The 144,179-nt window shown below is 43.4% G+C and overlaps 1 protein-coding gene across 1 annotated transcript; it reads right to left on the reverse strand.

Annotated features, from left to right (window-relative positions):
• Positions 1 to 19,985: 19,985 nt before the first annotated feature.
• GPR63 (G protein-coupled receptor 63) lies at positions 19,986 to 82,359 on the reverse strand. Its single transcript, XM_073675734.1, has 2 exons — positions 82,071 to 82,359; positions 19,986 to 33,331 (listed from the first exon to the last, which is right to left on the reverse strand). The coding sequence occupies exon 2, from the start codon at positions 33,197 to 33,199 to the stop codon at positions 31,940 to 31,942; it is 1,260 nt and encodes a 419-aa protein (XP_073531835.1). The 5' UTR covers positions 33,200 to 33,331; positions 82,071 to 82,359; the 3' UTR covers positions 19,986 to 31,939.
• Positions 82,360 to 144,179: the final 61,820 nt, after the last annotated feature.

The following is a 144,179-nucleotide window of genomic DNA, read 5'->3' on the forward strand; positions in this document are numbered from 1 at the left end:
TAAGCCCAACAACTGCATCTGGACCAAACATTATTTAACAGCAATCCAAATATTGTTTACATTCTTACATTGAAATAAGGCCTCCTGAAGCCAAGATCTGAGCCTTAAAGAAAACCTTCTAGTGTCCATGACAGTAGAACATACCACAATCATTAGCAATGTGCAAAATGAACAAAAACCCTGCTGTAAATAAATAAAAAGCAAATGCATTTTAATAAAAAGGTTCTTAGTAACACTGTTTTTGATCAAAAATAGTATAAAAGCTATCCCACCAGCGACAAGGTGAACCCGTTTGGGATAGAGCTACACTGTCTAATATAAAAAACCTTACCATGTGTCAAAGTTGACCTCAGTGTGAATGAGGGCAGACAAAGGTCCAAGCCCCAAGCTATGAACACCCAGCCAAGGGAAGCTTTTTAAATTTATTATCCAGCTCAAGAAAGGGAGGCCACACCCAGGTTTGCACAGAATGCAAAAAATACAAAATAAAAAAAACACAATTTGAGTTTGGTTTAAGATGGCATACATGCAGCACATAAAAACATGTTTCACAATGGCCATGAATCAGAAAAAAATACAATAAGCAAAATGAACAAAAACTCTGCTGTAAATAAATAAAAAGCAAAAGTGCATTTAAATAAAAGGGTTCTTAGTAACACAGTTTTTGATCAAAAATAGTATAAAAGCTATCCCACCAGCAAGAAGGTGAACCCATTTGGGATAGACCAACACTGTCTAATTTTAAAAACCTTACCATTAGTGTTGAGCGAGCACTAAAATGCTCGGGTGCTCGAAGCTGGGGCCGAGCTCACCGTGATACTCGGGTGCTCGACCCGAGCAACGAGCCCAATGTTAGTCTATGGGAGACCCGAGCATTTTTGCAGCGGCACCCTCGGCAGTCTGTAGAAAGCCTAAAAAGTGCCCAAAACGATAGTGACCGTGCTCAAATAACATGGGGACAGCATGGGGATTGCCCTAGGAAGCATTGCTGTCAACAATGTGGTCAGAGGTATTAAGCCACTTTTACGGGCTCACAATAAAACGTTCAAAAACAAAACTGAAACGGTTTTCCTGTGAAATATGTTAAGGAACATCCTTTCCAGGGTAAAGACTTGTGTATAAGGTAAAATAAATAACCAAAAACAAAAATACTCCTCCACATCTTGGGCTATGTTCACAAGTAGCATTTTTGATGCATTTTTGCACTTTTGTATTGCTTTCAACCGTGACAAATGCATTCACCGGGAAATGTCATTTTAACATTTTACAACCTTATCTGGCCATGTGCTGTGTGACACATGCATACAGTGCTGAAAAGACATGGGAACAGCATGGGGAAGACCCCTGGAAGCATCTCTGACACCCAGGTCACTGCCTAAAAGTATGCCCATCAGAAGTGATCCTTGCCGCATCAGAAGATGCAGACTTGCAACTATCACCGTGCAAGTCCTTGTCCCAGGGCAGTGTTCAATTGTACCTCCCCCATTCCTTGCAATGCAAGCGCAAGTATGCAGCCTGCCACCCACCCACCCCCAGGCTGCAATACCATACTGCTTGCTTGTACTTGAAATTGGGCCTTTTAGGCATGTGGAGGCGAAATCTGGCCACCACGTCATGGCTGCGTCGGCGGCCTAGTATCCATACTCAGTCCCCAGCCGCCCCACGGCCGGGTGTCCACGCTCGGTCCCCAGCCTCCAGGGGGTGGCCGGGTGTCCATACTAAGTCCCCAGCTGCCCCGTGGCCGGGTGCCCACACACGGTCTCCAGCCACCTGGGGGCAGCCGGGTGTCCATAAACGGTCCCCAGCCACCCCTATTTGAAGGACAGTCTAACCACAAACACGTGGACAAGTGAATGTGGCCAGGGATGGTCCATCTGACTGACGCCTTCACACTGGGTTAATATTGTGGAAGCCGGGACACAGTTGGACACTGGGATGCAGCATGTCCTCCAGACATAGAGGATTGCGGGTCCTGGGTCAATCAGGCTTCAACACAAAGTTCAGAAGGTAGACAGCAGCAGTGGTCGGTCTCCTACACAACGAGTAAATTATTCATGATCATGAGGCCATCCATCTCCTTAGCTTTCTGTTCCTTGGAATGCAAGCGCATGTATGTAGTAGCGGCTAGGCCTGAGGTGGTCAGCGTTTTGGCGCATATCCTACCTCCTCCGAGGATTGCTGGATGTTTTCCTGCTACTATCCCAGTTCTATGACTCCCATTAAAACAAAGCTTCAGGTGATGAATGATGGATGAGGTGGTGGCAAGGGAGAAAGAGCAGGAGGAACAGGGACCATTCACATCAATATCAGGCCAGTCAACCACACATGTCTTGTAGGATATGTTTCTGTACCAAAAGGAGCGGTTCGGCTACACAGTCATAGGGCATACAGTGAGTGCAATGCCTACCAAAAATTTCGAGGCACTCCAATGCCCCTTGGAAGTTACATGGAGGTCAGAGGGCCTTAACTAAACCATTTTTTCCATTTATAGCAACTGGGTCTCCTGTACACTGTTGGCCTAAGCAGTGAATGGAAGGCTTTCCAAAAATTATGAGGAACTGCAATGCCCCTTGAAACAGAGATGGATTAGAGCGTACTAAAAACCTTCTACCCATTATTGGGGAGTGGGTCAGCAAAAGCTGACTAAAATTAGGAGGAAATGCAATGCCCGTTGGAAGAGTCGTGGAGGTTAGAGTTAATTAAAAACAACATTTCAATGCCCCTTGGAAGAGCTGTGGAGTTCAGAGTGGTTTAACAAGACGCTTTTAATGCCCCTTGGAAGAGACGTGGAGGTCAGAGTGGTTTAACAAGACGGTTTTAATGCCCCTTGGAAGAGTGGTGGAGGTCACAGTAGTTTAACAAGATGGTTTTAATGCCCCTTGGAAGAGTGGTGGAGGTCACAGTAGCTTAACAAGACAGTTTTAATGCCTCTTGGAAGAGACGTGGAGGTCAGAGTGGTTTAACAAGACGGTTTTAATGCCCCTTGGAAAAGTGGTGGAGGTCACAGTAGCTTAACAAGACGGTTTTAATGCCCCTTGGAAGAGTGGTGGAGGTCACAGTAGCTTAACAAGACAGTTTTAATGCCCCTTGGAAGAGACGTGGAGGTCAGAGTGGTTTAACAAAATCATTTTAATGCCCCTTGAAAGAGTGGTGGAGGTCACAGTAGCTTAACAAGACAGTTTTATTGACCCTTGGAAGTGACGTGGAGGTCACAGTAGCTTAAAAAGACAGTTTTAATGCCCCTTGGAAGAGTGGTGGAGGTCACAGTAGCTTAGCAATACGGCTTTAATGCTCATTGGAAGAGTGGTGGAGCTCACAGTAGCTTAACAAGACGGTTTTAATGCCCATTGGAAGAGTGGTGGAGGTCACAGTAGCTTAACAAGACAGTTTTAATGCCCCTTGGAAGAGTGGTGGAGGTCACAGTAGCTTAACAAGACAGTTTTAATGCCCCTTGGAAGAGACGTGGAGGTCAGAGTGGTTTAACAAGACAGTTTTAATGCCCCTTGGAAGAGTGGTGGAGGTCACAGTAGCTTAACAGGACAGTTTTAAAGCCCCTTGGAAGAGTAATGGAGGTCAGAGTGGTTTAACAAGACAGTTTTAATGCCGCTTGGAAAAGTGGTGGAGGTCACAGTAGCTTAAAAAGACAGTTTTAATGCCCCTTGGAAGAGTGGTGGAGGTCACAGTAGCTTAACAAGACAGTTTTAATGCCCTTTGGAAAAGACGTGGAGGTCAGAGTGGTTTAACAAGACTGTTTTAATGCCCCTTGGAAGAGTGGTGGAGGTCACAGTAGCTTAACAAGACAGTTTTAATGCCCCTTGGAAGAGACGTGGAGGTCAGAGTGGTTTAACAAGACGGTTTTAATGCCCCTTGGAAGAGTGGTGGAGGTCACAGTAGCTTAAAAAGACGGTTTTAATGCCCCTTGGAAGAGTGGTGCAGGTCACAGTAGCTTAACAACACGGTTTTAATGCCAATTTGAAGAGCGGTGGAGGTCACAGTAGCTTAACAAGACAGTTTTAATGCCCCTTGGAAGAGTGGTGGAGGTCACAGTAGCTTAACAAGACAGTTTTAATGCCCCTTGGAAGAGACGTGGAGGTCAGAGTGGTTTAACAAGACGGTTTTAATGCCCCTTGGAAGAGTGGTGGAGGTCACAGTAGCTTAACTAGACAGTTTTAATGCCCCTTGGAAGAGTGGTGGAGGTCAGAGTGGTTTAACAAGACGGTTTTAATGCCCCTTGGAAGAGTGGTGGAGGTCACAGTAGCTTAACAAGATGATTTTAATGCCCCTTGGAAGAGTGGTGGAGGTCACAGCAGCTTAACAAGACAGATTTAATGCCCCTTGGAAGAGTGGTGGAGGTCACAGTAGCTTAACAAGATGGTTTTAATGCCCCTTGGAAGAGTGGTGGAGGTCACAGTAGCTTAACAAGATGATTTTAATGCCCTTTGGATGAGTGGAGGAGGTCACAGCAGCTTAACAAGACAGTTTTAATGCCCCTTGGAAGAGTGGTGGAGATCAGAGTGGTTTAACAAGACGGTTTTAATGCCCCTTGGAAGAGAGGTAGAGGTCACAGTAGCTCAACAAGACGGTTTTAATGCCCCTTTGAAGAGTGGTGGAGGTCACAGTAGCTTAACAAGACAGTTTTAATGCCCCTTGGAAAAGACGTGGAGGTCAGAGTGGTTTAACAAGATCATTTTAATGCCCATTGGAAGAGTGGTGGAGGTCACAGTAGCTTAGCAAGACAGTTTTAATGCCCTTTGGAAAAGACGTGGAGGTCAGAGTGGTTTAACAAGACTGTTTTAATGCCCCTTGGAAGAGTGGTGGAGGTCACAGTAGCTTAACAAGACAGTTTTAATGCCCCTTGGAAGAGACGTGGAGGTCAGAGTGGTTTAACAAGACGGTTTTAATGCCCCTTGGAAGAGTGGTGGAGGTCACAGTAGCTTAACAAGACAGTTTTAATGCCCCTTGGAAGAGTGGTGGAGGTCACAGTAGCTTAACAAGACAGTTTTAATGCCCCTTGGAAGAGACGTGGAGGTCAGAGTGGTTTAACAAGACGGTTTTAAAGACCCTTGGAAGAGTGGTGGAGGTTACAGTAGCTTAACAAGACAGTTTTAATGCCCCTTGGAAGCGACGTGGAGGTCAGAGAGGTTTAACAAGACGGTATTAATGCCCCTTGGAAGAGTGGTGGAGGTCACAGTAGCTTAAAAAGACGGTTTTAATGCCCCTTGGAAGAGTGGTGCAGGTCACAGTAGCTTAACAACACGGTTTTAATGCCAATTTGAAGAGCTGTGGAGGTCACAGTAGCTTAACAAGACAGTTTTAATGCCCCTTGGAAGAGTGGTGGAGGTCACAGTAGCTTAACAAGACAGTTTTAATGCCCTTTGGAAAAGACGTGGAGGTCAGAGTGGTTTAACAAGACTGTTTTAATGCCCCTTGGAAGAGTGGTGGAGGTCACAGTAGCTTAACAAGACAGTTTTAATGCCCCTTGGAAGAGACGTGGAGGTCAGAGTGGTTTAACAAGACGGTTTTAATGCCCCTTGGAAGAGTGGTGGAGGTCACAGTAGCTTAACAAGACAGTTTTAATGCCCCTTGGAAGAGTGGTGGAGGTCACAGTAGCTTAACAAGACAGTTTTAATGCCCCTTGGAAGAGACGTGGAGGTCAGAGTGGTTTAACAAGACGGTTTTAAAGACCCTTGGAAGAGTGGTGGAGGTTACAGTAGCTTAACAAGACAGTTTTAATGCCCCTTGGAAGCGACGTGGAGGTCAGAGAGGTTTAACAAGACGGTATAAATGCCCCTTGGAAGAGTGGTGGAGGTCACAGTAGCTTAAAAAGACGGTTTTAATGCCCCTTGGAAGAGTGGTGCAGGTCACAGTAGCTTAACAACACGGTTTTAATGCCAATTTGAAGAGCTGTGGAGGTCACAGTAGCTTAACAAGACAGTTTTAATGCCCCTTGGAAGAGTGGTGGAGGTCACAGTAGCTTAACAAGACAGTTTTAATGCCCCTTGGAAGAGACGTGGAGGTCAGAGTGGTTTAACAAGACGGTTTTAATGCCCCTTGGAAGAGTGGTGGAGGTCACAGTAGCTTAACTAGACAGTTTTAATGCCCCTTGGAAGAGTGGTGGAGGTCAGAGTGGTTTAACAAGACGGTTTTAATGCCCCTTGGAAGAGTGGTGGAGGTCACAGTAGCTTAACAAGATGATTTTAATGCCCCTTGGAAGAGTGGTGGAGGTCACAGCAGCTTAACAAGACAGTTTTAATGCCCCTTGGAAGAGTGGTGGAGGTCACAGTAGCTTAACAAGATGGTTTTAATGCCCCTTGGAAGAGTGGTGGAGGTCACAGTAGCTTAACAAGATGATTTTAATGCCCCTTGGATGAGTGGAGGAGGTCACAGCAGCTTAACAAGACAGTTTTAATGCCCCTTGGAAGAGTGGTGGAGGTCAGAGTGGTTTAACAAGACGGTTTTAATGCCCCTTGGAAGAGGGGTAGAGGTCACAGTAGCTCAACAAGACGGTTTTAATGCCCCTTCGAAGAGTGGTGGAGGTCACAGTAGCTTAACAAGACAGTTTTAATGCCACTTGGAAAAGACGTGGAGGTCAGAGTGGTTTAACAAGATCATTTTAATGCCTATTGGAAGAGTGGTGGAGGTCACAGTAGCTTAGCAAGACAGTTTTAATGCCCGTTGGAAGAGGCGTGGAGGTCAGAGTGGTTTAACAAGATGGTTTTAACACCACTTGGAAGAGTGTTGGAGGACACAGTAGCTTAACAAGACAGTTTTAATGCCCCTTGGAAGAGTGGTGGAGGTCACAGTAGCTTAACAAGACAGTTTTAATGCCCCTTGGAAGAGACGTGGAGGTCAAAGTGGTTTAACAAGACGGTTTTAATGCCCCTTGGAAGAGCGGTGGAGGTCACAGTAGCTTAACAAGACAGTTTTAATGCCCCTTGGAAGAGACGTGGAGGTCACAGTACCTTAACAAGATGGTTTTAATGCCCCTTGGAAGAGTGGTGGAGGTCACAGTAGCTTAACAAGACAGTTTTAATGCCCCTTGGAAGAGATGTGGAGGTCAGAGTGGTTTAACAAGACGGTTTTAATGCCCCTTGGAAGAGTGATGGAGGTCACAGTAGCTTAACAAGACAGTTTTAATGCCCCTTGGTAGAGTGGTGGAGGTCACAGTAGCTTAACAAGATGGTTTTAATGCCCCTTGGAAGAGTGGAGGAGGTCACAGTAGCTTAACAAGACAGTTTTAATGCCCCTTGGAAGAGACGTGGAGGTCAGAGTGGTTTAACAAGATCGATTTAATGCCCCTTGGAAAAGTGGTGGAGGTCACTGTGGCTTAACAAAACTGTTTTAATGCCCCTTGGAAGAGACATGGAGGTCAGAGTGGTCTAACAAGACAGTTTTAATGCCCCTTGGAAGAGTGGTGGAGGACACAGTAGCTTAAGAAGACGGTTTTAATGCCCCTTGGAAGAGTGGTGGAGGTCACAGTAGCTTAACATGACGGTTTTCATGCCCCTTGGAAAAGTGGTGGAGGTCACAGTAGCTTAACAAGACAGTTTTAATGCCCCTTGGAAGAGACGTGGAGGTCAGAGTGGTTTAACAAGACGGTTATAATGCCCCTTGGAAGAGTGGTGGAGGTCACAGTAGCTTAACAAGACAGTTTTAATGCCCCTTGGAAGAGACGTGGAGGTCAGAGTGGATTAACAAGACGGTTTTAATGCCCCATGGAAAAGTGGTGGAGGACACAGTACCTTAACAACACAGTTTTAATGCCCCTTGGAAGAGTGGTGGAGGTCAGAGTGGTTTAACAAGACGGTTTTAATGCCCCTTGGAAGAGTGGTGGAGGTCACAGTAGCTTAACAAGACGGTTTTAATGCCCCTTGGAAGAGTGGTGGAGGTCACAGTAGCTGAACAAGACAGTTTTGATGCCCCTTGGAAGAGTGGTGGAGGTCAGAGTGGTTTAACAAGACGGTTTTAATGCCCCTTGGAAGAGTGGTGGAGGTCACAGTAGCTTAACAAGACGGTTTTAATGCCCCTTGGAAGAGTGGTGGAGGTCACAGTAGCTTAACAAGACAGTTTTAATTCCCCTTGGAAGAGACCTGGAGGTCATAGTGGTTTAGCTAGATCGTTTTAATGCCCCTTGGAAGAGTGGTCGAGTTCATAGTAGCTTAACAAGACAGTTTTAATGCCCCTTGGAAGAGACGTGGAGGTCAGAGTGGTTTAACAAGACAGTTTTAATGCCGCTTGGAAGAGTGGTGGAGGACACAGTAGCTTAACAAGACAGTTTTAATGCCCCTTGGAAGAGACGTGGATGTCAGAGTGGTTTAACAAGATGGTTTTAATGCCTCTTGGAAGAGACGTGGAGGTCAGAGTGGTTTAAAAAGACGGTTTTAATGCCCCTTGGAAGAGTGGTGGAGGTCACAGTTGCTAAAAAGACAATTTGAATGCCCCTTGGAAGAGACGTGGAGGTCAGATTGGTTCAACAAGACGGTTTTAATGCCCCTTGGAAGAGTGGTGGAGGTTACAGTAGCTTAATAAGACAATTTTAATGCCCCTTGGAAGAGACGTAGAGGTCACAGTAGCTTAACAAGACGGTTGTAATGCCCCTTGGAAGAGTGGTGGAGGTCACAGTAGCTTAAGTTTTAATACCCCTTGGAAGAGACGTGGAGGTCAGAGTGGTTTAACAAGACGGTTTTAATGCCCCTTGGAAGAGTGGTGGAGGTCACAGTAGCTTAACAAGATGGTTTTAATGCCCCTTGGAAGAGTGGTGGAGGTCACAGTAGCTTAACAAGACAGTTTTAATACCCCTTGGATAAGACGTGGAGGTCAGAGTGGTTTAACAAGACGGTTTTAATGCCCTTGGGAGAGTGGTGGAGGTCACAGTAGCTTAACAAGACAGTTTTAATGCCCTTGGAAGAGTGGTGGAGGTCACAGTAGCTTAACAAGACAGTTTTAATTCCCCTTGGAAGAGTGGTGGAGGTCAGAGTGCTTTAACAAGACGGTTTTAATGCCCCTTGGAAGAGTGGTGGAGGTCACAGTAGCTTAAAAAGACAGTTTTAATGCCCCTTGGAAGAGATGTGGAGGTCAGAGTGGTTTATCAAGATCGTTTTAATGCCCCTTGGAAGAGTGGTGGAGGTCACAGTAGCTTAACAAAACAGTTTTAATGCCCCTAGGAAGAGACGTGGAGGTCAGAGTGGTTTAACAAGACGGTTTTAATGCCCCTTGGAAGAGTGGTGGATGACACAGTAGCTTAACAAGACGGTTTTAATGCCCCTTGGAAGAGTGGTTGAGGTCACAGTAGCTTAACAAGACAGTTTTAATGCCCCTTGGAAGAGACGTGGAGGTCACAGTGGTTTAACAAGACGGTTTTAATGCCCCTTGGAAGAGCGGTGGAGGTCACAGTAGCTTAACAAGACAGTTTTAATGCCCCTTGGAAGAGACGTGGAGGTCACAGTACCTTAACAACATGGTTTTAATGCCCCTTGGAAGAGTGGTGGAGGTCACAGTAGCTTAACAAGACAGTTTTAATGCCCCTTGGAAGAGACGTGGAGGTCAGAGTGGTTTAACAAGATGGTTTTAATGCCCCTTGGAAGAGTGATGGAGGTCACAGTAGCTTAACAAGACAGTTTTAATGCCCCTTGGTAGAGTGGTGGAGGTCACAGTAGCTTAACAAGATGGTTTTAATGCCCCTTGGAAGAGTGGAGGAGGTCACAGTAGCTTAACAAGACAGTTTTAATGCCCCTTGGAAGAGACGTGGAGGTCAGAGTGGTTTAACAAGATCGATTTAATGCCCCTTGGAAAAGTGGTGGAGGTCACAGTGGCTTAACAAAACTGTTTTAATGCCCCTTGGAAGAGACATGGAGGTCAGAGTGGTCTAACAAGACCGTTTTAATGCCCCTTGGAAGAGTGGTGGAGGACACAGTAGCTTAAGAAGACGGTTTTAATGCCCCTTGGAAGAGTGGTGGAGGTCACAGTAGCTTAACATGACGGTTTTCATGCCCCTTGGAAAAGTGGTGGAGGTCACAGTAGCTTAGCAAGACAGTTTTAATGCCCCTTGGAAGAGACGTGGAGGTCAGAGTGGATTAACAAGACGGTTTTAATGCCCCATGGAAGAGTGGTGGAAGATACAGTAGCTTAACAAGACAGTTTTGATGCCCCTTGGAAGAGTGGTGGAGGTCAGAGTGGTTTAACAAGACGGTTTTAATGCCCCTTGGAAGAGTGGTGGAGGTCACAGTAGCTTAACAAGACGGTTTTAATGCACCTTGGAAGAGTGGTGGAGGTCACAGTAGCTAAACAAGACGGTTTTAATGCCCCTTGGAAGAGTGGTGGAGGTCACAGTAGCTGAACAAGACAGTTTTGATGCCCCTTGGAAGAGTGGTGGAGGTCAGAGTGGTTTAACAAGACGGTTTTAATGCCCCTTGGAAGAGTGGTGGAGGTCACAGTAGCTTAACAAGATGGTTTTAATGCCCCTTGGAAGAGTGGTGGAGGTCACAGTAGCTTAACAAGACAGTTTTAATGCCCCTTGGAAGAGACCTGGAGGTCATAGTGGTTTAGCGAGATCGTTTTAATGCCCCTTGGAAGAGTGGTCGAGTTCATAGTAGCTTAACAAGACAGTTTTAATGCCCCTTGGAAGAGACGTGGAGGCCAGAGTGGTTTAACAAGACAGTTTTAATGCCGCTTGGAAGAGTGGTGGAGGACACAGTAGCTTAACAAGACAGTTTTAATGCCCCTTGGAAGAGACGTGGATGTCAGAGTGGTTTAAAGACGGTTTTAATGCCCCTTGGAAGAGTGGTGGAGGTCACAGTTGCTAAAAAGACAATTTGAATGCCCCTTGGAAGAGACGTGGAGGTCAGAGTGGTTTAACAAGACGGTTTTAATGCCCCTTGGAAGAGTGGTGGAGGTTACAGTAGCTTAACAAGACAGTTTTAATGCCCCTTGGAAGAGACGTAGAGGTCACAGTAGCTTAACAAGACGGTTGTAATGCCCCTTTGAAGAGTGGTGGAGGTCACAGTAGCTTAAGTTTTAATACCCCTTGGAAGAGACGTGGAGGTCAGAGTGGTTTAACAAGACGGTTTTAATGCCCCTTGGAAGAGTGGTGGAGGTCACAGTAGCTTAACAAGATGGTTTTAATGCCCCTTGGAAGAGTGGTGGAGGTCACAGTAGCTTAACAAGACAGTTGTAATACCCCTTGGATAAGACGTGGAGGTCAGAGTGGTTTAACAAGACGGTTTTAATGCCCTTGGGAGAGTGGTGGAGGTCACAGTAGCTTAACAAGACAGTTTTAATGCCCTTGGAAGAGTGGTGGAGGTCACAGTAGCTTAACAAGACAGTTTTAATTCCCTTTGGAAGAGTGGTGGAGGTCAGAGTGCTTTAACAAGACAGTTTTAATGCCCCTTGGAAGAGTGGTGGAGGTCACAGTAGCTTAACAAGACAGTTTTAATGCCTCTTGGAAGAGACGTGGAGGTCAGAGTGGTTTAACAAGACGGTTTTAATGCCCCTTGGAAGAGTGGTGGTCACAGTAGCTTAACAAGACGGTTTTAATGCCCCTTACAAGAGCCATGCAGTACATCATATTAAAAACATTATTCCCTTTATTGGGGAGTGGGTCTCCCATAGTCTTTGCCTATGCCTTCCAAGCAAAAGCTGCCAAAAATTAGGACGAAGGAACTTGCAATGCTGGCAACACGGACCACAGTCACCCTGGTGGTATAGTGGTGGTGGAGGCTGAGGATAAGGAGTAGAGCAAAAAACAGCCGAAATGAGGAAGAATATACCCATGTGTGGGTGTGAAGCGGTGCATGGGAATACACCTCCCGAAATAACACAGTGGATTTGACTTTATGTTACTCTGCTGTCATTTGGTGGTGATGAGAAGTCTGGCCCAATCCAGCCCTTGTTCATTTTGATAAGGGTCAGCTTGTCAGTTGACAGGCGAGTGTGCTTATCAGTTATACTTCTCCCAGCAGCACTAAAAACACGCTCCGGTAACACGCTAGTGGCAGGGCAGGCCAGGACCTCCAAGGCGTACAGAGCGAGTTCATTCCAAGTCTCCAGCTTGGATACCCAATAATTAAAAGGCATAGAGGAATCACGGAGGATGCTGGTACGGTCGGCAAGGTACTCCCTCACCATCTTTTGAAACTTTCCACTCCTTGTAAGAGTACCCCACGCCTCAGGGTCTGTAAGCTGGGCGAGTCTCAGAAAACTGTCCCAGAATGTTGACAGTGTTCCCCTGCCTCTGCTGGACTGGAGTTGCGTCTCTCTCGCCTGTATGCCTTCGTTGGTCAACGAACTGTGACCTCTGCCACTAGCGTGTTCAGATGGGAATTTTTTTGAACAGTTCTGCAGCAAGAGTCTTCTGGTACTGCCACATTTTTGTAGACCTCTCCACCTCAGGAATTAGAGAGTGAAAGTTCTCCTTGTAGCGGGGGTCTAAAAGTGTCACCAACCAGTAATGACTGTCACCCAACATTTTGACAACGTGAGCGTCACGGTTAAGGCAGCGTAACATAAAGTCAGCCATGCATGCCAGACTGGTAATGGGCAAGACTTCCATGTCCTCACCAAGATGACGACTGACCATGCTCTCCTCCTCCTCCTCCCCCCTGTTCTCAGGCCACCAACGCTGAACCGACGGTATGACAGTTGTACAGGTACTACCGTCTACAGCGCATGATACCAGCTCCTGTTCTTCCTCCTCCTCTCACTCATTGTCCCCCAATGCATGTTGGGATGAGATGAGGCTGGGCTGTGTGTAATCGCCCATTACGGCTTCTTGATCCATCTCATCATACTCTGGCTGCAATGCCTCCTCTTTAATTCTCTGCAGAGAGCGTTGCAAAAGACAGACAAGTGGGATGCTGACGCTAATGATGGCATAATCGGCACTCACCATTTTGGTGGACTCCTCAAAGTTTGTCAGGATGGTACATATGTCAGACATCCAGGTCCACTCCTGAGGTCTTATGTGTGGAGTCTGACCTGAATATCGAGGCCTTGTTGCAGCTGGTACTTCACAACTGCTCTCTTCTGCTCACAAATCCTTTGCAACATTTGGAGGGTAGAGATCCAACGTGTGGTGACATCACACACCAGTCGGTGTGCCGGAAGTTGCAAACGCTGCTGCAACACAGCAAGGGTGGCGGAAGCTGTAGCCGACTTCCGAAAATGAGCTGACAGGTGGTGTACTCTGACGAGCAGATCTGGCAACTCGGGGTACGATTTAAGAAACCGCTGAACCACAAGGTTAAGCACATGAGCCAGGCATGGTAAGTGTGTGATCTCGCCTCGCCTCAGAGCCGCCACCAGGTTACGGCCATTGTCACACACGACCATGCCTGGATGTAGGTTCAGCGGTCTCAGCCACAGATCGGCCTGCTCTTCACAGCTATCCACAACTCACAAGCAGTGTGAGGTTTATCACCTAAGCTTATGAGTTTCAGCACAGCCTGTTGCCACTTGGCTGAGGCAGTACTGTAGTGCTTCCAGAATGTAACTGATGTGGTGATATCTGAGATGGAGGCTGAACATGAGGAGGAGGAGGATGATGTGCAGGAGCTGTACACTGTGGGGGCAACTCTGACTGACATAGGGCCCGCAATCCTCGGTGTGGGGAGGATGTGTTCCGTCCCAAGGTCCCACTGGGTCCCGGCTTCCACTATGTTTACCCAGTATGCCGTCAGGGAGATGTACCATCCCTGGCCACAAGCACTTGTCCATGTGTCCGTTGTCAGGTGGACTCTCCCAGTAACTGCGTTGTTGATGGCACGGCAGATGTTTTGGGACACGTGCTTGTGTAGTGTGGGGATGGCACACCGTGCAAAATAGTATCGGCTGGGGACTGAGTACCGAGGGACGGCCACCGCCATAAGGTTGCGGAAGGATTCCGTCTCCACCAGCCTAAAAGGCAGCATTTCCAACGCAAGCAGTCGTGAAATGTGCGAATTTAGGACTGTGGCCTGTGGGGCGTAGGCTGCGAATTTGCACTTTCGTTCAAAGCTCTGGGATATGGACAATTGACCGCTGCAGTGGGACGTGGACATTGATGCTGTTTCTTGAGAAACTGCCATAACAAGTGAAGACTGAGAGGAGGGAGCATCTTTGCATGCAGTATGGACAGGGGATTGCCTTGCACGCACAACAGCGGGTTCTATTACACGCACAACAGCGGAAGAAGCAGTGGTGAGACCCACTGACACTGGTCGTGGACCCTGGGGTTCGCCCCACAAAGTCGGGTGCTTTGCTGACGTGTGCCTGATCATGCTGGTGGTGGTCAGGCTGGTAGTTTTGTCACCCCTGCTGATGCTGGCATGGCAGGTGGTACTCAGCAGAGTCTTTAAAAAAATTCCAGACTCTGGAAGACTTACCGGTTGTACTGGCAATGTCCCTCGTGTTGGTGTTATGGGGAACTGTTGCCCGCCTTCTGTGTGCGGCCACCACACTGCTTCTTCCTGCCTGTTGGGGTACTCTGCCTCCCTCCTCCTGTGTGCTGCTGGCCTCGCTCTGCGTGTCCTCCTGCCACGTTGGGTCAGTTACTAGATCATCCACCACCTCCTCCTCTTCAACTTGCGCACCACGATCCTCCTCCTCACTTCGTGGCAATTGTGTCTCGTCATCGTCCACCTCTTGTGACAAATTGCCAGCGTCGACTTCCTCTGGCCGTGGCTGTTCAAATATTTGGGCATTGCTACATGGGATCTCCTCTTCCACCACTTCAAGTGGAGCAGGCGAGGTGCACAAATCTGGAAATGGACCAGTGAACAGCTCTTCAGAGTGTCCAAGTGTGGGATCAGTTGCTGTCTGACGACACTCGGGTTGGTGGGAGGAACGAGCATCAGGGTGAGGAGGAGTATGCGGTCGAGATTCACCGCTACTAAAACTTTACCGTGTGATAGACAGACCGGAGGTGGTGGTGCCCAGGTAACTGGAAGTATTATCTGCTATCCAATTAATAACCTGTTCACACTGATCAGTTCGCAATACTGGTGTTGCAGTGTGCTTCCCTAGTAATTCGGTCAAGAAGTGGGAGCGAGAAGATGTGGCTGTTGGTTGTGGCACATTTTCACCTTGGCCACGGCCCCATCCTATACACGCACCATCACCAGAACGTCCAGTTCCACGTCCCTTGCCACGCGCCTTGCCCATTGTGAATGAAGTAAAATAGCTTACACTCGCACTATCAATGGAAAAAGGGTAACAAAAAGGAGATTAGAACCGTGGAAGAGGAAAACCACAGTTCTATTTCTCTGGCCTACACCAGAATCTTTTAAACAGATATATTTGTGTCTGAACACTGAACAAGACACTCAATTTTTTTATTTTTTATGTAAAAAAAGGCAAAAAGGTGGATAATACAGAGATTTGAACCGTGGAACTGCAAAACCACACTTATAGTTATGTGGCCTACACCAGACTCTTTTAAACAGATATATTTGTGTCTGAACAGTCAGGGAGACACTATTACTGGGTTTTTTTTCGCTAAAATGCCAAAAGCAGGATAATACAGAGATTTGAACCGTGGAACTGCAAAACCACAGTTCTAGCTATCTGGCCTACACCAGACTCTTTTAAACAGATATATTGGGGTCTGAACAGTCGCAGACACACTCAATTTTTTTTTTTGGGGGGGGGGGATACCAAAAGGTTAATAAGACGCGTATTTGTACAGTCTGACTGAGGAAAAAAAAAATACAGGATTTACATTAAAAAAAAGGATTTTTCCTGGCCCCTGAGACCGGGGAATAAGTCTAGCAGTTTGACCAGCAGGAGCACACAGGACTGTAATGCAGCGTTTGTTGGTATAACCACTGCGTCTCCTATACAGCCTGCCTGATATCTGGGATGGATATTAGTCCTGAGAAGGACTGTTTGTTTGATTTGGCAGGCTTTAGAGACCCTACACTAACTATTTCGGAGTATAAACCTCTCCCTAGCTCAGCAGCACTGACCCTACACTGGCTGATCTGGAGCGACTGTGTCCAAGATGGCGGCGCCCGGTTTTAAATACTCGAGGTGACGCTGTGCGGCCAGCCAATCACTGTAATGCCCACAAACAACATGGCTGCGGCATTACAGTGACTGGCTGGCAATCCCTGCATGTTCATTGGCTCTGTAAAGAGCGCCAAACGTGCACGGCGGAGACCCGAGCTCCCGTCCGAGTAACCCGGAAATGCTCGGTGCTCACTGAACATCCGAGTAGTGAGATGCTCGGGCGAGTACCGAACAGTGTCGAGCATGCTTGCTTAATACTACTTACCATGTGTCAAAGTTGACCTCAGTGTGAATAAGGGCAGACAAAGGCCCAAGCCCCAAACTATGAACACCCAGCCAAGGGAGGCTTTTTAAATGTATTATCCAGCTCAAGAAAGGGAGGCCACACCCAGGTTTTATTTATTTACAGCAGGGTTTTTGTTCATTTTGCTTCTTGTAGGTTTTTCTGATTCATGGCCATTGTGAAACATGCATTTATGTGCTGCATGTATACCATCTTAAACCAAGCTCAAATTGTGTTTTTTTTTTTTTTATCATTAGAAATGTGTTTAACAAGGGCCCACAAATGCTTTGAAATATCCACTCAAATTCAATGCCATCAAGTGTAGATTTAGCATCCAAGTTTGCCAAAGTGATTCCAGAATTCAAAAGACTTAGTACTTCCGAAAGTACCTAAGGGATTGTAATCCAACGTCACCATTCCGTATGTTTCTGACATGAAGCGTAATAATACATATCTGCGCCCTGGGCCTATTGGACCAGATAAGTATTATTACACCCTGGCGATCGAACCCGCACAGAGGCTGTGCGGGCGCAATCGCCGCCGGGTGTCAGCTGATTCTAACAGCTGACATCCGGTACCATGTACCAAGCGCGTTGCCGCACCGCTCCTGGCACATTAACAGCGGTACCATTAAATGTGGTATCGCTGTAAACATACTGACCCGAAGAATAAGGCTGCCTTATCAATTTTACGATATGCGGAACGGCATAAAAAAACCCGAAATAATTCCTGAATTTATGGTTTTTGTTTATTCTGCCTCCCAAAAATCGGAATAGAAAGCAACCAAAAAATGTCACTTGCCCGAAAATGGTACCAAGAAAAACGTCAACTTGTCCCGCAAAAAACAAGCCATTACATGACTCTGTCAGCCAAAATATGGAGAAGTTATAGCTCTCAAAATATGGTGATGCAAAAATAAGTCTTTGGAAAGAAAAAAGATTTTTTTTGTGTGACACCTGTCAATCATAAAAACCCAATATAAATCTGGTATCGCCGTAATCGCACCGACCCGAAGAATAAAGCAGTCTAATCACTTATACCGCTCGAGGAACGACGTAAAAAATAAACGCTAGGGTTAGGGTTGTGCTAGGGTTAGGGTTGTGCTAGGGTTAGGGTTGGGCTATGGTTAGGATTGTGCTATCTTTAGGGTTGTGTTGGGGTTGGGATTTTTTCAAAAGTAAAGAAAAAAAAATGACAATATAGCGACTAGTGTTGAGCGCAAGTGCTCGCTACTTGAGTTTGCGTTGGGTGCTCGGGTATGCGCAGAGTATCACGGGTGCTCGAGTGACATGCTCGAGTCTCCGCCCCATATGTTTTGTGGCTGTTATACAGCCGAAAAAAACATGCGTGGATTGCCAGCCATGCACTGACAATCCCGCATGTTTTTTTTGGGTGTCTAACAACCGTGAAACATACCCGATGCAAACTCAAATAGCGAGCACTTGCGCTCAAGACTAATGACAACTTATTCAATATGATGACCTAATGCTATCAAATTCTGTGTCGTACCTCTGGGTTCAAAATGTTCACTATACCCTTTGATAAAATCCTTGAGGGGTCTAGTTTCCAAAATTGTGTCACTTGTGGTTTTTTTTCACTGTTTAGGCACATCAGGGGCTCCCCAAACGCGACATGGCGTCCGCTAATTATTCAAGCAAATTTTAGATTCAAAAAGTCAAATGGCGCTCCTTCCCTTCTGAACTCTGCCGTGCACCCAAACAGTGGTTTTCTCCCACATATGGGGTTTCGGCTTACTCAGGAGAAATTACACAACAAATTGCATGGTGCAATTTCTTCTGTTACCCTTACGAAAATGCAAAATTGGGGGCTGAAAAACATTTTTGAGGGAAAAATTTGAAAATTTTATTTTTACGGCTGAATGTTAAACTTCTATGAAGCATCTGGGGATTCACGGTGCTCGCTACACATCTAGATAAGTTCCCTAAGGGTCTAGTTTCCAAAATGGTGTCACTTGTTGGGGTTTCTACTGTTTAGGCACATCAGGGGCTCTCCAAACGCAACATAGCGTCCGCTAATTATTCAAGCAAATTTTAAATTCAAAAAGTCAAATGGCGCTCCTTCCCTTCTAAACCCTGCCGTGCGCCCAAACAGTGCTTTTTCCCCACATATGGGGTATTGGCGTGCTCAGAAGAAACAAATTTTGGGGTCCAGTGTCTGGGAGACTGTGGTGGCTGCTGCACGCAATGTTGATCGAAAACAGATCAAGCAACTGACAGAATCTATGGATGGAAGGCTGTTGAGTGTCATCATAAAGAAAGGTGGCTATATTGATCACTAATTTTTTTGTTTTTTGTTTTTGCATGTCAGAAATGTTTATTTCTAAATTTTGTGCACTGATATTGGTTTACCTGGTGAAAATAAACAAGTGAGATGGGATTATATTTGGTTTTTATTAAGTTGCCTAATAATTCTGCACAGTAATAGTTACCTGCACAAACAGATATCCTCCTAAGATAGCCAAATCTAAAATGAATGAAACGCCCAGCACGCCAAAATACTTGGCAAGCACCCGAGCGTGCTCGCTGGAAAGGGTAAATGATACATATTCGATCAACACTAATTGGGACATTGAAACTTTAACAACTTAATGTCCAAAAAACTGTTTTATGACTCTAGAATAGGAGGATTAACTGTACAAGGTGGGTCATTGATATGGATACACCTAAAGAAAATGGGAATGGTTGGTGATATCAACTTCCTGTTTGTGGCACATTAGTATATGGGAGGGGGAAAACTTTTCCAGATGGGTGGGGACCATGGCGGCCATTTTGAAGTCAGCCATTTTGGATCCAACTTTATTTTTTCAATGGGAAGAGGGTGACACATCAAACTTACTGAGAATTTCATAAGAAAAACAATAGTGTGCTTGGTTTTAACGTAACTTTATTCTTTTATGAGTTATTTACAAGTTTATGACCACTTACAAAATGTGTTCAAAGTGCTGCCCATTGTCTTGGATTGTCAATGCAACCCTCTTCTCCCACTCTTGACACACTGATAGCAACACCGCAGCAGAAATGCTAGCACAGGCTTCCAGTATCCGTTGTTTCAGATGCTGCACATCTGGTATCCTCACAACATAGACAATTGCCTTCAGATGACCCCAAAGATAAAAGTCTAAGGGGGTCAGATCGGGAGACCTTGGTGGTCATTCAATGACCAATCCACTTTCCAGGAAACTGTTCATGTAGGAATGCTCGGACCTGACACCCATAATGTGGTGGTGCACCATCTTGTTGGAAAAACTCAGGGAACGTGCCATTTTCAGTGCATAAAGAGGGCAACACATCATCATGTAGCAATTTCAGATATCCAGTGGCATTGAGGTTTCCATTGATGAAGAATGGCCCCACTATTTTTGTACCCCATATACCACACCATACCATCAATTTTTGTGTTCCAACAGTCTTGGAGGGATCTATCTACTGTGGGTTAGTGTCAGACCAATAGTGGTGATTTTGTTTGTTAACTTCACCATTCACAAAAATGTTTGCCTCATCACTGAACACAATGTTCTGTGTAAACTGAGGGTCTTGTTCCAATTGTTTTGCCCATTCTACAAATTCAATGAACCAATCTGGGCCATCTTCATTGAGATGCTGCAGCAGCTGGATTTTGTAAAGGTGCCATTTGTGAGCAGCCAATATCCACCAAAGGGATGTTCCACTGATGCCACTCTCCAGTGACATGCGGCGAGTGCTACGCTGTGGGCTCTTGCTGAATGAAGCTAGGACAGCTACTGATGTTTCTTCATTAGTGACAGTTTTCTTGCATCCACATTTTGGCAAATCCAACACTGATTTGGCAAGCAGTTTGCTAACTGTAGGATGGGAGATGGGTGGTCTCGTAGGGTGTCTTGCATTGAAATCTGCTGCAAGCTAAATACCAGACAGGAGGGGTCAAGCCCAATGATAAAAAGCAAGGCAGTAGGCCACATGGAAGACTGTAGGGGCACATATGGCACACACAAGGCAGCAGGGTCAAACACCAACCAAAAGGCTGCAGGTCAAACATCAAACATAAGACAGTAGGTATTAGACATGAAATCTATATTTCTTCAAGCTGATGTTAACATTCCAATGCCCAACTGGGCCAATATACTCACTGCAATTCTTACTAGAGGTTGCTATAGAACACCTTATGGGTGTTTCGTGATTCACGGCTCCTCCAACCACATTGAAGGAGGAAGTGGGTGTTGCCTTTTTATTTTGTGCTCTTGGCTTCCTGTCCAGTGATAGGATGGATACCTCTCTCAAGTGCTGTCATGGGTGATGGGAAAAATTTGTTTTCTATTTACCACATATCCAAGCCCTTTCTACTTCCTGCCGACTCCAACTCAAAAATAGCTCCCGGATCCACACATTCCTCAACCATGAATCTGCAAAAACAATAGTGCACGCCCTCATCATCTCCCGCCTCGACTATTGCAACCTTCTGCTCTGTGGCCTCCCTTCCAACACTCTCGCACCCCTCCAATCTATCCTAAACTCTGCTGCCCGACTAATCCCCCTGTCCCCACGCTATTCCCCGGCCTCTCCCCTCTGTCAATTCCTTCACTGGCTCCCCATTGCCCAGAGAATCCAGTTCAAAATCCTAACCCTGGCATACAAAGCCATCCACAACCTGTCTCCTCCTTATATCTCTGACCTAGTCTCCCGGTACATACCTGCATGCAACCTCCGATCCTCACAAGATCTCCTTCTCTACTCCCCTCTTCCCACAATCGCATACAAGATTTCTCCCATGCATCCCCCCTACTCTGGAATTCTCTACCCCAACATATCAGACTCTCGCCTACCATGGAAACCTTCAAAAGGAACCTGAAGACTCGCCTCTTCCGACAAACCAACAACCTGCAGTAACTATTGCTCCACCATTCTGCTGCACGACCAGCTCTACCCTCACCTATCCCTTGTAGATTGTGAGCCCTCGCGGGCAGGGTCCTCGCTCCTCCTATACCAGTCATCGCCACGTTTTGTTAAAGATCTTTGTAATAGTTCATGTATGTATACCCCTTTTTCACATGTAAAGCGCCATGGAATAAATGGTGCTATAATATAATTAATAATAATTTATTCATTTGAATATCATTGACATGTCTATCGATCCTATGATGTTCAAAATTTCATGACTTTTCCTTCCGGGTGTTGCAATTTCAATGTTATGGAATGTGTATTTACCACTCATGACAGTTGCAAGTATATGCAGCAACAAACAATGAATTTATCAGTGGTGCTCCAATCAGGTGGGATTTGAAAAGACCACTTCTGGGGATCAATAGGCATTCCAGCAATGGGATGTCCAGCTATCAGTGAATAGATAACTTACCAAGTTGGTGCAAATGCTTTAAGAGGCACCTGCCTCTAATTGCATTTGGTGCAACTAAGACGTCGGTGTCAAAAAAAAATAAATGATGCAGCCTTGGAGCACATTTCTGATAAAATTTATGCCAATTTTTGCATGATGAATTGCACCCTAAACTAGGGCTGTAGAGTCGGTAAGACAAACCTCCGATTCCTCAATTTCCATGCCACTGATTCCGGCTCCCTCATACATGGCTCATGTTTAAGTGATAAATTTACTGTAGCACAGATTCATCTCAGCTAAAAGTCTAGATCCTTACATCAGGAATAGGACAGACATTTATAGGACATTTCATAACTTTCCCAAATCCTTATGAAAAAATATTCCCCACAAACTGCATTGAACTACTGTACCCAATTTATTATATATTTTAGGAGTCAGAGTCGGTCCATTTTATACAGACTCCGACTCCACCAAAATGGGCTCCGACTTCACCGCCCTGCCCTAAACTACTTTGATATGTAAAAAGGTACTTCACACTCAATAGTTCCTTTTTGTTAGGTTTCATAGAAAAAAAAGTTAATCACAAGGTATCCAGATTCTGAAGTTTCTGGTAGTCAGCTGTTATCGGGAAATTTTCAGTTCCAGTGCAATGCCACTACAGGGACCACAATGCTTTTGAAAACCAAGAAACCCGTTAACGCAAAAATTTAATTAAGCTTTATAGACACAGAAAAAGAATCAACACAAGACCGGTTCATAAATTTATATTTTACAGGAGTGTCAGAAAAGACCTATACATGCAATATTCATATGAAAATCAACAAACTTAAATCATGACAGCAGCACAATTTTTGCTCATTTTATGCACGAGCATGAAAACTCACTTAACACATTCATTCCATACACTCCGAATGAAAATTAATAAAATAAGGTAACATGGTGAATCCTTTTTTTCCTGTAAACAACATTTGTTATAAGAGAATTTCTTTCTCACATTATTTAATAAAACTCAACCAGAATTTAAAAAAAAAAAAAAAAAAAGTGTATTCATAATTTTATAAAGGTAAATTCTGCAAATCAAGCAGAAAGGAAACACTTTTGGTATGAAAAATGTTAAATACATTAACATTTTCAGTTCTAGAACTTGAATTAAAAATTCCCTTAAAAATTGACAATAGTGAGGTTGTGGGCATAGGGGTGACACCAATATCAGAAGTGCAAAAATCTATAATCCTAAGGGGTTGGAAATGGTGAAATAATTACTTTAAAGTCGTAATGAAATTGATAATCCCAGAGACTACAGTTTTCACGTACTTACTGCAAGAAATATGATGCTATCTAAGGCTATGCTCTCATTTTCTTTTACCTTTATTTATCACACAACAGAGGTGGTAGACAAATCCCATTAGACGTCAATATGGTCTATCAAGTACAGTAAAAAGTGCATTATTACACAGCTAACAAAGCCTAACCCTGACACATACAAACGCTGGTGGACAGCATGGATTAGAATTGCAGGGTTATGGGTAGGAATATCAGTATTAATGCTGACAATAACATGTCTCTCGAAAGGGACCCTTTTGTTTAAAATCAGGTTTTTCTGTAAATCTATTTTTTTTTATGTTTCATATTACTATCTATATATATCTTACAATTTTATACACTGGTCACTAGGCCTAATATTAGACCGATACTTCCTGCTCTTTTCACCAGCCACATAGACATTAGCAGACATAGACTGGCTTGCACACCATTTTATTTTATCTGAACATGCTCCAATCTGGGCAAAGGGAGGGGGAGAGAGAAAATCACCAATTGCGAATAGTGTATCCTGTGTTATTAACTGTATTTAAGATGCTATCTTTCATTGTACCTATGTCTGTAACGACAATGCAACTGCTGAAAAGTTTTCTGTACAGAACAGAAAGTGAGAGTCTAATATAAGGTTTAGTGGCCAGTGTAAGATTTTGGTTTTGTTTTCTTTTGAAGTATAGCAAATGAAAATTGAAAAAAAACCCTATTATTTTAAAAATACATTTAACGTACAAACCTGATTTAAACAATATAGCATTTTCGGATGACACGTTCCCTTTAACTAGGGATAGGAAACTATTCATTTGTTGAGATATCATGCCTTGTTTTGGAAGATGTTAAAAAGGACCTCAGATTCATGTAAGCAACACTTCTGATACAATGGTCATCATTGAAATCATGATGTAAAAAAAATAAAAATCCACAAATCCATCAGCTTTACTGAGCATATGGTGGACTACTCAGCATGGCAGATTTGATAAAGAAATTTCTACAAAATGTCCCAATAATCTAAATGGAGCTTGTGTATGCTGCAGAAACCCTATTCTGATGAATGGAACAGATTTCCAAATACAGAAATCTCCCCAATAAATCTGCCCATATAGGAGAAAATAGATTTGACATCACTTTAGAGGTTTCCCAAGGAAAACAAATGATCAAATGTGTATTACCGATCATCGAAACACTATGCATGGATAGAGGCAGTCAAGATTATCCTTGTGACAATGCTTAATAAATCGAATAATGAAACACTAAAAGCCAAAAGGAGAACTGCTAAACTGCAGAAATAAAATTATTTTAAAAAGAAGTTTTCCGTGCCACATACGTCCTATAGATCCCACATCACTATGCACATAGTTAGTGCTCTTTAAAGGAAAGATCCAGTGAAAAATTGGCCATCATATAGTGATTCTAAACATTTCATGCTTTTAAAGTAGTGAAGTTATGTTCCTCGTTATTTGCCTTTTCTACACCAAGTGTCTGCTATGTCCATGCACAAGGATGGGAAAAATGTAGACATTGTATTACTACAACAAGAAATAAGGAGATTTTACAACTTAGACTTTGTTCACACCAATATTTTTCAATTCAGTTTTTCTGTAACTGACAGTATAACGGTATCTATATGGCCATATTATAGTCAATAGTTGAGGTTTGCATCCGATATACAACAGAATTGTCCCTCACATGAACTCCATTTCTCTGTTCCTAGGATGAAATAGACTCCAATAATATAAGTGTGAATAGTCATGGACCATGATCACATTGCTCACTAGGCCTCTATTTAACATATACCTGGAATAAACTCCCAATGCATACATGATGGGAGCCTAACTGTGGCTTCAGTCACTCATAATATTACATTTAACGGATACATCACAAAGAGCTCACATTGTATTTGTTAAATGTAACTATAGCCTCTGTGCACACAACTCCTTTTACTCTCGGGCAAACCACACAAGTTTTTTCAAGTGGAACCATATTCAGGAGAGCTGGAATATTTAGAATGCTACAATATATCTTAGGCATCTCCACTTAGTTTGCAGGTTATTCCAAGCAGTAGATGCTAGAAAATTGGTCAGATCACTTCTTTTAACCGTTTTGAGTCTTGAAACCTGAAGTGGTTAAATGACAATCAAAAGCCTGAACATCTGCACAGGAAGAAGATTTGCCACAAAAATGTATGTGTTTAATCTTGAACATTTTCTGAGCGCTTTTTTGGGTGGGTTTCAGGGCAGAAACAAAAAAGCATCATGTGCACATACTCTTAGGCATCCATTTAATGGATCCATCACTATTGGGCTAGAATGTATCTGCTTAACATGGATATCATAAAAAAGGTAAACAGATGCTCCTGATACCTTCCATACAATGGCATCCGGCAACCCAACCATAGACTTATATGTTAAAGAATGTATAATTTTTTTTTTACTGGACTCTGTAGTGTACTGGCCAGACAGAGGCCAAAACACGAGCTAAATTTAACAGAATTGTAGCATAAGTTGCACCAAAAACTGCCTTTAATGGCTTGCACCATATTTATGATATGTTTTAGAGACTTTCTAAGACTTGTCTTACTAGGTGGCATGGCTTTGCTAATAAAGGTGTGGCTTATTGTGAAAAGCAATGAAACACATTGCACCAAAATAAGTGCAAGAATTGTGGTGCACGTTCCTAATTTAGATTTATCAACAGCATGAGATACTTTGATACATTTGGTGCAAATTAGGATTGTCTAGTCTAAATCTGCACTTTGAGAGAACGTTTTCACAACTCTGCCCCATTGTGTCCATTAAGTGACCGACCTGTTCCAGCTTGAATTCCCTTTTTCTGTTCCTAAGACAGAACAGAAAAACAGATTTCCTGACGCACATGTTAACAGAGCCCCAGGGTGTGTTCATAGATCCGTTCCATCCCAATTATTTTTTTTTGCCTGTACTGATCACAACTGATAAAAAAAACAATACATTTAGGAGAAGCGTTCAAAATGATGCCCCGAGCTAAAACTGCTCTTCTAGGGAACAAAAGGAACAATTATAATTAGCTTCTGACATATATTTTGTATAAAGGTAAAAGGAAATGTGATATTTGTGGCTTTACATATGTGGCGTGGCTGAGTGTAATTCAAAGTCCATCACTGCTAGCGTGAACTTGATCATCAAATTCTGAAAAAAAATGGACATGCCTCCAATGAAGTCAGACTTCAATTAGGCACTTGGAGTCCTAGACATTAAGTTTTGGACTCCCATTTGACCTGTTTTCTGGCAGTTTGTGTCTTTTAGGCCGGACACAAGCGTTGTTGCTACTGCTCCATTGGGGACATGCCTAAATGGTTCGGTGGTTAACACTATTACTTTGCAGCATTGGGGTTCTGGGTTAAAATTCTAGTAAGGACAACATCTGCAAGAAGTTTGTATGTTCTCCCTGTGTTTGTGTGAGTTTCCTCCAGGTTCTCCAGTTTCCTCCATCATTCCAAAGTTCTTATAGGGAATTTAGTTAATGAATCCCGGAAGGAACAGTAATAATGTCTGTAAAGTGCTGATTAATAAGTAGGTGCTATGTGGGCAAGCATAATTAAAGCCACCAACGGAGTCATGAATGGGAGGGTTCAGGCAAAGTGTGAACTAAGATCTTTCCTGTTATTTGACAATGAATGAAGACTGCCATGTAAATGATCAACTTCATGCTAGTAATCATGGCACTTGAACAAGGTATAGAAATGGCCTGACCTGGAATTTTTCTTAGTCCACAGTGCTGTGGGATCTAAGTAAGGTGAGGTCAAAGTTTACATAAAGAATATATCACAATAAAGAGTAACTTTGTAAATGCATTGCATCTCTTACCATGAACATTTGTGGAATAACGGTCTGTATAAAGCTGCATTCACAATTCTGATGTCAATGAAAATAGTCACACTAATATATTGTAACAGGAGGAGAAGTTTCTATTACATCGCATTACTGTACATTGCACCAAACACAGAAAATACTAGATTTCAGCTCTGAGGACAGGATTTGTGAATGCATCTCTGGATGTAGTGAAGGTAAGTAATACAATGCATATCCAGAGTTTAATATTCATGTCTTTTACGGCACTTTTTTTGCTTAATTCTTATGTAGACTAAATACGTTTATAAACTTTAAAGTCCATCTCAAGGTGGACATCCTCTTTAACCTCTAGGCAAATCATTACCAATAGCAAAGTATATAATACCTGCTGCTAACTTGGGTTCTTCATATTCTAACGACTGGGATAATTTATTAAAACAGTCAACCCTATTATTAACACGTTTAAAAGGTCTCCATATCTCATTCTGCTTTAAACTGTAACATCCATAAGTGACTACATTTTTAAAATATTCTATTATCTAGGCCCCACATCATACTTTAATGCATAAGGCCTTGTACATTACCTACTTATGTCACTTCAGTTATCAAATGGCTTATTAGAGAAAAAAAAATATAATTCACTTGATTGTAAAAGATCCTTTTGGGACTTCCTGAATGTACGTTCAAGTTATTGGGCTTAAAGTTATATATGGATTTGATAACTTTATTTTCAATTGCGAAATGGTCCCTAATGGAAAATGAAATCTCCTGAGATAACTGGCTTTAGTTTTTGCAAATCAATTCCATTGCACACTGGTCTGACAAAGTGAACGCAGTGCTATCAAGTAATCTATATTTTATGTGAGAACACAATCATCCACAGTTCATACAATAAGAAGCAGAAAATAGAAATTCCAGTGACAGAAAAAGAAAAACTTGGCCAGCACTGGCTCTATTGTACCGGCCAAGGTAAGTCAGGAAAGAGTTGTGCTTTATCAAGAAAGAACGAGTCTTTACTAAAAGTGGTTCTGCTTACAGACTGAACGCTCAGCACCAACCTAGCTCAGTAAATCTATAGTTACAATGTCCATGGTGGTTTGAGAGAGTCTCCTGCTTGTCCAATACAAGCCGGAATTCATAATGCAGAAGTAAAAATGGCATGACTTCACTAGAAATCAAAACAGCAAATACTAATACATTACACTTTCTGGTGGCTTGTACAAAAACCACAAGAAATACTTTGTCAAACTATCTATTTGTAAAAAAGATAACATTATAATCAGGGCACAAACCAAGCCTATGTTGTTTCATAACATGAAATAACATGTGTTCTCTTACTTCCCAATAACGTTAAGGAGATTGTGTTTTCCAGAACTGGGGACACTTTGTATCTGGCATGTGGTTTCTGATTTCTACCACATTTTGTATTGCTCTACTTGAATTTTACAAAAATCTGTATTCTCTAGAATATGGCATTTTGTATTTTGCTCCGTGTCAATTCAGCAAAATGGCAGCCAACTTGTAAAGGGCTAGCAAAAAGTCACAAAACAAACAAAAAGACTAATACTCAGCGCTCAACTCTTCCGAGGCTCAATGTCCCCCCGTATGGTACTTGGCATTTCTTCTTACCACCGCACACTGATACCTCGGACTTCAAGCCACATCCAGGCCTGGGACATCTCTGCATGCACGTAGTAAGGTCACCACTTTGTGATGTCTCGATCTTCTGATCACAACTAGACCTTGGGCATACCCGCGCATGCGCGCCGTAAGGTCGCAGTGTGCACCGCCACCTTACGATGTGCATGTGCAGGGACATCCCAGGCCTAGGCGATGACTGAAGTCCCAGGTCTAGCATGAAAAGGGCCAGAGTTTCAGAGCACAGCAGCAATAAGAGGCGCCAAGGATCGTACAGGGGACAGCAAGATGTGGGGGTGGTTGGAGAGGTGAGTGTTTTTACATCTTACCTCTATTGTGCTCTGTGGTTACTAATAAACCACCTTTTATGTGCACAGCTGCTATGTAAACCTGTGTGTCTCCATGGCTAGCAATCCACGTGTATAGTCTTATTCTGCAGTCATGCATTAGTATCTTCCATTCCTCAGCATGTTAGCAACAAGAAGCAGTGGACTGATATACAACTGATATGTTTTCGAGTCTGCAAGTATGGAGACAAAGAATTTCATTGCAGCTGTATTCAGTTGCCTAATTGTTTTATTTTAGATGTGTTTCAGTAATAAAAAAAATATATACATATTACTTAAAAATTGTAAGAAGGCTGCTCCTGTTCAGACACTTCATAGCAGAACCACATGCAGAGTGACCTGGGAACCATCAGAAGTGGTAGGCATTAGTACTTGATGACTACTTTAATATTTCAAAGTGATTTTTGAAAAATGTTCGGTGGCTTTAAAATTTATAGTGGCAGGATAAATGTCAGCCATATGGTAAAGGATAAATGCACCGCTATTATGTACCAATGTTCCCAACGGCAAAAGTGACCATTCATTCTAAGTGTCTTACATAAGAATGTCTCATCAGGAAATTACCTCTCAATATATAGTTTTTTGATTTACATGTTTACTTTTTATTTTTTGGGCAATTTTTTTTTCATATCACAATCTACATAAAAAGTAAAAATTAGAAATTTTGCAATTTTAACGCTGGCTACAGGGGCTATTCTAGACTCATTCTTCTGGTTTCATGAAATCCAACATTTATAGGAGCAGTAATCGATCAAGACACTATTTATTGTATTAAAGCATCTAATGAGAATGATCACTGTGAAAAGAGAGGAGCTGTGACATCATCAATTGTGTATGGAGGGGTTACCTGATACTGTAATCCTGCCTCTGATGAGAATGAGCCTTTTGTAAAGAATAGAAAGCCCTGATTAATCAAGACTGGCTTACAAATCGTCAGAGTGTGTTGAAGGAAGACGCGCAAAATTCACTAAGAGGCATTCATCTAATTTCCGTCACAATTTACACAAGCTTTTTTAATTACAATTTTTATTGGTTATATCTGTGTAAATGTGAGTGTAACGTAGGGCAAGTCTGTAAATATACTCACGTAATGCTGTCTTCTCCGGTTTCCAGCGCCGCTCCGGTCCTCTTCTGAATCATGTGACTTAATTCTGAATTGCTGACTCACAGTCTAGCCGGAAGTCACTTTTACAATGGAAGCCTATGGAGCCTTGTTCTGACGCTCAATAGACCTACATTGTAAAAGCAGTCACTTGACTCAGAAGAGTACCTGAGTGTAGATGGAAACTGGCGATCAGTGAGCATAAAGATTTGCAGGCAATAACAATTTTTAAGGGAGTGCGTCTTGAAAATAGAATTTGTCTTCTGCGCTGGGCTACGCCATGTACTGCCCAAGCTTCTCCCATTTTTCAAAGACTGGTGGAAACACACCAAAAGTTGCAAAGTTTCAGCGCACTTACAAACTGCAAGAGAAATTGAAATAGTGGCAAAAGCTGCTTCATGGATTGGAACCCTATAGCTCCGGTTCATCAAGACCTGCGTTTTTTAAACCAGTCTTGATGAGGGTGCAGTCCGAGGCTCCTGATTCAGTAACAAGGGTGCAAAGTGGCATGCACCACCATAGGCAGCTCGCCACAAATGGAGTAAAATTCTTAGTGTAGAGAATGCTGCCGTTTGCAACGTCCCTGCCCCATTTTTGGCTCAGCTGGGTAAAACTGGTGTGTAAACACCAAAAGTCGCACAATTTTTGTGCAACTCCGTGTTGGCACAAACATTTTGTGACTTTTTAAAGCATTTTACGCCAGAATACTGGCAAAAAACTGATGAATTAGGGCCTATAAGTCTAGAATTGTTCCAGTGGTCAGTGTGAAAAATTGTAAGATTTTCAATTTTTTTTCTTTTAAATACAGATTGCGATATAAAAAAAACCATTGAAGATTTAAACACAAAAACCTGATTTAAACAATAGGTAACTTTCTGATGATGCATTCTCTTTACACTTTGTAATACATTCGTTTTTCATGCAATTCAGAAATAGATGCTTGAACGCATTCTGAAAACATGTGCGTCCAGGATAGAAGCTCCAGCTTAGGCCTCCTTCACACATCCGTCTAAAACTGGTACCAGAAAAAACAGTACTGGTTTTATCAGTATTTTGGATAAGTGTGCCATCCATGTTTTTTCAGCATGGATAAATAAAGAAGGAAATTGCAAAGTATAGGGGAAGCTTTGTAATATTTAACACGTACAGCACATGGACGGCATCCGTGCGGTATACGTATTTTTCACGGACCCATAGACTTGTATTGGCCCTCGTCATCCGTGCTGCCGGAAAAAAACAGACATGTCTCCGTGTGAAAACACCGACATGTGAAGATCACCATATGTTTTAATGGGTACGGGTGGTATTCGTGAAAAAAAAAAAAGGATGCCACACGTACATGTGAAGGGAGCCTAGAAGAAATGTATCTTCATCATCAAAACATAGTTTATATTAAAGGAGACATGGTATCCAATTAAAATCATATATTGACCAACTGATCATGTCTTCATACAGCTGGCCATAGGCTTTTCTCTGTGACGGTGTTTCAGCCCTGATTATAATATTATATCCCCCATCATGACTTGAAGACCTACCTACTGTATTCAGGCACTGTACAGTACATTAAATGTAAATATATTCTGTTACAAAAAATATTGAATGTCTTAATATTTCCACTGCTAAACACCAAAAGGGAGAGAGGGGGTGAGAGAAGCTCTGATAAAGTGCAAACACGTTTTCATCGATCTGCAGGGGTACATGTCAGTCTATCCCTTATACAGCAATGGCGTTAAAGGAAACGGGTGGAAAGATCGGCAAACACACTACTGATATTGGGAAAGAACTAAAGAGATCCTGCAAAGTTTAGCTACAGAACATTTTTTGGCTCAAATCTAATAGCAAAAGCAGCAACATTTGTTTCAGAAAAATGACACATCCACTGATTGTAGCAGCATTCAAGGTGCCCGCACTAACACCAACTGCAGGCCTGGTAAGCATTAACCTGACAGAGTACTTCTCAGCTGTGGATTTACCAAAAATCCTAGAGGTAACATGTTTTTTTTTCATGTACATTGCTTCCTGGCAGAGAACAGAATTCATCACTTTTTGCACAAGGGAAATAGTTGAAAACACATAACAAAATATTTCATGGCAGTCACAGCAAAAGAAAAAAAAATCATCACACTACAGATCTGTGTTCCCCGCACACATATATGGCGCTAGGGCGGATTCTTCTTCTTGTGTGTCCAGGTAACTGGGGTAAAAATTTGAAGTACTTGGGCATTAGATCTAAACAAGCATCCCGGAATTTCTTAATCCTCCAGTAGTAGATTATTGGGTTTAGTGCAGACTTGAGGTAGCATAGCCAAAGAAGCCACGTGCTTATCTCAAAAAAGTTGCTCTTGTTGTAAAAGTCACTGTTAAATGTAGCAACAAGGCTATAAGTCGCGAATGGTGCCCAGCAAACTATAAAGACGATGAATAAAACCAATATGGTAGTGAAGGCACGAGTTTTAAAGCTGATGTCTATATTCATTTGGAAAGGCCGTTGAAGGCTCATGAGACCTAACTTGCTCGCCTGGCTGAGGCATATGCTGTCCGGATGGCTATGTATACGGACTGCATTGTGCCGCACAGTGTTCAATATGCCCATAAAAGCATACAGCATCACCATGAAAGGAATAAAAAAGAAAATCAGCACCACGAGAATCACATATGCTTTATATCCAGCATTAGTAGTGTAGCCAAACACGCACTGCGGCGCTCTCGACGGTACTTGTAGGTGTGGGTTCCCAACAGCAAGAGGAAAAGCTACGCAAAACGAGGTTGCCCATGAGATCACAATGAGAATCTTTGCCCGATAGGGATTCAGTTTATCCTGCTTCTGTACAATAATTAGAAACCGGTCTATGCTTATTATAAGCAGGATAGCCACACCTTCTATGACAAACAGCCAAAAAAACATGGCGGATACTCGACAGAAAACTTCTCCGAAAATCCACTCCGTTATAATGATCGTTATCAAAGCAAAGGGCATGTTGAGAATGGAAAGCAGTAAGTCAGCAAATGCCAGGCTTGCTAGAAGAATGTTAATCGCAGATCGCATGGCAGCTTTTTGGTAGACCATGAGACAAACGACAAAGTTTCCAAGGAATGATAGCAACAGGATAATAATCATCACGACAGAGAGTATTATCTGAAGGGGTAAATTCAAGGTCTCATACAGATCTTTTGCTGCTTGCGTGGGAGAAGCAGTTGTGTTCACCGGTATGGTACCAGCTGTGGTCATGGCAACTGGACTGTATTTTGGCGGGAGATCCAAACTGCCACGGAATGAAGGCTGAGGCGCGGTTACGTTGGTGTAGCCATTTACATATATGATGTGTGTACTATACGATGTCACGGGATGAGCAGGTGTAAGCATTGCTGAGAACACCATAATTGTTCAGGACTGATAAATCAAGGGATGCTAACAATTCTGGAGAGATGGCGCCTTCCATGAGTCTTATACCACAGGGAGTAGTGGAGGAACACAATATCCATGGTTACTTCCCAAGATGTCTTCTGCAAACTGAAAAGAAGCAGAAAAGCACACAATTCAGTTAGAAACATTCAATGAAAGCGCAAGATCTTTCTGTACACAGAAAAATACAAGCATGCAGCTTATCACTCTAAGGGTATGTGCACACGGTGCGGATTTGCTGCGGTTTTGACGCTGCAGAATTTCTGCACCATTTCCGCACCTAATATGCAAATTAGGTTACTTGCAGTTCTTGTTGCGGTTTTTACATGCGGTTTTGCCGCATGTGGTTTTTTGATGCGGTTTTTATGCAGGCGTTTTTCATGTCTTCATGTTGAAATTAGAGAATAGGTTTTTTTTAAAAAAAACTTTATTGATCATCATGTAGCGTTTTTGTGTGCGTTTCCGCTGCGGAAACGCACACAAAACACGCATGCGGGTTTTACGCATGAGTATTTTCCTCATCTACTGCAAGTCCTGTGGGGAAAATCCGCATGCCTTTCCGCAAGAGAAATAGACATGCTGAGGATCTGGAAAACGCACCTCATGTCAGGTGCACAAAAAAGCATCTATTATGCTGTAACATCTGGCCGCTGCGGTTTTGACGCAGCATAAAAACGCAGCGTCAAAACCGCAGCAAATCCGCACCGTGTGCACATACCCTAAGGCCACGTTCCCATGATGAGTTCCTGACGCTTTGTAATACAGTCCCAGCACAGGTGGTGCTATAGAGGTCAAGTCCTCTTCTTCTCCGAAGAGGCAATTTGCATAGCCAAGTGGATGGGATTTCTAGAAATCTCATGCCCACTGTGTTTTGTTTTTTTTCTTTTACGCTGCGTTAACTGACCTGCGGTGCAGGTTTCAAATTTGCAATATGCAAATTCTCTTGTGGGTGCGCTGACTTCTGTGCGGATTTTCCCCATATAATTGCAAAAGATGCGGAAAATACACAGGTAAAAAATAAACATATGCATTTTTAGTGTGGATCCCTGTGGAAATACACTAAAAACGCATGCAACCCACAAGTGACTGTATCAATAAAGTTATGTCAAAGCAAATACCAGGAAGTGTCAAAAACAAAGCAGCTTTATTTATAACATTCATACAAAAAAAGATAAAAACTCACTCAAAAATGAAATGAAAAAACGAATGTAATCTAATTTTGCCAATTAAAAACAACATCAAAAACTCACCAAATACTCACTGTGGGAACGTAGCCTGACACATCATAACCAATAATCTGTGGGAAAATCTGACAGTAATTGTGGGAATTCTGTGTAGCGCCACCACGGGGAAAATTACACATTGCCCACGCACATCAATGTATTGTCTGCACAACATAGGACAGGACAGTTTTGATGCAATCTAGGCTCACAGCAGTATAAAACAAGTATATTTGGATTGCATACAGCAGGTGTATCCTAAACATGCATAACATATGACAAAGTATTAGACTATACAGAGCAGAAATGAACACTGAAGTGTGTGGTAAAAATATGGTATAACTAATACTCTAGTCTGCGCCTACTCTCGATAATAGATACATCAATAAAGGTTATGTTTGGTACTATATTAGTTGTGCAGCATAAATGTCCACAGCTGCAATAATACTGTGATCAAAATAGATAATTATCTTTGCTGTATTGATAATTTGGGGTGTCATAATTGCAGAGCTACAGATGTTCTTTGTAAAAGTTATCCACAAGTGGTGAGTATTCTAACCAAAAACTGGAGAAGCAATGGGTCAACAACTCCTTTAACTCTATTAAACTTCTTGTTTCTGAGCCACCTCAAAGTCGACTTGGCTTCTAAAGTGCTAAAATGGCTCTTAAAAGGGTTATCCAACCTAGCGTAAATTTTCTGCAAGAACAGTTGCTTGCTGAATCCTAATAGTGTGTATCATACACAGTTAGGATTCGTCAGGTGACCGCAAATATGCGATTTGTATACATGTGGTCGTCACGTGTCCACTAGCTGCTCATCCGCTTCTCTTAATATGAGAAGCATATGAGAAGCTGATAGGCACGAGACCACAAGTATGCAAGCTGCAATCTTGCGGTCACCTGATGACTGGTAGAAGCGGTATGCAGAGTCTGATCATAACAGTATGTACAATATTCACTGCTAGGATTTGGCAAACTATCAAGCTTGCTGAAAATTTGCACTGGGCTGGACAATCCCTTTAAAGTCCATAGTGTTAAGTAATTCAAAAGACTGCATTAGACCTAGGGGCTTTTGTGGTTTACATGCGACTCCCTTCCATCTACAGCTCACATGCGGGAACTCTACTTTCTTGATTCAGGAACTCTACTTTCGGGTGCATTCTACAAGACCCACTGCCAGAGTAAATGGCTTCTAAAAAAACAAAGTGTTCCTCTTGTAGCCAGGGCTGTGGAGTCGGAGTCGTAGTCGGAGTCCATTTTGCCATTTTGGTGGAGTCGGTATAAAATGGACAGACAATATATAATAAATTGGGTACATGAGGTTTGTGAGGAATATTTTTTCATAAGGATTTGGGAAAGTTATGAAATGTCCTATAAATGCATGTCCAATTCCTGATCTAAGGATCTAGACTTTTAGCGGAGATGAATCTGTGCTACAGTAAATTTATCACTTAAACATGAGCCATGTATGTGTGGCACCCCAGGGGTCTGGTTTTCCACAGTAATGTAATGTTATGTCTGAGAGCAGGTGGGAGGTCCTTTGGTCAGGGATCCTGTGCATGCCACACCTCCTGCCCAGTCTTGGGAGGGGAAGAACTTCCCCTGTATAAACCCTGGGCTGAGGCAGGGTTAGTCAGTCAAGGAGAGTAGAGACAAGAAACAGCAGAAGCAATACTACTACGAGTCAGGGGCTGGCAGCTGCAGAGCTCGCCCTGACTGAGAAGCTTTCTTACCGGACCCGGCGTCCGAGGCTGTGGGGACTAACTCTTACCCAGCAGCAGAAGCCGACCGGCAGGGGATTTCAGGTCCTCAGGCCCAGAAACCCGAAGGCACGGTCACACGCGTGGGACCAGCACCGCCATCGTGGAGCGGAAGCCATTAGAAGGCCCCGAGTCACCGGCCATACGGGTGAGCACCACACGGTACACTCAGGGACGTGGGCTACTTATATCCGCTTCTAGCAAGGTAGCCAGAAGAGTACAGTCAGTTTGGGAGGCCTACAACTCCGCCTGGCCAGGGGAGATCCCATCTGCTCAAGGACTGACCAGGCCCCGTTCACTAGCAAGTACTCCGGGAGGGTCTATCGTTGTTACCAGTAAAGACCCTGAATTACACCGCACCGTCTCTGAGTGGTTCCTGCTACCCCCATCATCCACATCTGCTGCCCTGAGGCCATACCCCTCCCGTTGGGGGTTATACCATCTACGCTGCACCATCCATCCACCGGCCTCAGCGGACTGTCCTGCAGCGGCAGCTCCATAGCTGCATTCAACGGGTGGCGTAGTCGTCCTACATCTACCGCTGTTACATCGCCGCTCAGTTTGACTCCCTGGGCACGGACCGGGTCACCGCCACGAGACTACAACCCTCAAGAGATCCGGCTCCGGGTAAGCTCCCGTGTGCGCAACGCAGCGCGACACAGGCCCAGGGGCGCGTCATATGAAGGAGCCGGAGTCGTGGAAATTGAGGAGTCGGAGGTTTGGCTTACCGACTACACAGTCCTACTTGTAACATCACATGTTTAGGTGCTGTGACTTTCATATATTTTTTTTTTTAATTGTATTTAAATTTTGTATGTGCAAAAATATATTCTCCAACAGCTTTCTAATGAAACTATATGTAGGAGTAATCTATCCTGTCACAATAAGGGATATATATTAGCCCAATCAAAGTAGCCCATAGCCTATATAAATCTCCAATGACATTAGTGACTACCAAATTCCACCTATGTAATCAAATAAATTGCACCCAACCTTATACCGCTATGTACATCTGGATATTCTATAAAGGGTTATGCTTCAAATAGCTCTTTGAAATGATAGAGACATCAGCTGGGGTCTCATTTATGGCCCAACTATCTCCATGGCAACCATATAATCCATCTGGCAGGAGGATCCTAAATTCCGTTCATTTCTGTGCAATAGATGCCCAACAGAAAAAAAAATAAAAAAATCAAAGATTAAGAGAAAAAGCATTTGTACTTTTTTTTTTTTAAGTCAAAAGCTGTTGAAAACAGTCTGCCGACAAATGCAATCCCTACAGATAATTGAAGACTAAGGGCAAGAGAGATAAACAGAGTACAAAGTCAACAGTGAACTCGGCAACATGGCCAATTATTCCACAGAACTCCGGGCAGCATCAGCATAATAAGCCCGTCTGCAGGAACATGGGTGTACAAGCACAGCTATGACAGGAGGAAAGCACAATTATGGGAAAGGTTTTCTGGCCTTGGTCTCCCATGGCCAGTCTACTCTCACAGGAAGGTAACAAAAGTCCAATTTGTTCACTCTGGATTTTACCTAACGTACTAGTCCCAAGGTACATAAGTATTAACTATCCCTCTCCAGTTCTGTTTTGCTATGTTTATATAATGTCAATGAGAAGATCGTCTGATTCCTAGCATTTTCTATAATGTGCAAGCAGTTATGATACTATGCTGGGAAAGCTTCAAATGCCTGTATGTGACATGTCCACCATAGATAAAAAAACCTGACTCGCCTAATTTACGACTTCCTTAGTGTGATGAACGACTACGATTGCAGTGCTTGTCCACTACTTGGACAACTCCTTGTCACACCCCATGCGTGGCGCTGATAAAATAATAAAGCCTATTCTCACCTCTCGTGCTGGCGCCGTTCCCACTGTGTCAGCACTCGCTCTCCCCGGGGTTCCCGTGCTGTTATTGTGACGTGAGCCCGGCGCCCAATCAGCGCTATCGTCACTGTCCCCTGCTCCTGTCCAATTCCAACATAAAGAGGAAGTTAGACTTCCAGACTTGTTTGATTTTCCGAAGGCGGGGACAGTGACGCCAGCGCTGATTGGGCTCCGGGGTCACGTCACAACAAACGCACGGGAGCCTAGGGGAGGGAGAGTGCTGACACCATGGAAACGGCATGGGAGGAGATTAGGGTTTTTTATTTTATCTGGGCCAAACATTTAGATCAAGAAGAGGTTGTCCAAGTAGTGAACAACCTCTTTAAAGGTTGCAGTAACATGGTCTGATCATACCACAGCTCTTGGGCAGGAGAGGAAGCAAAAGAGTATACAGACATTACAGCATGGGATTGCAGCTGATTCTTTCTGTGAGGTAAAACATTGTTTAAAAACAGACAGTGAAATGTTTTACCTCACAAAAAGAATCAGCTGTGATCGCGTGCTGACCTGTCTGTATACTCTTTTGCTTCTTCCCCTGCCCAGGAGATGTGGTATGATCAGATCATGTTCCTGCACAGTCAGACACAGCCATTACACAGTACACAGCAGGGGCACATTTATAAGATTATCTCAGCACAGGAACATTTTATTTAAACACATCCAATCGTGGAAGTTATTATTATTCCAAGATCTATTGATTAAAATCAACTTTCATTTGTGGGAAAACCCCTTTAAGTCCACCTTCTACAACCAGGTCACTTTCAGGTCTAACATTCTAAGTGGATTTATTTTAAGTGCATCTTTATAGAGGCGATTTTGTTTTTTTCTAAATCAGCTCCCAAACCTCCTTTATGGACTGTAGGTGATTTATTAGGACTGGCATTGAATACATCAATCTTAATCTTAAAGATTTGATGCCAAGATAGTAAGTTATGCCCTATCCATAAAGTGGCTTTGACGTCCCAGAACCAGGCTCTGTCTGTAGTCCCATCTTAAGTAGAGCGGAGGTCCTCCTGCTTGACCTCTCCTCCATTCATTGTTTATGGGACTGATGTTAATAGCTGAGAAAGGTAATCAGGTTTTTTTCAGACATTCTATAGACAATGAATGGAGGAGAGGTCGATCATGAGGACCTACGCTCCATTCAAGATAGGGCTACAAAGACCTGTTCTCAGGGCTCCACAGCCCCAATCTTGGGATCCCTGAATGTCTATCCCCTCTATAGAAAGGGGATAACTTACTATTTTGGGAATAGCCCTTCAAGTATGTTTAATAAATTTGTCGCAATTTACTCAAAGGGGTTTTGTTTATTTATTATTTATCTTACTCACTTATATAGCGCCATTATTTCCACAGTACTTTACAGACATCAGCACTGCCCCCATTGGGACTCACAATCTAGATTCTCTATCAGAATGTCTTTGGAGTCTGGGAGGAACCCCACACAAACATGAGGAGAACATACAAACTCCTTGCAGATGTTATCCTTGGTGGGTTTTCTCTCTAAATACATTTATTAGCTATCCACAGACAATGCAACTTGTATGATATCTGTGGGTTTGTAAAGCATGACTACCACTCCATTCATATCTAGGGACTGATGGAGTGACTATCTACGTCAGTTCTACAGTAAGGAATGGAGCTACTGCTCCATTTATGCAAAACACCTATTCCACTCTTTCTTGGGAACAGTAGGGGATCCAGCTGACAGACCCCCAGCAATCATATATTTATCACCTAATTTGTCTATAGGTGACAAATGCATTAAGTGGAAACATCCTTAAGAGGAATCCTCTCAATAAATTTAGAGCATCATGGCCTACCAAAAAGACAGAAAACTGTTGGAAAGATGCCAGCCATACCCCCTTCCCAGATAACCATGTCCACTTTTTATAAAGGCTTGCCAGGAGTTTAATGATAACACCCAGGGTATTGGCTGATATACTGTAGCTAGATATTGGCGACACATTCTTGTTATATTGCCGCCTAGAATGTGTTTGTAGGTGAAAAGACGCTGCTTTTGGTGCAGCAATTGGCCAATCTGTACAATGGCAATCAAACCATTACTCTTGTACAAAAGGATCCAGGAGATGATCTATAGTATTAGACATATTAAAGGGAAACTATCACCAGGTTTGTCATAAAAGGAACTATAACTATGACTTTATTCAGCGCCTGTGCTGCATCTCATAAATGCTCATACAACCCACTGACTCCCTCTGTATATCCCTCAAAAACCTTTTTAACTTGTCCTGTGCTGTATGATAATCGGGTCGGTCTGGTCCGATGGGCGTGGTTTCGGGCCTCTCCATCCCTCCCCCCGCCCGCTGCTTAACGTCCTCCTTTTATTGACGTGGGGAGTCATCCACATCGCCGGGCGAAATCTTGCACCTGAGCACTATGCTTTGCCCTACTGCGGGCAGAGCCAAAAACATAAGTGAACATGCACCTACAGTAGGGCAAAGCATAGTGCATAGGCACGAGCTGCGATTTCTGTGCGCAGGCGCAAGATTTCGCTCGGCAATGTGGATGACGTGAAACGTCATTCACATCAATTAAGGAAGGAGGATGGCGAGCAGCAGCCGGAGGGATAGAGAGGCCCAAAACCACATCCATCGGACCATCCCGATTACCGTACAGCGCAGAACAAATAAAGAAGGTTCTTGGGAGGTTTACAGAGGAAGTCAAGGGGTTGTATGAGCAATTATGGAATGCAGCATAGGCACTGAATAAAGTCATATTTATAGTTCATATATGACAAAACTGGTGACAGGTTCCCTTTAAGCTGTGTTCTTTTAGAGGAACAAATAGACGGAATCCATACAGGAAACAGATCTGTTACATGACAACCCAAAACGGCAATGGGGTTAGTTTTCAGTTAGGGTGTCCGTTACTTTAACAGTGAAAAATATTTTCTTCAGGTGAAAATTATGGAATTTGCCATCTCCTATTGGAGACTCCAACACAAATGTGAGATAATCGGTAGGAAAGTTAAAAGAGAAAGCTTGAATTTTGCATGTGCTAACAAAAATGTAATACTTCATTGTGAGACAAGCCATTTAAAGGTTATGTACACAATTGAACACTTTTTTATTATAACAAATAAAAAAGGTGTACAGTTATTTTCTATTAGGCTATGCTCACACTAGGTGTTTTTTCAGCGTTTTTTTTTCTGCAGCAAAACCTGATCTCTTTGCAGGAAAGAAACGGTGTCAAAAACGCAGGTTTTGATGCGTTTTTCAGGATCCCAAAGTTCAGCTTTGCTTCGACCACAGAAGCATGAACATAGGTCACCAATGCAAGACATATGTGAAACCATATTAACCAGAGTACTAAATGTAACAGTCGGGGAGGTGAATTGTTCAGGGATAGTTTTTCTAAGACACTGGCAGTGCATTGAGTTTGTAGGACACTATTTTCTCAGTATGGTCTGCCATTGAGTTGCTCACAGATTGTTCAGTTTCACACCTCGGTGGGCCACAGGTATTGTTCAATCTCACACCTAGCTCAGCCACCGTTTAGTGCACACATCACTAATTTAATTAAACTCTCATAATCCAAACTGCCATCTCAGGTGACAAAGACAAGATGGTAAAATCACAAAAATAAATGAGTTTCGCATACTGCTGCACTTGATTTTTTTCACTAAAACCGCAGCTAAACTCGATAGCTATGTTCACACTATGCGTTTTTTCACCACATATTACTTTCAATGGGTGAAAAACGCAGAAAAAATGCTGAAAGAAGTGACATGCTCTATTGTGCAAAAAAACATGCAAAGCATAAAATACAGATGACACAAAAACCAATGTGTGTGCATGAGATTTCTGAAATCTCATAGACTTTGCTGGCACTGTAAAATGCAGCTGAAAATTTGCATATAATACATTATAGTGCAGGCTGCTAGATACCATTCTGTCTTTGTTCCATCAGAAAAGCTCTGTGATTGCTCTCTATGATTTATTTTCATTTAGTGTTCTTTTTTATATTTAAGCTTAGATTATAGTCAGAAAGGACAAATTGACTACAAATAAAGCAATCACAAAAATAAGGACAGAATGAGATAGAGCAACCTGCAATGTAGGTGTATTACATGCAGGCAGTAGAAAACTTAATAAAAGCCAAATGAAAGAATGTTCAAAAGGTGTATACTCTTAGGGTTAAATATTTTGCAAATCATGCTTCTGGTAGTCCTCAGATATTAATCCCTTTCCCGCAAATGGATGCAACCGTTCTTCCAAATTGTGAGTAGTTTATAGCAATCTGTCATATAGTTACGTCTCCGGGATAGTTTGGGCAGAGGAGTAGTACCATGCCATCCACAGCAGGAGCCAGCTTTAATACATAGCTCCTGCTGCATGTGCTGGGATTGCAGCTTGCTATAGAGTGACAGCGGCATGTGAAGGGTTTGTCAGAGTGAGATTGCACACTCTGCGTGTGAGTCCATCTGCATCCCCACAGTGCGATCGAGGTAGCTATGGCAACATGAGGTCTAACAATGGCCTCCGTGTCTGCCATATACCCCAGCCTATCAAATCTCACTGGAGTCCGGGTTTAAGGCCACGGCCCCACTATCAGTATTCGGTCAGTATTTTTTCTCAGCAGTGGGAGCCAAAACCACGAGTGAGTGATAAATGCAGAATTGGTGACTTGTTTCTATTATACCTTTTCTCTGATTGTTCCTCACCTGGTTTTGGCTCCTATTCCTGACAAAAAATACTGACCGAATACTGACCGAACACTGATAGTGGGGCCGTGACCTAATAGGCTATGTAATACACTGCACTACACAAGTGGTGCAGTGTATTATCAATGTGATCTAAAGCTTAAGTGTAAAAATAAATTATAAACGCTAAGAAAAACAAATCCCAGTGTTAATAAAATTGAATGTGAAAAAAAAACAAAAAGCAGACACCATATATTTTGTATTTCTGTCTTTGTATTAACCTGTACCACAGTATAAAACTATTCACTATTATTATTTATCCCATATGGTGAATGTTGCAAAAAAAAATTCTGAACAACTATACCAGAATTACTGTTTTTGTAAATCTTGTTCCATAAAAAATGTTTAAGAAAAAGTGATCAAAATAAGTCATAGTATTTCACAATGGAACCAAACCAAAACTGCAGCTGATTATACAAAAAAAAAACAAGCTCTGATGCAGCTCTGTAAACATGATAAATGCTAGAGGTCTCAAGTATGAGAATTCAAAGAGAAAAAAATAATGTTCTTGTGCAAAAGTAGTAAAACAAACAATTCCAGATTTATTGTCTGTTTCTTTATAAAGAAATACTAAAAATACTAAAATTGAAAACGAAGCTTGCCAAACAAAAAAATAGCAAGCACTTGTACATCTGTGTTGACATAAAAAAACAATAAGAAACTTATGACTTCCAGACTATGTAGACTCATAAACAAAAGGTTACTATTTTCCAAAGAGTATTTATTGTATGAACTAATAAAAATGTAGAAATTTGTCAGCACCATAATCTTACTGACGTACAGAATAAAGTCGCTTTACTTGTGCCGCCCAACGAATATGATCAAATTTCAAACGCAGAAAAGAACGAGCAGAATTGCTGGGGTTTTTTTTATACACAGTATTCCTTTCCATAAAGAGTTAATAAAAGTTTGCCAAAAAGCTATATGTACTCCAAAACAATGCCACTGACAAATACAACTCTCCCAAAAAACAAGCCCTCATTTGACTATGCTGAAAAATAATAAAATTTGTCTGGCTGCTGGAATGCGACAATAGAGAAATAAAGAAAAAAACTGGCCGTGACGCCAAAGGGCTAAGCTGTAGAACAGAAACACATCTTGTATCTAGCTCAGGGCAGTACGCGGAGCCAAGTGCTGAATTAAAAATGACCACACACACTTGAATATGCCGTTATTTATATGCATTCACTTGCTTAATGTATGCCATAGAGACCCTCATTGTGTTACGCCATTATAGTGAACAGCAATAAAAATAGAAGAGATCATTTCAAGCTGCTTTATCCAAGAAAATGCTCGGGAAAAAAAGAGCAAAATCTGCCAATGCAGCAGTGAAGGTCTCAGTGATTGTAGATTGTAAGCCCCCTCTATATCAGTGTGTCCCTGTACTGTATGCATGGATTGTGTGTAAACCTCATAATGTCAACACTACTTCTCTATTATTGATGACTTTTACATGGCACAAAAGCTCTGGTAAGTGAGCACAGATCAAGACTAGCCAACTTCTCATCTGATTACTTTAGATCAGCATGTACAGAGTTTATACATATTATATACATACAAATGTAAGGAGAAAATGGGGCACTCACCACTGGGCGTTAAAATAATTGCTGTTATAAACAAAGATTGTGGAGACAATGTAGCCGTCAGCTGTTTCGCATACAAGTCATGCTTCCTCTGAGCCATAACTGAAATATGATTTACATGCAAAATAGGCTGACAGCCACATTGTCTCCACAATCTTTGTTTGGAACAGCAAATAAAGTGTATTTTAAAGCGCGGTGGTGAGTGCCCCATTTTTTCCTCCCATTACTATTGGACTATTTCCTGGTGAGCACCATCAAGACGGTTAATCAGCTGCTGAATCTAGTTAGTTTCATCACGGCTGTTCAATGTGCACAACGTGAATGAAAGCAGTACCTGATCCCGGTTTTTCTACAATTCGTGGACACATACAGCGGGTGAAATAAGTATTGAATACGTCACCAATTTTCTAAGTAAATATATTTCTAAAAAGGTGCGCTTAACATGAAATTCTCACTAGATGTCGGTAACAACCCATCCAATCCACAAAGGCAAATCAAACCATAGATGTTCATAAATTAAGTTATGCCATCATGAGAAATGACACAGGAACAAAAGTATTTAACACGCTTATTGAAATTTATTTAATACTTTGTACAAAAGCATTTGTTGGTGATGACAGCTTCAAGACGCCTTCTGTATGGAAAAACTAGTTGCACGCATTGCTCAGGTGTGATTTTGGCCCATTCTTTCCAGGGCTGTGGAGTCAGTCGTGGAGTCAAAGTCCATTTTGGTGCAGTAGGAGTCGGAGTCGGTATAAAATGGACCGACTCCGACTCCTAAAATATATAATAAATTGGGTACAGTAGTTCAATGCAGTTTGTGGGGAATCTTTTTTCATAAGAATTTGGGAAAGTTATGAAATGTCCTATAAATGTCTGTCCTATTCCTGATGTAAGGATCTAGACTTTTAGCTGAGATGAATCTGTGTTACAGTAAATTTATCACTTAAACATGAGCCATGTAGTCGGAGTCGTGGAGTCGGAGGTTTGGCTTACCGACTCCACAGCCCTGATTCTTTCTCACAAACACTCTTCAAATCCTGAAGGTTCCATGGACTCCTATGAACTCTGAGCTTTAGTTCCTTTCATAAATTTTCTATTGGATTCAGGTCAGGTGATTGGCTGGGCCATTCTAGCAGCTTTATTTTCCAACTCTGAAACCAAAGGAGTTTTCTGGCTGTGTGTTTGGAATCATTGTCTTGCTGAAATGTCCACCCTCGTTTCATCTTCATCATCCTGGTAGATGGCAGCAGATTTTTATCAAGAATGTCTCGGTACATTTGTCCATTCATCCTTCCTTCTATTACATGAAGTTTGCCAGTGTCGTATGCCGTATGCTGAAAAGCAGCACCCACCATGATGTTCACATCTCCAAACTTCACTGTCGGTATGGTGTTTTAACATGGTATGGCATCCAAAGAGTTCAATTTTGGTCTTATCTGACCAGACTATATTCTCTCAGTATTTCACAGGCTTGTCTAAATATTGTTGAGAAAACTATAAACACGCTTGAACATGCTTTTTGTTCAGCAATGTAGTCTTGCGTGGTGAGCGCACAGGCCATGGAGGTTGAGTGAATTACTTATTGTTTTCTTTGAAACACTTGTACCTGCTGAATCCAGGTCTTTCTGTAGCTCTCCACGGGTGGTTCTTGGCTCTTGGACAACTCTTCTGATAATTCTTTTCACTTCTCTGTCTGAAATCTTGGGGGTGCACCTGGTCATGGCCAGTGAAATGATGGTCTTTTCACTTCCGGATAATAGCCTCAACAGTGCTCACTGGAACCTTTAGTATCAGTTATCAGTATGTTTTGCAACAATATGGTTGCGAAGGTCTTGAGACAGCTCACTGGTTTTGCCTGTCATGAGATGTTTCTTGCATGGTACCTTGGTAATGAGACACCTTTTCATAGGCTATCAGTTGAACAAGCCGAAATTATTTTTCCCTAAGGCTATGTTCACACATTGAAAAAATAGTGTTTTTTTTTTTTTTCTGCAGCAAAACCTGATCTCTTGGCAGGAGGTTTGTTCAGGATTTTTCTTGCTTTTTTTGCTTGTTTTTTGGTGCGTTTTTTTCACTATCCTTTTGTCTCTTTATGCATGTACATTAAGTTCAGTGAAAAAAAAATCTCATTCTAGTTTTGGCACAAAAAAAAACTGACACCAGCATTTTTGGTGCGTTTTTTCAGCATTTTTTTTCATCACCCATTACTTCCAATGGGCGAAAAAACGCTGAAAGAAGTGACATGCTCTATTCTGCAAAAAAACATGCAAAGAACAAAATCCAGATCAAATAAAAACCAAGCTGTGTGCATGAGATTTCTGGAAACTCATAGACTTTGCTGGTAATGTAAAAAGCAGCTGAAAATTTGCATAAAAAACGCATCAAAAAACGGAATGTGTGAACATAGCCTAAGTGGCAAGATTGCTTTCTAATTACTGATAGAGTTTAGCTGGTGTCATGACTTTTCATGGCTTTTTGCACCTCTTTCTTCATGTGTTCAGTACTTTTTCCCTGTGTCATTTCTCATTATTACACAACTTAATTTATGGACATCTATGGTTAGATTTATTTGCCTGTGTTGATTGGATGGGTTGTTACTGACATCCGGTGAGAATTTCATGTCAATAGCACCTTTAGAAATATATTGCAAAGGTCAAGACCCTAAAATTGCAGTGGCACATTATACATTGGGTTTTATATAAGATGACAATGGTTTGTTACATTTTATATTACATTAATAATAACACCACCATACAGTGCTCAGTAATTTTAGCTGACCTCCTCATAATATCACCATCACTTGAAGACAGACTAACAACCTGCCTCTCAAAGGGGCAGCACGCATTTCTAAAAATGTCCCCAGCCAATAGTTGGGAGGCACCTGATATATAAGGCACGATCGCCTATTGGGAGGAGCCTAAGCAACTTTAGTTATCAGTGTGCATCGTGCTACCTAGTTATAAGGTTCCTGTACCCGTGATCCCTGAATCTGATTCTGTCCATCCCATCTGAGCTTGATCCAGTCCTTCTGCTGTAACCTGTTCCTAAGCCTGTCCTGCTGCTACCCAGTCCTGATTCTGATCAGCCTTGTCTGCACCTATACCACTATCCTCACCTGTCCAGTCTGAACCTGCACCCGAGTCAGCCCTGTGTTCCTGAACCTATCCTGTCCGCTCTTGATCCAGAATCTGTTCTGTCTACCAGCCGTGCAGTCCTGATTCTGAACCTGGTCAGTCTAACCTGCTGCATGTCCTCCTGTCAACCAGTTCCTGGCTAGTCCTGTTTCCTTGCCCCTTGGAGGGTCAGTTGCTGAGGCTCCAGTGTCTGTCCTGGAGTAGCACCTGGCGTCAACCTGGGTTCAAGTCTAACTACACCATCTGGGGCTCTAGTGAAGAACCAGGTGGTCGCTTAGTTACACCCCTCCAGGCTCTCCCCAGACCGTGGCACAGTAGTTCCACCACCATGTGCGTAACATGATGGCTGTAAAAAGGAAAGGTTGCCCATAAAGAGAGGCAAAAAAAGAACAAAAAAAAACCAAAACAATAACAGGGTGAAGGATGGGTATGATGCTTGAAACAGGTGTCAGATCTACAGTATATTCCAGGAGGCTGGTTGCACTTTAGCGCAGTTGCTGAGGCTCTATTCCAGAAGAAAAACTAGATAAGTGGATATGATGTCTTTTGGCTGTTCAGGAGAGGATATTTAGTGTGTCCTACTTTTAGAAGATTCCCTGTACCATGGATGAATGAATCATATCTTCATATTTTCTCTTCTTATTCAGACTACTATGAGCCCCCTAAATGAAACACGTTGGTAAAGTGCAGAACAGTTAGTCTAGATCTGCACAAATTCCTGTAAAAACGAGCCAAGGCAAACCAGATAATACCCCCGTGCATGTGCGCATCCCGTCTTCCTAATCACTTCAGCTTCTTAAACACCCAGCTAGTTCTTAAATTGAATCTTACAGACTGAATCAACTATTGGACACAAAAAGGTGATAAAGATATTGGCCTGCACAGATATATTTTTCTCAGCAGAAGCATTTTCAGATCTGCAGGCATAAATCACACAAAGTCACCACTTTTACCATTAGTTCCCTACATTTTCTAAATCTGGATATCGTAGATAATGTCAACACAAATCACACCGCTCAATATTTTTTTCTTTACAAGGCACCAGGAGAAACAACTGCTTTTACTGACAATTTAGATAATGGTTTAATTTTATAGAATGGAGTAAGTGTAAAGGAGGAGAGCACAGATCCGCAGGTGTTAAGCTAGCTACAGTTATAACACAATGCAATACACGTTCATCAATATACTTAATACAAAGAATTCCCTACTTCTGCTTTGCAATATTTTTTTTCCCAATAATTGTCATCAATAGTAACAGTTTCCGTAGAAGTAGGTCTACTAATATTTCTGCAAAGGAACGATACATGGAGAAAATAAACAGCAAAATAAAAATATCTAATACTTTGATCATTACAGTCTTATTATATTGCAATCACATCAGCGATGAATTCTTCCATGTTTCTTTAACAGGAAGAAAGCAGTAACGTTTCTCCTTGTAGAGCGTAAGGAGAAACGTTACTCCTTAGATCCCAGTCAGACGCCTCTCACCCAGCCAAACAAGATCTCATACTTTTCACTGACGAGGGGCAATACCCCGAAACACCATGTAGGCAAATGGAGATTCTGGTTTGGTTTTTATCGCAAGTCATCTGGTAAGGCTTGTTAAAGGGTCGATATTTACTTTTAGAATTTCTACTTCCAATAGGTGGCGCTAGAGTTCAAGTCCTCTTCCTCTCTGAAGAGACAATTTGCATATTTAATTTCCCAGGAAAAAGACACAGAAGAATTCATTGCTGATGTTGTGATTGCAATATCAGACTAGCAATCACTCATTTGCCCTCTTCCTCCATATTCTGGTTTTTAAAGTCCACATACAGTGGCTTGCAAAAGTATTCACCCCCTAAGCTGGTGAAGTGAGAAAAATATAGGCATAAATGAAATTTATGGGATCAAATAACTAAAAATTGGCGTGTGCATATGTATTCCCCTCTTTTGCTATGAAGACCCTAAAAATTTTGGGTGCAAGCAATTACCTTCATAAGTCACATGCTTTGCGAAATGAAGTCCACCTGTGTGCAATCTAAGTGTCACATGATGTGTCAGTATATATGACGCGCCCCTGGGCCTGTGTCGCGCTGCGTTGCGCACTCGGGAGCTTACCCGGAGCCGGATCTCTTTAGGGTTGTAGTCTCGTGGCGGTGATCCGGTCCGTGCCCAGGGAGTCAGACTAAGTGGCGGTCTATGGCAGTAGATGTTAACTTGATCGACTACGCCACCCGTTGAGTGCGGCTTTGAAGCCGCCGCTGCAGAACAGTCCACTGAGGCCAGGTGTATGAGAATGTGCAGCGTGGTGGTATAACCCCCAACGGGAGGGGTATGGCCTCAGGGCAGCAGGGATAGATGATGGGGGTGATGGTGGTACACGAGCGCAACAAAGACAACTAGGAGTCTTGGTGGTGCAGTTCAGGGTCTTTACTCACGGTTACTCGGTTACTGCTCCAGGCCACCGCTGCAGAGGTGGCCGCCTGTGTCGCGCTGTGCTCACCAGGTGAGGGGCTCGGTTAACTCCCAGGTCTTTCTGGAGTGCTTTGCAGGACCCCCTTTATGTCCCCTGTCTCTGGTCTTCAACCCCACTAGTGACCACGCTTATGTCCAGCTGCCTCGGACTTTCTTGGTGGGCAAACGTTGGCCTGCGTTTCCCAGGTCCTATGTGGTGCCTTCCTAGCGGGTGTGGTGAGGGGCTGCTCCACATGTAATGTCGCAGCCTCCGGTTCTTAGTTGAGGGTAGTTTCTCTCCTCCACTAATTTGGGATCCGGTTCCCATCTTCTTGACCTGACCCCCCTACTCAGGTAGCGGCGGGCGTGTGGTGGCTACCAGCCAGTCCACACCCCTGGGGTCCCCTCTGTCCTTCCTGGAGCCCAGTCTGCTCCTCTTCCTCCTTCTTCCCTCCTCCAGGCTCAGGCCTCCTGACAGGGCCTGCCTGTGGAGCAGAGCCCATAAAGCAGCTCTGCTCCCTGTCTTCTCCTCTCTCAACTCACTCCCTTTCCAAGATGGTGCCTCCCTTTATACTCCTGTACAGAGTGCACCCAGGATCTACTTCCCCCACGCACACACTACCGGGTTACCTTCTCTAGGTGTTCCCTCCCCCCACTCCAGCCAGGGACATGCTCACTCGTGCCTGCATAACTAATGGGAGCACCGTCGAGCTGTCCCCCGGAAATGTGGTGTAGTGCATGTGGGTGTTAGGGTCCTGAGCCACACTCCATCTTTACCTGGAAGGGAGATATCGCACATCTGGGTGAGATGCAATACCTCTGTAGCAACCGAACCCTCGGGGTGCTACATTCCCCCCTGGCAAAACCCAGCACGTCCGCGGGCTGGAACTGAGCAAAAGACAGGGTATACATTAGAACATGCAAATTTTTCATAAACAACAAGTATAACAGGTATCAACATTCAGTTTCCCTTTATGGGAACGGCTCTCTCTTAAACGGTATAAGTGCATATGTACTGTTCTGGAACTCTTTTTCATAGTAACACATTCTAGCATATAAATTTTTCATATAAAACATTTCTAGCAGCAGATCCACGAAGAAGTCTCTTTATAACAGGTCACAGTTTATTCTGCAACCAGGTGTCCATTTTCCTAAAACAGGGAGACGTAACCAGGTAGGGGTCTGTCCTGCCCCGAGTCCTTAACAGTCTTTTAGTCCATCCTGGGTTACGCTCCACTAACTGTACAAAGGATTCCCGGTAAATCCACCAAGGACTCCTATACATTACTAGAAACACATAATTATTTACAGGATATGGCCGCTCTCAGTCCTCGGCCAGGTAGGGGTGGCTGTTCTCAGTCCCCAGCCACTTAGAGGGAAAAGGGGTGGCTGTTCTCAGTCCCCAGCCAGGTAGGGGGTAAGGGAAACAGTTCTCTTTCTGTCCCAACGGGGACCACACTCTTAGTGGAAACAGTCCCACAACAGTCCTTATACCCGGTCGGGTAACTATTTACATCTCCTCTTTTACCGTTTACGATTAACGGTGTGCTCCACACGCTCTTTTCTCTTTCTCAGGTTCAGACCCGTCCGGGCCCTCTTGGTACTCGGGGTCTGAGTGGTACTGTTAATGACGCCCGGGGTCAGGGGGTGCGACTTTGGGCCTGGGCGCGGGCTAGTGGTGGCAGTGCCCAGGTCTGGAGGGCTCGGCTGCAGGGCTTGTTGCGGGGTCTGGAGCAGGTCTGCGTCTGCAGCGCCCGGGATCGGCGGCTCCACCGGGTGGCCCGGGAGCAGGCTGACGCTGGCAGCGTCCGGGACAGGGAGACTCCTCTTACCTGCTCCCGCGACCGCTCCTGCGTCACACGTCTTCTCCTGGTGCTGGTCGGGGCCCGCGACGGCTGGGGCGCTGCCGATGCTGGGCAGCTTAGTCTGCTGCCGGTCCGCCATCTTGCTGTCCGTTCCTGGTGTCCTCCTCCCCCCTGGTGGACCGTGGCCTACCTGGCGATGATCCTCTTCCGTAGGCCGCGGCTCCGCAGTTGATCACCAGGGTCGAGGACCTTCCGTCGCGCTCCAGTGACGTCGGCGTCTGCTGGGCTCCTTCCAGGACCTTACGCAACGTCCGGACGTGAGGCGGGGCTTCTGTTCTTGCGCGCTTTCGGAGTCCACGCCCCTCTTCTTCCCGCGCGGCGTCCTCAAGATGGCGCCCAATGGCGGGAAAACTCCACAGATGGCAGGAAGAAGGCTGAAGATGGCGCCGGATGGCGGGAATCTTCACGGATGGCGGGAAGAAGGCTGAAGATGGCGCCGGATGGCGGGAAAACTTCACGGATGGTAAGTTTTAAAAGTCTCTTTTTCAGGCACGCAGTACCCGGTGGTTGCGGGCACGAAATCCTGCCGACTACGCCAAAAGTTGACGCGCCCCTGGGCCTGTGTCGCGCAGCGTTGCGCACTCGGGAGCTTACCCGGAGCCGGATCTCTTTAGGGTTGTAGTCTCGTGGCGGTGATCCGGTCCGTGCCCAGGGAGTCAGACTAAGTGGCGGTCTATGGCAGTAGATGTTAACTTGATAGACTACGCCACCCGTTGAGTGCGGCTTTGAAGCCGCCGCTGCAGAACAGTCCACTGAGGCCAGGTGTATGAGAATGTGCAGCGTGGTGGTATAACCCCCAAAGGGAAGGGTATGGCCTCAGGGCAGCAGGGATAGATGATGGGGGTGATGGTGGTACACGAGCGCAACAAAGACAACTCGGAGTCTTGGTGGTGCAGTTCAGGGTCTTTACTCACGGTTACTCGGTTACTGCTCCAGGCCACCGCTGCAGAGGTGGCCGCCTGTGTCGCGCTGTGCTCACCAGGTGAGGGGCTCGGTTAACTCCCAGGTCTTTCTGGAGTGCTTTGCAGGACCCCCTTTATGTCCCCTGTCTCTGGTCTTCAACCCCACTAGTGACCACGCTTATGTCCAGCTGCCTCGGACTTTCTTGGTGGGCAAACGTTGGCCTGCGTTTCCCAGGTCCTATGTGGTGCCTTCCTAGCGGGTGTGGTGAGGGGCTGCTCCACATGTAATGTCGCAGCCTCCGGTTCTTAGTTGAGGGTAGTTTCTCTCCTCCACTAATTTGGGATCCGGTTCCCATCTTCTTGACCTGACCCCCCTACTCAGGTAGCGGCGGGCGTGTGGTGGCTACCAGCCAGTCCACACCCCTGGGGTCCCCTCTGTCCTTCCTGGAGCCCAGTCTGCTCCTCTTCCTCCTTCTTCCCTCCTCCAGGCTCAGGCCTCCTGACAGGGCCTGCCTGTGGAGCAGAGCCCATAAAGCAGCTCTGCTCCCTGTCTTCTCCTCTCTCAACTCACTCCCTTTCCAAGATGGTGCCTCCCTTTATACTCCTGTACAGAGTGCACCCAGGATCTACTTCCCCCACGCACACACTACCGGGTTCCCTTCTCTAGGTGTTCCCTCCCCCCACTCCAGCCAGGGACATGCTCACTCGTGCCTGCATAACTAATGGGAGCACCGTCGAGCTGTCCCCCGGAAATGTGGTGTAGTGCATGTGGGTGTTAGGGTCCTGAGCCACACTCCATCCTTACCTGGAAGTGAGATATCGCACATCTGGGTGAGATGCAATACCTCTGTAGCAACCGAACCCTCGGGGTGCTACATATACACACCTTTTCTGAAAGGCCACAGAGGCTGCAACAACATTAAGCAAGAGGCACCACTAACCAAACACATGAAGACCAAGGAGATCTCCAAATAAGTCAGGGACAAAAGTTATTGAGAAGTACAAGTCAGGGCTGGATTATCAAAAAAGAAAAAATACAGGTGATTCTCACAAAATTAGTTAATATATTTCAGTTCTTCAATACAAAAAGTGAAAGTCCTATTACCGTATTTTGGAGGAAAATGGGGGGTGCATCTTATAGTCCGAATGTTGGGGGGGGGGTGTATATTTATGTGTAGCGTGGGGGGAGCGGTATCGGTGGAGGAGCGGGGCACAGGAGGCAGCAGCCTACACTGTCCCCGCAGCTAAAGAAAATGAATATTCACTGCTCCTTAATAGCGGTATACAGTGGGGAGGGGGTGAATATTCATGCCCTTTAATGAGCGGGCACAGGAGATAGCCGGCAGCAGCAGCCGCAGTGCAGCTCCGCTGTGTGCCGGCTATGAAGGAGAGTGAAGTCACTGCTCCCCGCACACAAAGACCCGGCGTGGGGAGCAGTGACTTCCGGCAGCTGATCTCTCCTTGTGAGCCGCGCATCGCTGTGCCGTCATGCGCGGCTCACATGGAGAGATCAGTGCAGGCAGACAAGACGCAGTGCTGGAGGATAGAAGAAAGGTGAGTAGGAGTGTTTATTTTTTTTTAATGTGCAGCATGATGCGGATTAGGGGTGCCATGCATACCAGGACAGGGATGAGGGGTGCCATGTATACCAGGACAGGGATGAGGGGTGCCATGCATACCAGGACAGGGATGAGGGGTGCCATGCATACCAGGGCAGGGATGAGGGGTGCCATGCATACCAGGGCAGGGATGAGGGGTGCCATGCATACCAGGGCAGGGATGAGGGGTGCCATGCATACCAGGACAGGGATGATGGGTGCCATGCATACCAGGACAGGGATGATGGGTGCCATGCATACCAGGACAGGGATGATGGGTGCCATGCATACTAGGACAGGTATGAGGGGTGCCATGCATACCAGGATAAGGATGAGGGGTGCCATGCATACCAGGATGGAGGGATGCCAGGCATACCAGGATGGGGAAGGGGACCACATATAAAAGGAAGGGGGGGCATATATACCAGGATGGGGGATATTGTCAGAATTGGGGGACATTACCCCTATAGCAGTGTCAGCAGAAGACCCCCTCCCCATTAAAAAGTGCATCATGACCACATTTTTCGCTTAAATTTTTATTTTTTTATTTTCCTCCTCTAAAACCTAGGTGCGTCTTATGGTCCGGTGCGTCTTATAGTCCGAAAAATACGGTATATAGAGTCATTACAGAGTGATTTCAAGTGTTTATTTCTGTTAATGTTGATGATTATGGCTTACAGCCAATGAAAACACAAAAGTCATTATCTCAGTAAATTAGAATACTTTATAACAACAGCTTGAAAAATGTTTTTAAAATACGAAATGTCGGCCTACTAAAATGTATGTTTAGTAAATGCACTCAATACTTGATCAGGGATCCTTTTGCATCAATGTGGTGTGTCATGGAGGCGATCAGCCTGAGGCACTGCTGAGGTGTTCTGGAAGCCCAGGTTGCTTTGACAGCAGCCTTCAGCTCGTCTTCATTGTTGGGTCTGGTGTCTCTCATCTTCCTCTTGACAATCTATGGGGTTAAGGTCAGGCGAGTTTGCTGGCCAATCAAGCACAGTGATACTGTTGCTTTGGACAAGGCTGTGGAGTTGTTAAGCCAAACCTCCGACTCCTCAATTTCCATGACACCGACTCTGACTCCTTCTTACATGGCTCATGTTTAAATGATAAATTTACTGTAGCACAGATTCATCTCAGCTAAAAGCCTAGACCCTTAGATCAGGAATAGGACAGACTTTTTTAGGACATTTCATAACTTTCCCAAATTCTTATTACAAAAATATTCCCCACAAACAGCATTGAACTACTGTACCCAACTTATTATATATTTTAGGAGTTGGAGTCTGTCCATTTTATACCGACAGACTCCAACAAAATGGGCTCCAACTCCAACTCCACAGCCCTGGTTTTTAAGCCAGATATTGATACTTTTGGCAGTGTGGACAGGTGGCAAGTCCTGCTGGAGAATGAAATTTCTATCACCAAAAAGCTTGTCGGCAGAGGGAAGGATGAAGTGCTCTAAAATTTCCTGGTACACGGCTGTGCTGACTTTGGTCTTGATAAAACACAGTGGACCTACACCAGCAGATGACATGGCTCCCCAAACCATCACTGATTGTGGAAACTTCACACTAGACCTCAAGCAGCTTGGATTGTAGCCTTTCCACTCTTCCTCCAGACTCTGGGACCTTGATTTCCAAATGAACTGCAAAATTTACTTTCATCTGAAAACAACACCTTGGATCACTGAGCATCAGTCCAGGTCTTTTTCTCCTTGGCCCAGGTAAGACGCTTCTAGCATTGTCTATTGGACATGAGTGGCTTGACACAAGGAATGCAACACTTGTAGCCAATTCCTGGATACATCTGTGTGTGGTGGCTCTTGAAGCAATGACTTCAGCAGCAGTCCACTCCTTGTGAATCTCCCTCAAATTTTTGAATGGTCTGGTCTTAACAATCCTTTCAAGGCTGCGGTTATCCCGGTTGCTTGTGCACCTTTTCTACCGCACTTTTTGCTTCCACTCAACTTTCCATTAATATGCTTGTATACAGTACTCTGAACAGCCAGCTTCTTTAGCAGTGATCTTTTGTGGCTTACCCTCCTTGTGGAGTGTGTCAATGACTGCCTTCTGGACATCTGTTAAGTCAGCAGTCTTCCTCGTGATTGTGGAGCCTACTGAAACAAACTAAGGGGCCTTTTTAAACGCTTAGGAAGCCTTTGCAGGTGATTTTTTGTTTATTATTCCAATTTACTGAGATAATTACTTTTGTGTTTTCATTGGCTGTAAGCAATAATCATCAACAATAACAGAAATAAACACTTAAAAAAGATCACTCTGTAATGACTCTATATGAGTTTCACTTTTTGTATTGAAGAACTGAAATAAATTAACTTTTTGATGATATTCTAATTTTGCGAGAAGCACCTGAATATCCCAATCTCTCATGATCCCCTGGAGCACCAACAAATCCATTATCATCAAATGGAAAGAACACAAAACTACAACAAACATGCAAAGATAGGACTGCCCAGCAAAACTCTCAGCCTGGGCAAGGAGGGCATTAATCAGAGATGCAGCACAGAGACCACAGTAACCCTGAAGGAGCTGCAGAGTTCCTAAGCAGAGACTGGAGTATCTGTCCATATGACCACAATTAACCATACACTCCATAGAGGTTGCATTTATGAAAGAGCAGGTAGAAAAAAGCCTTTACTTTACACAAAAATGGTAAGGCTCGTTTTGAGTTTGCCAAAAGACATGTGGGACACTCCAAATAAGTATGGAGGAGAGGTGCTGCAGTCAGATGAGGCCAAAATGTAACTTTTTGGCCACCAAGGTAAATGCTATGTCTGGCGCTAAACCAACACAGCTCATCACCCCAAGAACACCATCCCCACAGTGAAACATGGTGGTGGCAGCATAATGCTGTAGAGGATGTCTTTCGGCAGCAGGGACAGGAAAAATGGTGCAAGTCAAGGGGAAGATGGATAGTGCAAAATACAAGGCTATTCTTGAGAAAAACCTGTTTCAGTCTATCAGTGATTTGAAACTGGGACAGAGGTTCACCTTCCAATAAGACAATGACCCAAAGCATACTGCTAAAGCAACCATCAAGTGGTTTAAGGGGAAACATGTAAATGTTTTGGAGTGGCCTAGTCAAAGCCCAGACCTTAAGCCAATTGAGAATCTGTGGTCAGACTTGAAGATTGATGTTCACCAGAGGAAACCATCTAACTTGGAGGAACTGGAGCAGTTTTGCATTGAGGAATTGGCAAGAATCCTAGTGGCAAGATGTGGAAAGCTCATAGGGACTTATCCAAAGCGACTTTCAGCTGTAATTGCCGCAAAAGGAGGCTCTACAAAGTACTGACTTTAGGGTGATGAATAATTATGCACATTGAAGTTTTCAGTTTTTTTGTGCTATTTGTTGTTTGCTTCACAATAAAAAGAAAACCAAATGTTCACAGTTTTAGGCATGATCTTTACATGAACTGATGCAAACCTTCAAAAAAACTGTGAAATTCCAGGTTGTGAGGTAGTAAAACACGGAAAATGCCAAGGGAGGGTGAATACTTTTGCAAGCCACTGTATGGTAGATTTGTTGCAAAAATTTCAACAACTACCAGAAATTTGTTGAGGTATACTATAGCTTTTTTTCCCAAATTGCTGCAACATTTCTCAGGATAATGCAAAGAGTGTCTACAAGACGACATTTAATTAAAAATTCCCAGTCTCACCGGAGTAGCACATTCGAGATTAATACAACCTGCTTATTAAGGTTTTGTTTTTTTTCCTATGCTGAGGAGTGTGAAGACAACTTTATATGGATGCCCTTGTTGTGCGCGAGTTTTGACCAAAGTCGCTGTGCAGTCCAGGCTATAGATTGTGTAAAAAAGCTATACATTTTCCAGATCCTAGTTTAAAAGAGGTTATCAAAGTTTCAAAGTGGTTTCACACAAAGAACTTGTACAAACTATATGTGCACACGTTAAGTATTAGCTGTTTAGCAACTTCAAATCTGCAGCAAGTAAATTCTTTCATCTTTTTTTGCAGCATTTTTCACCTATTTTCAATGTGGAAAAATTTATGCAAAAAAGTGCCAAAACGCACTTCTTTCATGCTGCATTTTTCCTGTCAACACATCAGCACATACCATCAAATTAGGAGGTGCATAACTGGTTTCCTTTTGTGAACTGTATATTTAGCACAAAAGATGGGATTTGATCCTGATAGTATTTTACATCAATATATGTAAGCCACGAATGAGGAGTGGAACAATCAGATGAAAAGTATAATAGAAACACGTCACCACTTCTGTATTTATCACCCACTCCTGGTTTTGGCTTACAAATACTGGAGGTAAAATACTGAACGTGTGAACGTGGCCTTATGGAAATTACTTTGAATCTAAATATACAACTCCTGCATCTAGTCACAATATACAATAAGTGTTTGAATCCCTTGGCTGGGACCGAAGAGAATCTCTGTGCACTGCACCGCCCCCTCATGTCCTGTGATAGGCATATCAGTTTTTCGTGGCGTGTTCCTGTAAATCTAAGTTTGTGTTAAATCCCCCTATGACGAAGATAAATTATCATCATTTTCATTTTTTTCTTCCCATACTTCCAAGAGCTATAACTTTTTAACTTTTCCTTCAACATTACCGTATAAAAGTTTATTTTTTTTGCAGGCAAGTTGTTGGTTTTAATGATACCACTCATTTTACCACAATGTGCTAAAAGAATAGAAAAATAAATTAAGTGAGAAATTGTGAAAGAATCAAACAAAAAAAAAAAGATTGTTTTTTAGTGTTTTGGTTTTACAGTGTTCATCGTCTGGTAATATTGATCTGGATACAAGGTTCTTTAGTTTGCTATGATTATGACAATGCCAAACTTTTTTTTTTTTTTTTAACCGGTTCAGGACCGCCCACTGTACATAAACGTCGGCGCTGCCCGGGCTCTGTGCAGCGCCGACGTTTAAAAACGGTGGGTGGTCCCGCAGCGCTCAGGACCCCCAGGGTCCTGCTAGCGCTGCGGTACCGGTTCAGAGCGATAGCTCTGACATGTGGCATCATGGGGACCTGATTGGATCAGGTCCCCATGATGTTAACCTGTTCCTATCTTCTAGATGCCGCGATCCATAGATAGGGACAGCCGGTGGTCGGTGATCGGGACCCCCCACATACCTGTCAGCAGCGGGGATCCCGGTGCTGTGACCTCTGACATCATCGAGACCTGATTGGCTCAGGTCTCGATGATGTCAGCGTCACACCAGCCAATCAGAGAGATCACCAGGGAAGTTTGTTTTAGCAACAAACTTTCCCGGGCGATCTGCCTGATAAATACACTGTTTCTCCTCCGATCTCAGTGAGAGAGCAGAGGAGAAACAGTGTGACAAGAGCTGTCAGCCTTGCCACTGTGAAAGTAAAAAAAATAAATAAATAAAAAAGAAAGTAAGAGTTAGGGTTAGTGAGTCTGTCAGATCAGTCAGTCCTGTTAGATCAGTCCAGTCAGATCTGTCAGTCCTGTCAGATCTGTCAGTCAGTCAGTCCTGTCAGATCTGTCAGTCAGTCAGTCCTGTCAGATCTGTCAGTCAGTCAGTCCTGTCAGATCTGTCAGTCAGTCAGTCCTGTCAGATCTGTCAGTCAGTCAGTCCTGTCAGATCTGTCAGTCAGTCAGTCAGTCCTGTCAGATCTGTCAGTCAGTCAGTCAGTCCTGTCAGATCTGTCAGTCAGTCAGTCCTGTCAGATCTGTCAGTCAGTCAGTCCTGTCAGATCTGTCAGTCAGTCAGTCCTGTCAGATCTGTCAGTCAGTCAGTCCTGTCAGTCCTGTCAGATCTGTCAGTCAGTCAGTCCTGTCAGATCAGTCAGTCCTGTCAGATCAGTCAGTCCTGTCAGATCAGTCAGTCCTGTCAGATCAGTCAGTCCTGTCAGATCAGTCAGTCAGTCCTGTCAGATCTGTCAGTCAGTCAGTCCTGTCAGATCAGTCCAGTCAGTCCTGTCACATCAGTAAGTCAGTCCTGTCAGATCAGTCAGTCAGTCCTGTCAGATCAGTCCGTCAGTCCAGTCCGGTCCCGTCCTTTCAGTCCGGTCCGTTCAGTCCAGTCAAAAAATATAAAAATAAAATGGCCCGTCAGACTTATACTGCAGAGGAGGTGTATGCCCTGCTGTGTTCTGACACTGATGACAGCGCAATCTCAGATGGAGATGTGGATTTTGAGGGCTTTAGTAGCGGCGACACTGAGAGCCCAGAAATGAGCAGTGATTCTGTTCCATCCTCAAGCCCAAGGACCAGTACAGCAATAGGGGCAAATAGCGCTACTGGAGAAACGTCTCCAAATCAGGGAACACTGCCCAGTACAAGCGCTGTCCCTGCTACCAGTGAATTGGCGCACGCCAGTGTACAAGGGGCTTTGCCACATGATCTAGCATTTCCCAGATGGGAGGCTTCAGATTCGGCTGCTCCATTCAGCCCTGATTTCAACGCCATTCCTGGTATAAATGTGGAGGTGGAAGATTTTGGACCAATTCATTTTTTTAATTTGTTTTTTACAGACAGCTTGCTAGAGCATATTGTCGTGCAAACAAATTTATACGCGTCCCAATTCATAAGCCAGAATCCCCGATCTTACTATGCTAGGGCAAATTTATGGACACCAACTAATGTCCCGGAAATAAAAAAAAAAATGCTTGTTAAAAAACCGAGCATTCGATCCTACTGGTCCAACCACCCTGTTCAAGCCACCCCTATGTTTTCAGTCATTCTGCCTAGGACCCGTTATGAAATGCTCATGCGGTTTTGGCATTTTAACGACAATAGTCAATGCCTGCCCAGAAATGCCCCAGAACATGACAGGTTATATAAAATTAGACCCATCATTGAAAATTTGTCAGAAAAATTCTTAAGCCTCTACACCCCAACACAAAATATTTCTATAGACGAGTCCCTTGTAAAATTCAAAGGAAGACTGCACCTCAAGCAATTTATCCCATCTAAAAGGGCAAGGTTTGGAATAAAGCTCTATAAAATGTGCGAAAGTTCAACCGGATACACATCCGCTTTTCGCATATATGAGGGGAAAGATAGCCAACTAAATCCACCAGGATGCCCTACTTATCTGGGGACATCTGGAAAAATTGTTTGGGAGCTGATAAGTCCATTTTTTCAAAAAGGCTACAATCTATATGTGGACAATTATTACACCAGCATACCCCTATTTAAAAGTCTGGTTGAACACAACATCGGGGCTTGTGGGACCATCCGTAAAAACCGTCAGGGGTTTCCACAACCATTGGTCAACCAAAAGTTTCAAAAGGGGCAGTCAGGGGCTGTACGCAACGGAGACCTGCTTGCCCTGAAATATAGGGATAAGAGGGATATTTTTGTCCTCAGCTCGATCCACACAGATGCCACAAGGGCCACTCTAGAACTAGGATCCACCACTCCGAAGCAAAAACCTGTGTCAGTCATTGACTACAACAAACACATGGGGGGTGTGGACCTTGCAGACCAGGTTCTACAGCCATACCAGGTATCAAGAAAGTCCTATACCTGGTATAAAAAGTTGGTTATTTATTTGTTTCAGGTGGCCACATACAATTCTTTTGTGTTGTACAAAAAAGCAGGAAATTCAGATCCTTTTCTTGATTATCAAGAAAAGGTAATTGAAAATCTTGTCTTTCAAAGTGTTAGCCCCGCTCATCCATTAGAATCTGAGGATGTGAAAAGACTCACTGAGCGACATTTTATTGCACTTATTCCAGCAACGGAAACAAGAAGGAACCCCCAGAAAAGATGTCGTGTATGTACTAAGTGTCACGCTGTCTCTGTATACTGGAGGTAGGGGGCCTAAGCTGACCCTAAGCTGGGGCCCTGACTAGTCCCTCAACCTGGAGGTACTGTTAAAGGTACAGAGGTCCAGGCCGCCAGCGTAACCCCTACCTCCTGAGGATCCCTGCACCTAAGTAATCTAGTCCTGAGAAGGACCCCGATCACAACAAAAGGGGACAAGTAATAATATGCCCACACACAGTACTTAGACGAACGAGACAGTACAAGGGAAAAACCAAAACCACCTTGCATACAATAACTACAACAGAGGGAACACCAACGGGAAAGGAGATAAATGATAAAGCGAGGAAGGGAAAAAACACTCCAAATACACTTATCTCAGAAACTCCAAACACCACGATCCGCTCTGTTAGTCTGAATGAAATGCTTTCACCGACACTTCCCAAACAGACCAGCAGGCATTTGAAGGAGTCTCACTACAGCAGTATTGATTGCAGCTGGGCGAGGCTGGACCTCGTCTAGCACAGAGAGAGAGAGAATTAACTCCCTCACTGCCGAAAAACACAAAGCACCAACAAGTCAGCTGCGAGAAGTCAGGCTGTGTACTCGTGACGATCTTCGTGGCGACACACCCGTGACAGTACCCCCCCTTCTACGAGGGGCCTCCGGACCCTCAGGGCCAGGTTTATCCGGGTGAGTCGTGTGGAAGGCCCGAACTAATCGGTCTGCGTTAATATCCGACGCAGGAACCCACATCCTCTCCTCAGGACCATACCCTTTCCAATGAACCAGGTACTGAAGGGACCGGCGATTAAAGCGTGAATCGATGACCCTCGATACCTGGAACTCCAAGTTACCATTGACCACCACTGGAGGGGGAGGTAAAGGTGACGGTACCACCGGCGCCACATACCTCTTAAGCAACGATCTGTGGAACACGTTGTGAATTTTAAACGTAGGGGGGAGGTCAAGACGGAATGCCACCGGATTAATAATAGAACTGATTCTGTACGGCCCGATGAACCTGGGACCCAGTTTCCAGGAGGGAACCTTAAGTTTAATATTCCTGGTAGACAACCATACCCGATCGTTCACACTTAGGTCCGGACCAGACACTCTCCTCCTATCAGCCATACGTTTGTATCGGTTCCCCATAGTATTCAGATTCTTCAGCACCCCTCTCCATACTGAAGCGAGTGATGAGGAAAATCGTTCCTCCTCAGGAACCCCCGAAGAGCCCCCCCTACTGAAAGTACAAAACTGGGGGTGAAAACCATATGCCCCAAAAAACGGGGGACTTACCAGTGGACTCGCTCCGCCTATTATTAAGAGCAAACTCTGCCAGAGGTAAGAAAGAAGCCCAGTCCTCCTGGTTCTCTGACACAAAACACTGGAGATATGTCTCCAAGCTCTGGTTCATACGTTCCGTCTGACCATTGGTCTGAGGATGAAAAACCGATGAGAATGACAAATGCATCCCCCGCCGTGCACAAAACGCCTTCCAGAACTTGGACACAAACTGAGACCCCCGATCAGACACCACCTCGGAGGGTACCCCGTGAAGCCTCACAATCTCCCCAATGAACACCTGCGCAAGAGTTTTAGCATTAGGGAGAGCCGGAAGAGCGATAAAATGTGCCATCTTGCTGAACCTGTCCACTACAACGAGTATGACCGTTTTACCCGAAGACGGAGGGAGGTCCGTAATAAAGTCCATAGACAGATGAGTCCAAGGACGCTCCGGGATCTTCAAAGGTAAGAGGGCCCCAGACGGACGGGTATGTGAGGTCTTAGAGCGCGCACAAACCCCACAGGACGCGACAAAAGTTACCACCTCCTTATGTAAGTTAGGCCACCAAAACCGACGCGAGAGGAGATCCACAGTTGCTTTACTCCCCGGGTGTCCTGCAAAAACTGAGTTATGGTGTGCCTCGATCACCTTTTGTCGCAACTGATCTGGAACAAACAGTCTCCCCGGAGGTCCAACAGGGGCGTCCCCCTGAGCCTCCAATACCTCCTCCTCCAGCTCAGAGCATACTGCCGAAACCACCACCCCCTCCTGAAGGATAGGAATCGGGTCGTCCGTATTCCCGGCCCCAGGGAAACTACGAGATAAGGCATCCGCCTTTACATTTTTTGACCCAGGACGATATGTAACGACAAAATTAAACCTGGTAAAAAACAATGACCACCTAGCTTGTCTGGGATTCAGACGTTTCGCGGACTCCAGATATAGCAGGTTCTTGTGATCGGTGATGACGGTGACCGGATGGACTGCCCCCTCCAAAAAATGGCGCCACTCCTCAAAAGCTAACTTAATGGCCAAGAGTTCCCTATTGCCGACATCGTAATTCCTCTCAGCGGACGACAATTTTTTAGAGAAAAAGGCGCACGGATGCCACTTACCAGGGGACGAACCCTGTGACAATACTGCTCCCACCCCTACCTCGGAAGCGTCTACCTCTACAATGAATGGCTGTGACGCATCAGGTTGAATGAGTATGGGTGCCGAGGCAAAACATTTTTTCAAGGAGGAGAATGCTTGACAAGCCTTGTCAGACCACCTAGAAAAATCCGTCCCCTTTTTAGTCATGTCTGTGAGAGGCTTAACCATGGACGAGAAATTACGAATGAACTTCCGGTAATAATTAGCAAACCCCAGGAAACGTTGTAGTGCCTTAAGATTCTCTGGCCGATCCCACTCAAGAACTGCCCGCACTTTCCCAGGGTCCATACGAAAACCGGACGCTGAAACCAGGAAGCCTAAAAACTGGAGTTCCTGTACGGCGAACACACACTTTTCCCATTTGGCATACAGTTTATTATCCCGCAAGATCTGTAACACCTGCCTAACGTGCTCCTGATGAGACACCAGATCCGGCGAGTAAATTAAGATATCATCCAGATATATGACAACAAACTGTCCCACCAGGCGGCGAAAAATGTCATTAACAAAGTGTTGGAACACCGCCGGGGCATTAGTCAGACCGAATGGCATGACAAGGTTCTCATAATGCCCCTCCGGAGTGTTAAACGCCGTCTTCCACTCATCCCCCTCCTTCATCCTAATCAGATTGTACGCCCCCCTGAGATCCAACTTAGAGAACCATTTGGCGCCCACGATCTGATTAAAGAGATCGGGAATAAGTGGGAGCGGATACGGATCTCGGACCGTAATCCGATTAAGTTCACGGAAATCCAGGCAAGGGCGTAGGCCTCCATCTTTCTTCTTAACAAAGAAGAACCCCGCAGCCACCGGTGAAGATAAAAGGTCTAATATGCCCCTTAGCCAGACTTTCTGAAATATAATCCTTCATGGCCTGCCTCTCAGGACCAGAAAGGTTATACAACCTAGCTTTAGGTAACTTGGCCTCAGGGAGCAGTTTTACAGAACAGTCATACTCGCGATGAGGAGGTAGTTCCTGACACCCTTTCTCCGAGAATACATCCTCAAAGTCCGCCAGAAATGGAGGTAAGACCCAAGGAGTAACCGCACCGATGACCGTGCTCATGCAGTTTTTATTACAGAATTTACTCCATTGGCTTATCTCTTTGGTTTGCCAATTAATAACCGGGTTATGCTTAGCTAACCAAGGAAGGCCCAACACTATAGGAGTGGGAAGACCCTCCAACACGTAGCAAGACAACAGTTCTTTATGTATCGCCCCCACTTGAAGTTTTACGTCATGCACAGCTTGCAAAAAACTTCCCTGACCGAGAGGCCTGGCATCGATCGAGAATATGGGGATGGGTTTAGCCAACTCACTCAATCGCATACCTTGAACCCGGGCAAACCGAGCATCAACCAGATTAGCCCCGGCCCCACTATCCAGAAGAACAGATATCCTCTCAGTTCTCGTACCCACCACCACCTCCGCCGGTACGAGAAACTGAGACGAACCTAGGGACGAAATACCTACTCCCAGATTGCCGTCCACCACACAACCTGGGATCAACAGTTTTCCGACGACTCTTCACTCTGCAAGGGACGGGATGGACACCCCCCAATAAAATGTCCCTTTCTCCCGCAGAAGAAACACCTTCCTGTCTTATGGCGCACCACCGGTCCCCTCCCCCGAAATGATGTCCCTCCTAATTGCATAGGCTCCTCTGGACTGACCAGGGGAACCACAATATGAGGGGACCTTGTAGGAGGTGGAGTCATCACAGGGGGTAGAGTTATCCCGCACCTCTCCCGAAGCAGTCTGTCAACGCGAATAGCAAGGGCCATAGCGGCTTCCAGTGACGCGGGAGAGTCATACTGTGCCAACATATCCTGTAATTTGTCGGATAAACCATGACAAAACTGGCTCCTAAGAGCCGGGTCATTCCACTGGGTGTCCGTGGCCCACCTACGGAACTCCGAACAGAATTCCTCCGCCGGACGATCTCCCTGCTGGATCCTACGTAACTTAGACTCAGCAAGGGAGATCCGATCTGGGTCATCATATACGAGTCCCAGAGCAGCGAAAAACCTATCCACTGACTGGAGAGCCGGGGAGCCCGGGGGAAGAGAGAACGCCCAAGATTGTGGGTCCCCTTGTAGGAGCGAGATGACAATTCCCACCCTTTGTTCTTCACTCCCCGATGACCGAGGCCGCAGCCGAAAGTACAACTTGCATGCCTCCCGGAAAACAAAAAACTTGTCCCGCCCCCCAGTGAACCTGTCAGGGAGAGCTACTTTAGGTTCTGGTCCGGCTTGCTCCTGAGGATGCAAAACCTTGGACCTAACGTCCGCCAGCTCCATGGACAAACTCTGCAACTGCCGAGCTAGACCGGCTACTGGATCCATGGTAGCTGGAGAAAAACTAAGTGGGTCGGTGAAAATGTCACGCTGTCTCTGTATACTGGAGGTAGGGGGCCTAAGCTGACCCTAAGCTGGGGCCCTGACTAGTCCCTCAACCTGGAGGTACTGTTAAAGGTACAGAGGTCCAGGCCGCCAGCGTAACCCCTACCTCCTGAGGATCCCTGCACCTAAGTAATCTAGTCCTGAGAAGGACCCCGATCACAACAAAAGGGGACAAGTAATAATATGCCCACACACAGTACTTAGACGAACGAGACAGTACAAGGGAAAAACCAAAACCACCTTGCATACAACAACTACACAACTACAACAGAGGGAACACCAACGGGAAAGGAGATAAATGATAAAGCGAGGAAGGGAAAAAACACTCCAAATACACTTATCTCAGAAACTCCAAACACCACGATCCGCTCTGTTAGTCTGAATGAAATGCTTTCACCGACACTTCCCAAACAGACCAGCAGGCATTTGAAGGAGTCTCACTACAGCAGTATTGATTGCAGCTGGGCGAGGCTGGACCTCGTCTAGCACAGAGAGAGAGAGAATTAACTCCCTCACTGCCGAAAAACACAAAGCACCAACAAGTCAGCTGCGAGAAGTCAGGCTGTGTACTCGTGACACACCCGTGACACTAAGAGAGGAATGAGGCGTGATACCCGCTACTATTGCCCACAATGCCCATCATTGCCAGCCTTATGCGTCACTGACTGCTTTAAAATCTTCCACACAGAACCACGTTTTTAAACTGTAAAAATGTATCCCAATTTGTCATTCAAACATTTGGTTCATTTAGTGAATGACACATTCGAGTAGAGCTCACTTAATTTCCAGAGGGGGTTCTCCAGAATCTAAACCTTCCATTGCGTGCTTGTTTCTGGAAATCATCCATTGAGTTAAAATGGTCACTAAACCCATAGATGAATTCCCAGAGGGGTTTCATTTCCAAAATGGGGTCACTTCAGGGGGGATTCTTTAGCTCTGGTACTCTGAAAAGTGCCAGAACAGCATAATCCCCCCTGAAGTGACCCCATTATAGAAATGACACCTCTGTGGGAATTCATCTATGGGTTTAGTGACCATTTACCTATCTACTTATTTTCCCACCACTAGATTAATTTATACAGAGGAGTAGATTGTAAAATTCGGTCACTTGTTGTGGGTTTCCTCTGTTTAGGCACCTCAGGGGCTCTCCAAATGCAACATGGCGTCCGCTATCCATTCCAGTCAAATTTCCATTCCAAAAGTCAAATGGCGCACCTTATCTTCCAAGCCATGCCGTGCGCCCAAACAGTGGCTTTGCACCACATATGGGGTATCAGCGTGCTCAGGAGAAATTGCACAACACATTTTGGGGTCCATTTTTTCTGGCTGCCCTTGTGAAAATTAAAAATTTGAGGCTAAAGTAGCAGTTTTGTGTTAAAAATGTGTTTTTTTATTTTCACACTTCAACATTATAAAATTCTGTGAAGCCCCTGGGGGTTCAAGGTGCTCACCACACATCTAGATAAGTTCCTTGAGGGGTCTAGTTTCCAAAATGGGGTCACTTGTTGGGGGTTTCCTCTGTTTAGGCACCTCAGGGGCTCTCCAAATGCAACATGGCGTCCGCTATCCATTCCAGTCAAATTTCCATTCCAAAAGTCAAATGGCGCTCCTTATCTTCCAAGCCATGCCGTGCGCCCAAACAGTGGCTTTGCACCACATATGGGGTATCAGCGTGCTCAGGAGAAATTGCACAACACATTTTGGTGTCCATTTTTTCTGGCTGCCCTTGTGAAAATTAAAAATTTGAGGTTAAAGTAGCAGTTTTGTGAAAAAAAGTTAAATGTTCATTGTTTTCTTCCACATTCCAAAAATTCCTGTGAAGCACCTGAAGGGTTAATAAACTTCTTGAATGTGGTTTTGAGCACCTTGAGGGGTGCAGTTTTTAGAATGGTATCACTTTTGGGTATTTTCTGTCATAAAGGCTCCTCAAAGTCACTTCAAATAAGATGTGGTCCCTAAAAAAATGTTTTTGTAAATTTTGTTGTAAAAATGAGAAATCGCTGGTCAACTTTTAACCCTTATAGCTTCCTAACAAAAAAAAAATTTTGGTTCCAAAATTGTGCTGATGTGAAGTAGACATGTGGGCAATGTTATTTATTAACTATTTTGTGTGATATATCTCTCTGATTAAAGGGCATGAAAATTCAAAGTTTGAAAATTGCAAAATTTTCAAAATTTTCCCCAAATTTTCAATTTTTTCACAATCAAACGCAAGTGATATCAAAGAAATTTTACCACTATCATGAAGTACAATATGTCACGAAAAAACAATCTCAGAATCAGGGGGATCCGTTGAAGCGTTCCAGAGTAATTACCTCATAAAGTGACAGTGGTCAGAATTGAAAAAATTGGCCCGGTCACGAAGGCAAAAACAGGCTCTGGCGCGAAGTGGTTAAACAAAAGTTTTAATTATTTAAAAAAACAATTCTGAACTTTTTTAAAAAAAATAAAGGTTAGTTTGTATCACTTTTCTTAGATCTGTAATTTGAACAACATGAGAATTTGTTTATTGTGCGCAGATCTGTAGCTTTTATTGGTACCATTTTGGCGTGCATGCAACATTTTGCTCACTTAGTACTGCGGTTTTGAGGGGAGCGTCAGCAACTGAAAAAAACTAATTCTGGTGTTTGAACTTCTTTTCATTATGGCATTTACCTTATCAGTGAAATAATTTAATATCTGATGAATCGGATTTTTTTATGCTTTTTTTTTTCTTTATTTTCGAATTGGGAAAAAGGAGGTGACAAACTTTTAAAGTTGGTCACCTTTTTTTAATTATAAATTGTGTCTAGTTTTTTTATTACATTAAAAAATAAAATAAAAAATAAAAAAAAGGCTCCGATTTACACTGCATACTTTAAGTAGACATGCAGGGGTATACATAACCCACAGGGTCCCAGAATTAAAAAAATGCCTTTATATGGAATAAAGAAGACAATGCTATTCATAGCAGGCGTACACTAATCTGACAGAAGCCAAAAGGACATTTATTTTGGCCTCCGTGGATGTGCTGGAAGTTTTCCTGGGGCATAAACAACATGAAATTCAGTTTTAGAGTAGGGTCACACGGCAATTTTCTCCACATTTGAGAAAAACGGTCTGATCAGATTGGCATCAGTTTTTATCAGATGTGGGGTGAAAAGTAGTAAAAAAAAAAAGTTTCTCCAATTTCTCCATTGTCAGTCCGCCAAACTCGGACCCATAAACTTGAATGGCCGTTTTGAGCCGACACTCAAATTAAAATCATACGTCACCGATTTTTTTTCCCGTTGACCACTCTGTCTGAGGAATATATATATATTACATATAATAAATATACACTGCTCAAAAAAATAAAGGGAACACTCAAATAACACATCCTAGATCTGAATGAATGAAATATTCTCATTGAATACTTTGTTCTGTACAAAGTTGAATGTGCTGACAACAAAATCACACAAAAATCATCAATGTAAATCAAATCTATTAACCAATGGAGGCCTGGATTTGGAGTCACCCCCAAAATTTAAGTGGAAAAACACACTACAGGCTGATCCAACTTTGATGTAATGTCCTTAAAACAAGTCGAAATGAGGCTCAGTATTGTGTGGCCTCCACGTGCCTGTATGACCTCCCTGCAACGCCTGGGCATGCTCCTGATGAGGTTGTGGATGGTCTCCTGTGGGATCTCCTCCCAGACCTGGACTAAAGCATCCGCCAACTCCTGGACAGTCTGAGGTGCAACGTGACGTTTGTGGATGGAGCGAGACATGATGTCCCAGATGTGCTCAATCGGATTCAGGTCTGGGTGAACGGGCGAGCCAGTCCATAGCTTCAATGCCTTCATCTTGCAGGAACTGCTGACACACTCCAGCCACATGAGGTCTGGCATTGTCCTGCATTAGGAGGAACCCAGGGCCAACCGCACCAGCATATGGTATCACAAGGGGTCTGAGGATCTCATCTCAGTACCTAATGGCAGTCAGGCTACCTCTGGTGAGCACATGGAGGGCTGTGCGGCTCTCCAAAGAAATGCCACCCACACCATTACTGACCCATTGCCAAACCAGTCATGCTGAAGGATGTTGCAGGCAGCAGATCGCTCTTCACGGCGTCTCCAGACTCTGATGAACTGTGTTGGTTAGGCGCCAGACAGTTCAATTTTGGTCTCATCTGACCACAGCATCTTCCTCCATATGTTTGGGGAATCTCCCACATGTCTTTTGGCAAACTCAAAATGAGCCTTACAATAGTTGTGTGCAAGTAATGGACAGATACTCCAGTTTCTGCTTGGGAACTCTGCAGCTCCTTCAGGGTTACCTTTGGTCTCTCTTTTTTTAAAACCCAACCCTGACTTGTACTTCTCAACAACTTTGTCCCTGACTTATTTGGAGATCTCCTTGGTCTTCATGGTGTTGTTTGCTTAATGGTGTTGCAGCCTCTGTGGCCTTTCAGAAAAGGTGTGTATATACCGACAGACCATGTGACACTTAGATTGCACACAGGTGGACTTCCTTTCACTTATCAAATTTTTAGGGGCGGCTTCATAGCAAAAGAGGTGAATACATATGTAAATGCCAATTTTTAGTTATTTGTTCCCATAAATTTAATTTATGCTTATATTTTTCTCACCTTACCAACTTAGACTATTTAGTGTTGAAGCATCACACACAAGTCGGATTACAAAAATATTTAAACACGTAATGTAACAAAATAGGGTAAAAAGCCAAGGGGGGAGGCGGGTGAATACATTTGCAAACCACTGTAAACTCTGTGGGAACGACAATGGTCGTAGTGAGACTAACATTGCATTTTCACTTGCCATAGCCTTAAGTACTTCTATATTGACAGTGATCCGGGCACAAACTGCATCAAAGAACATTAGCTGAAGGAATTTTTGTACAAAGCTATAAAAACGTTTTACAGATTCGCCCCCACATTTCCTGCATTAGATAACATAATTCTTTACAAACTTTTAAACAAAGTATGAGATATTAAAACTAACGCAGGGGAAAAGTGAAGCATAAACATCTCCTCCATAATAGAATCAGTCACAGTTTCCCTACAACAGACTTCTGCAGTGCCCACTTCAGTACAAGTAACAGCTCACATGGGAGAACCTGGCATACTCAGGGTTACACAGATTCCTTACTGATTTTTGTGCTTAACATGTATATTTCAGACTGACTGCAATAAAACCAACCAAGCATAGTTCTGGAGGCTTTGTTCAACATTTCACTCTCTCGAAAGTCAAGAAAAAGTCACCTGCAGGATGGGGCATGTTGTGGCTATCCAAGCACACAACAAACTCTCAGAATGGCAAGGGGTGAATGAGATTGCAGTGGCAGATTATAACTGGGATCTGATAAAGCAAAGATGAAACACAACCATATCATACTTTAGTCTATTCTACAGCATTTCCCCGTTATACATCTTATTCTCCTTTTCTATTCATCTAAAATACAATCTTCTCTCAGAGGGATGGTACAGGGTTGGCCATGGGTATTGTCAAGAGGAAGATGAGAGACACCAGACCCAACAATGCAGATGAGCTGAAGGCCGCTATCAAAGCAACCTGCGCTTCCATAACACCTCAGCAGTGCCACAGGCTGATCGCCTCCATGACACACCGCATTGATGCAGTAACTGATGCAAAAGGAGCCCCGACCAAGTATTGAGGGCATTTACTGAACATACATTTCAGTAGGCCAACATTTCGGATTTTGAAAACATTTTTCTAGCTGGTGTTATAAAGTATTCTAATTTACTGAGATAATGACTTTTGTGTTTTCATTGGCTGTAAGCCATAATCATCAACATTAACAGAAATAAACACTTGGAATAGATCACTCTGTTTGTAAAGACTCTATATAATTTGAGTTTCACTTTTTATATTGAACAACTGAAATAAATTAACTTTTTGATGATATTCAAATTTTTTGACAAGAACTTGTATATGGTTTTAAGCATATTGGAGCTGAGCCATGCTTTTGGGTCAGTAGAGAGTTTGGGCATGGAAACCTTCAACAAATCATGCAGGAGGTCTTTTGCGGTTACTCAACAGTTCTTACCACCTGCCTTCTCAGTAATCTAGTGACAGACAGTGATAGCTTCCATGATAATGCCCCGTCTCATGCTGCACATAATACATCTGCATCTCTGGCTGCTGTGGGCATAAAAGGGGACAAACTTATGGTATGGCACCAATGCTCCCCTGACCTCAACCCCATTGAGAACCTCTGGAGCATCATCAAAAGGAGTGTCTATGATGGCGGGAGGCAGTTCACATCTAAGCAACAGCTCTGAGAGGGTATTCTGTCCTCATGCAAAACAATTGAAGCAGAAACCATCCAAAACCTGACAAATTCAATGGACGAGAGAGTTCAGAAGCTCCTTTCGAACAAGGGGTACTATGTGCAAATGTAACATCACCTAGAATAAAGTTTTGAGTTGAAAACTGTTTGATTTCAGTTTGTAATAACCTGCTAATGCTTATAATTTCAAAAATGACCATTTTTTTGTTCTTTATTAAAATGAAAAGGTTGAAAACTCTGCTGTGCATAATAATTTGGAACATGCATTTTGAGTGCAGTTTGAGTCTTTTTTTTTTTAAAACTATACTGTTATCATAGGCAGTTTGTACAAAAACCTTTCAATTGTACTCTAATAGTTATTTGACTGGAAAATTACAATGACTGCAATTCATATAGGTAATTTGGAAAAATCTGAGAAAATATTATTTGCATAATAATTTGGAACACAGTAAGTGTCTTTAGAGGCTGAGCGTATGAGAAATAATCCAATTTTGATCCAGGTTGTCATCAGTGTGGCAATTTTTTTTTTCTCAAGGACAATGGGTCCATGTCAAAAAAAACATCATCTGAATATCTGAATGGTTCTATTAAAGCACCACTCCAGCATTTTGTTTTTTCACCGCTGGAGTGGTACTTTAAAAGTCCCCTGCCCCGTGTCATATACTCACCCTCCGACATCTTCACCATTTTTCGGCTCCGGTCCTGCAGTGTCATCATGTGAGAATAGCTTCTGAGTGACCAGAAGTCAGAAGCTACATCACAAGCTCTCAGTTGAAAGTCTATGTGAGCCAGAACAAGGCCAGCATAAGGCGCTCATAGACTTGTATTGGGTTGGACCCCTGGCTCCCTCCATGATAAACTGGAGCAGCTAGCAGGTCACAAACTGAAGGAGACGGACCAGAGCGGCGACGAAAACAGATGAAAACGCCGGGAGGAGAGTATAAAACAGGGGGCAGGGGACTTGGATTTTAAGTACCACTCCAGCGGTGAAATAAAAAAAATGCTGGAGTGGTGCTTTAAATTACAATGGTCAGTTGTGCTGTCTGATTTTTACTCGAATCGGACAGCACACGCCCGTATAATGCGATCATCTGAATGAGTACTATAGGTTACACTGCGATGTTAGACATAACCCATGTATCAGAGAATGGCTAGCTTTTTTCAATCAGTATTGCACACCCTAGTAGAGTAAATATAAGAAAGGTGCCATTTTTGCAGCAATGCCCTGTGTTATGAACTATATACTACTCCCTACTACTACCTGGCCTATTTTCTACCATCTATTTCTAGATAATATTACATGCTCTGTGTGGTAACATACAAATATATTTATTATGCATATTCACTCATGCTAGATAAAGCACAATGCTAACATCTACTTCTAACGTGCTGAATATTTTAGATAAGATTGTATATCTGGGAATGTGTTAATTGGTTTTGCAATATGTTCTAAAAACTCGTCATCTGAAGTGATAATTGGCTGTATCGGTCACAGCATTCCTGGCAGTGACAGTCTAATATAAGTTCCTTTGACTTCTGTGAAAGGTCAGCTTCATCTAATCACACTGACAAGTAAGCTAGTGAAAGTGGCTCAGCGCTACACTATTTAGGAGCCAGCAATTCCTATAGGTTCTGACAAGAGCTTAAGGATGTAAATTACAAGATGAAGGGGATGAGTAATGCTCTACTGGAAACAGTACCTTCGCGCAGAGGTGATTACTGAATACTGCTCTAAAGCCGCGCACATATGCAATCAGTGGTCACTTTGTGGCGGCACCTGTACACTGACTCACTATTCCGATATTCATGGCATCTATTAAGATGGGCTGTTTAAGAAACTGGACCGTGTAGACTCAATACCACACAGTTTCACACGAGGTCGAATACCTAGCCGCTACATTTTTGCACTGTGGGGGTTATCCAAACGCATCCTACATAAATACAGGAGAAGAAACAAACAAGCGATGTAGGTCCTGGTGCACTGATGCCACTTGGTGGCCTCTTAATGTCCAAAAGAGTGTTACTAACAGGCGTAACCATAAAAAAAGAAAACTACTCACCTTATTAACACCACCCTACGAGTCGGATTACTTTGCTTCTAAGATCGCGAGCCATACATCCAGATGACCGCTGCAGCCAGTCACAGGCCTCAGTAGTGAGGTGTACAGCACAGGAGAGCTGGCGGACAGTCATATGGATGAGCGGCACTTCATCGCTGCAGAAAGCGACCAATGAATCACAGCCCTGCGGTGGAGGAGGACTTCACAAGTATGTATTGGTTATACTTGCTTTATTTTCTCACAGCTTCTTTAAGCCATTTTAATTTGGACATTTTTAACTTAATGAGTACTGAATTTCAGCTATAAGACTCATATAGGGGATACTGCCTGTTAGGGTATCCATGTACATAACACCCAACAGAGAGTTCCCATTTCTTTTGAGTAATGTAAAGGAAATACAAAAAAAGAAATGCAAGAGTACATAGGGTCCTGCAAAGGTGGGACAGCAGTTCTCAGCATCCACAAAGGGGAAAGGCCATAACCCCCCCACAGAGCCATAGAATGAGAGGGCTGTAGTATCAATACCACCCGGGCGCTATACTTCTATCACAACTCAGCCTCATTAGTTTCAATAGCACGGAGATGCAATTCTCTAACCAGCGCCTGAGTGCTTCCCGTTCTCATTAATGGCAGTGCTCCATACTGTGGGATCCTCCGCAATCAGCAAATGATGGAATATGCTACTGATATGTTCACACATGCGCTGACTGGCAAAGCCCCCTATGGGGATTCTTTTCCTGTAATTGTCTAGAGAAACCCATTACCTTCTCTCACTTTCTTCATATTGCAGGAGAAACTACTTGCAAATCCAATCGTAAGGCCCCCATACATATTAATGTCAGCCACAACCATCGATATTGATGGATGCCGCCAACCGACTTTTCCTAGACATTAAATTGCAGACTGCCAATCCTTTTTTTCCTATTAAGGCCACAGCCCCACTATCAGTATTTGATCAGTATTCGGTCAGTATTTTTTCTCAGCAGTGGGAGCCATAACCAGGAGAGGGTGATAAATGCAGAATTGGTGACTTGTTCCTATTATACCTTTTTTCTGATTGTTCCCCTCCTGGCTTTGTCTCCCACTCCTGAGAAAAAATACTGACCAAATACTGATAGTGGGGTCGTTGCCAAAGAGATAAGTCTGGCGGCGGCTCTTATAGAAAATCCCAAAACTTTCAGCAGTGAACGTTCCTGTGTATGAGAGGGGATATCTGCCTATTAAACAATCGGCCAAAATCTATCTAAAGTGTATGAGGGGCTTTAGAAGGGATGGACCCTGTGCAGCACCTCTGTAGTGCATAAATAGGAAAAGCTATTTGCACACAAATAATCATGCTACACAGTGCCTCATTACCACTGCCATACAGTGCTCAAATAACATCGATGGAAGGAGTCCAGAGAACAAAGAGCTTACCACTTTGATTGCTAGATGCTGAGTTAAAGAGGACAGCTTCTAAAGGAGCACCAAAAAGCAAAATCTATTAATATGCTTATCGGGGCCAGGAACTAAATAAGTGGTGATACTAGAGGGGAAAAAAAGGGCGTGAGGTCTCCCTTGTAGTTCTATATATGTACATACAGTATATATTGCTGGATTCAGGAAATACACCTTACTGATGAGTGCACAAGTTGGGGTATAGGTTAGCTATCCAAATGTATCTCAGAGATGCTTTCATTATTTCCCAGTGTATAGAAGTCATCCAAAAGATTAAAAAAAAAAAAAAGTACTGAACGGTATACCACATCTGCGGGCTGCCCCTATGTGGAACAGCAGACTATGCTACATGCAGCTGAAGAAGCTGTGCCCACATGACAGCCAAAACATTCAGCCTCTGCCCAGTGAATGGAGCCTGTATACCTTTCAAAGATGAACACACAGCAGCCCACTGCATTCCATGGATTTTAAGTCTGCATATGCTGAACCTGTCTGCAGGGTACGTGCCTACGATCAGTATTTGCAGTGTGTTGGACTCAGCTCACCTGCGCTGTGTCCAAAACGCTGCGTTCTACATTAGAAGCACAGTGGATGGGATTTATAGGCAGCGTGGGCTTACGAGCCATAGCATGTCAATTTCTGCTGTGGAGACGCTAGTCAGAAACAGAAATTTCCCCAATTGAATGCATAGGGTGCGGTAACTCCGCATGTGTTCAATGATCACATGAGGACTTCCCTGCGTGATCTGACGCAGCGCTTTGGACGCAGCGAAAATACGCTGCGTCCAAAGCTCTGCTATAGCCTGATCGTGGGCACATAGCCTTATCGTGCACTGATTTGGAATGATACCAGAGAGCAGTGCATTGTGGGAGCTCAGATGAGCATCAGTTCCAGTGGCTGTAAACCACAGTTAGGAAAACCAGCAGTGGTTAACAAGCAGATATCATACAAAAACATAAAATAACACAATCCGCACTAAAAGGGAAAGAGGAGCATTGATGAAGCTATTCAACCTTTATGTGTAGAAATAAATTAACCCTAAAATGTAGAATTGCCCTGTTCCAAAATGAATGACTGAATCAATCAATCAATCATCATTTCAGCTACTATTGCAGGTGCACTGGCAACCAACACCACATGCAGCATTACCTCGCCGGTATGGTTAGCAGATTTCCGTAGCGGCAGTTCTAGGAGTAAAAACTTACGTCAGTTCAAGGTAGAAAAAATAAGCAAATATGGTGCATGCTACTACTAATTTGTAACTTATTTTCTGATGCTCTCATAAAAATTAGGGGGAGGGGTGTAACCTCCTGGGGGTCTGACAAATGTACTGTAAAATATGCCAGAAATTATCATAAATTACAAAGCAAATATATGCCAGCCAAATATATCATTTTCTGTCATACGGACCAGAGATTTATTCATTTCTCCCATCCAGTTCACAATACATCTCCAGACATTTACTGTACATACCTATGGGTTATAATGTAAGGATACCTTTCTGATCAATGTGAATTGAGTCTAAAGATGCGCACATGTCCATGGAGACTGGAGTACATATCTGGCAAACTTTACATCACTGAAGTGGGATACATTTTTAAGAATTAGACAGGCTCACTAAAGCAAAAATGTGATGACATTTGAAGGTGTTTTATGCTAGAAAACTAGTGAAAGCACATTCATGAATCGGGGTCTTAGAGTTTAATGTTTGGTGTGAACACTCTCTAATATCTGCAATGGATACAAGAAATCACTCTAAATTGGCCATGAGAGTTAAAGGGAACCTGGCAAGTCCCCTGACAGTCCCCTGACAGTCCCCAATCACTAATATAGCAGCATGGTGGCTCAGTGGTTAGCACTGTTGCTTCACAGCGCTGGGGTCCTGGGTTCAAATCCCACCAAGGACAACATCTGCAAGGAGTTTGCATGTTCTCCCCATGTTTGTCTGGGTTTCCTCCGGGTTCTCCGGTTTCCTCCCACACTCCAAATACATACTGATAGAGAATGTAGATTGTGAACCTCAATGGGGACAGTGCCCATAATGTCTGTAAAGCACTGCAGAATACGATGTCACTATATAAGCAATACATAATAATAATATAGCGGTATCTGAATTCTTATGTGCCTTATCTAACTTTCTAAAGCCTCGGTGCTTGAAGATTGGAGTTTTATCCAGTAGCATTGCATATGATGAGTCACGGCATGTCTTCCCCCACCAGATCGTCCAATCCTTACACCCAGGGTGTGTCAGACAGCCGGCATAATGGTTCTAAAATAATAGGGACTGAAGGGAGGGTAAAGCCACGTTCACACGTTCAGTATTTTCCCGCAGTATTTATAAGCCAAAATGAGGAGTGAAACAATCAGCGGAAAAGTATAATAGAAACTCGTCACCACTTCTGTATTATCACCCACTCCTGGCTTTGGCTTACAAATACTGAGGTAAAAAACTGACCAAATACTGAACGTGTGAACGTGGCCTTATGACCAGAGACACCACCCTGAACTAGTGTGCAACACTGCAGGATTAATCTTCATTCTTCAAACACTGGGGCTCTAGAAAGTTACATAAAATACAGAATTCATAAAGAAACCTCCTGCATACTTCTGTTTTATATGTGGGGACAGTTAGGTGACCTGACTAGTTCCCTTAATGGGTTTTTCAGGTAAAGAAAGCATTTAGAATGTAGCTATATACAGTAAGGTATATAACATACAAGTAAAGGTGTATCAGACCAGCTGATCCGCTCCTCCGGCGGTCGCTCCATCCTGGTTATCGGCAGCATGGCTTCCAGTCCTGAGCCTGAAGTATGCCCTCATATCCTGTGGTGTCCGTACATGACTGCTGCAGTTAGTATAGAGGGGCGCCTGACTGCTCAATGCACAAGCAACGTCAGCCCCCTTCTCTGACATAGAAAAGTATGCTGCCTTAGCTATAGTAGTCAGCCAGCCCCCTCTCTGACGTATAAAAGTGCACTGCCTTAGCTATAGTAGTCAGCCAGCCCCCTCTCTGACGTATAAAAGTGCACTGCCTTAGCTATAGGAGTAGTCAGCTAGCCCCCTCTCTGACGTATAAAAGTGCACTGCCTTAGCTATAGTAGTCAGCCAGCCCCCTCTCTGACGTATAAAAGTGCACTGCCTTAGCTATAGGAGTAGTCAAACAGCCCCCTTTCTGACGTATAAAAGTGCACTGCCTTAGCTATAGGAGTAGTCAGCCATCCCCCTTTCTGACGTATAAAAGTGCACTGCCTTAGCTATAGGAGTAGTCAGCCAGCCCCCTCTCTGACGTATAAAAGTGCACTGCCTTAGCTATAGGAGTAGTCAGCCAGCCCCCTCTCTGACGTATAAAAGTGCACTGCCTTAGCTATAGGAGTAGTCAGCCAGCCCCCTCTCTGACGTATAAAAGTGCACTGCCTTAGCTATAGGAGTAGTCAGCCAGCCCCCTCTCTGACGTATAAAAGTGCACTGCCTTACCAATAGTAGTCAGCCAGCCCCCTCTCTGACGTATAAAAGTGCACTGCCTTAGCTATAGGAGTAGTCAGCCAGCCCCCTCTCTGACGTATAAAAGTGCACTGCCTTAGCTATAGGAGTAGTCAGCCAGCCCCCTCTCTGACGTATAAAAGTGCACTGCCTTAGCTATAGGAGTAGTCAGCCAGCCCCCTCTCTGACGTATAAAAGTGCACTGCCTTAGCTATAGGAGTAGTCAGCCAGCCCCCTCTCTGACGTATAAAAGTGCACTGCCTTAGCTATAGGAGTAGTCAGCCAGCCCCCTCTCTGACGTATAAAAGTGCACTGCCTTAGCTATAGGAGTAGTCAGCCAGCCCCCTCTCTGACGTATAAAAGTGCACTGCCTTAGCTATAGGAGTAGTCAGCCAGCCCCCTCTCTGACGTATAAAAGTGCACTGCCTTAGCTATAGGAGTAGTCAGCCAGCCCCCTCTCTGACGTATAAAAGTGCACTGCCTTAGCCCCTTTCACATACGTGCTGCAGCAACAACCCTCATTCAGGTGAATGAAATGGAATGGATTTTCAGCGGCAGAAATTTCTGCAATAAATCATCCACATGACTATACCGTAGTAATAATGACGATGATGATTATTATTTTCCTATAATCTGATTTCAGTAAATACTTAATGTGTGCACATATCCTTACATTCACTACTTCCCCTTTAGAATCCACTCCTGGCTTTGGCTTTAAAAAAAAGAAAAGAAAAGACAAATCAAATAAAATCGGTTCGCTTTTTAGTGTTTCGGATCAGATCTTCATCAGTTTTTACCATCAGAGTTCCAATATTAAAGAATAATAATTATATGTGATGGCAGTCTCTCAAACTCTTATTGAACAGTCAGTGAGTCTCGATCAGCACAGGGACGGCATCCGAGTGCTGCCCGATTTATCATGGACCTAATAGACTTGCATTGACGGGTTGATGAAAATCAGACGTCTCCGTGTTTTGGTGCTGACCACTCGGTCTGCAAAACTACACAGACATGTGAACAGCTCCATAGACTATAATAGGTACACATCCTATGTGTAAAAAACTGACATCTGAATAGGCTCGAAATGATGCCAATATAAAAATGGTCACTGTGGCCCCTCCACTGATGGGAGTCTCAGCAGCTGGCTCTCCGCTAATCAGACGGAGATGTGGCCACCGTGCTTATGGCAGCCATACACTCACCATCCATCAGCCAATCCCACAAGTGTCAATCAGGTATAAATGAAGTAAAGGGCCAGGATTCCTACATGGAAATATATGGGGTCATAAGAAATCTCCCAGACCTACTTATGTGGGGCGACCTATTGCTGGTAACCTTACCACATGGGAATGGGTCAGTGGGAATCTGTAATATTACACAAGATCATCCTTTATAAGATCACGTTTCTGTGGGAATCTGTAATATTACACAAGATCGTCCTTTATAGGATCATGTTTCTGTGGGAATCTGTATTACACAAGATCGTCCTTTATAGGATCACGCTTGGGTGGCAGCTTGGAAGAGGAAATCTAGAATGCCCCGTTACACGATGCTTATCTGATGGAGGCCACGGATGGGAAGATCTGATCACATCCGATCGATGGACGCTCATCGAGAAACAGAGTATGGATGATTGGCAATGTGGCTCCATGTACGGCTAATGGTGGCGCCCACCTCCGCTGCCTCCCATGGATGACAAGCCATCAACGACTATTATCTTCCATCGCCAGGTCTATGGTCCCTGCCAGGAAGCATTAACCCTGCACGTCCTGCAGCAGAGGCACAGACCCCAGAATGCAGACAAAGGGTTAAAGAGGGGGAGAGCAGGAATGCAGCCATTGTGCGGGGAGGGAAGGTACTGACCTGCGGTCCCCTCTCCCTCAGGCAGCGCGATGTACAGCCGCGTCCTCCCTGCTGCACGGCTCCATTCACTCTCCATTCAACATCCCGGCCGCCAGAACCGGGAGAGGGCCGCCGCTGCATCCCCGTGCTCGCTTTACGTTACCGTGCTGCATCATCTCGCCGATATTAGCCGCGCAGCCATTGTTACTAATAGCCAGGGTGTAGGGAGCCGGAGCGGGAGGATGAGCGCTCCCTGTCAGCAGCTGCACTGAGGGACGGCCCGCCGCACACCACGCCCGCCACCTCGCCATTGGCTCCTCGGGAACAGAAAGTGAAGGCACAGCTGGAAGCCTGGGAACTAGGAAACTTCTGCGGCCGCCATGGGGAGCAGTCCTGCGGTTATTTTACCTCAGCAGCATGAGTATGTGACCCGGTGCCGCAACCGTGTGTACAGGTATATACCTGGCACCAGCGCCCCCTCACACCTACAAAAAACGGACTGACTTTCATCAGATTTTTTCACTGATGAGGAAAAAAAAAACAGAAACGTTTCTCCATCTTCTATCAGTCAGTGAAAAACAGCACACTGATGGCATCCAAGTGCTGGACGATTTTTTTTGACAACTGTCCATGAAACAGAGAATCACAGCATGCAGTGCTTTCTTCGCTGGGTCGAACCTATTGGTGTGGAAAGATATCGGACCCCACACGGAACATGTGGGTGGCATCCGCTTTTTACCGAAACATTTCTGATCTAAACGTGGGAAACTATTCATCATGTACATGGTTTAATGTAGATATATGAAATTGGATCACACACGGGTAAAAATCAGATGTAAATTAGAAAAAAAATCCTCCCATCTGCAGCCGCCCCTAGGCGATGGCTACGTTCCCACGATGAGTATTTTACGCTGCAAGTAACTTATTAATGGGTGCAGGAAATCTGCAACATTAAAAGGTCATGGTGGGATTGTAGCCTCGGGTGTGTGCACAAGAAGTCTTCTTCAGGTGGATCAGGCTTCGTTCCCACAATCAGCTTTTTGGTGAGTTTTTGGTGTTGCAGGTTGTCTGCACCCTTTAGGGTATGTGCCCACGATCCGTAGCCGCTGGGGCCCTGACGCTACAGAATAGCCGCTCGGCTTCCCCCCCCTTATTATGCAAATGAGGGACCGCAATTTTTGTTTCTCACATGTGGACTTTCTTCATTGATGTTAATCTATGGGGAAAGTCTACAAACTGACCCGCAAGAGAAATGAAATCTGGTAGGTTACCACGCTCCTGTGGCAGATCGGTGCACAAGTAGGGTTCAACCTATGAGCAATAAGACAAAGAACTTGGCACTCAGGGTGACTCAATAAATTTTTAGAATTTAATAGTAGAAAAAGTAGTTCCAAACAAACGTTTTGCTCATTAAGAACCTTCCTCAGTGTACAGAAACTTCGGTAGTGGACATGAATGAGGGGTGCAGTGTCCAGCTTCTATATAAACCACTGTGTGGTATCTTATAGCGAGAGTAATGGCGGTGGGAACACTTGGAACCAGCGGAAGACGCCGTGTTCCCACCACCATTACTCTCGTTATAAGATACCACACAGTGGTTTATATAGAAGCTGGACACTGCACCCCTCATTCATGTCCACTACTGAAATTTCTGTACACTGAGGAAGGTTCTTAATGAGCGAAACGTTTGTTTTGTACTACTTTTTCTACTATTAAATTCTAAAAATTTATTGAGTCACCTTGAGTGGCAAGTTCTTCATCTTACCGCAAGAGAAATTGACATGCTGCAGATCTGAAAGACTGCATGTCAGTTTCCTCGGGTGATCTGCAGGTGCACAGAGACGCATAGCAGACATCGGAGTTCTGGAAATCCCATCCACTATGCTGTAACATATGGACGCTGCGGGTTTGATTCTGCATGAACACGTAGCTTCAAACCTGCAGCGGCTCCTGATCGTGGGCACATACCCTTAAGAAAGATAGGTTACTTGCAATAACTCAAAAATACACAGCATCAAAAACACACCAAAAAGCTCCATGTGGGAACATAGCCTTACACTAGGAATTCGCCGAAAAAGTGCTAAAAAAACGCCAAAAAGAAAGAACACATGCACAGCAATGATAAATTGACTTGCTGTGCATATGTTCCATCTTTTGTAACTTATTTTACCTGCATCAGGATTTGAAAGCCATGAAGCGTCTAAAAGAAGTCACCTAACCATTCATTCTTCAGCAGCTTCTCTATGAAAGCTGCCACTATTTCATATATAGAGTTTAAAAAAAAGACTTTGGAAAAGTCTTCTGGTAAAACACCGCTGGCGTTTTCTTGAAGCGTCTTCCTACAGCAAAAGCTATGCGGGTACGCCAGCGTCTACAAGGGTATGTTACTGTAAGAGTATGTTCACACAACGTCATTTTCTGCCATTTTTTGAGCAACAACGCTCACAAAATCGTTCGCAAACTCGGAAAGACGTTACTATTCATTTCTGTTGTAAAACCACTTTGATGTTCATACATTTTTCTTCCGCTTATGGCTTTCAAAAGTGCCTGGTGAGAAAAAAGAAAATTCATGTAACTTCTTTGAAGCACCTTGTAACAGAAAACGCTCCAAGCTAGACACCGTCCAATCAAAAAGCTGCAAAAATCGCTTCAAGAAAAGAAACTCTGTAAAAGAAAAGCTAGAAATACTATTTAAAAACGCTTCAGGAAACCGGAAAAAAACATCTCAAAGAACGAATTTCCTAAAGTAGTTTCCACTAGAAAACTCGTCACTTTTGACCCCCTCAAAAACTGTGTGCACCTAGTCTAAGGGCTCAATGCAGATGAGTGTGTTAATCGGACATGTGCTATCTGATTTTTGATTGGACAGCACACTGTCCCATGTTATTCAATGGGGCTGTTCAGATGAAAGAATTTTCTCTCAGTCCTTGAGAAAAAAATCGCAGCATGCACTACTTTGGTCCAAGTTATGGGCCAGAATAGTGCATGTAAATGGCTGGCAGCTGCTGCACTTGTCCAATATTCGAAAGAGCTGCACTCGGAGCAAGTCACATCTGCGATCTGCGGAGGTGACTGCCCCGAGTTTTCATACGTTCATCTGCAGCCGGCCTTACAGTGATGAAGGACACCATTACTTTACCATATAATGTACTGAAAAAAATGGAAAAAATCTGCATGGGTGAAACCTTGAAAAAAAAACTGCCATTGTTGATCAGGTTTTGTTTTGAGGGCATTGTGTAGTAACAATGACCTAGTAACTTTTTATTTTGCAGGTCCGCACTATTATGGCAATGCAAGATTCATATAGGTTTTTTATATTTCACTTTTGTTTAAAGCCTTTTTAACCCCCCCACCCCCGGGCCATTTTCTATTTTTTTCGTTTTTTCCTCCCCTTCTTCCAAGAGCCATAACTTTTTTATTTTCTGTCAATATCGCCATATGAAGGCTTGTTTTCTGCGGGATATTTTGTACTTTTGAGTGACACCATTCATTTTATCATGTGACACACTGGAAAGCAGGAAAAAAGTTCCAAGTGTGTTGAAAATTGCAAAAAAGGGGCAATTTCACAGTTGCTTTTTGGGGTTTATATTTACCGTGTTCACTATATGGTAAAACTGACCTGGCAAAATGATTCCCCAGATCAGTACGAGTACGTAGATGGCAAACATGCATAGTTTGTTTTTATTTAAGTGGTGAAAAAATATTGGAAATTTCTAAAAAAATTTTTGCTTGGGTTGCCATTTTCTGAGACCCGTAACGCTTTAAATTTTTGGGAAATGGGGCGATGTGATGGCTAACTTTTTGCGCAATGTGCTGACATTTTAATTTATACCATTTTGGAGTAGATACAGGCGCATCTCACTAAATTAGAATATCATAAAAAAAGTTAATTTATTTCAGTTCTTCAATACTAAAAGTGAAACTTATATATTATATAGAGTCATTACAAACAGAGTGATCTATTTCAAGTGTTTATTTCTGTTAATGTTGATGATTATGTCTTACAGTCAATGAAAACACAAAAGTCATTATCTCAGTAAATTAAAATAATTAACAAAAAACACCCACAAAGGCTTCCAAAGCTTTTAAAAAGGTACCTTAGTCTGTTTCAGTAGGCTCCACAATCATGGGGAAGACTGCTGACTTGACAGATGTCCAGAAGGCAGTCAATGACACACTCCACAAAGTACAAGAGTTCCAATTATCATTTGGAAATCAAGGTTCCAGAGTCTGGAGGAAGAGTGGAGAGGCACACACACCAAGCTGCTTGAGGTCTAGTGTGAAGTTTCCACAATCAGTGATGGTTTGGGGAGTCATTTCATCTGCTGGTGTAGGTCCACTGTGTTTTATCAAGACCAAAGTCAGCGCAGGCGTCTACCAGGAAATTTTAGAGCACTTCATGCTTCCCTCTGCCGACAAGCTTTTTGGAGATGGAAATTTCATTGTCCAGCAGGACTTGGCACGGCACCTATCCACTTCCAAAGTACCAATACCTTGTTTAAAAAGAATAGTATCACTGTATTTGATTGACCAGCAAACTCGCCTGACCTTAACCCCATAGAGAATCTACAGTGGGTACGGAAAGTATTCCGACCCCTTTAAATTTTTCACTCTTTGTTTCATTGCAGCCATTTGGTAAATTCTAAAAAGTTCATATATTTTTCTCATTAAAGTACACTCTGCACCCCATCTTGACTGAAAAAAACAGAAATGTAAATTTTTTTGCAAATTTATTAAAAAAGAAAAACTGAAATATCACTTGGTCATAAGTATTCAGACCCTTTGCTCAGACACTCATATTTAAGTCACATGCTGTCCATATCCTTGTGATCCTTCTTGAGATGGTTCTACTCCTTCATTGGAGTCCAGCTGTGTTTAATTAAACTGATAGGACTTGACTTGAAAAGGCACACTCCTGTCTATATAAGACCTCACAGCTCACAGTGCATGTCAGACCAAATGAGAATCATGAGCTCAAAGGAACTCCCCAAGGTGCTTAGAGACAGAATTGTGGCAAGGCACAGATCTGGCCAAGGTTACAAAAGAATTTCTGCATTACTCAAGGTTCCTAAGAGCACAGTGGCCTCCATAATCCTTAAATGGAAGAAGTTTGGGACCACCAGAAGTCTTCCTAGATCTGGCCATCCAGCCAAACTGAACAATCGTGAGAGAAGAGCCTTGGTGAGAGAGGTAAAGAAGAACCCCCAAGATCACTGTGGCTGAGCTCCAGAGATGCAGTAGGGAGATGGGAGAAAGTTCCACAAAGTCAACTATCACTGTAGCCCTCCACCAGTCGGGCCTTTATGGCAGAGTGGCCCGACGGAAGCCTCTCTTCAGTGCAAGACATATGAAAGCCCTCATAGAGTTTGCTCCAAAACATATGAAGAACTCCCAGACTATGAGAAATAAGATTCTCTGGTCTGATGAAACGAAGATAGAACTTTTTGGTGATAATTCTAAGCGGTAAGTGTGGAGAAAACCAGGCACTGCTCATCACCTGCCCAATACAATCACAACAGTGAAACATGGTGGTGGCGGTATCATGCTATTGGGGTGTTTTCCAGCTGCAGGGACAGGGCGACTGGTTGCAATTGAAGGAAACATGAATGCGGCCAAGTACAGAGATATCCTGGATGAAAACTTCTTCCAGAGTGCTCTGCACCTCAGACTTGGCCGAAGGTTCATCTTCCAACAAGACAATGACCCTAAGCACACAGCTAAAATAACAAAGGAGTGGCTTCAGAACAACTCTGTGACCATTCTTGACTGGCTCAGCCAGAGCCGTGACCTAAACCCAATTGAGCATTTCTGGAGAGACCTGAAAATGGCTGTCCACCAACGTTCACCATCCAACCTGAAGGAACTGGAAAGGATCTGCAAGGAAGAATGGCAGAGGATCCCCAAATCCAGGTGTGAAAAAACTTGTTGCATCATTCCCAACAAGACTCATGGCTGTACTAGCTCAAAAAGGGGGCTTCTACTCAACACTGAGCAAAGGGTCTGAAAACTTATGACCATGTGATATTTCAGTTTTTCTTTTTTAATAAATTTAGTATTGAGTGCATTTACTGAATATACATTTCAGTAGGCCAACATTTCGGATTTTAAAAACATTTTTCAAGCTGTTGTTATAAAGTATTCTAATTTACTGAGATAATGACTTTTGTGTTTTCATTGGCTGTAAGCCATAATCATCAACATTAACAGAAATAAACACTTGAAATAGATCACTCTGTAATGACACTATATAATATGAGTTTCACTTTTTGTATTGAAGAACTGAAATTAACTTTCTGATGATATTCTGATTTAGTGAGATGCACCTGTACAGTCATGGCCAAAAGTTTTGAGAATGACACCAAAATTTTATTTTCACATGATCTGCTGGCCTCTGGTTTTTATTAGTGTTTGTCTGATGTTTATATCACATACAGAAATATAATTGCAATCATATTATGAGTACCAATAGGTTATATTGACAGTTAGAATGAGTTAATGCAGCAAGTCAATATTTGCAGTGTTGCCCCTTCTTCTTCAAGACCTCTGTAATTCTCCCTGTCATGCTCTCAATCAACTTTTGGACCAAATCCTGACTGATAGCAGTCCATTCTTGCATAATCAATGCTTGCATTTTGCCAGAATTTGTTGGTTTTTGTTTGTCCACCCGTCTCTTGAGGATTGACCACAAGTTCTCAATGGGATTAAGATCTGGGGAGTTTCCAGGCCACGGACCCAAAATCTCTATGTTTTGTTCCATGAGCCATTTAGTTATCACCTTTGCTTTATGGCAAGGTGCTCCATCATGCTGGAAAAGGCATTGTTGGGCGCCAAACTGCTCTTGGACGGTTGGGAGAAGTTGCTCTTGGAGGACATTCTGGTACCATTCTTTATTCATGGCTGTGTTTTTAGGCAAGACTGTGAGTGAGCCAATTCCCTTGGCTGAGAAGCAACCCCACACATGAATGGTTTCAGGATGCTTTACAGTTGGCATGAGACAAGACTGGTGGTAGCGCTCACCTCTTCTTCTCCGAATAAGCTGTTTTCCAGATGTCCCAAACAATCGAAAAGGGGATTCATCAGAGAAAATGACTTTGCCCCAGTCCTCAGCAGTCCACTCCCTGTACCTTTTGCAGAATATCAGTCGGTCCCTGATGTTTTTTCTGGAGAGAAGTGGCTTCTTTGCTGCCCTCCTTGAAACCAGCCCTTGCTCAAAGAGTCTCCGCCTCACAGTGCGTGCAGAAGCACTCACACCAGCCTGCTGCCATTCCTGAGCAAGCTCGGCACTGCTGGTAGTCCGATCCCGCAGCTGAAACAGTTTTAAGATACGGTCCTGGCGCTTGCTGGTCTTTCTTGGGCGCCCTGGAGCCTTTTTGACAACAATGGAAGCTCTCTCCTTGAAGTTCTTGATGATGCGATAGATTGTTGACTGAGGTGCAATCTTTGTAGCTGCGATACTCTTCCCTGTTAGGCCATTTTTGTGCAGTGCAATGATGGCTGCACGTGTTTCTTTAGAGATAACCATGGTTAACTGAAGAGAAACAATGATACCAAGAACCAGCCTCCTTTTAAAGTGTCCAGTGATGTCATTCTTACTTAATCATGACTGATTGATCACCAGCCCTGTCCTCATCAACACCCACACCTGTGTTAATGGATCAATCACTAAAACGATGTTAGCTGCTCCTTTTAAGGCAGGACTGCAATGATGTTGAAATGTGTTTTGGGGGTTAAAGTTCATTTTCTGGGCAAATATTGACTTTGCAAGTACAGTAATTGCTGTTAAGCTGATCACTCTTTGACATTCAGGAGTATATGCAAATTGCCATTACAAAAAATGAAGCAGTAAACTTTGGAAAAATTACTATTTGTCTCATTCTCAATACTTTTGGCCATGACTGTACAATGTTTTGATCGTCACTTGTTGCTTTTTATTGGAATGTTGCGTGGGCCAAAAAAACTTAATTCTGGCGTTTCAATTTATTTTCTCATTACACCGTTTAGTTTATATTTTGATAGATCGGACTTTTACGAAATCAATAATACCATATGTGATTTTTTTATATTGTTTAATTATTAATGGGGCAAAAGGGGGGGTGATTTTTTTTTTCTCCCTTAGACTGCGTGCCCACTATGCGTTTTTCAAGCGTTTTTGCCACGGAATTTCCGCATTGAAAACGCTTAAAAAACGCTTGGTAATACCTGCCCTATGGTCCCCAATAATAATCCGCATGTGCTGTGCACATGCTGCGGAAATTTCCGCTGCGGATTATCATTGCGGAAAAATCCGCAGCATGTCCATTATTTTTGCGGAAACGCAGCGTAATTGCCGCCATTGACTTACATTGAATCGCTTAATATCCGCATGACTACATGTGCACATGCGGATATTAAGCGATTCAATGTGCGGATGGTACCAGGGTCTGGAGAAGAGGAGACTCTCCTCCAGACCCAGGTACCATAGTACCTGTAAAAAAAAATAATTGAAAATAAAAAATATACATTATACTCCCCTTCTGATGGTCCGCGGTCTTCTCTCCGGTGCGTCCTAGCTCCCCGGTGGCTCGCGATGGTGTAAAAGGACCTTCCATGACGTCATTTAGTCATGTGACAGGCCACGCGACCGCTGATGTCACATGACTAAATGACGTCATGGAAGGTCCTTTTACACCACCGCAAGCCGCCCAAGACACCGGACGCACCGGAGAGAAGACCGGGGGCCATTGGAAGGTGAGTATAATGTTGTTGTTTTTTTTTTTTTTACCATTTTTATTCCTTTTTTAACTACAGGGTGGGCCACTTATATGGATACACCTAAATTAAATGGGAATGGTTGGTGATATCAACTTCCTGTTTGTGGCACATTAGTATATGGGAGGGGGAAAACTTTTCCAGATGGGTGGTGACCATGGCGGCCATTTTGAAGTCGGCCATTTTGGATCCAACTTTATTTTTTTCAATGGGAAGAAGCGCTTTGTAGCGCTTGATGGTTTTTGCAACTGCACTTGGGGACATTTTCAAAGTTTTCCCAATTTTTCGGACTGACTGACCTTCATTTCTTAAAGTAATGATGGCCACTTGTTTTTCTTTACTTAGCTGCTTTTTTCTTGCCATAATACAAATTCTAACAGTCTATTCAGTAGGACTATCAGCTGTGTATCCACCAGACTTCTGCACAACACAACTTATGGTCCCAACCCCATTTATAAGGCAAGAAATCCCACTTATTAAACCTGACAGGGCACACCTGTGAAGTGAAAACCATTTCCATTTCCGGTGACTACCTCTTGAAGCTCCTCAAGAGAATGCCAAGAGTGTGTAAAGCAGTCATCAAAGCAAAAGGTGGCTACTTTGAAGAACCTAGAATATAAGACATATTTTCAGCTGTTTCACACTTTTTTGTTAAGTATATAATTCCACATGTGTTAATTCATAGTTTTGATGCCTTCAGTGTGAATGCACAATTTTCATAGTCATGAAAATACAGAAAAATCTTTAAATGAGAAGGTGTGTCCAAACTTTTGGTCTGTACTGTATATTGTGTAAGAGTGCTTTTAAAAGGAATGCCTAGGGTATATTTTCAATTTAAAGCACAGTTTTGGTTTTACTAGTGTCCCAGCTTATATTACATATTTATGGAAGCTCACGTTTCCATTTTATCTTTAATCCATTCCCCCATTATTGTTATTTGCTTTTTTATTAACCTCAGTTACCTACTACACTTTTCCCTGACCCCCAGTGTTACCTTGCCCATCACAGCCTTAACAAAGCCAAAGTTGACAACACTCCCTAGTTTGTCTGGACTGTCATGAACTTTCAGAAACTATATTAGCAAATTTGGACTTGTCCCAGGCCAAAACAGGGAAGGATTTACTACACCATGCCCAAACGTGGGTAGTTTCCTGGCCAGGAACTTAAACATCTCTATTTTTTCCAATGCTCATGTTAGTAATTAGGTCAAGCCAATCTTCATCCCTCAACAGTACTTCAGGTAGATACCCAGCCATCATTTTATGTGAGACATTGCACTGTCATTCACCTGTTCCAGCACAGGCGCCAGAAATGGCTCCCTTCTATGGCTACCTTTTGTGCTGTAGGCCACTGCTCTGACATAACCTTCTTAGGCCCTTTAAGGCTGAATTTGGCATAGGCCAGGTGCTTGGGTTTTAAGTAGCATTTCATTTGCCTTAAGCTTCTCAATAGTCTGCTGCTCGATGCTGCTTGAGCCTGGTGTCTCTCCTCTCCTGACTTACATGCTACAACCAGAGATATTTCTAAGCTAAGTTAAGTTTACTTGGGTGTTGTCCACACCAACCTCTCAGCAAGTTATCAACTTCTCGCAACTGTTCACACCTGGCTTCTACAATCAAGGTAACACATCTCTTCCAGCAAATCTTCAGTTTGCCTATACTTTATTGCATTTCTACACTTAATCATCACCTTGCTAGAAGGTGCCAGACTGGATTTACTTCTCTATACCCAACAAAAAAAATGGAGATACTAAGTCATATATAAAATTATAATTTTATTATAGATCATATATCAAAACCTTAGCAAAATATAATTAGTCAATAAACATTGTAGACAACAGGAATCCATAAACAATAGCCATAATATCAGCAAGAGACACTCAAAATAGCACCATAGAACCAAATGTAACAACTCAAATGAATTGCCTATGGGTGCTCATAGCTAAAGTAAATAGTTGCATGGAATATGGAAGAATAGAACTGTCCTTAGTTCCCAATGGAAGTAAGCTGGATAACTATATGAGGACAATATAAATATTCTCACCCAAGTACTCCCATATCCAATAGATATCAACAAGAGCAACACACGAGGCTAGCAAAGAAGACACTGTCCTAATGCCCAAACATGCTGTTTCGCCAATTCTACAACAGAGCATGCTTCCTGACATAGATTTGGTGAAACACACAATTTGGTGGCTCAAACCCCTAATAGAGTCACAAACGTGTAGCTGAAAAATGTGTGTGTTTTTATATATGTATTTTGGATTTTTCCTTTCAAATCTCCCGGTATAACCCTCTCACTTAGACTTCCTAATTCTTATTAGTGTCTGTTTTGCTGCCAGCAAGAAAAAAAAAATCAAATGTTGAATGTACTTTTTGTGACTTTACAGTGCTATCTGAAAGAAGAAACAAAGGCTCTGGACCTAAAAGAGAAAGAGACAATATGATTTGGCATTGACTTATTTGGGAAAAAGGAAGTCACAGAAACCCCATCACATCTTCACAGCTTTGTTTTTTAATCCATTGTGCTAATGTACAAAGGCTAAATTAGGAAAACTCACTGATTACTTCTGGACCCAACTGTCTCTGCAATAGTGAAAACATCTATCAACATTTGCATACTGTATATGTGACTGATATTAGCATCTCAACGTTAAACGAATGGATGTATGAATGAGTGGAACCAGCTATAAGAGCAGTTTTTCTCTGTTGTGTAGCATGCACTAACCTGTGCTTTCCCCTCAGTCACTATATATGGGAAGGATCACTCCAGCTTGCTCTTCCATACAGCACACTCCCGGGCAGCTTCTGCTTCATGATGCACTTTCCATTCATCAGCCTGAATAATCCAACAAAACTAGCATATTCCAGTATGGTGTCAATATAACAAGTGCTTGTTTCCCACTGTATCTCACACAAATGACAATGACTTGTAGAACTGCAACTAAAAAATGAAAAGTAATTGAATGAACAAGGAAGTGACACAGCGAGAGAGCTCAACAGCTGCTACAAGAGCCAAGCCCAGCCTTAGTGCACACCCGCCTGGCACATTCCCATAAATTCACTTGGTAACAGAAAGTGAAGCCACAGCTGGATCAGGACCAGTTGTGTTGGATTTGTCCCCTGTTTTACTTAAATTTGGAATAGGTACAGGGATGAGCTATTGTTTTGTTTGCCACCAAATACTTATTAATTAGCAGGTTGTCTCTATGACATTTACAGGGACAGGGCTGGAAGTGACAGCTGCTTTTGAAGAGTAAGTAAGTTTCATGGCCATTGTGAGCTGGGGTACTAATTATTTACTACTAGATTCTTGTATCCAGAAAAAGAATTGTCACAGGAGATGACACAAAGTAATTGGACTTACTTTTTTCCCACAATCTTTGTGTATGACACTTTAGTGTATAATGGGAACCTGTCCCTAAACATATTATTAGTACAGACCCGGCTATGAGTCAATGTGCCAAGGTGTATTTACAGCCCCTGCTCACTGTATACTAATATATAAACCATAACCCAGAAAGGGGTAGTAAGTCCCAAATAGCACTAGCATAAAGCAGAAGCCAATAATGATAAAGTGCAGGACAGGAAAATATTATCATACAGAAAAATTAAAAATCTAGAAGACATCTCCAGAGAGGGGGTGTATCCCCCCTCACATTGAACATCTGGGATTAATTAGACATAGGAACAGAGGGGCTAATTAGAACAAGGGAAATGAGAAGGAGAGCTCCAGTTCCCCTGAAGCAGCGGCCCCCTGCAGTGCCCAGGTAATTAAACAGGAGATTCTCTGGGTAACAGACAATGAGGCTGAGATTTGTTTACGCATGGGATTAGTATGCTTTCCCAGGAAAGAGCTTTCTATGATCAAAGAGAACTGGAGAATTGCATCTAGACAATTCAGCGCCAGTGGTCAGTGATGAATATTGAGGTTTGCATTATCCCGATATTTATGGGAGACATATTTTCCGCGTCGTAACGATGGGACGAACAGAACACATTCACTCACATCACCGTAAGGACAGCAGAAACCATCCAACTTAATCACGGTCCAAGGGATGGTGCTATGCATGTTGTGTTTCATCTCTATAAAAAGCTAAAATTGTGATAATGAACATGATGAAAATATTTCCTGCCATGGATCTCCATGGGGCAAAGATATCCTGTAAAATGGGGATCTCCTAAAATTCTAACAGACCCAGCACATCCCACAATCAGATCCCACATGAGCTCATTAAGGGAAGGTATGTGGACGTAACTTTGAGTTAATAAAAATTAGTAGTTGGGTTTGGGTCATTTGTCAGTTCTGGAAGGTACAGCTTGCTGTGGTTCTGTCCGTTTTCCTAAGGAGTACCTCCCTCTGCTAAGCTCTGAGCCATTTCTATGATATCAGGTTTAGTAATTCTCTTTCGTTATTCCTTTTTATTTTATGTAATAATATATATCGTATTGTTTTGTTCCCATTTTGTAACATCTTGACCTGCTGTTGATTTGTTAATTCTGCCTCCCAAAGATTGTAGTAAGGTTCGGCGCACATTTATTCTGTGCTCTACGCTGAGAACTTACACCGGAGTTTCCTTGTCAATCTCTGAAATACATGATTCAGATGAAACCCCAAACAGAAGATTCCCTATAATGAGGCAGATGGAGTCATTTTGGATGTTGTCTGGCCTATGATTCAGCGGTGTATATCTTTTTAGGCGTGCATAAAAGCGCGGTCTGCCACAGTTTTGTGCACTTCTGAAAAGAAGGACACTGCTGAACAGAGGCCAGACGGAGTCCAGAGTAACTTTGCTGCCTCATTATAGTAAATAGACCCGTCGGGCGTGTCATCTGAATTACGACATTCTGAGATTTAGTTGACGTTACTGGTAGCACAAAGGCTCTGGAAAAGCACTAAAACTCCTCACCCTCCAAAAGAAATTTAGCGAATTCTGCACTCTCTAATCCAAATGCCCCTCTCCCTTCTGAGCCCCACAGTGTGCCTAAACCATATTTAGCGTCCACATGTTTGGCATTTCTGTAGCAATGACAGCCTGCCTAATTTACACATGTGTGTCTCCCGAAGCACGAGCTGGGGACTACAAGGTATTCGGCACTACAAAATACTGGGCACTATAATGTACGGGCACTACGATAGCAGATTTGCAATTTTCACTCAGCAACGTCTACTGGTGCTTGTTTCTGGAAAACACCCATGGAGTCAAATCATCACGACAACTGTAGATAAATTCCCAAAGGGGTAAAATTTCCAAAATAGGGTAATTTGATGGGGGATTCTGTTCTTCTAGCTCTTAGGGCCTCTGTATATGGAGTCCGTAAACTATCGGATCACTATTTAGGAAAATAGTGCTCCGTCCCCACGAATCGCTCCGTGTGACTAAGCAGTACTGTACAGCTACATATGGGGTATTTCTACGTTCACCAGAAATTGTGTGACATATTTTGGTGCCATTTTTACCCAGTTCCACGTGTGAAAATGTAAAATCTGGGGCTAAAACAAAATTTTTGTGGTAAAAATTGAATTCTTTTTTCTTCACTGCCCAATGGTATAAAATTCTGCGACACACCTGTCGTGTCAATATGATTACTGCACCCCTAGATGAATTCACTGAGAGATGTAGTTTGTAAAATGGGGTCACTTATGAGGATTCTGCTGTTCTGGCACCTCAGGGGCTCTCCTAGTGGGTCATAGCACCCACAAACCATAACAGTAAAATCTGCACTATAAAATGGCGCTCCTTCCCCTGAGCTTTGCATTGTGCTTGAAAAGTATTTCCCGATTACATGTAGGGTATTGGCATGCTCAAGAGAAATTGCACAACAAACTGAGAGGTCCATTTTTTCCTATTAGCCCTTAGAAAAATTAAAATATTGGGGCTAAAACAACATTTTAGTAGTAAAAATGTAATTATTCTTTCTTCACCGCTCAATGGTATAAAATTCTGTGAGGCACATGTGGTGTCAACATGCTCAGTTCTAATACTTTGCACTGATGATGGCCAACAGCCCGAAACACCCTGTCTGCAAATTAAGATTCTGATTTGGCTATTATCCTAAGTCATATTGCACGACTCGTTAAAGGGTCGATTGTGACTTGTCGGATTGCTGCTACCAATAGGTGGCGCTATAGAGTTCAAGTCCTCTTTCTCTCTGAAGAGACAATTTGCATACTAAATTTCCCAGAGGAGCATTGCACAGCCAATAAGCTTCCTTACCTTGGCAAGCCAGAGCCGGTATGTCACTATCCACAAGGAGAAACTTTACCCCTTATACCTCATAAAGTGACACTAGTCAGAATTGTAAAATTTGGCCTAGCCATGAAGTGAAAACAGGCTCAGGGGGTAAGGGGTTAAACTAGAAAAAAATTAAATTTTGTTTTATTGTGTTGTAACCATCAAATTGTTTTGATGAAAGGTACATTATGTGACCTAATGTAATAATTAAATGTTACATTTCATTCCTAGATCTCACAAAACAATCTTTCCAAGTAATCATTTCTGCAAAATGCTGTTTCCAGATACTGATGTTACTTACTTATTATAGCACACCCTGTGTTTTGTTTCCTTTCTCTGCGTATCCACCTTATGCATTAAGTGTCAGCCCAGCAGCGCAGTCCTTCCACCTAGATTGTCCTTTATAGGCAGCATAGTGATTCTTGCTGTCCAATGCTTTAATCTACAGCTCATTCCGATGTAATAAAATAAATTCCAGCACTCACCTTCAGCTTCAAATGTGAGTGCTGAGATTTCATTATTTTAATTGACACAGGCAGTAGCTTGATCTGTGTGCTGCACATCACACTAAGCTGTCCATCCAGCCATTTGATTTTCTGTTGCCACATTTTTATCTTCAATGGTGCTTGCTTTTTTTTTTGCTGGTACCAGCAGTAGTTGTAGTTTTCAATTGTATTATATTGGGATACAGTGTTACACTAACAGGCTTAGCCAGGACATAATAGGCTGGCAGACTTGGCACCCCAATAGGCCTTTGTTAGGCCCTTGGCTACACCCAATCATGTTGTCACAGTGTCATTGGAGTAACTAAAGGAAGCCCCACCCTTGGTCTAACCACTTAGATGTTGTGTATGATATTTTCCCCAGTATCTGAGGCATTAACTCCTTTACAACATTTGAAATAAGTTTACATCATGATCGGGAAGGGGTTCCCGCAAAACATGCGGGCACAGGAGCTGTGTCTGCACGAATGTCTCCTGGAACTTGGCGGAAGTTGTAGCATCCTGCTTCTGTCACAGCCAGCAGTAGTGTCCAGACCGTCCTGAGCCATTTAGCCCCCTAAGTGCCGCGATCGATAGCAGAAAACTGCCAAAAAAAGTGGAGTAAAACAAAATCAAAAAGTAGAATGTAAATAAAAATGGTATCACTGAAAACATCATCTTGTCCCGCAAAAAAACAAGCCACAATACAGCACTGTCAGCAGAGAAATAAAAAATGTATAGCTCTCAGAATATAGCGATGCAAAAACAATAATTTTTTCTATGAAAGTTTTTATTTTGTAAATGCGGCAAAACATAAAAAAATGATATAATTGTGGTATTGTTGTAATCGTACTGACCCGAAGAATAAAGCGGTATTATCACTTTACCATACAGTGAATGGCATAAAAAAAAACATTTCCTGAATTGCTAGGTTTTGTTCATTCTCCCAAAAATCTGAATAGATAGCGATCAAAAAATGTTATGTGCCCGAAAATGGTACCAATAAAAACGTCAACTTGTCCCGCAACAAACAAGCCCTCACATTACTCTGTCGGCAGAAATATAGAAAAATTATAGCTCTCAAAATATGGCGATGCAAAAAAAAGTGTTTTTTAGTGTGATAGCAGGCAATCATAAAAAAAAATATAAATCTGGCATCGCTGTAATCGCACCGCCCCAAAGAACAAAGCTGTATTGTCACTTATACCGCATGAGAAACGGCGTAAAAAAAATAAAAGCAATTTTTGACCTGCTGTTGAATTGTTCATTATGCCTCCCAAAGATCACAGTGTGGCTCGGTTCACACTTATCCTGCGCTCTACGCTGAGCGTTTACACCGGGGTTTCCGTGTAAATCTCAAAAATACGTGATTCAGACATTAACCCCGACAGAAGATTCCCTATAATGAGGTAGATGGAGACACTGTGGACGCATCTGTCCTATGATCCAGCGGTGTCCTACTTTTTAAGCTTACATAAAGTTGCAGTCATCCACAGTTGTGTGCATCTCTGAAAAGAAGGACATTGCTGAACATAGGCCAGATGGAGTGCAGAGTAACTGTGCTGCCTCATAATAGTGAATGGACCCGAGAGGGGGGGTTCATCTAAATCATGTCATTCAGAAATTTAAATGGAAACCCTGATGTAAGTGCTCAGCATAGAGGGCAGGATAAATGTGAATCAAAATGTTGTGTAAAATGTTCCCGATAAAAGCTTCAACTCAATCCTCAAAAGAGCAAGTCCCCACTCAGGTCTGTTAATAGAAATATAGGGGGCTTCCACGTTACTGGTAGCACAAAGGCTCTGGAAAAGTGCTATGGCTCCTCGCCCCTGAAAGCAATCCAGTGAATTCTGCGCTCCCAAATCCAAATGCCCTTCTCCCTTCTGAGGCCCTGAGTGTGCCTAAACCACATTTAGCGTCCACATGTTTGACATTTCTGTAGCGATGAGAGCCCGCTAAAATTACGGGTGCTTGTCTCCAGAAGCACGAGCTGGGCATAATTTATGGGCACTGCAACGTGATAGACACCACAATGTACTGGGCACTACAACATACTGGGCACTACACTGGCAGATTTATAATTTTCCCTTGGCAACATCCACTACTCCTCGTTTCTGGAAAACCACCATGGAGTTAAAATCGTCACTACACCTGTAGATAAATTCCCAGAGGAGTGTAATTTGAAAAATAGGGTTACTTGAGAGGGGATTCTACTCTTCTGGCACTTAAGGGCTCTGTATATGGAGTCCGCAAACTATTCTACAATAATTTGTTTTCCAAGAGTCAAATAGTGCTCCTTCCCTCCTGAGTCTCGCCAGGTTCAGCAGAAATTGTGTGACAAATTTTGGTGCCATATTAACTCATTTCCATGTAATAATGTAAAATTTGGGGCTAAAACAAAATTTTTGTGGGAAAAATGTAATTATTGCTTCTTCACCGCACAATGGTATAAAATTCTGTGAGGCACATGTGGGGTCAACATGCTAACTACACCCCTAAATGAATTCATTGGGGAGTGTAGTTTGTAAAATGAGGTCACTCATTTTACAAACTGTGCTGTTCTGGCACCTCATGGGCTCAAACCCTCAAAACATTCCAGCAAAATCTGAACTCCAATATGGTGGTTCTTCCCTTCTGAGCTTTGCACTGTGCCTCAAAAGTAGTTTTTTGACCACATATGGGGTATTGGTGTACTCAGGAGATATTGCGTAACAAATTGTACTGTTCATTTTCTCCTATTATCCCTTTTGAAAATTAAAAACTTGGGGCCAAAGCAACATTTTAGTGGAAAAAATGGTAATTTTCCATTTATTCAGCCTAATGTTATACTTTCACCTGAAGATTAAAAATGCTCACTACACCCCTAGATGAATTCCTCAAGAGGCATAGTTTCCAAAATGGGGTCACTAGTGGGGTTTTCTCCTGTGTTGGCATGTCTGGGGCTCTTCAAATGTGACATGGCATCCGCGATCTATTCCAGTCAAAATTGAGCTCCAAAATTGGCACTCCTTCCATTTCGAGTTCTGCCGTATGCCCAAACAGTACTTTCCACCACATATGGACTATCGGTGTACTCAGGAGAAATTGCATAACAAATTGTATGGTCCATTTTCTCTTGTTATCCTAGTGAAAATGAAAAATTTGTGGCAAAACCAACATTTTTGTGGGAAAAATATATTTTTTCATTTTCATGACTCAACATTATAACATTTTGTGAAGCACCTGTGTGTTCAAGGTGCTCACTACACCTCTAGATAGATTCTTTGAGAGTTGTAGTTTCCAAAATGGGGTCACTTGTTGGGAGTTTCCATTGTTTAAGCAAATCAGGGGCTCTGCAAATGCAACATGGCATCTGCTATCTATTCCAGCCAATTTTGCACTCCAAAAGTCAAATGGTGCTCCCTTAATTCTGAGCCCTGCTGTGTGCCCAAACAGTAGTTTTCCTCCACATATGAGGTATTGGTGTACGCAAGGGAAATTGCACAACAAACTGTATGGTGTATTTTCTCCTGTTAGCCTTGTGAAAATAAAAAAAATTGGGGGTAAATCAACATTTTTGAGGGGAAAAAAAGTAAAAACTTTCATTTTTTCCTTTCAGACTTCCAGACTGCATTAATTCTTGTGAAGCACCTAAACGGTTAATAAACTTCTTGGAATGTGGTTTTGAGCACTTTGAGGGGTGCAGTTTTTAAAATGGTTTCACATTTGGGTATTTTCTGTTACATAAGCCCCTCAAAGTCACTTCAAATGGGCTTTGTAAATTTTGTTGGAAAATTGAGAAATTGCTGGTCAACTTTTAACTAGTGTTGAGCATTCCGATACTGAAATATCGGGTATCGGCCGATATTCGCGGTATCGGAATTCCGATACTTAATTCCGATACTTTTGCAATATCGTATACTGGAATCGGAAGTTCCCATAATGCAATGAGCCATTTTCATTTTATTCAGCCAATGAGGATCCTAAGAAGTGTGGGCACATCCTGTTAGGCATGTAGGCATCTTAACTAATGGCATGGCTGTGATTGGCTGCTGAAATGATGTCATGATGCACTATGAAAGCCGCCGCCGCCATTTTGAGCTCACTCTGCTGTGAATTCAGTTAGGGATAGGACGCTGTTGTTCTGAGGGACAGTTTTAGCTACCTATTTGGTCTATTCTGCTTTACCCAAGCTATTTTATAAATCGCTGTGCCTTGCAGCGCTAGTGCACAGTTCTCTGTGCTGTTCACCGCTTTCTGCAAGGTCTGTGTGTGTGAGTGCAGCTCACCCTGTAGTGTGTGCTTCAACCACGTCTGGTTGTAGTGCACTCAGTGTGTGTCACTGCCTCATACATTGTCCTTTTTTGCCAATTCATAATTTTTCCTTATATCTCCTATTAGTGTGGTGGTTCCATCCGTATTCAGCTAAATTGGTTCCAAACACACTATATAGGAGTAGATAGAGAAATTTTTTTGGTCTTGCAGCGCTAGTGCACAGTGCTCTGCATCTGTACTGTTCACCGCTGTCTGCAAGGTCTGTGTGTGTGAGTGCAGCTCACCCTGTAGTGTGTGCTTCAGCCACGTCTGGTTGTAGTGCACTCAGTGTGTGTCACTGCCTCATACATTGTCCTTTTTTGCCAATTCATAATTTTTCCTGATTTCTCCTATTAGTGTGGTGGTTCCATCCGTATTCAGCTAAATTGGTTCCAAACACACTATATAGGAGTAGTTAGAGGAGCCTTTCTGCAGCATTGGGCCCTGCAGCCCCAGCCAGATTAGTATTAGCCTATTTTTTGTAGCCTCATCTATTGCATTGTAGGTTACCTTCCTACATTGTAATAGCTACAAAAAGTTTGTGATACTATCGGTATTACATCTTTAGGCACATCCAGTGTCTTTTTTGTGACAAAAAAAAACCTAAATAAAGTTCACCAAACACTCCACTTTACAGTTGTGTAGGCCACATTAGCTCATATTAAAGTCTAGTCCACACTTTATAAAATTAGTGTTTCTTATACCTGTTAGCAGCTGTTCAGGAATAAGCACACTAAGCCCTTAGTACTTTTCTGCCTATCTTTATCAGTCTACCAAGATGAAGAAGGCAGGGAGTAAGGCATGTGGTCGTGGGCGTGGAGTTTCTGCAGGGAGAGGACGTGAGGATTCTGTGCCTGCAGGGAGAGGACGTGGGGATTCTGTGCCTGCTGCGGGCACCAGTGACTCAGCATCCCCCAGTTTTACCAGGGAACAGTCCTTTATGCGCAGCTTTGTAGGAGCTAGCCGTACCCCACTGCTGCGGGAGGACCAAATTGAAGCCGTTGTCGGATGGATGGCAGCTAACGCATCGACTTCAATTAGTTCCAGATCCTCTCAGGTCCTGAGCACTGAAGAGCACCCATCTGTCTCTTCACCACCTGCCAAATTGCCCAGGCAGTCAGAGAGCCCTGGACAGGAGCCATCACTACTTCTGTTCTCTGAATCTCTTGGCTTGGAAAGAGGGGGCCAGCCAAGCAGAATTTGAGAATTTGAAGAAGAGGTAGTATGCAGTGATGCGCAACCATTTTGTCTCTCTGAATCTGAAGAGGCGGGTGGGCCAGTGCCTATGGTCAGCAGCACACCTCAGTACGCATCTGATGATGAGACTCAGGTGCCACTTTCTGGTGCGTACTGTGCTGTCGAGACTACCCAGGAGAACCAGTTGTTTGAAGAGGGTGGTGTAGATGATGAGGTCCTTGACCCATCATGGCGTGAGGAACAGGAAGGTGGTGGGAGCAGCTCTGAGGAAGAGATTCCCCGAACAGCCCAAAAAGGAGGGAGAGGGAGGAGGCAGACTTGGTTGCCTGTAGCCTCCACTTCGGCACCCATTAGGAGCATGGCTCTTCCAAAATCCAAAGCGGGCGCTCCCAAGACTTGCAGTGCCTGGTCCTTTTTTGACACAGTTGCAGATGACATTTGCTTTGTCAAATGCAAGCTGTGTAATCAGAAGGTGAAAAGAGGGAAAAGTGTCAGCAACCTCAATACCACAAATATGTGGAAACATGTTCGGACCAAGCACGTTGTGGAGTTACAAAAACACACTGAAGACCTAGGCCAACCTACAGCGCCACCTACCACCTCTTCAGCTCGTCTTGTAGCTTCTTCCTCCAGCTCACACACAGCTGGTTCGGCTTCCTCACAGGATCGCCATGGAAGAATCTCTGGCACTGCTGTACAGAGACACAGTGTAATTCCACCCACAGCACCACTTTCCCACTCATCCTCACACTCCCAGGCCAGTCTACAGCCATCGTTAGCACAGGCATGGGAGAAAAGGCGCCCATACTCGGCAAACCACCCCCGAGCACAGGCTCTGAATGCTGGCATTGCTAAACTACTGGCCCTTGAAATGCTATCATTCAGGCTGGTGGAGACTGACACATTCCGTAACTTTATGGCATTGGCAGTCCCACAATACAACGTGCCCAGCCGCTTTTATTTCAGCAGGCAAGCCGTCCCTGCCCTGCAACATCATGTGGAGGGAAAAATTAAACATGCGCTACAAAACGCCGTCAGTAGCAAGGTCCACCTGACCACCGATGCGTGGACCAGTAAGCATGGACAGGGACGATACCTTTCCCTCACTGCCCATTGGGTAAATGTTGTGGCGCCAGGTACAGATCTTGAGAGTGGCGCTGTACGTGTTCTGCCAACTCCAAGGATTGCAGGAATCCAGTCTGTACACATTGACTCCTCCTCATACTCCAGTTCCTCTGAATCAGCGCTGCAGGAGCCGTCACGGTCTACCTCCACATCGACCCGTGAACGGTTACCTGTTATGATGACCGATATGAGCACAGCCGTGGCCAAACGTCAACAGGCCGTATTAAAATTAATTTCTTTGGGGAATCGAAGCCACACAGCGCAGGAGCTCTGGAATGCCATCAAGCAGCAGAGCGACGTGTGGTTTGTGCCAGCGAATCTCCAGCCAGGCATGGTAGTGTGTGACAATGGCCGAAATCTGGTGGCAGCTCTGGGCCTAGGCAACCTCACTCACATCCCATGTCTGGCACATGTGCTCAACTTGGTCGTGCAGAGTTTTTTGAGGGATTACCCGGATCTTGATGCACTGCTTCACAAGGTCCGCATAGAGTGCGCTCACTTGCGGCATTCTAGCAACGCAAGATCACGCATTGCAGCTCTGCAGCGCCGATTACGTCTTCCGGAACATCGCATCATATGTGACCTACCCACCAGGTGGAATTCAACGTTACATATGTTGAAGAGGTTGTGTGAGCAGCAGGCAGCAGTAATGGAGTACCAGCTGCAGCAGGCGCAAACAAGTCGCAGTGCGCGCCGTTCACACTTCACCACCACTGAGTGGGCCTCTATGAAGGACATTTGCCACGTTTTGCGTGCCTTCGATTATTCCACGCGGATGGCGAGTGCAGATGATGCACTAGTCAGCATGACTATCCCCCTTATCTGCCTGCTTGGAAAAACACTGCAAGCATTAAGGGACGAGGTTTTGGAAGAGGTGGAGGATGAGGAGTCACAAATGCCATCTGCTTCTCTACAGTCTGCGCAACGTGGTTCCTCATAAAGGCCTAGGCAGGGGACACTTTGTGAGGAGGATGAGGAGGAGTCAATGGATGAGGAAGACATCTGTCCAGCGGAGGGAGGTACACAATGCTCTAGTAGTCAGTATCTAGAGCGAGGGTGGGGTGATGCAGAGCAGGCAGAGATCACGCCTCAAGCAGGGGACAGCGTTTCTTGGCCAGTTGGCAGTCTGCAGCACATGGTTGATTTCATGCTGCAGTGCCTGAGAAACGACCGCCGCATCGCCCACATTCTCAACACGGCTGATTATTGGGTGTCCACCCTCCTAGATCCTCGCTACCAGGACAACTTACAAAGCCTCATAACACCGTTGAACTGGGAGCGTAAAATGCGGGCGTACCAAGACGCACTGGTGCATTTCATCATGTTCTCCATTCCAACCGAGAGCAGTGCTGCTAGTGCTTTTCAAAGCAGCTCAGTGCGTCGAGGCAGTGGAGGAAGCTCTGCACAAAGAGGGAGCAGAAGCAGCGCCTCAGCACAAGGCAAGACCAGTATGGCCGAAATGTGGCAAAGTTTTGTGTCCCCGCCGCCACAAATGTCTACACCATCACAGACGGCTCCAGTCAGCAGGAGGCAACGTTTCCATCAGATGGTGACAGACTACATGTCTTGCCCTCTTAGTGTACTCCCAGACGGCTCTTCTCCCTTCAAGTTTTGGGTCTGTAAGCTGGATACATGGCCAGAGCTTAGTCAGTATGCATTGGAGGTGCTAGCTTGCCCTGCTGCTAGTGTATTATCGGAACGCGTCTTTAGTGCCGCAGGTGGTGTACTAACAGACCGTCGCATGCGACTATCCTCCGATAACGTTGACCGGCTTACTTTTCTCAAAATGAACAAGGCCTGGATCTCTCATGAATTTGCCAGTCCTCTTCCAGAATAAATAATTGGTTTGCAACAGTATCCCGGTCTCCTGTTGTGTTCATGATTCTACCACCTGAACTGTAATCCCTGAGCTCCAACACCGCCAGTTGGCGCTCGGAAGTGCCGTCTGCACAGTCAGCACTTGCTGCCGTGTTATTGGGGTTCAGTAACGTCAGCTGTTCCCCTGCTGTGCGGACGGCAATTTCTCCTGCTCTGTCCACATTCTCACTACTACAGATTTTAAAGTTGCTCCAATTACACCTCTGGCTCCTCTGTTTTCAGTATTATCCCTGAGCTCCAACACCGTCAGTTGGCGCTCGGAAGTGCCGTCTGCACAGTCAACACTTGCTGCCGTGTTATTGGGGTTCAGTAACGTCAGCTGTTCCCCTGCTGTGCGGACGGCAATTTCTCCTGCTCTGTCCACATTCTCACTACTACAGATTTTAAAGTTGCTCCAATTACACCTCTGGCTCCTCTGTTTTCAGTATTATCCCTGAGCTCCAACACCGCCAGTTGGCGCTCGGAAGTGCCGTCTGCACAGTCAACACTTGCTGCCGTGTTATTGGGGTTCAGTAACGTCAGCTGTTCCCCTGCTGTGCGGACGGCAATTTCTCCTGCTCTGTCCACATTCTCACTACTACAGATTTTAAAGTTGCTCCAATTACACCTCTGGCTCCTCTGTTTTCAGTATTATCCCTGAGCTCCAACACCGCCAGTTGGCGCTCGGAAGTGCCGTCTGCACAGTCAACACTTGCTGCCGTGTTATTGGGGTTCAGTAACGTCAGCTGTTCCCCTGCTGTGCGGACGGCAGTTTCTCCTGCTCTGTCCACATTCTCACTACTACAGATTTTAAAGTTGCTCCAATTACACCTCTGGCTCCTCTGTTTTCAGTATTATCCCTGAGCTCCAACACCACCAGTTGGCGCTTGGAAGTGCCGTCTGCACAGTCAACACTTGCTGCCGTGTTATTGGGGTTCAGTAACGTCAGCTGTTCCCCTGCTGTGCGGACGGCAATTTCTCCTGCTCTGTCCACATTCTCACTACTACAGATTTTAAAGTTGCTCCAATTACACCTCTGGCTCCTCTGTTTTCAGTATTATCTCTGAGCTCCAACACCGCCAGTTGGCGCTCGGAAGTGCCGTATGCACAGTCAACACTTGCTGCCATGTTATTGGGGTTCAGTAACGTCAGCTGTTCCCCTGCTGTGCGGACGGCAATTTCTCCTGCTCTGTCCACATTCTCACTACTACAGATTTGAAAGTTTCTCCAATTACACCTCTGGCTCCTCTGTTTTCAGTATTATCCCTGAGCTCCAACACCGCCAGTTGGCGCTCGGAAGTGCCGTCTGCACAGTCAACACTTGATGCCGTGTTATTGGGGTTCAGTAACGTCAGCTGTTCCCCAGCTGTGTGTCCGGCAAATTCTCCTGCTTTGTCCACATCCACTGTACTACTGATTTAAAACTTGCTCCAATTACACCTCTGGTTCCTCAGTTTTTAGTATTTACCCTGGGCTCCAATACCGCTAGTTGCTGCTCAGAAGTGCCGTCTGCACAGTCAACGCTTGCTCCAGTGTTATTGGGGTTCAGTAACGTCAGCTGTTCCCCAGCTGTGTGTCCGGCAAATTCTCCTGCTTTGTCCACATCCACTGTACTACTGATTTAAAACTTGCTCCAATTACACCTCTGGTTCCTCTGTTTTTAGTATTTACCCTGGGCTCCAATACCGCTAGTTGCTGCTCAGAAGTGCCGTCTGCACAGTCAACGCTTGCTCCAGTGTTATTGGGGTTCAGTAACGTCAGCTGTTCCCCAGCTGTGTGTCCGGCAAATTCTCCTGCTTTGTCCACATCCACTGTACTACTGATTTAAAACTTGCTCCAATTACACCTCTGGTTCCTCTGTTTTTAGTATTTACCCTGGGCTCCAATACCGCTAGTTGCTGCTCAGAAGTGCCGTCTGCACAGTCAACGCTTGCTCCAGTGTTATTGGGGTTCAGTAACGTCAGCTGTTCCCCAGCTGTGTGTCCGGCAAATTCTCCTGCTTTGTCCACATCCACTGTACTACTGATTTAAAACTTGCTCCAATTACTCCTCTGGTTCCTCTGTTTTTAGTATTTACCCTGGGCTCCAATACCGCTAGTTGCTGCTCAGAAGTGCCGTCTGCACAGTCAACGCTTGCTCCAGTGTTATTGGGGTTCAGTAACGTCAGCTGTTCCCCAGCTGTGTGTCCGGCAAATTCTCCTGCTTTGTCCACATCCACTGTACTACTGATTTAAAACTTGCTCCAATTACACCTCTGGTTCCTCTGTTTTTAGTATTTACCCTGGGCTCCAATACCGCTAGTTGCTGCTCAGAAGTGCCGTCTGCACAGTCAACGCTTGCTCCAGTGTTATTGGGGTTCAGTAACGTCAGCTGTTCCCCAGCTGTGTGTCCGGCAAATTCTCCTGCTTTGTCCACATCCACTGTACTACTGATTAAAAACTTGCTCCAATTACACCTCTGGTTCCTCTGTTTTTAGTATTTACCCTGGGCTCCAATACCGCTAGTTGCTGCTCAGAAGTGTCATCTGCACAGTCAACGCTTGCTCCAGTGTTATTGGGGTTCAGTAACGTCAGCTGTTCCCTAGCTGTGTGTCCGGCAAATTCTCCTGCTTTGTCCACATCCACTGTACTACTGATTTAAAACTTGCTCCAATTACTCCTCTGGTTCCTCTGTTTTTAGTATTTACCCTGGGCTCCAATACCGCTAGTTGCTGCTCAAAAGTGCCGTCTGCACAGTCAGCGCTTGTTCCAGTGTTATTGGGGTTCAGTAACGTCAGCTGTTCCCCAGCTGTGTGTCCGGCAAATTCTCCTGCTTTGTCCACATCCACTGTACTACTGATTTAAAACTTGCTCCAATTACACCTCTGGTTCCTCTGTTTTTAGTATTTACCCTGGGCTCCAATACCGCTAGTTGCTGCTCAGAAGTGCCGTCTGCACAGTCAACGCTTGCTCCAGTGTTATTGGGGTTCAGTAACGTCAGCTGTTCCCCAGCTGTGTGTTCGGCAAATTCTCCTGCTCTGTCCACATTCACACTACTACAGATTTTAAAGTTGCTCCAATTAGGCCTCTGGCTCCACTCTGTTTTTAGTATTTACCCTGGGTTCCAGCACTGCCAGCTGTTTCCTAGCAGTGTCTTTGGCACGGGTACTCCCTCCTGCCCAGCCTGGTTCCAGCATGCCAGCTGTTTCCGGGTAGTGTCAACGTCACTTTGCCTCCAATGCGTTGTCCTGTCGTGTTGCGGTCAGGTTAGCCGACTCTATGGTGCCTGCCGTTTAGGTGACTCCTATGTGGGCTGCGGGATCTGGCAATGAAGGCTGGTTCCATAGTGCCAATAGGACAAGCACCCCCTGTAGGACTGTGGGTTTTGGTAACTGCGGCTGGCTCGCGGCCTTGAAACTTTTTTTTACATGGGTACCTTCTGCTACCCATCCGGGTTCCAGTACCGTCAGCTGGTTCTCGGTAGTTCCATTTGCTCTTATACCTTCTACTACCCATCCGGGTTCCAGTACCGTCAGCTGGTTCTCGGCAGTGCCTTTGGATTAGGTGCCTCCTTCTCGGTATCCAAGTTCCACCAACGTCTGCTGGTCCTTGGTAGTGCTTTCTGGCACAGGTACCTCCTGCTTAGTAACAGAGTTCCAGTACCGTCAGCTGGTCTTCGGCAGTTCCATTGGCTCTTGTACCTTCTGCTACCCATCCCGGTTCCAGTACCGTCAGCTGGTCCTCGATAGTTCCATTTGCTCTTGTACATTCTACTACCCATCCGGGTTCCAGTACCGTCAGCTGGTTCTCGGCAGTGTCTTTGGCATGGGTACTCCCTCCTGCCCAGCCTGGTTCCAGCACGCCAGCTGTTTCCAGGTAGTGTCAACGTCACTTTGCCTCCAATGCGTTGTCCTGTCGTGTTGCGGTCGGGTTAGCCGACTCTATGGTGCCTGCAGTTTAGGTTACTCCTATGTGAGCTGCGGGATCTGGCAATGAAGGCTGGTTCCATAGTGCCAATAGGACAAGCACCCCCTGTAGGACTGTGGGTTTTGGTAACTGCGGCCGGCTCACTGCCTTGAAACTTTTTTTTACATGGGTACCTTCTGCTACCCATCCGGGTTCCAGTACCGTCAGCTGGTTCTCGGCAGTGCCTTTGGATTAAGTGCCTCCTTCTCGGTATCCAAGTTCCACCAACGTCTGCTGGTCCTTCGTAGTGCTTTCTGGCACAGATACCTCCTGCTTAGTAACCGAGTTCCAGTACCATCAGCTGGTCCTCGGTAGTTCCATTGGCTCTTGTACCTTCTGCTACCCATCTGGGTTCCAGTACCGTCAGCTGGTTCTCGGCAGTGCCTTTGGATTAGGTGCCTCCTCGGTATCCAAGTTCCACCAACGTCTGCTGGTCCTTGGTAGTGCTTTCTGGCACAGGTACCTCCTGCTTAGTAACCGAGTTCCAGTACCGTCAGCTGGTCCTCGGTAGTTCCTCAGCCTTCTTGTACCTTCTGCTACATTTCCAAGTTCAAGCTTTTTGAAATGGTTCTTGGTAATCACTCTGGATCTCCCTGACGAGGACCCTGAAGACGAGGACCCTGAAGACCAACCCGAAGAAGACGAGGACCCCGAAGACGACGACCCTGAAGATGAGGACCCTGAAGACCACCCCGAAGAAGACGAGGACCCTGAAGACCACCCCGAAGAAGACGAGGACCCTGAAGAGGACCCCGAAGACGAGGACCCAGAAGACCAACCCGAAGAAGACGAGGACCCCGAAGACGACGACCCCCGAAGACGACGACCCTGAAGACCACCCCGAAGAAGACCAAGAAGATGACCCTGAAGAAGTTGACCAAGAGGACAAAGAAGAGAAGACAAGCACCAAGATACAGAAGAACAAGAGACAGAAAACCAAGAAGCAGAAATACAAGAAGCTGCAGAACAAAAAGCGGAAGAACATTAAGCATAAGACTAAAAATCAGAGCAAAAGATAATATCTAAATTATAAGCAGAAGATGACTAAGCAGTGTATGGGGGTGAGTCCGTTCCTCCTCGTGGTGCCCCTGGAAAAGACCTGCTGCTGCAGGCCAAACTGAACGCGGACAAATCCTGTTGTAAATCTTTTGTGACGGGCAGAACGAAAGGTGTAATGTCCAACCTTTTATAGATAACAACTACAGGAATGCCTGTCACAAATAAGAATATGATGAAGAAGAAGAATATGAAGAAGATGAAGAAGTAGAATATGAAGAATGTAAAAAAAAGAATAATACGAAGAAGGTGAAGATGAAGAAGGTGAAGAAGAAGTGGATGAAAAAGATGCTGAGGATGATGAAGGAGAAAGTGTGGGAGAAGTAAAAAAGAAGGTGAAGAGCATGGAAGTAGTGAAACATAAATATCTGACAAAATATAAAAATACTTAACATAGTCAATATTTCCGTAACTCAGAACGTCTTAAAAAAAATATTAATTCCTGCTATTCCATTTGATTGGGCTAAACCTCTATGCCTTTATTGTCTCCCCCACCTCCCCCAATACATTCTACATTATTCTTAGTTGTTTTCCTTCATGAAGAATTAACCTACAAGGAAAGAAAGGGTTTATTTTCATTCCGATATTTCTGTCCCATTGACTTGCATTGGTTTCCGGTATCGGAATCGGCGATATCCGATACTTTTTCAGTATCGGTCCGATCCAATCCGATCCGATATTTCCCGATATCGGAAGGTATCGCTCAACACTACTTTTAACCCTTCTAACTTCCTAACAAAAAAAAAATATATGATGCTGATGTAAAGTAGATATGTGGTAAATGTTATTTATTAACTATTTTGTGTAATATATCTCTCTGGTTTAAGGGCATAAAAATTAAAAGTTTGAAAATTGCGAAATTTTCCAAATTTTTGCCAAAATGCCAATATTTTCACAAATAAACGCAAAAAAATATTGATCTAAATTTACCACTAACATAAAGTATGATGTGTCACGAAAAAACATTCTGTGATAGTCACTGGCATATGTTTAAGTGTTCCAGAGTCATTGCCACATAAAGTGTAACATTTGGCCTGGTCAGGAAGGTGAAAACAGGGTGGTGGTTGAAGGGTTTAAATGTCCAGGATTGGAGTTCTCTCTGATTCTGGCCATTGCACTGAGATGGAAGTTGTAGTACGCAGCTGCCAAGAACAGCTGTGTCCTCGCTATCCCTGTAGTACAAGTAATAGATCCTACCAGTGCTGTAAATACAGGGTGGTCCAAAAGTAGGTGGACAGAAAGTGTAATTAGGTTATGAAGGGGGAGATTTATCAAACATGGTGTAAAGTGAAACTGGCTCAGTTGCCCCTAGCAACCAATCAGATTCCACTTTTCATTCCTCACAGACTCTTTGGAAAATGAAAGGTGGAATCTGATTGGTTACTAAGAGCAACGGAGCCAGTTTCACAGATCTAGTTTTCACAGATAGATCCCCCCCAAATCTGTTTTCTTTTCAGATAATTCAGATAACACATAATGGCAAATAATTTAAATACAGATCAAAGAAAATGGATTTTAACAGAGTATTGGAAATCTCAAAATGCTGAAACCGTTAGAGCAAATTGGGTTGAAACATTTGGTACTCAAGCCCCAAAGAGACAAAAGATTTACCGCATTCGTGACAAATTCAATGCCACTGGCTCAATCCTTAATGCTCCAAAAACTGGTCGACCAAAAACAGTCTGTACAGAAGATAATAAACAACTTGTTGCTGAAACATTTGTTCAGAGTCCAAAAAAGTCCACCAGAAGAGCCTCTTTGTAATTGGGAATTTCACGAGCTTCTATCATGCGAATCCTGAAATCTATTGGGTGGAAAGCTTATCGTCCACGTCTAATTCATGGTTTATTGGAGGATGATCCAGACAGGAGGCTGCAATTTAGTGTTTGATAAATCTCCCCCTTCATAACCTTATTACACTTTCTGTCCACCTACTTTTGGACCACCCTGTATATGAGGTGGTGCGTTAAAGGATCACTCAGTAGTAATTTGCTTGACAACTTTATGTATTGCACAGTTCTGGTTATATTGAATGTTTTTATCTTTGTATTCTTCCTTGTAAAGAATATTTCATAATATTTGCAAACAGTACGTTGCAGTTGTTGTGCACAGAATTGCCAGGTGATGAAACGATTCCAATGGGATTAATGTTATTATGCTAATAACATCCCACATGGCGCCACCTGGCATATGATCTCTTTCTATTTGGATCTGAACACTTAAAAGAGGGTAGAAGAGGACGCAGAGACTGGTAAATTTATAATAGTTATGTGTGTATATCAGAATTTACCATATATTTTTTTTAATTTACAATAAGTCAACAAAATTGTGGTGGTAAAATGATGAGATGAGATGGATGCTGTTGATTATTTAAAAGGAATGCTGTTTCATTTGTTTTCATGGTCTTTTTGTAGCTCTTGAAAAAAAATGTATACAAACAACCTTACTATGGTCACAAAAAGTCCAACCAGGATTGTTTGTGATAAAAAAAAAAATAACAATTGAGATATTTCTCCTGCTGCTTTACTTGAGTAACTTTTATGGAAAAGAAGAATAAAGACAAAGAAATCATAATAATAAAAATATTGGAGAAAGAGAAAAACCGATCACAAATTAAGATGTTTCTATACAAATGCACAGAGCATGGGCAACAAAAAGGAGAATTGGAACTACTAACGCAGGAAAAGAAATATGATGTAACTGGCATCACTGAAACTTGGAAACTTGGTGGGATGATACATATGATCAGAAGACAAGGCTATTAGGATACAACTTATTTGCAAGAAGCAGACTTAATAAACGGGGAGGAGGTGTCACACTGTATGTTAGAAAAGTGTATATCTCCACAGAGATTGAAGCTTCAGAGATGGGAGTTCCGTGGAAACTGTTTGGGTAAGAATACAAGGAGAGAACAACGGAAAGCATCAGATGGCCAAGTTATCAAAAAAATATGACGTAGTGATCATGGGAGATTTCAACTATTCAGACATTTGTTGGGAATCTCAGGTAAAAGTGACAGGTCCAGCAAATTCTTATCCTCTTTCTGAAAACTTTATCTTCCAAAAGGTAGAAGAGAGAACAAGGGGATCTGCTACTTTGGATCTAATCCTCATAAACAGGGAGGAAATGGTTGAGGAGGTAAGGGTGGTTGGGACCCTAGGAGGCAGTGGTCATGCTGTCATAGAATTTTGAATAACTAGAGAAGAGTCAGACGTCAAGAATTTCAGAAAGGCAGATTTTAAGGGACTAAAAGGAAGGATAGGAGGGATCCAATGGCTGGATGTCCTTAAGGACAGAAATGTCCAGGATGGATGGGAAATTTTGAAAAACAAGATTCTGAAAGCACAATTGTTAACAATTCCTGAAAGAGGAAAGAATAAGAAGCATTTAAGGAAACCAGGATGGAACAACACAGAACTTAAACACATGCTAAGAAGGAAGAAAGAAATGTTTGTCAAATGGAAAGAGGGAGGTATATCTAAAGAAGAATATAATGCTGTCTGCAGAAGCTGCAGATACATAGCGCTTGTATAGTGCACATACCCACATGATTGTCTAATTCATATGATGTTCGCCAAACTATTATATTCAGTGATACTGGGGACTTAGGCAGTAATCTCCCTCTCCCTGGTGGGAACGCTATGTGTACTTTGTGGAGTCACCGTGATTGGCGAATAATCATCGTTAGTTGTTCTGGTTTACACATATATATCTCTGTGTACCATCACTTTATACTCCTTGGTCTACTATGTGATTATTATTCCTGCATTTGTATTCTATATTTTTAGTCTCATACAATAGTGTATTCATATGGACCTTGTATAAGTGCACACACCCCATGTCACTTCAAAACACATAGACTTATCCGCCTGATCGCATCACTCCCTCCCAGACATCCATTTACCCCCTGTGTGTGTGCCCCTTGTTTTTATACTCTTTTTATTAATTTTATCTAATTGGTTTTTTTTGTCAATTGTATCGTCGTCCAATTATTGTCATCTGTATTAATAAACATGACTTATTTTTCACCCTATTTGATGTGTTGGGACTTTATGGTCAGACTGCTTTTTCTTTATCCCCTTTTAGTGTTTCACCGACTGTCCTACTGATTCTATCTGTCCGGTTTTCTGATTGTAGTGATAGACACTATATATGCCATTATATTGTAAAGCAGCGCTAGTCATCATACTGGGGGATACTCGCTGCACCGGGTAAATTAAGCACACGTGCAATGTCCTTCCGGTATTTTCTCAATACAGCAATTTATTATGTTATCATAAACCGCTGTTCACACACATAATGTCCATCTTAGTTTATCACCGGCATGTTTACACACTTAACATCCGGGAGTCTCTCAAATAGCAGACAGGCCCAAATGGCCCAGGTCACAGCCTTCAGCAAGGTAATACTATAGCAATGTCCATAACACAGTCCATGTAACAAAGTGTATTACCTTTGCCGGGTTTAGTTGCTGCAGTCCCTTTAATCCGCCACCACTGTGGCTTTGTGGCTTCCCAGGTGGGGGTCTCTAGCCGTCGTCCCGTCTAAGGCTACTGGAATGTTTCGCTCACACACATCCAGTCTGCGCCTTTCCGGACTCTTCACCAAGCCTCTGCCTTCCAAGGCCACTGGCATCCACTCACAGGATCCAGTCTCAGCCTTTCAGGCTGCCAGGCTTCACTCAGCCTCACTAGGCGGAACGGTGTCCCACACACATGGGGAACAGGCCTCATGTCTCTCACACCGAACTCACCTGTCTCCAATTACCGGGGTTTATATATCCTGTGCACACATACACCCATACTGACAGGACCTTGCTGATGTCACAGTCATGTGATCAGTCAGCTGTGTGTATAGGTCCTGTGTGCTGTCCCAGTCATGTGTACAGACCTTTACTGTGCATACAGGACCTGTGTGATGTCACAGTCATGTGACCAGTCAGTTAAAGGGGAAGGTACATGGTCAGGTAAAACACATCCTGGACCATTTACAGTAATGCTAGCAAGCTGCTGCATTACAATATATATATGTGTATATATATATATATATATATATATACAGTGGTGGCCAAAAGTATTGGCACCCCTGCAATTCTGTCAGATAATACTTGTAGCATCGGCGTCCCTGCCCTCTGCTAGGCAGGGACGCCGTCCCTCTCACCCCCCGGCTCCTGGCGCGGCTTCTCCCTGCGCTCCGTTCCCTGCTGTGGCTGTGTTCCTCCTCCAGCAGCGTGCTTAGCGCGCGCGCACCCCCCCCCCCTCTTAAAGGGACAGCGCGCGTCTTCCTAAAGAGTCCCCGGCCAATGGCCAGAGGACTTCCCACATTTAAGGCACCTCCTCCAAAATGGAGGTGCCCGATCAAAGTTGTTTGCACTGTGTCTTACCTGTGCTTCAGCCCTCAGGTTCCGCTGCTAGCCTGACTTCTCGTCCTGCCTGCCAGCCTGTTATCCGTCCGTTACCTGCCGAGCCTGCCAGCCTGCTCACCTGGAGCGCTCACCTGTTACCTGCCTGTTACTTGCCTTGGCTATCTGCCCGCTCACCTGGGAGTATCCGCCTGCCCCGTCTGTCAGACCGCTCACCTGGAAGCGTCCACCAGTTACCTGCCTGTTACCTGTCTCGTCTGTCAGACTGCTCACCTGGGAGTGTCCACCAGTTACCTGCCTGTTACCTGTCTCATCTGTCATACCGCTCACCTGGGAGCGTCCACCAGTTACCTGCCTGTTACCTGTCTCGTCTGTCAAACCGCTCACCTGGGAGCGTCCACCAGTTACCTGCCTGTTACCTGTCCCATCTGTCTGCCTGCTCACCTGGGAGCGTCCACCAGTTACCTGCCTGTTACCTGCTGTATCCGTCAGCCCGCTCACCTGGGAGCACCTGCTTGCTTTCTGCCAGCCTGCCTGGAGACCCTGCCGTCACTTGCTGTGACCACCTTCCTGGTAAAGACTGCTACTTGCCCTGCTTTCTCGAACTGTGACCTCCTGTCAGCTACCAGAGACTTCCGCCTGCTTGCTGTGTCCATCCACCATACCGGTCAGTCCCAGTCCTCTGACCCGTGGGAACCACCTGCTCTCTTACAAGGTTGTCCCCAGAGTAGCACCTGGTCCCTCTGCCCAGATCCTCCCTGGTCACGGTGTCGTTAGCTGCCATACGACCAGGGTCGATTCGGGTGGAAACTTAGTCACGCCCCTCTGGGTCCCTCCTTGCACCTCGGCACAGAGGTTCCACCACCCGGACCCGTAACAATACTTAGTTTCTTCCTGAAAATGATTGCAATCACAAATTCTTTGGTATTATTATCTTAATTTAATTTGTCTTCAATGAAAAAACACAAAAAGAATTGTCCTAAAGCCAAATTGGAAATAATTCCACACCAAACCTAAAAAAGGGGGTGGACAAAAGTATTGGCACTGTTTGAAAAATCATGTGATGCTACTCTAATTCGTGTAATTAACAGCACCTGTAACTTACCTGTGGCACCTAACAGGTGTTGGCAATAACTAAATCACACTTGCAGCCAGTTAACATGGATTAAAGTTGACTCAACCTCTGTCCTGTGTCCTTGTGTGTACCACATTGAGCATGGAGAAAAGAAAGAAGACCAAAGAACTGTCTGAGGACTTGAGAAACCAAATTGTGAGGAAGCATGAGCAATCTCAAGGCTACAAGTCCATCTCCAAAGACCTGATTGTTCCTGTGTCTTCCGTGCACAGTGTCATCAAGAAGTTTAAAGCCCATGGCACTGTGGCTAACCTCCCTAGATGTGGACGGAAAAGAAAAATTGACGAGAGATTTCAACGCAAGATTGTGCGGATGGTGGATAAAGAACCTCGACTAACATCCAAACAAGTTCAAGCTGCCCTGCAGTCCGAGGGTACAACAGTGTCAACCCGTACTATCCGTCGGCGTCTGAATGAAAAGGGACTGTATGGTAGGATACACAGGAAGACCCCACTTCTTACCCCGAGACATAAAAAAGCCAGGCTGGAGTTTGCCAAAACTTACTTGAGAAAGCCTAAAACGTTTTGGAAGACTGTTCTCTGGTCAGATGAGACAAAAGTAGAGCTTTTTGAGAAAAAGCATCAACATAGAGTGTACAGGAAAAAAAAAGAGGCATTCAAAGAAAAGAACATGGTCCCTACAGTCAAACATGGCGGAGATTCCCTGATGTTTTGGGGTTGCTTTGCTGCCTCTGGTACTGGACTGCTTGACCGTGTGCATGGCATCATGAAGTCTGAAGACTACCAACAAATTTTGCAGCATAATGTAGGGCCCAGTGTGAGAAAGCTGGGTCTCCCTCAGAGGTCATGGGTCTTCCAGCAGGACAATGACCCAAAACACACTTCCAAAAGCACTATAAAATGGTTTGAGAGAAAGCACTGGAGACTTCTAAGGTGGCCAGCAATGAGTCCAGACCTGAATCCCATAGAACACCTGTGGAGAGATCTCAAAATAGTAGTTTGGAGAAGGCACCCTTCAAATATCAGGGACCTGGAGCAGTTTGCCAAAGAAGACTGGTCTACAATTCCAGCAGAGCATTGTAAGAAACTCATTGATGGTTACTGGAAGCGGTTGTTCGCAGTTATTTTGGCTAAAGGTTGTGCAACCAAGTATTAGGCTGAGGGAGCCAATACTTTTGTCTGGCCCATTTTTGGAGCTTTGTGTGAGATGATTTTCCTTGCAAGCAAATTAAATGAAGATAATAATACCAAAGAATTTGTGATTGCAATCATTTTCAGGAAGAAACTGAGTATTATCTGACAGAATTGCAGGGGTGCCAATACTTTTGGCCACCACTGTATATATATATATATATATATATATATATATATATATATATATATATATATATATATATATATAGTACAGACCAAAAGTTTGGACACACCTTCTCATTTAAAGATTTTTCTGTATTTTCTTGACTATGAAAATTGTACATTCACACTGAAGGCATCAAAACTATGAATTAACACATGTGGAATTATATACTTATCAAAAAAGTGTGAAACAACTGAAAATATGTCTTATATTCTAGGTTCTTCAAAGTAGCCACATTTTGCTTTGATGACTGCTTTGCACACTCTTGGCATTCTCTTGATGAGCTTCAAGAGGTAGTCACTGGAAATGGTCTTCCAACAATCTTGAAGGAGTTCCCAGAGATGCTTAGCACTTGTTGGCCCTTTTGCCTTCACTCTGCGGTCCAGCTCACCCCAAACCATCTCGATTGGGTTCAGGTCTGGTGACTGTGGAGGCCAGGTCATCTGGCGTAGCAACCCATCACTCTCCATCTTGGTCAAATAGCCCTTACACAGCCTGGAGGTGTGTTTGGGGTCATTGTCCTGTTGAAAAATAAATGATGGTCCAACTAAACGCAAACCGGATGGAATAGCATGCCGCTGCAAGATGCTGTGGTAGCCATGCTGGTTCAGTATGCCTTCAATTTTGAATAAATCCCCAACAGTGTCACCAGCAAAGCACCCCCACACCATCACACCTCCTCCTCCATGCTTCACGGTAGGAACCAGGCATGTAGAGTCCATCTGTTCACCTTTTCTGCGTCGCACAAAGACACGGTGGTTGGAACCAAAGATCTCAAATTTGGACTCATCAGACCAAAGCACAGATTTCCACAGGTCTAATGTCCATTCCTTGTGTTCTTTAGCCCAAACAAGTCTCTTCTGCTTGTTGCCTGTCCTTAGCAGTGGTTTCCTAGCAGCTATTTTACCATGAAGGCCTGATGCACAAAGTCTCCTCTTAACAGTTGTTGTAGAGATGTGTCTGCTGATAGAACTGTGTGTGGCATTGACCTGGTCTCTAATCTGAGCTGCTGTTAACCTGCGATTTCTGAGGCTGGTGACTCGGATAAACGTATCCTCAGAAGCAGAGGTGACTCTTGGTCTTCCTTTCCTGGGGCGGTCCTCATGTGAGCCAGTTTCTTTGTAGCGCTTGATGGTTTTTGCAACTGCACTTGGGGACACTTTCAAAGTTTGCCCAATTTTTCAGACTGACTGACCTTCATTTCTTAAAGTAATGATGGCCACTCGTTTTTCTTTACTTAGCTGCTTTTTTCTTGCCATAATACAAATTCTAACAGTCTATTCAGTAGGACTATCAGCTGTGTATCCACCTGACCTCTGCACAACACAACTGATGGTCCCTACCCCATTTATAAGGCAAGAAATCCCACTTATTAAACCTGACAGGGCACACCTGTGAAGTGAAAACCATTTCCGGTGACTACCTCTGGAAGCTCGTCAAGAGAATGCCAAGAGTGTGCAAAGCAGTCATCAAAGCAAAAGGTGGCTACTTTGAAGAACCTAGAATATAAGACATATTTTCAGTTGTTTCACACTTTTTTGTTAAGTATATAATTCACGTGTTAATTCATAGTTTTGATGTCTTCAGTGTGAATGTACAATTTTCATAGTCAAGAAAATACAGAAAAATCTTTAAATGAGAAGGTGTGTCCAAACTTTTGGTCTGTACTGTATATATATGCAATACAAAACTGGCACAGATATTAGTTCTACATCAGGAACCTATTTTGTTTCTTTTGTTACTTATCTTTCTTTGTTAACATAACAATGCTGGTACTTTGGTGTTGTTTGCAGGAGTTAAGAGATACTTCCTTAGAAACACTGAATCACTGTGATAACAGATAACATGGTTTATTTAAAGGGAATTTATCGGCAGATTTTTGCTCTGTAATCTGAGAGCACCATGATATAGGGACTGAGAGCCTGATTCAAGGATGACTTTTAAGCTGTGTGTTATTGCTTCAATCAAATCAGTGTTTTATCAACAGGAGATTATCACTACAGGACTAGGGGTCTTGTGCCTCCTGGTCCAACCACGTCCCCACCACTGATTAGCAGCTCTCTGTCACTATACAATGTACACAGAAAGCTGCCAATCGGTGATGTGAGTGGGGTTATTCACAGCTCAGCATTCTGAGCACAGTTAGATCTGCAGCAGACTAAGCAGTGATTGTATCACAACTGCTGAACCCAGTAAACTATGTGATACATCGCTGGAATCAGGGTCGCTGTCCCTAAATCATGCTGATCTCAGATGAGGTAGCAAAAACCTGGTGACAGATTCCTTTAATGTTAAATATCAGAAAGGTATGCTTTATAATTACTGTATTGTGCTGCATATAAACTAATAAGCAATATGGCAGCGTGAAAACCTGTGACTGGTTATGCAGAAGGAGGGCATAGTGTAAAAAGAGAGATATTTAAAAGCAAATTGTCTCTTATTGCACTGATTCAAGTATTTCCACATAAGAGAAAAATAACTGAATATGACAGCAGCTCAGTTCTCTTAATACAATAAAGGTCAAAATGTAAGAGTTGTGTAAAAGAATAAAGAAATGCACAAAGGACATGTCTGACCTCCATCTTCGTTCTCCGGAGATTACTATGAGCATCAGCCATTCACTCTGTCAGCAGTGCTTACAGTAAATCAAACTGCTTTAATTACTTTATCATATCAATATGAGCTTGAAGGGTAATTCCAGTTTCTGCCATTCATGGCTGAGATGAGAATAACTCAGTCCAGGCCTCGAACATAAGAAGTGGGGCCACGGAAACCGCCCAAAGCTGCTGAACTATTGTGTTTCTGTTATTCCCATAGAAATGAATAGGAGCTTCAGAGACAATGTAGCCCAGTTACAGTAACTACACTGTTTCTGCAAGTCAGTTATATTTCTCTAGATTTTATTTCATTGCTTGTTTCAGGGTCTTAATATGTGTATCCATTACATGACTAAAATCTCTTAATAAATCTTGTTTGCAGGGATTTGCAAATTACTTACTTATTGTAAGTATTAAATAACAATGACAATTGGATGGAGCTAATCCTAATGGTCTCAAATATGAGTTTGCTTTAATAAGGCAGTCTGCTAGTAGACCTGTCCATAAAGTAGCATTTCATCACCCTTATTCACTAGGTAATTGCTAATTACCAACATTCACGGCTTAAGATAGTGACCCAAGGGTGTCAGCATAATGAATTTTATTTTTAGAATCACTATGTCATGTGAGCACATGCAAGTTTCATCTCCTTGCTAAATTTGACAGTATTTAACTACGTTTTTGCAAATATTTTAGTGGCATTGGGCAAAAGTACATTCAGATGACCAATCAGTTTTAATTCTGTCAACAAATTAGAATCTCGTGTACATGGTCAACTTAAATGCAGGAAGAAGAGCAATAAGCGGTCGAGATTCTCGATTTCGACAACCCCTTCTTAATTACAACATTCCCTTTTGTAGAGTAAAAACACCTTATACTCTACTCACTTCCAGTGCCAGCAACTAAGCTGGTATAACATGCTTTTACTCTGTGAGGGATGTGGTAGATCGGTTCACTCGCTGCTCGGAGAGGTAGACACAGGAACACTTTTCGTTTAAGATTTCCACTAGTTTATTAAAAAAACGTGCTGCATAAACCAGTCCAGAGTTAGCTAAACAAGCATGGCCCTTCTGGCATAACGAAAAACAAAATAACAGTATAGTCTGTGAGGCTGCGGGGATCCGCCTGCTCAGGGAACAAACACAAGGTTCAGTTCTCTTTAACATGAGCACAGCTCTGGAGATCTCATCTACAGAGACACCGAATATTGAATGAGTCCTAAGGCTTCACCTTTAGCCTCTGGACCACACCCTGGGGTGGAGATATGGTGAACAGCCTCCCACCCACACTTCAGCTTTCCACAAAAACCCAGCCCTTAACGTGGCCGATTAACCCCTCTCAGCACTTAGCATGCTGGAGCATTTTTCCAGGTTCATATCACTGAGGCTAACATCCTGAGTGACACATAGCTCCCCTCCAGTATTTTACCAGTGACCTTCTCACAGGGAATAGTGGAAATGAGAAGGGGTTGTCAGAGTAGTGGACAATCCCTTTAAGGGAGAACCAATACCTCCTGTGTAGGCTAGTTTATTTATTTATTTATTTTTATTATTATTTTTAGTATTTTTTGATATAGTAAACAGAGGTTTACTGACACATATAACTCCACCTAGAAATTTTAATAGTTTAACCAAATAATAAATAATTGTGTTCAAAATGGATATAGATACACAATAAAAATGTTAAATATCAAATTAACATCCATATTGGAAATGCTAAAATAATAAAATAAAATACTAATGCCAGTATTCACACTACTGGTTTTAGTATTTTATTATTTTTATACCTACACAAATTTACAGACAGAAAAAAAAATTTTTGTAAGGAAGCAAGTTTTTTTTTGTTTCTAACACTCTCAAGACCTTTAGTCGAGGTTACGGTTATAGCTACAGCAGCTGTTGATGTAACAATCACACATTTCCCACATAAGAAGACACTAATGTGATAAATGGTTCTTTGTGGGCTGTAGGTTCTGTTACAGATGCCATCCAGGAGCTTCAAGTTCTCTGGATTTTAGAACATTTGTGTCACGGGTGGAATACAGACAGAGGGCACCCCAATCTCTTTACCTGGGTTCAATTGTATCGGAGTCCTTCAGGGAATTTTTATTATTTAGGGGGCAAATTGTCGGCATTTTTCATTATTGAGGACATTGTAATTTAGGGTGCGCAATGTGGACATATTTATTATTCAGGTACCTCAGTGTGGGCACTTTTGTTTTCCAGGAGGCACAGTATCGCCACTTTTATTGTTTTGGGGATACAGTGTTATTTTTTTATCATGGAGACACAATGTAGGCTAGTTTCTTATTATAAAGAGGGCATAGCATACTCATTATTTTATTAATGTACCCACTTTGGCACATTATTTTTTTCAGGGACACGGTATATGGCGACTTATCACAATGTATCACATTCATTGGGCAGGGCTATGCTGCTAAGGAGCCAAAGACCAGGTGGAAACTAAAGAAACAGATTGTGGCTTCAAGACATAGTCATGATGGTCTGTGGCAGGTGAAGAAAACGAAGGATAAGAACATCAGAGAAGACAGCATGTTTGCGTTGCTCATCAGTACTGTAGTCATTCGTATGGACTACAGCGTGATAATGAGTTTTAGCATTCTTGTTTGTGAGACAAGAAATCAGAGACAAAGCGTTTGCCTAAAGTCCCTACAGCCCCTTTTCATATCCACTCAACCATCCTCCTCCAAAACCACCTTCTCCACCATTACGGAAGATCAACTTTCCTCTTTACTCTCCAAATCACACTTCAACACCTATAAACTTGACCCAATCCCGTCCCACCTCATTCCAAACCTTACCACTATCTTCATCACAACCCTAACCCACATTTTCAACCTGTCACTAACAACTGGCATCTTCCCCTCATACTTCAAAGATGCCTCAATCACACCCATTCTCAAAAAGCCCTCCCTTGACCCTTGATCTCTGACTAGCTATCGCCTCATATCACTTCTCCGCTATGCCTCAAAACTACTGGAACAACACATCCATTCTGAACTGTCCTCCTACCTCTCCTCCTGCTCCCTCTTCGACCGCCTACAATCTGGCTTCCGACCGCACCATTCTACTGAAACTGCACTGACTAAAGTCACCAACGACCAACTAACTGCCAAATCCAAGCGACACTACTCTGTCCTCCTCCTCCTAGACCTGTCATCTGCCTTTGACACAGTGGACCATTCCCTCTTACTACAGACTCTCTCATCTCTCAGCATCACAGACTTGGCCCTATCCTGGATCTCCTCATACCTAACAGACTGGACATTCAGTGTCTCCCACTCACACACCACCTCCTCATCTCGCCCCCTATCTTTCGGTGTTCCCCAAGGTTCAGTTCTAGGACCCCTGCTCTTCTCCATCTACACATTAGGCCTGGGACAGCTCATAGAGTCTCATGGCTTTCAGTATCACCTCTATGCCGATGACACACATATCTATCTCAATGGACCCGATATCACCTCCCTACTAACCAAAATCCCACTATGTCTGTCCACTATTTCATCCTTCTCTGCTAGATTTCTAAAACTTAACATGGATAAAACAGAATTCATCATCTTTCCGCCATCTCACTCAACCCCCCCAAACTGACCTATCAACGTCAATGGCTGTCCACACTCCCTAGTCCCGCAAGCTCGCTGCCTTTGGGTAACCCTGGACTCTGACCTCTCCTTCAAACCACATATCTAAGCCCTTTCTACTTCCTGCCGACTCCAGCTTAAAAATATCTCCCGGATCCGCACATTCCTCAACCATCAATCTGCAAAAACACTACTGCATGCCCTCATCATCTCCCGCCTCGACTACTGCAACCTCCTGCTCTGTGGCCTCCCTTCCAACACTCTCGCACCCCTCCAATCTATCCTAAACTTTGCTGCCCGACTAATCCACCTGTTCCCCCGCTATTCCCCGGCCTCTCCTCTCTGTCAATCTCTTCACTGGCTCCCCATTACCCAGAGACTCCAGTTCAAAACCCTAACCATGGCATACAAAGCCATTCACAACCTGTTTCCTCCATATATCTCTGACATAGTCTCCCAGTACATACCCACACACAACCTCCGATCCTCACAAGATCTCCTTCTCTACTCCCCTCTTATCTCCTCTTATCACAATCACATACAAGATTTCTCCCGTGCATCCCCCCTACTCTGGAACTCTCTACCCCAACACATCAGACTCTCGCCTACTGTGGAAACCTTCAAAAGAAACCTGAAGACCCACCTTTTCCGACAAGAGTACAACCTGCAGTAACCACCGCTCCACCATACCGCTGCATGACTAGCTCTACCCTCACTTACTGTATCCTCACCCATCCCTTGTAGACTGTGAGCCCTCACGGACAGGGTCCTCGCTCCTCCTGTACCTGTCGCTGTCACGTTTTGTTCAAGATTATTGTAATTGTTTTTGCTATGTATACCCCTTTCTCACATGTAAAGCACCATGGAATAAATGGCGCTATAATTATAAATAATAATAATAAACAATAATAACTTATTGTCTGGATCTTACTCGGAGGTATTTTATTATCTGATATGGCAGCAGTTAATCTGACTTAGCAATTGATCTCTGTACTGCTTGGTTCTGGTATTTGTTAGGAGCTTGATATTGGTACGTGAAAGTTGATTTCGATATTTGATATGTACTTTTAACTTTTATAATAGGGGATTTGTGGTAGAAAGCAGGGGGATTTTCACAACTGTCAATACTTGGTTTAAAACCTAAATATATAGGCTGATCACATTGGTGGTATTGGAAGTGCACATAAAAATCCCCAAATGTAATATGGTTATAGGTATAAAAATAATGGCAGTTGCTCATTACACCAAAGATACCCCACGTTTATTTCTTTGCAATCCAAGTAGGTGACCTGTTTTTAAAAATAAGAATCCCACCCCTGGCTTCTACTTTTAAAACTAAATTGCCCCAAATCGTTTCTAAGGGTCAATCACATTGCTATGTTAAAGAACCGTGTTGTACAGTTCTATGATACACATACTCCTTGAGACCCATAATGTAGCTCTGTGTGTCTCAATTTTTTTTTGCATTTTTTTAATATGTAATGTGTGTATTATGGAATTTTGTGTCTTTATTCAGAGTCAGTGTGTATTGTTTGCATACGTCTGTGCAAATAAATAAAATAAGCTCATATTCAACAGTTAATCTATGCTTTTAGTATAAGTATTTGATCACAGAAACACCTTAAAAAGGATATTAACTTATTAGAATTTACAGTCATCAATAATAAATCAAAGGAACAGTTAGTATACATTTGCTGGTAAGGATTTACACTCAAAATTGAAAAACAGTCCTACAGTCATAAAGAATATGGTATTTATCTAGACATAATATAAAAACATTTGTTTTTTAGAAGGTCTTACAATTAGGTCAATTCAACCTTAAATGAACAACAGTAAATGACAAATTACACTAAGTCATTATTTAACAAAAACTGCAAAAAATGCAGAGGCAGTGTGAGTTTCCATAGGAATTAAAAGAATAAGGCAAGGGTTGATGCCTATATGCCCTTGATTAATTGTTTATCAGCAAGTGTATTTACCTCTATAAAAGCAGAAGTTTTGATACTTTGCTGTTCTGGAGTATTTAGATATGCATTAACACAATGCCAAGACGTAAAGACATCACTTCTTATAGAAGCCCATCAATCTGGAAAGGGGAAGGTTTAGAAGGCTATTTCCAAACAAGTTTTAGTCCTTAATTTTACAGTGAGAATGATTATTCACAAGTGGAAAACATTCAAGACAGGTGACAATCTTCCCAGGTGTGGAAGTGGAATGCTCAGAGAAATTGCAAAAAACAACCAAGAGTTACAGCTCAGGCTCTATATGCGTCAGCATGTTAAAAGTTTAAGTTCACAACAGTGCAATTAGAAGAACTGAACAAGTGTGGCATGTGGCAGTTGCCAGAAGAAAGCCTCTTCTTTCTAATAAGAACATGACAGCATGGCTCAAGTTTGCAATGTTTGATCTAAACAAACCACAAGAATTCTGGAACAATGTCCTTTGGACAAAGAAGACCAAGGTAAAAACCAAACACAGCATATCAGAACAAACGCCCCATATCAACTATCAATCACAGTGGTGAAGGGTGATGATTTAGGCTTGTTTTGCAGTCACAGAACTTGGGTATTTTTCAGCCATTAAGTTAACCATGAACTCTTCTTTATATTAAAGTATTCTAGAGTTAAATGGCCATCTATCCAAAAGCTGAAACTTGGCCAATACTGGGTCATGCACCAAATAGGCTGAAAAAGAAATACATCAAGGTGTTGCAATGGCCAAGTCAAAGTCCAGACTTCAACCTAATTGAAATGTACTGGCAGGAACTTAAGAGAGCTCAGCTTTGCATTAATGAATGCCCACAAATCTAACACAAGTCCTCTTTTTCTCTGAAGAGGCAATTTGTATATTAAATTTCCCAGAGGAAAATTGCACGGCGAATAAGCCTCCTTACCTTGACATGCCAGAGCCAGTATGTCACTCTCCACAAGGAGAAACGTTACCCCACATCTCCTGGGCAAAAGAGTATACAGATATTACAGCACAGGATCACAGCTGATTCTTTCTGTGAGGTTAAATATTTCTCTGCCTGTTTTTAAACAATGTTTTACTTCAAATAAATAATCAGCTGCAATCCCCTGCTGAAATGTCTGTATACTACTTTCCTTCCTCCCCTGCCCAGGAGCTGTGGTATGATCACACCATGTTCCTGTATGGTGAGACACAGCCATTACACAGTACACAGCAGGGGCACATTTATAAGATTATTTCAACACAGAAACATTTTTTTTAAATACATTCAATTGTGGAACTTATTATTATTCCAAAATCTATTGATTTGAAAAAGATTTCCTCCAGGCTATTTGCGCTCCCAAATAACTTGTAAGTACAAGCTATAGTATTATCCTATATGGATCTTTATTATTTCTCCAAAAACATATACATACAACACGTTTCAACAAATAAAATGTCTTCCTCAGGTATTTTGTTATAAAACAGGGGAGATGCAGAAACGCTCAGGAAAAATCCGGAGCATTTCTGCATCGTGGGCACATAGCCTTAAACCATCTAAGGACAAATGGGCAAATCGATTCTCGGTACTTTGGTCCATCATCCAGGTCACTAGTCTCCAGCCACTGCAAGGGAAGTTCACGAATCTCTTACCTTCCGGGATCCCTAGTGCGGATGTCAATCCAGGCATTTGACAAACTCGTGGAGGAGCTGCGCCTTGGATTAACGTTCATGACACAAATATGAGGCGTTGCATCTCCGCAGAGGTATTATAATCACGCTAAGGTAAGCTAATGTTTGTATAGTGTTTCTTTATTACCCTGTTTTGTACACTATGTGTTTTTGTGTTGTCTTCATGTGTGTCTATTTGTGTTTGGAGTGTGAACTCTTTGTTTTGCACCAGTGTATTGTATGTCAGCTCAGTTTCCATCCATTGGGTTATTCTTCCTTAAAATAAGTATAGATTATTATTAGTGTTTTTGAGGTGTTCCGGAGCAAATAAAGTCCCAAGTAGCCCCGTGTTTGATGCAAATGTGAATGGTATGTCCCTCACATTTTGAACTCATGTGAATAGACAATGTAAAGGCCAATCTGCTATATGGCCATTTTAAAAGTAGCAGGTCGAGGTCATCCAATTGTTGAAATCATCCTCACAGCAATCTCCCATTTGAAACATGACCATGGACAATCATTTACATACTCTTTTTTTGGTTTAAACGTCACTATTTAGAGATACTGTCCAGATGTTATACTAATTGTGTGTGGGTGCATATGTGTTAACAGTGGCTATGTTGAAAATCAAGTTCTATTGCAACGTTCTCATATATTATACAGCTTTCTTGCAGATTTTTGGCAATAGGGATGTTTTTTCCAGACTTGCATTTCTATTTCTTGGTGGGAACAAACACAATCTCATCCATTCCCTATTCTACATGTCAGCAAATCTGGGCCTGGCTGAAGAACATAGTCATGCCTGACCCATCTGAACAACAGTGGTCGCAGATAGCGGAAGGGTTCAACACCAGTTGCCAATTTTCCATCTGCATGGGTGCTTTGGATCGGAAGCACATTTGTGTTATGAGGCTGCCACACTCTGGATCCTGATATTGCATGGATAGCAACTGCCAGTTTATAATTCTCGATATGGAGTCTTATGGAAGCTCTGCTGATTCACGAATCTTCATAGCTTCAATACTTGGTCAGCGGCTTCTTAACACTCAACTGCAATGGACATACAAAGAAGTCGGAGCAAGCCGAAGTTGTCCCAAAGCAAGAAACCTACCCACACATGGCCATCACTTGTGAAAGGAAACTCAGTTGCTTTATATGTAAAGTCTCTTTTTGGGTGAGACAAAGCCACTTTTGGTGCGCTGCTGCATCTCTTGGCGACATCTGTGCCAACGTTTGGTAACGTAATCATCTGAGTTTTTTAAAGAAAATGAATAATAGAAAACAATGTTCAAAAAACACAATTTTTATCATTCATATATGAACACAATATGCACTTGGTTTTTTTTTTACGGAAGCCAAAAAAAGGGCCTATTACAACATTTTTATTGCCATTGCCATATATTCAGGGAAGAGGTCCTGACATATTTGTGACCAAGCTGCTCCCTTTTTATGCTTGTCACTATAAAAGGGGTCACATACAACCCACAGGACACACCTATCCTGAACTAAAATCATCACACACCCACATCCATTGATTTACATGGGCGAGTCTCATCCGATATATGCAGAAAATTAGTGCATACTGCGATTTTTCTCTTATAGATAGTCGGACAGAGAAAAAAATTGGTCATCTGAACAGCCTTATTGAATAACATGGGTGAAGGTGAATCTGTGTGCTATCCGATTAAAAATCAGACAGCACGCATCCTATTTATACGCTCATCTGCAGGAGCCCTGAGTCTGTTTTTAATCAGTGCTGGATCCTGCCTCTGCCTTTAAATTTGTAGGTTTTAGCCCAGGAGAGGAATGTTTGATAAATATTAGGTTTAGGGTCCCACCAGAGAAAGGTATGCCTTGTTGTGGCTACTGGGCATACATGAATTAGCCAATATATGTGCCAAGTACCTTCATTTTATGAGTACCGTATATTTTATATGGCAGGAATGCAGTTTAATTTTTAATGCTCAACAATAGCTCACACAAAAGGAAGGTCCACTTATAGAAATCACTAGGTGGATAAAATAACATGTGACATGAGATATCACCATTATGAAATCGGTGTTGCCAAATTAATTGAAAATTGTGATGATTCACCATAAAACTGCATGTTGATGCAGTGATTAGCAATGTCTTTGTTACCTGGCTGCTGCTACATGTGACCTTAACCTAATAACACAGTTTTACAAATCTAGATTCATTTATATCTATTTTTTTCATCCTGGAACACATCCAATTAAGTCAGATGGTTAAATGCAAACAAGACATATTTCCTTGTGTGGAAACAAATATTACTGGATATAAAAATAGTATAGTAATCTAGTTGTCCAAAGGTCAGTAGAAACAGATAAAGTCATTACTAAGATTTGCATTAGGTAAATGTAGACACCACTGGGCAGGGGTGGATTAAGGGTAGCCATGGCTCCGGGCAATATAAAGTATGCAGGTTTGCCCAGGACCTGATATAGCATGCCGTACCAATTTTTTTCCCTTATGTACAGCGCTATACATAACAATAGAGGATACTATGTAATAAGTGACAGCGCTATACATAATAAGATGTGACTCTATGTAATAAGGGATGGGGCTATACATAACGAAAGGGGGCTATGTAATAATGAATGGCACGGTACATAACAAAAGAGGACGCTATGTAATAAGTGATGACGCTATTCAGAACGAGAGGATGCTATGTAATAAAGGATGGCACTATTCATAACAAAAGAGATGCTATGTAATAAGGGATAACGCTATACATAACAAGAGAGCACACTATATAATAAGAGAAGGAGCTATGTATAACAAGGAAGTGAGCGATGCAATAAGGAACAGTATTATACCTAACAAGAGGGGATGCTAAGCAATAAGGAATAGAGCTGTATCTAACAAGATGGTACGATATGTAATAAGATACAGCGCCATTACATAAAAAAGAGGACACTATATACTAAGTGATGGTGTTATATATAATAAGGGAGTTTCTTTTGCAAACAAGGGTATTACTCCCATCATCTCTCTGCAAGTTATACAATGTATATACACACGTGGTCAAAATTGTTGGTACCCCTCATTTAATGAAAGAAAAACCCACAATGGTCACAGAAATAACTTGAATCTGACAAAAGTAATAATAAATTAAAAATCAATGAAAATGAACAAATGAAAGTCAGTCATTGCTTTTCAACCTTGCTTCTACAGATTTTTTTAAAAATTAAACACATGAAATAGGCCTGGACAGAAATGATGGTACCCCTGAAAATAATGTGACAAAAGGGACATGTTAAATCAAGTTGTGTCCACTAATTAGCATCACAGGTGTCTACAATCTTGTAATCAGTCAGTGGGCCTGTATATAGGGCTACAGATACTCACTGTGCTGTTTGGTGACATGGTGTGTACCACTATCAACATGGACCAGAGGAAGCAAAGGAAAGAGTTGTCTCAGGAGATTAGAAAGAAAATTATAGACACGCATGTTAAAGGTAAAAGTTATAAGACCATCTCCAAGCAGCTTGATGTTCCTGTGACTACAGTTGCACATATTATTCAGAAATGTAAGATCCATGGGACTGTAGCCAACCTCCCTGGATGTGGCCGCAGGAGGAAAATTGATGACAAATCAAAGAGACGGATAATACGAATGGTAACAAAAGAGCCCAGGATAACTTCTAAAGAGATTACAGGTGAGCTTCAAGCTCTAGGAACATCAGTGTCAGATCGCACCATCTGGGGGCAGTAATGGAAGAATACACGAATGCCGACGAACATCAACATTTCCATTCTCATTTTGTGAACCAATAGTAAAAAATTTTATGGATACATATTAGCATTAAAACAAAGGTTAAAAATAGAGCATTGGGTAGTTCCTCCAGGGATCCAGAGCTGTTTGGAACCTGGGATGGCAGGAGGATCTTATTGGAGGATGCGGAGGAGAATAGGAGCGGAATAATAGATCTTCTTATTAGATAAAATATTGAAGTGATTAATAAAAGAGCGTGATCCTAGATATTAATTAGATGCGCGGGGATGTGTCTTCGGTTGATGAGTATGTGCTTCTGTGAGGTTATTGAAGCTTAATTTGGGTTAAAAAAGCTGGTAGAGCCTGGTATAGTTCAGGTAAGTTGGTGGATGCATAGAAACCTGATCGGGGTGTTTATTAGTTCTGTAGAGGTAGAGCAGCAACCTCTCTTCTCTTATGTAACAAACTGCTACGCCTGCACTGGTCCAGTTGTAGCAGGGTGTCCTCTTTTATTAATCACTTCAATATTTTATCTAATAAGAAGATCTATTATTCCGCTCCTATTCTCCTCCGCATCCTCCAATAAGATCCTCCTGCCATCCCAGGTTCCAAACAGCTCTGGATCCCTGGAGGAACTACCCAATGCTCTATTTTTAACCTTTGTTTTAATGCTAATATGTATCCATAAAATTTTTTACTATTGGTTCACAAAATGAGAATGGAAATGTTGATGTTCGTCGGCATTCGTGTATTCTTCCATTACTGCCCCCAGTAATCCGTACCTACTCCTCTCAGTATATCAGCGCAGTGGTTTTATATATTTCTGGCTTTATTTTCTATAGTGGTCTATGGTGACACATACCATCTGCAGCAGATATACTGAGCTTACCTACCAGCGCCCCTGATTTTATATTTAGATCGCACCATCTGTCGTTGTTTGAGCCAAAGTTGACTTCATGGAAGACGACCAAGGAGAACTCCATTGTTGAAAAGCAAATCATAAAAAAGCCAGACTGGAATTTGCCAAACTACATATTGACAAGCCAAAAAGCTTCTGGGAGAATGTCCTATGGATAGATGAGACAAAAATGGAAGTTTTTGGCAAAGCACATCAGCTCTATGTTCATAGATGTAAAAATGAAGCATATCAAGAAAAGAACACTGTCCCTACTGTGAAACATGGAGGAGGCTCTGCTATGTTCTGGGGCTGCTTTGCTGCATCTGGCACAGGGTGTCTTGAATCTGTGCAGGGTACAATGAAATCTCAAGACTATCAAAGGATTCTAGAGAGAAATGTGCTGCCCAGTGTCAGAAACCTTGGTCTCAGTTGCAGGTAATGGGTCTTGCAACAGAATAATGACCCAAAACTCACAGCTAAAAACACCCAAGAATGGCGAAGAGGAAAACATTGGACTATTCTGAAGTGGCCTTCTATGAGCCCTGATCTAAATCCTATTGAGCATCTTTGGAAAGAGCTGAAACATGCCATCTGAAAAAGGCAATCTTCAAACACGAGACAACTGGAGCAGTTTGCTCATGAGGAGTGGGCCAAAATACCTGTCGAGAGGTGCAGAAGTCTCATTGATAGTTACAGGAATCGTTTGATTGCAGTGATTGCTTCAAAAGGTTGTTCAACAAAATATTAAGTTAAGAGTACCATCATTTCTATCTAGGCCTATTTCATGAGTTTAATTTTTTTTTAAATTGTGCGGAAGCAGGGTTGAAAAGCAATGTCCGACTTTCATTTGTACATTTTCATAGATTTTTAATTTATTATTACTTTTGTCAGATTCAAGTTATTTCTGTGATCACTGTGGGTTTTTCTTTCATTAAACGAGGGGTACCAACAATTTTGACCACGTGTGTACAGAATAATTATTTACATCAAGTAGCTTACCTGATTAGACCCATTTTTTTATGTCTTCTCTATCTTGTCAAACCTTCATATCGACGTCTTAAAGCCGTGACTCGGTAACTGCAGAGTTTGCCGCACTGATCAATGTGCCCCTGATGAGAAAAAGGTCACATACTGTATATACAGTGCTCAGCATAAATGAGTACACCCCTTTGAAAATTAACATTTGAATCACTGTTATGATCTGCTACAAGCACTAAGGAAAGACAGGAGATCTGTCCCTACAATAGAACTAAGCTAGATCCCTACGATGTAACGGGGAACGTGATCCTGCGATCAGACCCGCTAAAGTCCTCAGCTAGTCTGAACGAAGACCTATAGATGTGAGGGAGGGATCCCTACAAGAACTAGGGACTGGGAGAAAGGTGGACACCTCCTAGCAGAAATTGTAGCAGTAAAAAGACAAACAAACAACATAGAACATAGAGGTCAAAAGACCTAGCTAAACAGACTGAGTAAGGTAACAAAGCACCTGACTAGCTTAAGAGTAGAAATTACAATGAAGTTCACCAAGGCCAGGAGGGCGGAGCAGGATTAAATAGGCAAAAAAGGTCATGTGACCAGCATAATAGAAAAAAACTAACAGGAGAGTTCTAACAATCACTATCTCACTGAATACAAGAACAATTTCCAGAATTTTGACAAGACTGAGTTTCATAGAACATTTTTTTTAATCCATAGCATGAAAGAAAGGTTAATAATATAACTTTCATTACAAAAACTTCAGTTTTACTTAAATTAGTTTATGCAAAAATGAATACATCCCACATCAAAAACTACTTCATCTAGTAAAAGTGCCGGTCAGCTACAAAGTGATACTCTATTGCTTTCAGTGGAGCTACAGAAATGCTCACTGCCTGGTGATATAAGCCGCCAGTGGAGGCAAAAAAAATACTATAATGAGGACAATCTAACCATGGGCCCCTATGTGAAACATATTCCATAAATTGTGCCTAAATTGAAAGTTTTTTTCCTATGTTTAACAGTAGAGAATAAAAAGTGATGTAATTGCACACAACCCAACACACTGACTTGCAGATTACACCTTGGAGTAGTGCGTGCACGTGGATTTATTGCACATTTTCGGGTAGCAGTTCACTGTAAAATGTAAATTAATTAACCCAATCTGTAAAAACTGTAAAGAAATTAAAAAAAAAAAAATACCAGAATTGCAAGTTTTTTGTTGATGGAATTTTCACAAAAAATGCATTAAGAAGCAATCAAAGTATGGTATCTACCCTAAAATAGTATCAATCAGGTCACCACGCAAAAAAACAAGTCCTCATAAAGCTACATGGAAAATGTTACAGTTTTTGGAAAACGACGACCCAAGTTAATTTTTTTTTTTTTACAAATTTCAGAATTTTTTACCATGCAATAAAAAAAGACAGCAAGTTTGTTATCATCGAAATCATACTGACCTGGACATTCATATTTCCAGGTCATTTTTACTGCAGAATGAACGCCAAAAAAACAAACAAAAAAGCCCCCAAAATTGTGAAATTGCATTTTTATCACTAAACTTGGAGCTTTTTTCTCATTTTCCAGTAAACCGTATGATAAAATGCATGGTGTCATTAAAAAGGTCAACTAGTCCCACAAAAACAAGCAATCATATGGCTTTGTCAGATGGAAAATAAAAAAATTATGCTTCTTGGAAGAATGGGAAGGAAAAATTAAGGCACAATAATGAAAAATTGCTCAGTTCTTAAGGAGATAAAAAAAAATGGAAATGCTTTTACTTTTTACATATCACTCTGTGTATTGCAAATAAAATATTGACTGCTTGTGATTTAACATGAGGGTTTTTTTAGATTCGTACATTCTGATATTTCAGGAAACAACACATGTGCATAGCTACAATAGTTGGATCCTGACCCTATCTTTTGTATGAAAGTATCTAATGACCCTGTGCAAAGGTCAATGTGAAGGGAAGGAGAGCAGGGTCAGGTGTGACATCTCTTATGGTGATTAGTGGATTGTTTGTTATTACCTGTGTTTAGAGGTGTTACTTATCATTGTAATCCTGCATCCAGTGGCGTACCGCCAATGGCGGCAGACCACGCGACTGCTATGGGGCCCATGAGCTGGGGGGGGCCCATAGCAGTCCAGGGGCGGACATACCGCTGCTGGTGCAGCTGCACCGGGGGCCCGCCGGTGCAGCGTCTCCCTGCTCGTGGCGGGCAGGGAGCGATCCATGCAGCTCCGCTGCTGACAGGACAGAATGGCAGCGGAGCTGCAGAGATCCGTCCTCTGCTTCCTGCCCGCCGCTTCCTCCCTCACACAGGCACGCGCTGCTTGATGACGTCATCATGCAGCGCGTGCCTGTGTGAGGGAGGAAATTGCAGACAACAAGGATGCTGCGGCCTGCGGGGGAACGGGCAGAGAGGTAAGTGTTTTTATTTTTTATTTTTACTGAAACGCTGGGGAGAGCAATAATGGGGCTGATGGGGCTGGGGAGAGCAATGGTAGGGCAGATGGGGCTTGGGAGAGCAATCGTGGGGCTGATGGGGCTGGGGAGAGCAATGGTGGGGCTGGGAAGAGCAGTGATGCTGCAGCTTGTGGGGGAACAGGCAGAGAGGTAAGTGTTTTTTTTTTTATTTTTACTAAAACGCTGGGGAGAGCAATAATGGGGCTGATTGGGCTGGAGAGAGAAATAGTGGGGCTGAAGGGGCTGGGAAGAGCAATGGTGGGGCTGATGGGGCTGGGGAGAACACTGATGGGGCTGGGGAGAGCACTGATGGGGCTGGGGAGAGCAATGGTGGGGCTGGGAAGAGCAGTGATGGGGCTGATGGGGCGGGGAGAGCAATGATGGGGATTAGTAGACCAATGATGGGGATGGGGAGAGCAATGATGGGTTGCTGGGAGAGAGCAATGATGGAGGTGCTGGGAGAGTAATGACAGGGGTAGCTGGGAGAGAACAATGATGGGGGTGCTCAGAGAGAGCAATGACGGGGGTGCAGGGAGAGAGCAATGACGGGGTGCTGGGAGAGAGCAATAACGGGGGTGCTGGGAGAGAGCAATGATGGGGGTGCTGGGAGAGAGCAATGATAGTGGTGCTGGGACAGAGCAATGATGGGGGTGCTCGGAGAGCGCAATGACGGGGGTGCTGGGAGACAACAATGATGGGGTGCAGGGAGAGAGCAATGACGGGGGTGCAGGAAGAGAGCAATGACGGGGGTGCCGGGAGAGAGGAATGACAGGGGTTCTGGGAGAGAGCAATTACGAGGGTGCTGGAAGAGCAATGACAGGGGTGCTGGGACAGAGCAATGTTGGGGGTGCTGGTAGAGAGCAATGACGGGAGGTGCTGGGACATAGCAATGACGGGGGTGTTGGGAGAGAGCAATGATGGAGGTGCTGGGACAGAGCAATGATGGGGGTGCTTGTATATTTTCCGTGTGCACATAGCCTTACAGTTAATTGGGGAGAGTCACAGAGACTGAATAATTTATATTATTGACAGGTGGAGATTATAGTTAATGGGGGGGCACAGTGCTGCTTATCACTTTATATTTTGATTACTAAGAGGCTAATAGTATATTACTGGGGGGTTACAGATCTGTATTCAGGGGCGCGGTGCAGGGAAGACACATGTATATATACAATATATGTGACCTTGTTATTATCTAGGCTGGAGATCATCATGACAAGACGAATCATGACTGGGAGATGTCGACATGAAGGTCTGACCATATTATTATTATTATTATTTATTATTATAGCGCCATTTATTCCATGGCGCTTTACATGTCATAGGGATATACATAACAAAAGCATTTTCATAATCTTAACAAAACGAGTCAGCGACTGGTACAGGAGGAGCGAGGACCCTGCCCGCGAGGGCTCACATTCTAGAAGGGATGGGTGAGGATACATTAGGTGAGGGTAGAGCTGGTCGTGCAGCGGTGGTTACTGCAGGTTGTAGGCTTGTCGGAAGAGGTAGGTCTTCAGGTTTCTTTTGAAGGTTTCCACGGTCGGCGAGAGTCTGATGTGTTGGGGTAGAGAGTTCCAGAGTAGGGGGGATGCACGGGAGAAATCTTGTATACAAGTGTGGGAGGAGGAGATAAGAGAGGAGTAGAGAAGGAGATCTTGTGAGGATCGGAGGTTGCGTGCAGGTAAGTACCGGGAGACTAGGTCACAGATGTATGGGGGAGACAGGTTGTGGATGGCTTTGTATGCCATGGTTAGAGTTTTGAACTGAATTCTCTGGGCAATGGGGAGCCAGTGAAGAGATTGACAGAGAGAGAGGCCGGGGAATAGCGGGGGGACAGGTGGATTAGTCGAGAAGCAGAGTTTAGGATAGATTGGAGAGGCGCAAGAGTGTTGGAAGGGAGGCCACGGAGCAGGAGGTTGCAGTAGTCGAGGCGGGATATGATGAGGGCATGCACTAGTGTTTTTGCAGAGTACTTGCTGAGGTATGCACGGATCCGGGAGATGTTTTTGAGTTGGAGTCGGCAGGAAGTGGAAAGGGCTTGGATATGTGGCTTGAAGGAGAGATCAGAGTCCAGGGTTACTCCAAGGCAGCGAGCTTGTGGGACTGGGGAGAGTGAACAGCCATTGACGTTGATGGCTAGGTCAGATGGGGGATGTGAATGAGAGGGTGGAAAGATGCTGAACTCTGTTTTATCCATGTTGAGCTTTAGAAATCTGTCAGAGAAGAAGGATGAGATGGCGGACAGACATTGTGGGATTTTGGTTAGTAGGGAGGAGATATCGGGTCCAGAGGGGTAGATCTGTGTGTCGTCAGCATAGAGGTGATACTGAAAACCGTGAGACTCTATGAGCTGTCCCAGGCCAAAGGTGTAGATGGAGAAGAGCAGAGGTCCTAGAACTGAACCTTGGGGGACACCAACAGATAGGGGGCGAGATGAGGAGGTGGTGCGTGAGTGGGAGACGCTGAATGTCCTTTCTGTTAAGTATGAGGAGATCCAAGATAGAGCCTAGTCCGTGATGCCAAGTGATGAGAGAATCTGGAGTAAGAGGGAATGGTCCGCTGTGTCAAAGGCAGATGACAGGTCCAGATGGAGGAGGATGGAGTAGTGTCGCTTGGATTTGGCATTTAGTAGGTCGTTAGTGACTTTGGTTAGGGCAGTTTCAGTCGAGTGATGCGGTCGGAAGCCAGATTGCAGGCGGTCGAAGAGGGAGCAGGAGGAGAGGTGGGAGGACAGTTCAAGGTGGACATGTTGTTCTAGTAGTTTTGAGGCAAAGGGGAGGAGTGATATGGGGCGGGAGCTAGTCAGAGAGGAAGGGTCAAGGGAGGGAGAAGAAGCATATGGAGAAGAAGCAGCAGAAACCGACTCTGATCAGATGAGACGTCTGCGGTAAGTGCCTGGATGTAAATATTATTCTGTATCTGCGCTGTGTGACTTGGAGTGACAATGTTACATGTAAAATTCCTTAGGCTGCATTCTCACATTTGTGTGAAATGTCAGATTTTTTTATCGGATGGTCCACTGACTTGTAGAGTTTTATAGATCCATTCACACGACCATGAAAATCACGGATTTGAGAATGAGATCTGTGAGGGTCAGAGAATGTCCTGTTCTGATCCGATTTTGAGGATTAGAATAGGACATGCTCAATGTGTCTGTAAAACAGGGCAGCACACTGACACTGCACACAGATGCAGGAATGTAGCCGTATTATGAATAGCACAGTCCCTTAGTACATAGTGTACTCACTTATTATGTATAGCATACGCCCTTAGTATATAGTGTACTCGCTTATTATGTATAGCGCCATCCTTAGTTATATAGTTTCATCTTTTATTATGTATAACACCCTCCCTTATTACCTACCATCCTCTCTAGCTCTAGGGCTCACAATTGGGGGATCATACTGTGTTGGGGTCAGCAAACTTTGCCCTGGGAGTTGAGGTGAGGTACAGTAAGGTCATTATACTGCGCATGTGGAGGAATTCACCATGGGGGTATCATACTGTGTTTGGGGGACACTTTTGTTGGTATCACACTATATGGGACAATGAAAGAGGGGCCCTAGGACGTCAGCTGGAGGAAAATTACTATGCAAAGGCTGGAAGGTTGTGTGATCTGCTCTTCTGTGACCCTGACAATTATTTACATTTTTTGGGGGGGTGCGCACAATTTGAACTTCTGCTATGGGGCCCCATGAATCCTATGTACGCCCCTGCCTGCATCTGATAATATGGGGCCTTGCTGTAAATTCTTCCAGAAGTGACAGGAAGTATGAGCATAAAAAAATCCCAATGGCCGGTGAAAAAATTACAAGATGTTAACGTTTGTTTTTTTCATAAACATTTGTAATTTGAAAAAAAAAAAACATTGCCAATTTTTTTTTAAATATTTGTAACATAAAAATCTGATTTTAACAATAAGTCATTCCTGATGATAGCTTCTCTTTAACCCCTTAACTACATATGCTCATCATGAGCAGATGTATGGAATGGGCTCAGGAGCCCACATGATTCCTAGAAGATGATGGGTACGTTATTGAGCCATCATCTGCCTCTAACAACCGCGGGTGGAGCCAAGCTCTGTCTGCTGCTATTAGCCTGTTAAATGCCGCTGTTAATTTTTGACAGTGGTATCTATAGCGTGTGACACAGGAGAGCGTGGTTCCATCAACCTCCCCAGACACGATAATGTCTATAGTATATAGTATAAGCGATCAGGTGATCATAGGTTTAGTTAAAAGGACTAAAAATACAAATGTTTTAAAGTATATAAGAAAAATTGAAAAAAAACACAAGCTTTTGAATCTCACCCTTTTTACCCCATTAAAAATATAGATAAAAAAAAACATATTTAAAATTGGCGTGTCTGTAAAAGTCTGGTCTATTAAAATATAAAATTATTTAAACCCCAGCTGTAAAAACCATAAAAAGTTTAAAAAAAGGATAGCAGGATTGTGATTTTTTGTTCATTGCACCTCGTCAGCAAAATGCCATAAATAGCGATCAAAATGTTGTATCCACCTCAAAATACCATCAATATAAACATGAACTCTCCACACAAAAAACAAGCCCCCATACAGATCATCGTCCAAAAAAAATGAAAATGTTACATGTCTCTGAAATTGGTAATACAAGCAAAACATTTTTTTTTACCATTTTAAAAAAAAAAGACATGCAAATTTGGCATCGTCGTAAATGTACTTACCTGGAAAATCATAGTGCTAGATAATGTTTACCAAACAATGAACACCATAAAAACAAAATCAAAAAACTTTTATGGAATTGCATTATTTTTTGCAAATTCACTGCACTTTTTGTCCCGTTTTTCAGAATGTTGCATGGAAAAATGGATGGTGCCATTCAGAATTACAACTCAACCCCCAAAAAACAAGCCTTCATATTGTTATGCTGGCAGAAAAACAAAAAAGATATGACTCTTGGAAGAAGGAGAAGAAAAAACAAAAGCACAAAAATTAAATTTCGTCTAGTCCTTAAATGGAATTTGTCACCAGTTTTTGCTACCTCATAAGAGAGCATCATAATGTAGGAAAAAATACCCTGAATCCAACAATGTATCACTTAGTTTGCTGACAGCAGTTGACACAATCACAGTTTTTAAATGTAGCATGTAACAGAACTGAGAAAGCTAACCCCGCCCAAACCACAGCTCTTTATGTACATTGTATGTTGACAGTGAGCTGCTTATCAAAGTAGGGGCTGAGTTGAATCAGGGCTCATGGGAGCATCAGTCTGGTGATAAAGCATTCACTGTATAGAAACAACAGCACACAGCCTAATAAGTGAAACATTCCTGAAATCTGTATCTTAGCTGCTACCTCATGCTATCCTCAGATTACATAGCAAAAACCTGCTAACAGATTCCTTTTAAGGGGTTGATGCCTGTCAAGACCCAGATGTAAATCCCATGGAGATTCAGTGGGGAATCTGGTAAAGACTGTGCATGCATGGAACAACTCAAACATCCCATGACTTAATCCCTTCACCGTGAACCCTGTTTTCACCTTTCAGATCATGCCAAATTTTCCAATCCGGACAAGTGTCACTTTATAAGGTAATAACTCTGAAATGCTTCAACGTATCCCAGTGATTCTGACATTGTTTTTTCGTAACACATTGTACATTATGAAAGTGGTAAATTTAAGTCAATATTTTTTGTGATTATTTGGGAAAATGTCAGAAATTTGGCAAAAAAATAGAAAATTTTGCAATTTTCAAACTTTTAATTAAAAAAAAAATTTTTTAGGGACTACATCCCGTTTGAAGTGCTATCATTTTAAAAACTGCACTCCTCAAAGTGCTCAAAACCACATTCAAAAAGATTATTATTAACCATTTAGGTGCTTCACAGGTGTTAAAGCAATGTGAAAGGAAAAAATGATAATATTAAATTTTCCAACAATAATGTTGCTTTAGCCCCAAATTTTTCATGTTCACAAGGGTAACAGGAGAAAATGGACACCAAAATTTGTTGTGCAATTTCTCCTGAGTATGCTGATACCCCATATGTGGTAGAATACAACTGTTTAGGCACACGGCAGGGCTCAGAAAGAAAGAAGCGCCATTTGACTTTTGAAGCGCAAAATTGGCTGGAACAAACTGTGGATGCCATGTCGCATTTGCAGAGCCCATGCTATGCCTATGTAGAACGAGCAAGAAAGCTTGTAAAAGAACTTCAGCATGACTTTTCAAGGATGGAGCGAGACTGCCATCTACTGGCCAGAGACCGTCAAGTGGAACCAAAATATACAAGGGAAGTTGCAGGGAGGGCAGATTCAGATGCTGGACCCGATCAGGTGACTTCCAGGAAGGAGTTCAGAGAGATAAGAGGCCAGCGTGCCAAACCTGAGGAGTCTTTGGCGCCAAGCAGCAGAGAGGAGCAGACGTGCTCCCTGCATCCTGAGAAACCCCGCGTGACAGGCCAAATCCAGAGGCCTGAGAGGTGCTCCAGCCGGGCACCGGTAAAAGAGATCCGGATCCCTCACAGTTGTGACCCGAGTGCTGTGCCTGCTGAGGATACCAGGAACCTGATCGCGGTGCTGAGTGAGTTCGCGGAACCCGATGTCAGCCGCCGACAGACGAGGCCTGGACCCCCCTATCCAAGGCTCGAGAGACTGCCTCCAACGGCCAAGCAGATAGGAGCTGCATACGTGAGCAGGGCCGTCACTTCCACTGCTCACCCACGGTACCGGGGACAATTGGGTTTAAGTACTCAGGTTGGGAGGGGAACGGTTGGGGCTAAAGTAGCACAACGTGATTTAATTGAATTTATCTGGAAAGAGACTCACGGCCTAGCGGGAATAACCGGTGACCCCCGCTAGGGCCAAATTCACGGTTAAAGAACTTGTGTGGTGTCTCTCATGCTTGAGGGCATCACCTTACTTTAAGAGACTGCGCCTTATTTTAAGAGACTGCGCCTTACTTTAAGAGACTGCGCCTTATTTTAAGAGACTGCGCCTTACTTTGAGAAATTTCGTATTTTTCTGATATTTCAAACCACTGTTCATTACCCTTGTTGCTAATCCCTTGTTTCAGTATACCTGTTGTATAAAACTGTTTACAATCATCTCTGACTGTTCTCGCCTTGTGTCTCTGTGCGTTGCATTCCGGTACCTGCATTACACCTAAACAGTGGAAACCCACCACAAGTGTGGTGAGCAGCTTGAACCCACAGTTGCTTCACAGAAGTTGATAATGTTGAGTCGTGAAAATTAACAAATCAATTTTTCCCACAAAAATGTTGCTTTAGCCCCACATTTTTCATTTTCACAAGGGTAAACAGGAGAAAAAAAATGATACAATTTGTTTCGCAAATTCTCCTGTGTATGATAATGCCTCATATGTGGTCAAAAACTACTTTTGAGGCACAGTACAAAGCTCAGAAGGGAAGGAGCCCCATATTATAGTGCCACAGTAAACCAAAGCAGTAAAGTAAAAATAATTACATTATTACCACA

Source organism: Phyllobates terribilis, unplaced genomic scaffold, assembly GCF_046119375.1.
Source record: "Phyllobates terribilis strain yellow unplaced genomic scaffold, ASM4611937v1 Scaffold_3__8_contigs__length_932513732, whole genome shotgun sequence".
Taxonomy (NCBI): domain Eukaryota; kingdom Metazoa; phylum Chordata; class Amphibia; order Anura; family Dendrobatidae; genus Phyllobates; species Phyllobates terribilis.

Bases quoted from the DNA above. Each gene is read 5' to 3' on its own strand.
- GPR63 (XM_073675734.1), bottom strand. From the start codon at position 33,199: ATGGTGTTCTCAGCAATGCTTACACCTGCTCATCCCGTGACATCGTAT.